General features: G+C 44.9%; 3 protein-coding genes across 3 annotated transcripts; 2 read left to right on the forward strand and 1 right to left on the reverse strand.

Annotated features, from left to right (window-relative positions):
- Positions 1–20,644: 20,644 nt before the first annotated feature.
- On the forward strand, positions 20,645–62,655 carry WDR38 (WD repeat domain 38). The gene is made up of 9 exons (XM_088471142.1): positions 20,645–20,713; positions 27,538–27,658; positions 47,121–47,237; positions 48,026–48,123; positions 49,687–49,767; positions 51,956–52,078; positions 55,854–56,003; positions 57,797–57,844; positions 60,554–62,655. The coding sequence occupies exons 1-9, from the start codon at positions 20,645–20,647 to the stop codon at positions 60,641–60,643; spliced, it is 897 nt and encodes a 298-aa protein (XP_088327268.1). The 3' UTR covers positions 60,644–62,655.
- Positions 62,656–66,065: 3,410 nt separating this feature from the next.
- Positions 66,066–72,300, reverse strand: RPL35 (ribosomal protein L35). Its single transcript, XM_088471098.1, has 4 exons — positions 72,198–72,300; positions 69,907–70,043; positions 67,915–67,996; positions 66,066–66,251 (listed from the first exon to the last, which is right to left on the reverse strand). Exons 1-4 carry the CDS (start codon positions 72,198–72,200, stop codon positions 66,102–66,104), a joined length of 372 nt encoding a protein of 123 aa, XP_088327224.1. The 5' UTR covers positions 72,201–72,300; the 3' UTR covers positions 66,066–66,101.
- Positions 72,301–109,347: 37,047 nt separating this feature from the next.
- On the forward strand, positions 109,348–128,717 carry ARPC5L (actin related protein 2/3 complex subunit 5 like). Its single transcript, XM_088471099.1, has 4 exons — positions 109,348–109,858; positions 125,900–125,972; positions 126,274–126,450; positions 128,532–128,717. Exons 1-4 carry the CDS (start codon positions 109,713–109,715, stop codon positions 128,592–128,594), a joined length of 459 nt encoding a protein of 152 aa, XP_088327225.1. The 5' UTR covers positions 109,348–109,712; the 3' UTR covers positions 128,595–128,717.
- Positions 128,718–144,179: the final 15,462 nt, after the last annotated feature.

Here is a 144,179-nt window from a genome sequence, read left to right on the forward strand (position 1 = left end):
GGCCTGGATACAGGCAAACCCTTCACCTATGCAGTGATGGACTGCACACTGGAGTATGAAGGGCCCACCAGGGAAATGCAGTGATAGGGGCCCGCTGAAGGGGTGTGACCATCTGCCAAAGTGGGTGTACCCAATGATCAGGGAGGTGTGGCAAGGCTGATTGTGAGAGAGAGACGTATCCCTGGTCACTTTTATGGCTGGCCACGGCGGCTTGCTTACTACATTATGGTAATGCGAGAATCAGCTCATGTATATTAAATATCCGCGTGACTGCATGTTGAAGCCTATCCCGCCCACTGTTCTTACACACCAGCAAGGATGTCGGTCTACACGCCCACGACACTCAAACTAAATTGAACAGATCAGTGCTATCTCATGCTTTCCATGATTTTCTTGACATTGTAAAAGTTTTCTTATATTTAATATTACTTATTACTTATTTATTATTCCTATAACAAAAACTAATTAAAATAAAGCAACACATCAGCGTCAGTTCGGCCCTCTCATCTCATGATATATTTATATATGGGTACATTCAGCATCACTGTGGAGCTCAGCTTGTTTTACTTCTATCTCCAAGGGAGGCAGATTGATAAGTAAGCATATGCAGCACTGACTAATGGTGCTGATATTGTCACTGGTTAACTCCAGTTGGAAATGACTGGGGACAGTATTTTTCATTACAATCCATGGATACCAAGAAAAAGTCACATAGGTATGATAGATGCTGCTTCTGCTGATTACACAGACTGGTGATGTCACAATGTATTACCAAGTCTGGCCATTATGAGGTCACATATGGATCATATACACTGAGCTGTTTGGCTTGGTGCTCACTTCTTGAAGGGAGCTGGAGGTAAGAAGTTTCCATTGCAAAATGGGATGTTGCGGAAGCAAATGCTGTAGAGACGATGATGATGATGATGGGGATTATGCTGCATCTGCCGTAGCTCAGAATCCTGACATCTGCTCTAATGTCCAATCCATGGATCTCTCGTTAGAAGAGGAAGCAGGTATTCTTGAAAAAATCATCACCACCCCACCAATGTATAGCAAACGTAGGATTTACAAATACAAGAGATATGCATTTAGGCCAAATCTTCACAGTATACGTGAAGAGGAAGAGCCGGAGGAGCCTGTGGAAGAAAATCTTCCCAGTATAGGTGAAGAGGAAGAGCCGGAGGAGCCTGTGGAAGAAAGTTCTAACAATGGAGAAGGAAACATCATTGGCTGTAAGAATGCTGATGACCCATATCTTTATATGTTGGTCAGCGTTCTATCATGGATAATCGGAATCCACATCTATTTCTGGATAAATTGCTTATTCTAACTGGTGATGATAGCCAGAAAATGGATGGCCCCTGTCGCCACAACTTCCCGAACATGGGTGGTGCTAATGAAGAAACAACTGGACATAAACAATTTATACATACTGGGAGAGGCTGTATGCTGACATATAAGAGCGTGTCGTGCAAGACTATCGATGGTGGAAGAGGAAGATCGATGGTGAATCCCCATGCTCTATTTATGTATGGACTCTCTGCAGAGAGCAAGACATGAGTAGGAGCAAAACTAACTCCTGCCCACAGTGCTGTCATCAGAATTTCAAAAAGAGAAGGAAAACCAGGAGAAAGAAAAACATTTGTATATAATTAGTAATAAACCAATTTATAACAACAAAAAGTAAGTGTAAGTGTATGTGACGTATGCATGACATAATCCTGGCGCAAATGCTGGCGCAGACTGACACGCATCTTGCAATTTTTGCAAATTTGTATTTACAAGCAATCGTATTTATTTAGTTAACGCATTTTACCATTTGTGACGCAAAGGGGATCTAACGCCACATAGTGTTATACATTTATTGGTATTGATCAACATAAAACCGTAAGAAGTTGCTAATACTGTCCACAAGTCTATTACTAACAAAATGTAATTAAATCTTGTGTATCATAAGGTGCAATATACCCCCCTACCTTACATTACTATAGATATCAGAGGTCACCGCAGAGTTCTATGACCTGTATAATAGACTAGGCCAGCAACCCTGTACATCTATATGGTCACTCATCAACATAGATGGGCTTTCCAAACGCAAAATCTGCAAATTTATCATGCGTAGGATTTCTACTTCCAGTTGAAGATGAAAACCTATGGATGATAAATATGAAAATTTTGCGTTTGGAAAGCCCATCTATGTTTTAAATCTAGCTAAATCAACAATTAGTAAATTTACCCCTTAGGGGCCTATTCATTATGTTAATTATTGGGGTCCGAGAATTAACTTTCTAACTCGCCGCGGATTCCGGAACAATTTATCATTGCTCCGGCGTGGTGACAGCTGATCCGAAAATTGGTGAATCTTTTCACTGTTCCTTTCGGAGCAGTGACGGGAGTGCGCATGTGCCACCTACAGGTCGCGAATGCGCACAAGAGCCCCGACGTCCGGCGGAAGGAGACGGACAGAAGCCGAGGTATCCGAAAAGATCCCTCTTCACAACCCGGGACTCCTTCTCATGAGGAAGGAGCGGGTATCTGGAGCATTCGCCATCTGAAGATGGAGACTGCTCCCGCACTCAAGCTCCAAAAATATTATATTTTCGGAGCTTGATGAATTCTGTCCCCATACTAGTGTATGGGGACAGCGGGTCATTCCGCGAGAGAAAAGTAAGCAGGAGATATCTGTGATACTAGTGTATGGGGACAGCGGGCCATTCCGCGAGAGAAAGGTAAGCAGGAGATATCAGTGATACTAGTGTATGGGAACAGCAGGCCATTCCGCGAGAGAAAGGTAAGCAGGAGATATCTGTGATACTAGTGTATGGGGACAGCGGGTCATTCCGCGAGAGAAAAGTAAGCAGGAGATATCTGTGATACTACTGTATGGGGACAGCAGGCCATTCCGAGAGAGAAAAGTAAGCAGGAGATATCTGTGATACTAGTGTATGGGGACAGCGGCCGTTCCGGGAGAGGAAGGTAAGCAGGAGATATCTGTGATACCAGTGTTTGGGGACAGCGGGCCATTCCGCAGAAGAAAGGTAAGTAGGAGATATCTGTGATACTAGTGTATGGGGACAGCGGGCCATTCCGCGAGAGAAAGGTAAGCAGGAGATATCTGTGATACTAGTGTATGGGGACAGCGGGCCATTACGTGAGAGAAAGGTAAGCAGGAGTTATCTGTGATAGTAGTGTATGGGGACAGCGGGCCATTCTGCTAGAGAAAGGTAAGAAGGAGATATCTGTGATACTAGTGTATGGGGACAGCGGGCCAATCCGCTAGAGAAAGGTAAGCAGGAGATATCTGTGATGCTAGTGTATGGGGACAGCGGGCCAATCCGCTAGAGAAAGGTAAGTAGGAGATATCTGTGATACTAGTGTATGGGGACAGCGGGCCAATCCGCTAGAGAAAGGTAAGTAGGAGATATATCTGTGATATCTGTGATATCTCCTGCTTTACCTTCATGATGAATGGCCCGATAACTTCATTTTTACAATTACAGGTGAAAATGTTAATTTTAACCTGCTTTTGTAAAAATTAAGGGCCTGATTCAGACCTGCTCGCTAGGGGCGATAATCGCACATCTGCGCATGCATATGCGTCAAAGTATGCATGCACAAACCAGTCACTGCGGCGGGAATTGTGCGCTCATAGTACATAGACTGGATGCTACTTTGAGTGACAGAATGTGCCGTTTGTGGGTGGTGACAGGGGAAGGTGCTTGTGGACGGGGGAGTGGATGTGTGAACGCAGACGTGTCTGAGCTTTAAAACTGAGTTTAATGGGTGTGCATAATTAGCAAAGTAGCGTCATTAAACACATCACTTGGTTGTTTTTTTGCCTGACCTGACCGCAGTGCTTGTGGTGGGGTAGGGGCTACCTCAAGGGCTGTGAGCTGCTCCGATGGCTCTCGATGTTACCGATTATTCATACACTTCGTGGAGATGAAGTGTGTTAAGAATGAAAAGTGGGCGTCTTTATACACCGGCGTGCGCTCACTCTCTAAGACATAGAGGGCATCCTTAAGCCAGACAGTGCAATCGCGGGATTTGCATACCTGGCCCCTTTTGTCAGTGAGCGAGCGCAGCTTAGAGACCGGGTCTGAATCAGCCCCTAAGTGAAGATGAATAGGCCCCCATGTGTGGCATAAAAAGAGATAAAAGCAGCTAGTAAGAGGCCTGAGGGTCTGATTCAGGACCGCTCGCTAAGATGCATACTTTCGCTGCTGTCGATGGTGCGCATGCGCATACCTTAGCGAAAGTTCACAATGCATTCGCTCGCTGCGCATAAACAGCCCAGCAGAGTGAGTTTAGGGGAAGCCATTTGTAGGTGGTAACAGGGGCTGGCCATTAAAAATGGGGGAGTGGAGGTGCAAACACAGGCGTGCCTGAGCATCTCAATGGCGTTTTAGAAGTGTGCATAATTAAAAGACAGCATCATAGTACACGTCACCTGGCTTGTTTTTACACTGAAGTGCTCGCAGTGCTTTTGGTATGGTATGGTCAACCTCTAGCGCTGCGATAGCATCCGATGTTACCCGATGTACCGATGGTTGCATACACTTCCTGGACATGACGTGCACAAGTGGGCGTCTTAAAACAGGCTGGTGGGTGTCTGCATACACTATGTGATCGCTCTCTAAGAAATACTGGGCGTGCTAATGCATTGCTGTGCGGTAGCACTGCCTACACAATTTGCATACACATCGTGCGAGCGATCACATCTTAGCGAGCGGGTCTGAATCGGGCCATGAGTATACAGATACAGATGACCTCTGTGTCCTCATTCACGTAGCGTTTTTGCGACATACTGTATAGCATGAGACGCTTTCCGCAACTCGGATGAATCTGCCGTGGATAGCGATTTATACTTTTTCCTAAATTCTATGTCATATTCACATTGAAGCGGCCTACAGATTCACTCACAGTATACCAGGGACACTAGATGAATACTTTGGTCACACAGGCAATGAGTATGCGAATAAGATGCATGTTAAAAGAAAAAGATGTTTGGAGCAGCAAAATCGCTAAGTCTGTAGTATGTCCAATGGAGCTATTTGAGAAAAGGTGAATGTAAACACATCTGTACACCCCCAGGCTGGTGTGTGTGAGTACACACAGAGTCAGACTTCGACGGGAGCGCACAGTAATTGATCCACCACCAGATGGAAAGTGGAATCATCCAGCAGCTTGGTGGTCAGCTGAAACGGCTGGGTGCCACGAGCCGGGCTCTCAACACAGCATCCGGCTCAGGCTTCCCCTCAGCAGCAGGGAAACAGCCACTGTGATCTCTCCTCCTGTGTGACTGATGCTCAATTCATACCATCCAGGTTGGCTGACATCAGGGCCAGCATGGGACCCAGCTTAGTGGAGGCAAAGAGGAGGAGCCATGGGTGATGATGGGAAGAGACTGCCTTCTCCCTCTTTGTTATTGCTCGTGGCTCCATCCCAGGGGCCTAGTAAGAGAGGAGGGGGCCCGTGTGCATTCCACGTCTGGGGCCCCCTCCTCTCTTCCTGACGTCACCTGCGCACTGACAGCAGCAGTACACTCCGGGCAGTAGTCTAAGTCTACTGCGCATTAGAAATGAGCGGGTTCGAATCTCAGAGATCTGAACCCACCCGAACTACGGGGATCCGAGGCAGATCCGAGTCAGCTCAGGCTTTCCAGCCTGACTCAGATCTGAAAACGAGGCAAAACTTCATCATCCTGCTGTCGGATTCTCGCGGGTTTTGGATTCTTTAAAGGTCCCGTGATCACCGCCATTTTTCATTCTGGCTGTGTACAGTGAAGAGGGAGGGAGCTGGCATCTGTGCTGTAATGTTGCACACTGACGCTGTGCATAGGGGCTGGCTACTGTTATCCATATAGGTGCTGGCTGTTGTCCGGTCCATAAGGGCTGGCTGGCTGGCTGTTGTCAATAGAGGGGCTGGCTGTTGTCCTGTCCATAAGGGCTGGCTGTTGTCTATAGAGGGGCTGACTGGCTGTTGTCCTGTCCATAGGGGCTGGCTGTTGTCATGTCCATAGGGGCTGGCTGGCTGTAGTGTTGTCCACGGGATGCTCTGTCCTTCAGGGGTTTTCTTCACCCACCCCCAGTTTGAAAAAAAGAAATAAATTAAACTGTAAGGGCAGCGGTGTGACCGTCTGAAGCATCCTAAGGACGCTCCAGGTGGCCCTGCTGCATAGATTTTGGCTGCAGTCTGCCATTCTAGACACCATGCTAGCCAAATGAGGCTAGCAGAAAAAAGCACCATGGGCCAGAACAAATGGTATGCAGTCGGGAAGCCGGCGGACGTAATACAGCCGACTGCTTTATCCCGGCGAGGGTTAAATGACAGGTGTCTAAATCTAGACGCCTGTTATTTTACCGACGCCAGGAGACCGGCGCACGGCATCCCGATCGAAGTGATGCTGGGCAACGCTGTGGACAGCCGCGGGGGGGAAGGTATAGGTTTATTGCTCCCGGGGGGGACTTAGGGTTAGGCACCCCTCCCCGGGAGGTTAGGGTTAGGCTAGGGGAAGGGAGGGTTAGGGTTAGGCATCCCCGGGGGGGGACTTAGGGTTAGGCACCCCCCCGGGGGACTTAGGTTTAGGTGGCAGGGAATGGGGGGTTAGATTTAGGCACTTAGAGGGGGGATTAGGGTTAGACACTGGGGGGAAGGTTAGGGTTAGGCACCCCTAAGGAGGGTTAGGGTTAGAGGGGAGGTTAGGTTAGTTAATACTTACCTTGGGACGATCGGGATTTTCAGCCATGTCGGCCAGCCACTGTCGGGATTTGAACTTGCGTCCGGCGGTAATTCATACCGATTCCGACCAAATTATTCAGAGGGCCTTATAAGGCCCCCGGGCAGGAGGTTCCCCATCCATGACCTAGAGAGTTCAGACTCCAAGGCCCTAGTGTTGAACACAATATTTCCCAATTTTTTTTTTCTCCTCTTTGTGTATTATGACCAGGAACAAAACAAAACTGATACCGTGGACCTGTGTAAATAAAATAGCGATGCTTGGTGAAATTGTGCCCTGTTTCTTTGCTATACAAAATATGTAGGGAAGAAAGGCTGCTGCAACATAATTAAATTACAGACTATGGGGCCTATTCATTTAAAACATAATTATCACATGTGATAATTATGGTTTGAACTCGCTGCGAGTTCAAACGCAGTTTAGGAGGCATTCATCATGCCTCCTCATCTAAACTATCACTTCCGAAAAACTGCTATTTCTACGAAGCCAGTTTTTCGAAAGTGATAGACTTCTCTCCGCTCCTGTTCAGTTTTCACTGACTGTCTTCAAGCTGCGCATGTCCAGCTTGAAGAAAGGCTGTGAAAAGAGCCCCCGCCTATCTGCCCTGCCTCCAATTAACCCTGCCGGGGTCTGTCACCGCACCCCACATCCTCTTAAAGACAATGCCCCATGTGATACTGTGCCCCCCCCAAGTCCTACAGCACCAAATAGGTCCCACGCAACTGCTGCTGTGCGCGGGACCTACACAGCAAAGCTGTTGCTGCTACCGCCAGAGAGCCCCCACCCCGGGCAGACTTGCTGGCTGACAACGCTCCTTCCCCAACCCGGTCACACTCACCCATTGTAGGACCCCCGCTGCTGTAGCCACCGCCGTCACGGGACACTTTTCGCCGGCCCCCGTCACGCAATCCGAACCCCGCTGACCGCCGCTGCTGTAGCCGCCGCCGTCACAGGACACTTTTTGCCGACCCCGTCACGTAATTTGAACCCCGCTGACCACCGCTGCTGTGCCCTCTTTCCCCCGGCTCACAAGAAGACTGCCCTGGGAGCCGGGAAAGAGCTGCTGCAGGTAAGAGAACACAGCAGGGAGGGATCTGTTCAGATCCCTCTGCTGTATCGGATGCTATTCGCCACCTCAGTGGCGAATAGCATCACTGTCAAGTTCCGAAAAAAATGCTTTTTCGGAACTTGATGAATTTCATAATTTCCACATCCTCATACTATAGTATGGGGACTGTGGAAATTATCGGGGGAGAATTGTAACCAGGAGATATCTGTGATATCTCCTGCGTTACATGTTTGATGAATGGGGCTGGAACATAATTTTAACAAAAATAGGTGAAAATTGTAATTTTCACTTGCTTTTATGAAAATTAAGTGATGATGAATAGGCCCCTAACTGGAATCCCTTTCTCATCAGGAGCTGATTCAGAGGTTTAGAGCCTGATTATGAGTCAGACGCAAGACCAAATGTGGACGCTTCTTGCAATAGTAAGCAGACTCCTCCTGTGCTGCACCTTCAGGGAGGATACAAAAGTCCACCGTTTGCTCTCTGCAGGGCTGGATCACTCCGGCCGTGAAATGAGCATTTCTGGATGGTAACTTGGCAGCTACACACAGGACAGATCCATCTCGTGGGTGTGTTGTGGGCATGCAGCCAGACTTCCATGCGTGTCAGGAAGGGACAACTTTTTCAAATGGACCCTTTGCAACCAGCATGGGGTGGGTGTAAGCAGAAGATTAGCATGAACCATGGTGCCCGGAGAAAGTGATTGTCATAACACACACCCCCTCCCTGTACTGAACTGTGCCAGTGGGTATGACCAGCCTGCGGGGGAATACTGAAGTGAACAGAAAAACAGCAAACAGTGGCAGTATCATGCTGGGCATTGAGATCCCATAGGGGGAGTAGAATGCTTTGGTGATGCACTATCGGACATTAAGGGGCACTGCTTTATTTATGTATAGCACCTAGGATCTGACTTTTATCTCCTTTGAATCATTGTTATTAGTCAATAGAGCAGATTGTATTATATATTCTGATCATTTAACTTAAATTGACATGTGCTACAGTAAGATTCCACAGGGTACACAGCTTATTACGGTAATTACAGCCCCAAGCAGCTTTCACTTGAATGGGAACACCTATGGGAAACTCCATTCTCAGCTATGCTCCTACTTCATAAATATACATTGCACCTATATTAATGTGAGTACTACTAATCTTGTTCTGTCTACCACCATTATTATTATTTCAGGTCTCCTAATATTTTTTAAAAGAACTTTCAAATAACACTGTGTGGTCATGCCTGGGAATACTTCCATTACTTTAAATAGCAAAGCAGTGACTTTTTTTAAATTCATACCTTATAATTGAAGTTTAGGATTTTACCTCAGATGTGTCACTTTTAAGTCCGTTAAAGCATAATGAATGAATGAGGAGAGAAGGAGGGAGGGGATCAAAGAAGAGAGGGGAGAGGAAAGTGCAGATCAGAGAGGGGAGGTGACAGAGGCCATTAAGAAAGGAGAGGGGAGGGGCAAAGCCAATCAGAGAGGGCCAGTGACAGAAGCCATTAAGAAAAGGAGAGGAGAGGGGTGATGACAGAAGCCAATAAGAAAGGAGTGGACAGGGGCAAAGAGCCAATCACATGGTAGAGGGGAAGGAATTAAAAAGGTGAATGTAATCAATTTGACAGGGAAGGAGAGGTGACAGAAGATGATCACAGAGGAGGGAGGGCCGAAGGGGAGACAATCTGGGCAGCTTGAGGAATCATGAAATGTAGAAATGGATATCAGATCCATAACTTATATAGAGCAAACAAACAGATAAAACTAACAGGTGGCCGTCATACTGTGCAGTGCCTCATGAATTCCGGAACCCTGGATGACACCCTCTGTCCATTTTGGCACCCGGAGCTCATGCTCCATTGGAACCACCCTCGCTACGCCCCTGTGTGTAAGTGTCAATACTAATGATGATGGTTACAGCTGTTGCCAGGTAAACAGTGGACGTTGATATGCATACGCAAGAAGCATAGACGGATGGACACTCCCATTAGCACTTGCGTCCAACTCAAAATCAGGCCCTCAGATTGCCGCACAGGACCCTTGCTTGACTCAATGAGCAGGTCATGGATTGATTTGAGTCACAGGGTAATTTGAACTTTTATTCTCCAATGTAATAGGGGCAGGACCACAATAACACAATTCATTATGAATCGTGTTATTGAGGTTCCAAACACCCACTTCTCCATGGAAGCAATGTCAGCTACAGATATCTTGGAGCCTTTTATACTGATGTCTCTGACTCCCCCCTTCCCCCGACCACCCCCATGTATTCCCTTCTGGTGTGTGCCAGTGCATGTAACATGCACTCACACTGTCAGTGTCACTGATCTGATGGTGCACAGCCTGTCACACAGAATAGCTCCGAGTTGCGGGTCGGTATGCGTTCCCAGCACTGATAATGCTGAGCGGTCATAATCCTGATGGTGGAAATCCTGATGCATGCAGGTAAGTATTCTCACCTTTCCCCTAACCCTTCCCCTAAATCTTACCCACCTTTCCCACAGTCTGAACCTAACCCTCCCCTCCTGCAGCCTAACCCTACCCCTTATCCTAGTGCTTAACCCCAACCCTAATACTAACCATCTGGATCGCAGCCATCGGGATACTGGAGCCAGGATTCTGGCTACTGTCATTATTCTGGAGCCGGGATTGTGACCGCCGGCATATGTGTACTGGGATGCTGACTACATCCCCCGATCTGCATAAGTACCACTGGTACCACTGCTTTGCTGCCTGATGTACTGGCTGAAAATCAACCACCGATTGATGGATGGTTGTTCCCTCGACTGAGTTGCTGTGCCAGGATCCAGGGACGGAGAAGTGCCAATGCTGCACATGATGATACTGCCACCATTGATTATTCTGGGGTATGCGCACTTGATGATGTCTCCATCCTGATGGGGGTAACCGGGTGGAGGAGGTACTTTTGACTTCAAGTTTAAATGTATTCTTGCGCCGCTCTCCACCGTGGTTCTAAATGTAATTTATCTTCTATATATAGGCGGTTGGTGGCCCCTAAGTGTTTTGGGCCCATCTGAGACTCAAAGCCCCTTAGTACCTCAAGGCTCTGTCACAAGCCACCAGTGCGTCTTGTTTGAGAACAGTGCTCTGGGCGGTCCTCTCAGGCCCGTTTGCTAAGACACTGGGACGCCAGCCTGTCACTCCGTGAGGTCCTCCAAGACTCCAAGATAGGGTCTGATCTTGGAAATATTTTTGAGATGGAAACGACAGGACTTCAAGAGGTTCTGGATATGTGGTTTGAAGGAGAGGGATGAGTCCAGGATAACTCCAAGACAGCGCACTTGGGGGCTAGATGACATAGTTGTGCCACCAATTGATAAAGAAATCGTGGGAAGTGAGGTTATGTGGGAGGGTGGGAAGACTATCAGCTCTGTATTAGACATTAAGTTTAAGAAATTGCTGGGACATCCAGGAAGAGATAGCAGAGAGAGTTGGAGATACGAGTCAGGAGATAGGGGGAGAGATCAGGGGAGGAAAGGTAGATTTGAGTATCATCAGCATAGACATAATGGAGGTCAAAAGAGCTGATGAGTTCACCTAGAGATGACGTATAGAGGGAGAATAGGAGAGGTATATATTTATATATTTATTAACAGTTTCTTATATAGCGCAGCATTTTCCGTTGCGCTTTACAATTGGAAACATAAATAGAACAAAACTTGGTAATAACAGACAGATATAGAGGTAGGAAGGCCCTGCTCATATATATATATATAACATTTTGGAGAGAGGTAAAGTGGAGAAGTTGCTTAAGGCAAACAATCAGCTTCTAATTGTCATTTTTCTAGCAATGACAGGAGCTGATTGGTTGGTACATTATCTCTCTCCACTTTATCTCTCTTAAAGATTTGATAAATCTCCCCCTTAAATTTGAGAGTTTAACAGAAATTCTTGGAGAGTACACAAATATATACCGTACATAGCACAAAAATGGAGCAGATATACAGTATATTAATTAACAGATATCACTATCACTCTGTCAATACACAGGTGGTCTGTTATCCAAACATGCTTATCATGAGTCTTGGTTCATGTCATGACTCCTATAATATTGTATATCCTGTCATTCTGAGACGGCTAGTTTGAGTGGGGGTAAATGACTGAGGAATGGTTATGGATATGTTAAAACAACATTGATGTTATCCTGATAACCTGGGAGCAGGGAGAGTAGTGAGGATCCCCTTTAAGCCACCTGCATGTTTTAGATAGGATAAAATGTTAAATTGACTCTTTACCTATGATTACTTAAAAACAGTTATTACATTATTAAAGCTAGACATAAGTATTGTTAACAATAGCCAAAAGCACATTTGAAAGAAAAAAAAAGCATAGCGTTTATCATGAGTCTAAGAAATATATACAGTAGTATATATACAGTAGTCAGTTTCTACGTCTGAAGTGAAATTGTGACAATAATAAAATTTGCCTCCAACAAGCCCATTATCCACATACACTTGTTTCTTTAAAAAAAATGGTAAAGAAGAGCGATTTTGTTTTTCTGAAAACCGAATACACCCGCACAGAGTCCTGGCTCGGACTTTTGGAATTCCGAATAGAACCGAGTCCCGGTTCGGGTCTTCCTGTAAGGTCAGAACTCGGATCTCGGGTTTTGGATTGCAAAACCAAAGAAAATACCATAACATCTGCCAAAACCAAAGCCAAAAAACGTCTGCAGAAATCTCTAATGTAAACAGGGCCAAATTACATGATTTTAGCTGTTTTTATCCATTTTAAAGAGATCCAAAACCAAAACACTTGAGGGTGGATTTGCCAAAACCTTAACATTTGTGGGTGGTTTTACCAAAACACAGTGGTCAGCAGACTCAGCACACATCTCCAGCAAATGGATATTCAGGAAGAGTCATTTTTGAAGCAATTAATAGAGCAAACCAAGTAGATAGAACCATTCTTTTTCATAAAAATAGCACAAAGGACAACAGGCAAAGGAAATTTACCTAAAGAAAACATGTGGAGAAATTGCCCATAGTAACCAATCAGCTTCCAGCTAACAGTTTTTGGAATGTACTGGAGAAATGATAGCTAGAAGCTGATTGATTGCTACAACTTTTCCACTGGTCATTTATAGAAGGTTTCCTACACCTGTCCCAAAGTGAGAATAAACAATATCTAGGGGGTTTGTTTATTTACTAATCAGCGTTTTGTTTACAGCTGCTGATTATCAGCGTTTTACCCACAGATTTAAATAAGTGCTACTATTAGGCTATCAGATACAAAACCAGGCGTGTTTAGCACTGAATCGTATTGCTGCTTTAAATTCTGCAGGCAGAAATGCAGATAATGGGCGGCTTTGGAAATCAAACATTTAGTGAATAAACCCCATAATATTTATTACTCATTGTAATTTTCAATCCAGGATAATTGCAAAATATCTTCATAATTGGCATACAGTATGCAGTTGATGTATCCTTTACTAGAGGTCTAATCAGCCTAAAAAGTTTATACCAAACTCCAAAATCTTAACAACCGTTGTGCCCAAGTGTATTGCCCCTTGAAAATATAAGGATAAGACACAATAGTGTTGGTTGCTTCAAACGTAGTCACCGTGAGGCCTGCTAGTTTATTCTAAACACTCAAGAAAGAATTTAATATAGAATTTTCAGAAGGAACCGCTAAACTCAATAGCGGACAAACGTGTCAAAGAAAAGGGACATTCTACCTGCAGCCGTTAGTAAGATTTCAACAACTGCTCACAAGATCCATTGCCTGCCAGCCGGAGGACTTATATCATCTAGCGCACTCCCTCCCATTGGAGTGACTTTGCCATATGTGACCTCCCCGCCATGCCCAATATAAGGAGCGGGGAGTACACAGCCCGATTCATCTGAACACAGGGAGGAGCAGTAAGATTACAGAGAGGGAGAAAGTGCTCCTCTAAGGACTGCAATTGCTACACAATACCGATTAACCTGGTGGGCTGTTAGTCTGGATCACAGGAGCCAAATTAAAAGGGAGGTCAGAGATGAGCGCATAACCTGGCAATACATTTTGGAGACAAAGGCATATTTTGGGCTATATACTGAGTCTTTTAAAAACAAAGGTACAAATTGTCTGCCCCTAATTGGGCCTATGCAAGGTGGACTTTTTTTCTGCTATTTGAATGCACCACAATGATGGGGTCTATTTATCAAGCAGTGAAAAGTGTGAAGAATTGGACCAGGGGAGAAGTTGCCCATAGCAACCAATCATGTTTGAAGTAGCATTTATGAAGTACAGTCTATAAAATAATAGGTAGAAGCTGATTGGTTGCTATGGGCAACTTCTCCACTGGTCCACTTCTCCACACTTTTCACTACTTGATAAAATAGACCCCTCAATGATCTAAGATTGGAAATGTATTAAATGTATTTTGTGGTATTATATATAGGTGCCAAGCAGTTTTAATGTATTTTAACTGTATGTGTATACATTTATTATTAAATTAAATATTATATTAATATTCATACTCAAGGGTACTGAAACCATTAAGGGGTCTAGTTACTAAGCAGTGTTAGGAGACAGAGTGAAAAGTGATAAGAAAGTGATATGGTTCTAGCCAATCAGCTCTTAAACTGCCATCTCAGCGGGCTGTGTTTGAAAAATGACAGTTGGGAGCTGATTGGCTGGCACCTAATCACTTTCTTATCACTTTTCACTCTGTCTCCTAACACTGCTTAGTAAATAGATCCCTAAGTCTGATAAAAGTTAATGAAAACTAAAGTTACTAGATTTATTTGGTTCCTATTTGTTAAATAATTTGTCCTATAGATTTATATATTAGACATGTTAAACATTGGTTGTATTGTGTTATGTTTTTTTGTAAGAATGGTGGAGACTGAACTATACTTATGGAAAAAATTTAATTATTTAAAAAAAGAAAAAAAATCCACAAAAGAACATAATGTTTTTGAGAATCCTATTAGGTTAAATATAATAAAATCCTGAAAGTATATATAAAAATTATATATGTAGTATAGATGTAGTCAAGGACGTAACTAGACCTAGTTGGGCCTCATAGTAAAATTTTCACAGGCCCCACTAGGTCCACACCCCCTCACCTCCACACTCTCCCCCTTCTCCGCACCCACCTCCCTGCCGTCTCCTAGACTTACCTGCTCTGTGGTCTCGCTGCGCAGGGCAGGCACACATCCTCTCCTATTTGGCTCCATCTCTCCTCCCAGTATCAGTCAATGATGAGAGCCAGAGGCAGAGCCAACCGGGAGGACGTGACCACGGAGCAGGTAAGTCGAGGAGAGCGAGTGAGGAGGGTGCGGGTGAGAGGGCACGGACCAAGGCCAGGTACCGTAGGTGCAGGGGGAGGGCCGGGCCCTTGTTGGTCCGGGGTCCATAGCAGCTGCACCCCATGCACCTACAGTAGTTACACCATTGGATGTAGTAAATTATGTAGTATATACCTTAGCGGAAAAAAGGGTGTTAAACCTAAGCAGTATAGTGCAGTGCAAGGCAGTCTCAAACAAATTGCTCACCAGGCAAACAGCTCAGTATGTATGGTACCGTGCAGTGTTAGGCATGTTACTCATTCACACTTGCAGCGGACACTGAAAAAGTTGTAAGGACCATTAATCAAAAGTCTGGAATGTCCTCCAGTGACTCTCCTCACCATACATGAAGGGAGCAACAGCAATATCAGCAGGGACCTGAAACAGTAGCAAAGTAACCGACCAGGCAGCAGATATCAGGATCACTCATGGACTTTCTCTGGATCTCTGAACCAAATTCTTCCTTCTCTGCTGGCATCTTGCTTTTTTTTTGGGTGTAACCTGAATTTTCTCTTCTTCTCTTGCAGCTGGTGCAGGACCCCTAGTAGACTATTCTCTGACTGTGGGAGACTCCCCTATGGGATTGTCAATGCCATCTGATTGTCTTGCAGCTAGCTTTAATAGCCTTGCAGCTCTTCCTGTCAAATTGATAGTCGTCTTCACCAACTGGAAGAGCTGTCTGCTAGTATAGAGACTGTGGGGTCTATTTACTAAGCCTTGCATGGAGATAAAGTCGATGGAGATAAGGTGCCAGCTAACCAGCTCCTAAATGTCATTTTTCAAACACAGCCTGTGACATGGCAGTTAGGAGCTGATTGGCTGGTGCCTTATCTCTGTTGAATTTATCTCCATCCAAGGCTTAGTAATAGACCCCTCAAGTCTGCTGTTATGGCAGCTTGGCCAAGTGCTGTGTTTATCTCCTTTGACAAACTTAGCATATTATATGTAGTCACTGGTGGAAATTATTGGTTTCTATTAGCTTCTAATATTCACCACTGAATCCATCCAGCCCAGGAGATCCTTTTCAGTCATGTCAGAATTCAGAATCTCTTTCTGCAGAAAGTTTCCAAACATGTTTCACAGGAGAGAAGAGACCACTCTGGGTTAGCAGAGTGAAGATTCTTATAGCATGACTGAAACCTGGAAAAAATGGCCTGATCCAGATTTGGGAATAGAGTAAGAAAGAGCAAGTAACTTTGCCCCTTGGCAAAACCATGCTGAACTGCAGGGGGGCAGATGTAAAATGTGCATCCAAAAAATAATAAATGTATTTGCACCCCTTGCATTGCAACATGGTTTGTCCAGGTAGACAGTTGCTTGCTCTGTTTTACTCTATTTCCAAATCTGTGTCAGGCCCAATGTCTGTAATGAACGTGTCTTGTGTTGTCCTGTGAGGGTCTTTAATCAGCAAAATCTGATTTTTGCCCATACGAGCCCTATTAAAACTGGCCAAAATCTTTCAAGCTTTATTGCCCTAGCAGTAAAAAGTATTCTTGGAATAGTTGAGCTTAGACTGGGCCTGAGAGAGAAGGCTATCCAAGAGCTGTTTGTTGGACTTATAGAGCTCAAACATAAGCAGAGTACACACGGGAGCGAAGATGGGCTGATTTGCCAATTTGTAACGACAAATCACCTACATTGCTCAGTGTGTACGAGCGTTTGCACGCTCCCGCGTTTGCTAGGTTTCATGTACTGCAATATCGCTAGCTACCTGTAGTAAGTTAATGAAGGATGGAATAGTGATCGTTCCGTCCTTCATTAACTCGATCTGGTGTGTACGGGCAATCCCCAATCAAGGATATTCGTTCTGATGTGAGAACGAATGCCCGTTGCTCAAGGGACCACTCAGCCTAAGAGTAAGAGGGTATTCAGACATAGGTGTTAGATGCTTCCCTCACAGTATTATGCAGAAGGTCATATTTTGTGAAGAATACTCTCTGCCTCTTAGCATGATAGGCAATGACATGGCCTCTCATCACTGCCTGGAGGATTCCCAAAACAGCACCAAGTCTTTCTAATTATTTAAATTGTCATCAGTGAAATTCAACAAGACTGTATTAAGGAAGTCAGAAAAGTCATTAAATTAGGAATGAAGGAAAGATGTAAAGGGCCCCAGGAAATTGAGCGATACGGTGATAGATATCGACAAGGACTGATCAGAAATCAAAATGCTACCCACATAGGAGCAGAAGGACCTGTGAAATAACCAATCTGACAAAAGCATATAATCAATTCTGGAAAAGTTTGGGCAGCACGATTGGTGTCATGGTTAGCATTACTGCCTCATAGCACTGAGGTCTTGGGTTCAATTACCACCATGACCCTGACTTTGTGGAGTTTGTATACTCTCACCATGCTTGTGTTGGTTTCCTCCGGGTACTCCGGTTTCCTCCCACAACCCAAAAATATACTGGTAGGTTAATTGACTTTCAACAAAAATGAACCCATGGGGACAGATGTACTAAACTCTGGAAAGTGATAAACTGGAGAGTGATAAACCACCAGCCGATCAGCTCCTAACTGTCATTTTTCAAACACAGCCTGTAACATGACAGTTAGGAGCTGAGTGGCTGCCAATTTATCACTCTCCAATTTATCACAGAGCTTAGTACATCTCCCCCCTAGTGTGTATGTGTGTGTGGTGTATGTGTGTCTGTGTGTGTGTGTACATGTGGTAGGGAACATAGATTTTAAGCTCCACCAGGGTAGGGACTGATGTGAAAGAATATTCTCTGTAAAGCGCTGCGGAATATGTGTGCGCTGTATAAATAACTGGTAATAAATAAATAAAAGGGCTGATGGGGCCAGGAGTGATGGATTTATCTCTTGGAAGTTTGATTATGCCAGGGGTCTGAAAGGCTATGAGGTGTTTTTAGAAAGTGTATGTTTTCCCAGTGGTGCCCAGTCTCCTCCCAAAGTTAGGTTGGGTGTGTCTGCTGCAGCAACATGTGTGGTTGGTGCTATTGGGTGGATAATGTTAAGAAGGGTGAATTCCCCAATCATAGATGGAAGATGTATTGCCCTTCCTTATCAATGAGAGAGTCTGGAAAAACATACTGCAACCATTTATTAAACCAAATGGCCACACCATGGTTTTCAGGGAGAAAGTCAGTAGAAGTACATTCTGGGATCCAAGCCCCCCAACGGGTCAAACATTGAGTCTGATTCCAGTGGTGTATCCTAGTGGAAGACAACATTATGAGACAAAGAGCCTTATTCAGGGCCGCACACAATGCCGATGTTCACAGAGTTGAGCGCTATTTTGCGCCAAACCCCACAGAGTGTCCACACTAGGGTGCAGAATGTCTTGGAAAATTTCTGGGCATTCCTGGGCAGCGGCTAGACAGGCGCATGGAGAAGGTCCATCTTATAGGCGTGTTACGGGAGTGTTGCAGGCGAATCGCTCAAGTGTTTGTGTACACAGAGATGCTCAATCATTCACTTTGGAGACATTACGCAGATGGAAAATCTGTACATGCCATAGGGCTATATAGTTGAGAGAAAAAGAATGAAATGCCTAAAGTGGTGCACCATAAAATTAAAATATAACTTTTATTGATTTATATTAATATTGTCTTATGAGACAAATACAGCAGCGAAAATTTAAAAGGTAAACAGTGAAAATAGTGTTGAATATAGTGATTTAAAATTATGTATGCAACGATCCTTTTATGGTGCACCACTTTAGGCATTTCATTCTTTTTCTCTCAACTATATGGCTCTACATTTACTGCCTGTGGTAGCACCCCCCAATAGATTATAATTAACACTGGGGGTTACCATTGTCCCTTATTGTAGGGTACCATGTGGATCTGGTGCGACTAGATAATTTGTATTTTCATGCCATAGGGCTGCAAGGTTTGATGGTGCGACAATGGTGGCATCTAAAAATTCACCAGGCAGTGTTACAGCATCTACTGATGCTAACAGTGGTCATCTCAGTCATTGCACATTCAGAAGTATGGATGGGCTTTATAACGGCATTTGCATAAAGTCGTAGATGGATGACTGCCAAAGGACGCTTCTGTGTCCACCTCTGTATCAGGCCCATAGCCTTCAAAGAGTCACCACTTGTTTCCATCTAACTGAGGTATTAAGACCATTCACATTCCAAGAAACAATCCAGACTCTAGAAAGGGCTAATTGGGAATCTACAGGAAGGCCAGAGTTAGACATTATTCAACCAAACCCAGTATTGGGAAAGGATATCAGATCACGCAATAAAGAAATCAAAGAACCTCAACCATTCCAGCGAGCAAGGCAAAGTACCACAGCAAAACAGGTAGAAATGGGACCACACCCCAGGATTGACACCAACATATATACAAGAAAAAAAAAACTATATCCCAAACTTGTACTTGTACATCAAAGTAGCATAAAAACAGTGGATACAAGTAGTGAAGAACTTAGCATAAACTCCAGATAACATGAACCACATTTCCACCAGGTTAATAAGTATTCAACCGTCAAAACGACAAAGGAGCAGAAACAAGAAAAAAAAAACAATAGAAAAATACAACACAATAGGAACAAACCTCTAAGGAAGTCAAAAGGGTAACCCCAAGGCCATCTCATCCTGAAGAAGAAGATGTGTAATTTCTCACCTGAGCAAGATCATCAAAAAAAAACATGCCCATGAGACAGGCCGGGTACAGCAGGGGAAACCAGACATTTGCGAAGGGGATCAAATTCCCTATGTATGAGAGAGACAGATGCTGAGAAGTCTCAGAAGAGCAATATCTCAAAAACCTCAAACTTTTAGGCAGTAGTTCTATCAATAAGAGAAAATAATAGATTATTTCTCTAAAATAACTTGGAACTGAGCTATGACAGGCCTTGACCATCTCTCAGATCCCTCCCATTTTGGGCCCAATCTATGAGTCCGCTCAATAAAAAAATTGGTTTCCAACACACACCACACTAAAGGCTGCATCAGTAGCCAGTGGGGACAAGTATACATTTGGGAAGTAGCAGCGGGAACTAGTGGCACCAAATGACTCAATCATACAGCCAGGTTTACATGGAAATGGTGGACACAGTTTATGTTTTGTCTTTTTAGGATTGGGTTAGGGTTAGGCATTTACCGGAGTGTTAGGGTTAGGCTGCGGAAGGGTTTAGACACTTAGTGGACAGTTAGGTTTAGGCACCAAGGGGAGGGTTAGGTGTAGGGTTAGGATGATAAATAGCATTTTAAGCTTTTTCTCGACTAACACTCCTGCATGCACACCAATACAATTAACAGGCCGATCATCTGATATAACTGTACAGGTGCGTGCCTAGCTAAAGACCAGCAGCAATGCTACTACAGGTAGAGCAGTATTTTGTAGGCTGTGCTTGGATGCATATGAGTTAACAGACTGGGTGGTAAATGCTAGACTACCAAAGCTAAGCTCTGCAATGGAATGTAAATAACAATGGCCCAGCCTTCCATTTAGGCCATTTGTCACTGTGGCAACGGGGAAAGCTTTCTGTACACAACAAGGCCTAGCTAAATGCCACAGCCTGACACAGCCTAGTATTTTATTTGCATTCAGTGAAGATGTGGAAGAATCCTTCAGAATATTTAGCTACAAACACAGTAAAATATTTTGCGAGGCATAAAGGAGAGGTTAGTGCTAATAATACTAACTAAATAACTAATAATGAATCTGCAACGTTTAATATTAGTTTATTTCAAGCAATGTTTTTATCATTTTGATTTATTAATTAAATACTTTAAAATTTCATGCAGAGCTGTCATTCATAAAAACTGATGTTATGATTACTTAATTTGGCAACAGAAAAAAGTTCTAAGAATAACTTTTACTATAATGCTTGTTTTAAATAAATTAAGTTTCCAATATGCATTTATTTTAATTATTATTAATTATTAAATGTTAATAATAATAATAGTTTTTTAAAATAGCAATTATAATTCACGGAAGTTTAATAAAACATATTAGTTATAAATCAAAATGATAAACATTATTATTATTATTATTATTATTATTGTTATTATTATATTTATTCAAGTCTTAACCACTTAACTGACAATTTGTTTTCCCAAAAAACGCTCCAAAATTGTCGGATTTTTTCACGAGTGAATTAGGTGAGGAACATCCATTTTAACTTATCCAAAATGGTTTCATAAAAAAAAAAGCTTTTTTTTATGATTTGTAAAAACAAATCGTTTTTTAAAATAACTGAACATCGGAACCACCACTGGAACATTGGAAACATCGCGACCATCGCAACGTTCAGTTTGAGACCGAATACAAGAACCAGGTATGTCAGGGGTGTGAGGGGGGAGGTTAACTTACTTTTCCCCAGCAGCTGCTCAGTTCTGCAGGCGCTGGGTAGGGGGTCCTGCTTTGCTGACCGATCAGCAGTGATCGGCAGCACAGCAGACAGAGGAGGAGAGGGTGCTAGTAAGCACAGGGACCAGAAGATTCTCTTCCTGCAGCTGCCCTCATGTTTATCTGACTGGACGAAATTTTACATCCAGTACAGATAAAGAACTGCCTGGTGTGGACAGAAAAGTACGTACATGCCAGGCAAGTGGTTAATGAAGTCTTTGGCTTTCTTCTGCTGTACTACAATTACTGTACCTGCATGCCCCATTAGCCATTATCATAGCATGAAGGGGTTTGGTATATTACAGTAGATTAACATTCATAATGTCGATATGAGAATGTCAACATCAACATGTTCATCAAGTCAACATTCACCATGTCAACATTGATGAAATGTCGACATAGTCGCAATATAAACAATACAGTGTTGAGGTATCCCTTACCTTAGCCCTAACCCTAATTCTAATGCTTTCCAGATGTTGAAATGCATAATGTTGACATCTTATCTGTCAACATTCTGGTGTCGACATTATCATACCGCCCCCAAACGTTCAACTTTTGGATGGACACTCCCAGTTTTCGAGGACTGTCCCGTCGTCCTGCTCAAGGGCTGCAAAAGGGGGGTCCAATCTTACCGCTGCTCTGCATACAGCGGGTGAATAGGTACCGTGCGCATTTTTGTAGCGTTCACATCAGTGATCTCTAATACAAATATGTATATTCTGCGGAGGGGTTAAACAAAGTGCATGCTCTGTAAAAAGATATTACTCCACTCTCATAAAGATGCTATTAAAACTTGTGATATTGTTACAACACTGGAAATGCAAATGAATACAAAAAAAGTGTTGGTGCTTCACTGGCCTGTCTCGCTGTGTACCGTAACCACAAAGCTGTTAATGATTCTTCCAAATATGAATGACGCTCAGATTTTCTGGTGCCGATTAGACACCTGTGTGGATTAGGAAGTCTGAGTGTCGGCAGAGACGTCATCATTCAGATTTAGGGGTAAATTTACTAAAGTGAGAATTTTTAGAAGTGGAGATGTTGCCCATAGCAACCAATCAGATTCTAGCTATTATCTTCTAGAAGGTGCTAAATAAATGTTAAGTAGAATCTGATTGGTTGCTATGGGCAACATCTCAACTTCTAAAAACTCTCACTTTAGTAAATATTGTATCATGAACTTAATCAGGTCATATTGGGTAGGTGTAGTATTAGTATATGGTTTCAAGTCTACAGTATATATAGTATAAAAGATCTGGACTCTTATGTCCTGTCATCAGGTCATGTTGGTTAGATGTAGTGTGTCTGTGCATAGCAAGTAGAATTATACAATGCTCTCTTTTATACCATCTGCATTTATAAAGTAACATGCTGTCCATCAGGTGGTATAGTGCCTGAGCTTAAGTGCATTAAATGTATTAATTCCATTTTATGTCACCCTCTTTAAATTGCCACTGTGCTATAACATCAGCTCTGGCTCTTGTTTTCAGTTGGCAGTACTAGGCTAGAACACTCACTGTCTTATGATCATATTCAGTGGTAGGGAAATCTTACATAGCTATAGCGTCCTACTGTATACAATACAAGGAATTGTATTATATTGTGATTGTGTCAAGCAGTTATGTCATATCGGGTAGGTGTAGTGTTCTATGGACCTGATTCAGACCCGGTCGCTAAGTCGCGCTCGCTCTGAGCGATTTTCGCCTGTCTGCGCATGCGTATAATTCACAGTGCGCGTGCGCAAGCCAGTCTTTGCGATCGGATTTTGGTTGCTCATAAGCCACTATCAGGTCGCTACTTTGAGTGACAGATAGTGCCGTTTATGGGGGGTGGTAACATGGGAAGGTGCTTGTAAACGGGGGAGTGGTGTTGCGGACGTAGGCGTGTCAGGCCCACAAAATGGCGTTTAATGGGTGTGCATAATTAGCAAAGTAGCGTTATTGTACACGTCACCTGCATGTATTTCAGCCAGCACTGATCGCAGAGCTTGCGGCGGGGAAAGGCTACCTCTAGGGCTGCGAGCAGCTCCGATGGCTCTCGATGTTACCGATTAATCAAACAAATCCAGGCGATGACGTGTGTTGGGAGGGGAAAGGGGGCGTCTTTATAAACTAGCGAGTGCTCAGTGCCGTAGCTCGCTAAGACATAGAGGGCGTCCTTACGCCACGCAGTGCGATTGAGGAATTTGAATATCCGCCCCCTTTTCGCCAGCGAGCGACCACATCTTGCGAGCAGGTCTGAATGAGCTCCTATGTCTGTACAGAGGGCCTGATTCAGATTTGTACACAAATGCAGATGTTTACGCAGATTGAACGATTGTTAGCCATTGCGCATGCATGTAAGCTGCATTGCGCACGCGCAGTGTTTGTTTTGTGATTACGGTCGCACAGAGGATTCACTCACAAAGTGACTGGCAGGTAACCAGCATTTGGGGGTGGTAACAGGGGTGTGGCTATAGGAACGTAGGCATGTCAGGACCGTTTAAACACTGTTTTCTGGATGTGCATATTTTAGCTACTGCATCCTTGCTCTCAGAAGGAGATCCCTCTGTGTGTCTGGAGACCTGATGTGCCTGTGGCCCCTTAGACTTAATTAGAAGGCTGGCAGCCGCCTGATCTGCGTCGATGTTACCAATGTTTACGCTGCTGGGTGTCGCTGGACGGATATGAGAAGGCTGCAGTGGGCTTTCCTATGCTCGGGGAGGCTTTGGAGACTTTAGCATATTTTCACTATTGCTATCCGTGAGAGATTGCAGCTGCGATGGAATTTGTTTGCGGATCTAGATCAGGTGCAGAATGTAGTAGCATCGTAATATGAGCATGTCCAGTGGACAGTTCTTGAGAGTTAGCTGTAGGTTGGTTCCTATGCGTGAATGAAGAGTAATTGAATTGGCATGCACGATGTATGCATAGAGGGTTCTCCACACAAGTTACATACTAAATTTAGAGTCTTTGGAAATTAAAGTTTATACTAACATAGTGGGAGATGTACTAAGCTCCGGAAAAATATACATTTTTCAAGCACAGCCTGCAACATGACAGTTGGGAGCTGAGTGGTTGGTAGTTTATCACTCTCTAATTTATCACTTTCCTGAGCTTAGTACATCTACCCTATGTATCATATTATACATACTGCAACCAAGTGGCTTCTTTCTGGAAGGATAAATAATACATGGGAGGCTTATTATGGAGAATACCAAATCAAACCTGGCGTTCACCTGGCGTCAGCATTTCCAATACATCATTTTTCAGCTGATTTTTTTCGTAATGATTCTGCATTTACTGAGAACAGACAAATTTGCAAATGTAATGGCAATACATTCATCTGCCTATCAGGGTACGTTTGGAGTCACAACACCAGCTGCATCCTCAGATGTCCAATTTGCTGAGTTTCCTTGGAGTGAAGCCAAATTGTGGCATAATTACCATACTAAGAAGAGAGGTGTGCTGACCCATGTCAGACTGAGTAAATGTAGACTTTACCCTCGGGGTAATTTTGTCATCATTAGAACCTGAACAGCTCCTAAAGTCATCAGGCAGCTTAAAATTGCATGCCTGGGTAATATGGTGTAAATTAAGGATGATTTGTGAGCCATACCAGAATGGTAGAGTCATCTCATTTTTATTTTAAACTACTAACTTGTTAGCAAAGACGAGAGCAAACATCTGACTTAATAATTACTTTGTATTTCTTCTTTGTACAACCCATGCTAGTTAGTTATACAGTACCATTTTCTTCTCCAGAGCCCTGCTACTGCCTGCTGCTGGAATAAAGCTGGCAGTACCGCAGGACTGTATTTATGGTACTACTAGCTGGGATAAACGACGTTCAGGGCTGCCATCAGAAATTGCGGGGCCCGGGACTGACAAAGTAGGCAGCCCCCCCAGTAGCACACCCAGAAACCCCCCTGATGGGCCGACACCTTTTTTTTTCAGAGACGGAGACAGCCTCACACTGACTGCCTCCTTCCCAAGTTGTTGCCCAGAACACAGCCATTCAATCAGCTGCTCACATTTGCCAGACTTTCCCTGCTCCCAGCCATTCTCTCTGCTGCCCAGCTGCGGCATCCGCTGGCTGGTAGGCGCCGCCTGTCTCATACCCAGCCAGCAACCCCCCGGGGCGAATCGCCTTTGTGCTATGTCCCTAGGTCTGTCTTGCATGCCCAGCCAGGGGTTGGAAAGACCGCATTAATCTCTCCCTCTGGCCATAAGTGGGAGGCCCCTGGAGGGACAGACCCTGGAGCTGGCAGGAGCCTGCTGGGGGCTATGCTGGAGACTGGAGTAGCACAAGATGCTGAACCCGAGCAACGGAGACCAGATCCACATGGTGACCTATGTGGGGGATTACTTGGACTCCATCGAGTCTCTCCTGTTTGACTTACAGAGAAATGTCTCCCTTTATGCAGGAAATTGACTCCAAGTACAAGGTAGGTGGACGGTGCGTGGTGTCCTCCCACCCAAAGAGCTTGGGCAACTTTCCCCCATGTTGTTTGCTGCAGTCCCCTCTACTCCTTATGCATCCCTCACTCTCTGCCCTCTCCCCATATGCATCACTAACTCTCTGCCCTCTTCCCCCATATGTATCCCTCACTCTCTGCCCTCTCCCCATATGCATCCCTCACACTCTGCCCTCTTCCTCCATAAGCATCACTCACTCTCTGCCGCAGTGGCAGTAGGAGCTGGCGGGCCCCCTCTGTTCAGCCAGGGTCCGGGCCTGGGACTCCAGTCCCAGCAGTCCCCCCCTGATGGTGGCCCTGCAGACGTTGCCTGGGTTGAAGTCTAGACCCTAAAGTACACCTGCAGTCTTTATTTGTTTACATTGTCCTCGTCTAGAGCCAATTCCATTGATCCTGAAAAGAACCCCACTGTTTGCTAACATGCATGCAAATAGTGGCGTATCTACCATGGGTGCAAGGGGTGTGGCTGCTATGGTGCCCAAGCTGAATCTGCACCCAGTCACACACACAAGGTGGGCAAGTCCAGTCAGGGCCACTGAGGGGGGTCCAGGTGTCAGCGGTGTTGATTTGTTGCTGGCGCATCGGCAGGCAGACATGGAGAGACAGCGCCGCCGGTTGCGAGGCAATCAGAGCTGGTGGACTGGCAGCCAATCAGCAGTCACAGCTCCTTATTGTCTGTCGGCCTTCAATTGGTTCACAACCGGCACCAGATTAAAATTGCGGCAGCGCTGTCTGTCCATGTCTGCCGCTGCCTGCCGGTGTGCCAGCTGTAATTAGCTGGTGGCCTGGCACCAAATCCACAGATGCTGGCTGCTGATGGGACACAGGGGGAGGCAAGAGGCTGCTGGAGGGACACGGGAGGTGAGTTGCTGGGGGGGAATATTGTGTAAGAGGCATTTCGGTGTGGCATAATTTTGTAAGGGGCATTGTTGTGTGGCATAATGTGTAAGTTGCACTACTATTGTGTGGAATAATGTGTTTGTGTTATATATGGCACTACTACTATGTAGAATAATCTGTAAAGGACATTACTGTGTGGCATAATGTATATGGGGCACTACTACTGTGTGGCATAATGTGTATAAGGGGTAGTAATGTGTGGCCTAACATGAATGTGCTCTGTGTGGGGGGAAATGTATGTTTTTCTATCGGGGGGGGCCCTTTTAAGATCTTGCTATGTGGTCCAGAGAGTCCTAGTTACGCCCTGGCATGCAAACACAGAGGTTTGACTAATATATAAGGTCACTTTAAAAAGAACTAACACTTGATTTAATCTGAACTTGCAAAATTCATAAAGTTTGACTCTTGCTCAGTGATTAAAAGAACATTTTTGTAGCTTTCACACAGGTTTTTGGCAGACTGCCAATTTTCACTTGAGCCAGCCCAAGAATCTATGCAGTTTAAAAGTATCCTATTTTTAGCAATTGTATGACAGTGTGTGGCCTTGACGAAGTTCAAACCTAGGCAAAAACCTAATCCTGGTCAAGCTACACCACCATGACAAATTAAGTGGAGCTAGGTCCAAAACTCTGGCCGTGCATAAAGGACAAACAGACATATCGACACGCTTTCTTTTATATATATATATTGTAGTTTGCGCTGCAACAGAAGTGTGATCTTGTATTCAAATCCTTCTTTTAGGTGAATTCATGTGCGGTTTCTCCAGACTACCAGCTAGTCATCACATGTTCTGATGACAGTCGGATCCATGTGTGGGAAGCAAGCAGTGGTTTGCTAAAGCATAAAGTGACAGGTCACAAAGGTAAGTGTCCTCCGGTGTAATTAGCACTTTGCATGCTGATTCAAAGATAGTCGCACACACATATACAAGTGTCACATATCAAATTAATCAGCACAGTCTGTCTCATGGGACCTGGCACTCTGATAGGGGCTGTTTGGCTCCACTGTTGCAAAGATGTGCAAGGCCAAAACTGTGTAAGCCTCTTACATAGATAGTTTCATAATACTGTACACTCTAGCTGCATGTAGGGGAATAGGGCATATTGCATTTATTATTGTGGGATGTAGTCTGGAAGCCGACGGTCTAAATGCCAACCGCCGGCTTCCAGACACTGTAATCCCGACTAGGGACGAATGACAGGCATCTAAATCTAGACGCCTGTCATTTGACCAATGTCGGTAGACCGACGCCAGGCATCCCGATCGAGCGGATGCCGGGCACCGCAGCTGACAGCCGCGGGGGGGGTTAGGTTTAGGGCTCATGGGGGTGACTTAGGGTTAGGCACCCCCCCGGGAGGTTAGTGTTAGGCTAGGGGGAGGGAGTGTTAGGGTTAGGTACCCCCGGGGGGAGGTTAGGGTTAGGCTAGGGGGAGGGAGGGTTAGGGTTAGGCACAGGGGGGTCACTGCCAAGGCTAAAGGACATTACTCATTTCGAATTCTTCTAGATCACTCTGCTGCCTTGTTTAGGCACTTAGAGGGGGGGTTAGGGTTAGGCACAGGGGGGAGGTTACATGCGGCCGGCGGTAATACATATCACACCCATTATTGTACACTCACTATTTCCATTCACTTCAATAAAAAAAAAGGTTTTGCATAAAATTTGCAATACATACGAACACAAATAAAAAAAATAAAACTTCCATCATAAAACTAATGTATCAGCTTTCTTTCTTTTCTTTTTTTTATTTCTTTGTTTAATAAACTTTTTTTTATGGAAGACTGACAACTATAAAGCACGAGTACATAGAGATTTGCAAGAACAGTGACACATACAATGGTATAAAGAGACATTTCTGGACGAACTGTCTCTGATGAGGATGAGATTTAGATCCCTTTCCCACGTGCTGGTGCAGGGTAGTAATTATTGAAAATTATTATATGTTTTGAATAAGGCAGATATTGTGTGAGCAGCAGTTAGGCGTGATACATATTTTCTGAAATGAGGTGAGTTCTCCATTGGCTAAACCTGATCTAGTAGAGGCAGATATGAAGGGCCTGATTAGTTGCTCATTACATGTGAATATCTTGAATATCTGCCTGTACTCTGTTGGCCGCATCTATATGAACACACTGTGAACAGGGCCGGATTAACAATGGGGCGGGTGGAGCTACAGCTCCAGGCCTCCCTTTGAAAATAGGTCCACAGCATACACAGGCTCCAGTGCAGACAGGGAAAAAAAATAATTTGTTTTTCTATCATCAGCAACAGTCCCGTTCACTGCCCAGCTCCGCTGCGATGGCACCGGCCGCACTACCCTAGCTACGGCCCTGCTCACACCCCCCCTTGGCCCTCTCCTCTCCACTGGTAGATTGGCCGACCGAAGCCCCTCCCACCTCTGACACATGGAAGCTCCGCCCCCGAGTCAACCATAGCTCCGCCCCCTCATAATCGTCCTGCTCTGAAGCTGTGTGAACCAGTCGGACTAGCTCAGGAGGGGAAGTAACAGGCAAGCACATCCAGGTTATCTTTCCACAGGTCAGTGTAATGTCTGGCCACTGTGTATTTATGTGTCTATTTGTGAGTGTATGTATGATTATATATATTTATTGATATATATATATATATATATATATATATAAATGCATATGTATATATATACATATATATATATATATGTATATGTGTGTGTATAAATGTAGAACCGAGGAGCGGTCATAGATCCAAGGAGCGGTCTGACCGGATGGCAGCGGATGCAGGAGCAGGGCTTAAGGTAAGTATTGTGTTTGTATTTTAAAATGTATTTTTTTTTTTAGAGGCACTATCACTGGGGGTACTATTATAATGTGTTATAAAGGGCATTACTGCGTGTGGCATAATGTGTTATAAAGGGCATTACTGCGTGTGGCATAATGTGTAAGGCGCATTACTGCGTACAGCAATTATTCACTCTGAGGGGAGAGCTTGGGGGAAGCCCAGCACCACCCTAAGTGCTGGGCTTACCCTAATGTGTGATGAATTTTGGGGTGTTCTGCAAGGACACGCCCCCTTTCTGGAAGCGCACACGCCTCCGGTATGTGCAGAGGAACACCTTCTATAAAATAGGGGGGGGCGCAACTGGGAACTTTCACCCTCAGCTCCTCAATATCTAGAACCGGCCCTGAATAGAGCCTACGAGTGCCGTTGGAGAATGTACTGTATATGTATACATATATTTTTTTTATTATTATTTTTATTTTAGTGGTGTTTGGAGGGAAGGACAGAGAGGGTTTCCATTCCAACATCGGTAAAGTGTGAACACATCTCTATAAAATATTGTATGTAACCAGTGATTTGTAAAACATTTTTTATTGAAAGAATTTTGATAGATGTAAAATTACTTTTTAAACACCTAATTGGTTGCTTTTGTCACAGTAAGGTGTTCATTTGGTAAGAGGAGGTGCCTACAGGAACTATCCCATCATCAAGCTTACTTTGTATAAAGGGTAGCATATTAGTTTCTGAGATACCATTTGCCATCATTCTCTGAAAAATTCACTTTCACCAACATCTAATGGAATAACAATAAATATCATTAAGTGTGTATGTATGTATGTATATATGTATGTATGTATGTATGTATATATGTATGTATGTATGATGTATGTATGTATGTATGTATATATGTATGTATGTATGTATGTATATATGTATGTATGTATGTATGTATATATGTATGTATGATGTATGTATGTATGTATGTATGTATATATGTATGTATGTATATATGTATGTATGTATGTATGTATGTATATATGTATGTATGTATGTATGATGTATGCATGTATGTATGTATGTATATATGTATGTATGTATGTATATATGTATATATATATATATATATATATATATGCACAGACACACACATATTACCTCTGCCTGTGAAGCTGTGAAGAGAGAGGACGATGTAGCAGTCGGGTGCGCGTCACTTTGGATGGCTGGTATAAAACACACTAAAATCCTTTTATGTAATCAACGTTTAAAACTTGTATTACTCCTTACGTTAATCCTGATGAAAATGAAGTTCTGAAATGTTGAATACATAAAAGGATTTTAGTCTTGTTTTATACCAGCCGTCCAAAGTGCCCCAATTCACTGTTTATCGCACATTTTTGTTTGCACCTTCCTAAGGGTGCGAGCAGAGATGCCGGAGCCGGCAGCTGCCACGCCTGAACAGAGCAATTGAATTTCTCCGTCGGGCGCCCTAAATAAAATAGCCACTTTTAAAAAAATTTAAATCGGGTTATTGGACCTGTATCAATTATCATATATTGTGTACCCAGCATAAGAAGTCAGTTAATGAATGTGTCCAGTTATTGCAGTGGCTAGGGGTGTGGGATGTACACTTATAGAAATATGCCAATAACTTGTCTGGATTTGTTTTCTTTTCTTTTTTTAATCTAAACTATTCTAGCACTCAAAGAAAGGCAGCAAAACACAGTTTACATCATTTCACAAGGTTGAAGGTAGGCCCAGCGGAATTGACGATTCCCGTCAGCGGCAGCCCGACATGAGCAGAGTTCCGAGCAGCGTAAGGCCAACAGCGCTGGAAATCCTGATCGTGGATAGGTGAGTATTTACTAACCTAACCTAACCCCCCTAACCCTAACCCTCCTTAGGGGTGCCTAACCCTAACCTCCCCCCAAGTGCCTAACCCTAATCCCCCCTCTAAGTGCCTAACCCTAACCACCCCCTTCCCCGCTGCCTAAACCTAAGTCCCCCGGGGGGGGTGCCTAACCGTAAATTCCTCCCGGGGTGCCTAACCTTAACCCTCCCTCCCCCTAGCCTACCCTAACCCTCCCGGGGGGTGCCTAACACTAAGTCCCCCCCGGTAGCCCTAAACCTAACCCTCCCCCCCCACGGCTATCCGCTCGCGGCGCCCGGCATCCCTACGATCGGGCATTTCACCCTTGCCGGGATATGACAGTCGGGAAGCCGGCTGCTGGTATTTAGGCAGTCGGCTTCTCGATTGCATACCGGCCCAGCTATACCCTCCATGGAACTAAACACACCCACAGCCCTACGTAAACCACATTGATCACGACCTCACATTATCAGTCTGCAGCACTTATCACACCCCCTGCATCGGTGCACAATAGGCCCTTCATAAATTTCAGCTCCAGGCCCATGTGGACATTAATCTGGCACTGACTGTGAAAGTAGCGTCATCACTGTCAGCACACATTTAGTCTGTCCTGTCTTTGGTGCAAGAAAACCCTCTGAAACACACAACTCCTGAGTAGCCCGGAATCTGCCTACTTGCCCCCGGCACACTTATCCCATGGGCCGTATTCAATTAGGAGCGAAAAGTCAGTTTTTGCAGTACAGTATCGCCGATGGCGTCTTTTTCGCTGATTTCATTTATCCCCGTATGCAATTTCAGCGTCTTTTCGCCGGCGCGATAACGCAATGCAATGTAATAGGCGAAAAAGTTTCGACTATGAACACCAGGCGGAAAAAAGTGTAGAATTGGGGTTTTGGGGTGCAAACTTGCGGAGACCACCCTAAACCCTTTTTACACCCCCCCTTGACGCTAACTGCGTCATAAAATGCAAAAAATTACACAAAGGACGCCCCAAAAAAGCACTTTGAAAAAATGGGAGGGAAAAAAAAAGGGGTACAAATTCAAAAACTAGCGAAATAGCATTTGGAGGTGTCTGGAAGTATGGGGGAGGTGTATTTTTGATTGCAGGTGCTTGCTGAAAGTGCATTTTTGGCGCTATTTAATGCTTCACTTTAGCAACTTTAAAATATTCTTGCACCCATTTTCATGTACCCCAAATTTGATGGGAATACTTATTTATACCAAAAAAAATAGCAAAATGATATTCTTCACCACTTGCTGGAAGACGCTAAATAGCGCCTATTAAGACCATTTAAAAACCTGAATTAGCTTCAGCAGGGTTATTCGGGGGTACCTATAGTGATTCCCTGTGTCAGAGCATCTTTTGGGGGTGTCAGGCTGATTTCCCCAAAACTAGCAGAACTTTTCGCCAAATTCAGTTTCGCCGGGACCCGTTTTCGCTGATTCTAAATTGAATACGGGGATACGCGGGGACGCGCGTGATACTTTTTCGCGCAGAAAAGCGGCGAACATGGGGAAAAGTCCGGCAACTGACTTTTCGCTCCAAATTGAATACGTCCCTATATGCGAATGCCCAATTACACTGGAGATATAGCTGAGATCCATATTTATCTGAATCATAATTGCTGTAAATTGCATGTGCAGGTCTTGACGCATACACGGCTTGCTAAAAATCATGAGCTCCGTCTGTAGACAGACTTTTGTGCAACTCATAATCAGGGCCGGAGAGTCTAAACCTAGGTACACAATTAGGGATGTGTACCTGGACTATAGTACATATGCCCTGATTCAGAGCCGGATGCTCTGACAGAGCGCTCGCTCTGAATCAGGGCCGTCCTTATCTTTTTTAAGAGCAGCCTCCTGGCCGCTCGCATAGCTGTTGGTAACCACCCACAACTATAGCGAGCGGTCAAAAAGATGGTCGCGATGGTCAAGACCATCGGGCTTGCGACGAGAACCTTGTGGTAGGGTCTCGTTGCCGCAAGCCCTGGAGTGCTTTCGGCTCTATCAGAGCCGAGAGCACTCCCACTGACATCACTTGTGATGTCAGTGGGACCGGCCCCCGGCACGCCCACCAAGGGGGCGTGCTGTCACTCACCATCGACAGCACGCCCCCTTTGTAGCGAGACCCTGAGCGACGGCTGGGCCGTCGCTATCCGGGTCTCGCGCATGCGCACGTCGGAGCCGGCTCCCTCGTGCGCATGCGCACTGGGCTAACATCAACTGAATCAGGCCCATAGACCCCTAAGTTGCTGATATTTCCAGAACTCTGAGAAGGGAATTTTCCAACTAGCATAAATCTCAGAGAACTGATGGATCCCAAACACTTAGACCAGCTGTCCAATCCTAGAAATCCCTGCTCTGATCCAAACTCTATAATGTGTTAGGCCAGCCCTTGTAGCAAAACTTGGGTTGGCCAGCAATGACGTTAGTGGGACAAACTGGGATGAGACACTGGGATTAGCGTTTTCATCTTGAGTGAGTGGAAATAATTGCTGAGTGTGAAGCCAAGGAGCAATCTCAGAGTATATTTGGAGAGTGTGTTTTTCTTATGGAAACCCCTTTGCTCTGTGTTTTTATCTCTGGACCATTTCAAGACTCTGGGCTTAATTCACATGGCCGGCTCCCTCGTGCGCATGCGTGAGACCCGCTACGACCGACAGCGCCGGTCGTAGCGGGTCTCTTTCCAAAGGGGGCGAGCTGTCGATGTTGATTGACAGCTCGCCCCGTTTGGAAGGCGGGCCGGGGAGGTGGCTGCCCAAACGGAGGCGTTCCCATGGGGGAGGCCCCACTGACATCACTAGTGATGTCAGTGGAGAGCTTCCGGCTCTGACAGAGCCAAAAGCTCTCCGGGGCTTACGACAAGTGTGACCCTACCCTAGGGTCTCGTCGTAAGCCCCGATGGTCGTGATGGTCTATGACCATCGCGACCATCACCCGAGCGGGGTTAACCCACAGCCTAACGACCGAAACAGAGGCGGCCAGTCAGGATGCAAGCGGCCGCCCAGTTTCTGAGCGACCGCTTGCATCCTCCGACCGCCTCTGATTGAGGGCCACTATTCAGAAGGGTGGCGTGATAGTAGCTTTTATTTTATGTTTTTTTTATTTATACTATTTGGCCTTTCCATTTATTGGACTAACAGCTAATAATGATACATACTTTTATTTTATAATTTTGCTACCTGTGTGTTCACATCCTATTGGCACTTTCCATTTATATCTGAATTATTTACACTTAACTCAGTGGATGGTTATTATTAAGGAGAGGGAGACTGATGTAAATATCTCTCCTTTTTTATAATAAACGTTCTCCCCTTTGGTATTACTTCTTCTTCCTAACATTTGCGTCACTACTATTCCTTACCTAGGAATTATATAAATAGTTTCCCACATATACATTAAGGGCCTGATTCAGAGCCGGACACAATTAGCGCTCGCTCGTCCAGAAAATAGGGGTGGCTATTCAAATCAACCGTTCGCTCTTTGCGGTCTGTTCACGCCTCTAGGTCTGAACGAGTGAACAAAACTTGTGGTCGTTTTTTGGAAACTACGCCCCCTGGCCGCTCGCATCCTACGTCATGTCCGCTATTTATTAGATTAATCGAGTACATCGGCCAGCGTATGAACTGCTCGCTATTCTTGGGGTTGGTTTTTGCTACCACAATCTTGCGAGCAGTTCTGGCTATAAAATAACCCAGTGACGTGGTCAATGACGCTGCTGTATTAATTATGCACACCCATAAAACGCCCGTTTTGACCTTTAAGCACGCCTGCGTTCTGATATCCACTCCCCTGTTTTCAAGTACTTTCCTCTGTTACCACTCACAAATGCCTCTTTCTGTAACTCAAATTATCAGGCATTCGCTATTTTGCGAGCACATGAATTTCGACCACACTGAATCAGGCCCTAAATCCATAATAAAAACCTTTAAATCCACAAAAAACTTTCTGAGTTTCTGACCAGTGCGGACGGTTACAAACATTTAGAAACAATGGGCCTGGCTGCATCTTTTTACACAGTGTGACTGCGTCTTTATGCTAAAGCCTCAGCCGAGACACTCACCAGCTGCATCGCTAATACGCCGCTTTGCATAAAAAGTCCACCATCTGCACCATCAGATGAACATCCGTCGCACCATCAGATGAACATTGGTCCCACCATCAGAGATTAGAGCAGCTCTATGGTTGCTCCGAGTATCCATCGGAACATGGCCGCCAGTACCAGTGCAATTGCAAAAAAGGACACAGGACCTCATTCAGAGTCGGTCGTTGTAGCCGCACGGTCGTAAGGGAAAGGGGCCGGATATGCAAATGATGCACTCGCAAGTTGCGTCCTTAATATCGGATCGGTAGCTGGACGACCAAGGGGAGGATGCGGCCGTAAGACAAAAAAATATGCCTCCTTCTCGTACGCATTACACGTCATCTCCGGGCATATAAGGATTAATCAAGACCATCGGGAACCATCAAAACTGGTCGAAGAGCTTAAGGTTGACCATACCCTCTCTTAAGCATGTGCCATGACACTACTTTGTTAATTATGCACTCCCATTAAACGCCGTTTGCATAATTAGGCACGCCTGCGTTCGGATCTCCACTCCTCCGTTTTCAAGCACCTTCCCCTGTTACCACCCACAAACGGTTCATTCTGTTACTCAAACTAACGACCTGGCTGTGTTCAAGGAGAGAGACATTTCTGATCGTAAGAGCTAGTTTGCGCACGCGCATTGCGAACTTTACGCATGCGCAGTTTAGCGAACATCGGTGGCGTACGACCATGCGGGCGCAACGACCGACCCTGAATGAGGTCCACAGAGTCTGGCCATGACACACCTGAATCTAGCTATCCACCCCCCTATTACTACCTAGGAACACCCACTGAACTTGTCTCTCTCTGCCTCCAAATTTGTTCTGCGTCCAGCGGCTGTAACCATCAGGACTCATGTGGAGTGGACTGACAGAGACTGAGTGGTGAATAATAGCGATCACATTGGGAGCATGTTCATTTTTGCCATGTTTATTCTCCCCAACCAAGAAAGTTTTATAGATTGGCAAGTTTTGAAGGCTGAACAAAGAATTGATATTAAAGGGCCAAACTTAGTATGTAATCTGTAATCTGTAACTTGCAAAGAAATATCTTTCAGTTTTTGGAGAACATCATCTTAAACCTACTTTCCTACTTCCAAAATGGAAATATCATGGTCTGAAAGTTGGGAGGCATCCCTTTGAATTGTGAGGCCTTCTTTGATTTCATTTCTGATATTTGAGGAGTGTCTGAGATCCAGACTACCCACTTGGGACGAGTCTAGAGAGGGTGATGAATGAGTTGGGGATTCAGGATCAGATCTGGAGTTGGCTGCTTGTAGCAATGATCTCATGTTTTGTATGGAAGTAAGAGTTATTAGGTCTGATTGTACTTTTCTTATGACTACACTTTCTATCTTTGCACATTGTAGGGAACATGAAGGCAGAGAAGAGGATCCGTGTAGCTGTTGGCGGTGTAAAGCATGTGTTATGCTGAATGGCTCACTAATGGGTGCAGACCACTATAAAGTGGTAATCAAGTGGCCCTCCTTCCAGATTTGGCATAAAATTTAGAAGTAGAGTATTACCATGATGGTAGGTGCTGGAGGGTAAGCGGAATGCCTTTCAGTAGCAATCAAGGTAGTTGGAGTGCAAAAGCATATTTATGAAAAGTGTAGTTGTAGGGAAGGCTACAGTAGATAAGTGTCCAACTCAAGAAGCTGCCAGATATGTGTATTCTTTACTATGAAATCGAGCACTTACCACTCTAGATGTGGCTACAGAATGTTAGGAGAATGTCCTACAGGACGTGCCTGTATGGTAGATGGTGAAAGAGGGCTTGCACCTCAACCGGAGAGAGTATAATGAGCAGATACTTCTGCAGTGATAAGCCAGCAGACTGCTGCTGACTACAGTAGGAGAATCAATGGTATGGTGGAAATTTGACTTGTCCCCTTTGAGTAGCGGAGTAACTATAAATTTGCCCAAAATATCAGTCTGGTGAGGCTCTGGTGATAACTACCTTAGAAGAGTAATGCAGACTGAAGTGCCCAGCTACGAGTAGTGGTATAGGCCATGGCAAGATGTGCAACTAACCTCAGTACAGATATATGGATCCCCGTAGAGTGGATGAAATCGGGGTGGGCTGTATAAGGATCATCATCAGCATGATCAGCTATTCAAAGCCCTTGATGGACCATATTGGTTGAACTTGAAACAGTAACTTCCCCTAATTGATGGGAACATCTGGTGGTGATAGGCCTGTTCCACAGACTGATGAGACGACTAGCCAATCCTAATTCATGGCATTGTGGCTTAGTAAGGCCTGATTGCTGGTCAAGGCAGGTGTCTCTGTATTGTTGAAGCTGGATTAGTGGCTGAGATGGAATCAGCGTAAAAATTAGCGTGCGCGACATCATCTTGCGAATGGCAGCTAGACTCCATTTTAGAAACAAGAATCTGCAAGACGCCATTTTGCGACCAGCGCCATTTTAAGTTACAACTCACGAGCTAAGTACAGATGGAAATGTTTTTGATAATCTTTTTAGAAGCCATGACAGGCCCATTCTGGGGACAACCTTGCGTAGAGAAATACCAAAACAACTAGAAAAACAGCCTCATGAGAAAAGTAAATAGAATAGACAATACACCAGAATACTGTGAGTGTTTACATACAAATTGGGAATCCCTGTATATAGACAAGTATAGTTGTGGCAGTTGTAATATAACTCAGTTATTTGTCTGAATCCTAAACAGGTTTTAGTTTCACTCTCAGACAGAATGGCCCCGGCTTCACAGCTGGGGGTCTCCACCTTGTTTGAGAAGTGAAGCTCACTGCCCATAACACATTTGCATTGCAGTTTGAAACTGTTAGTAAGGAATGAGATATGTGTGTGTATTATAAATATATATATATATATATATATATATATGTTAAATCCATCATAAATAGAATCTCATGCATAAACACCTCCTGCATGCAAGCGCTGTTTATTAGCTGCATGCGTGCACATCTGCCCCAAATCAGATAGACCTAGCTAGCGTCTTTTCCCATATCCCTAATACTTACATAATGCACACTTACACAAAAGGTTCCATAGCTATAAAGTAAAAGATCCAAGTTTTATTAATTTATTACAAATGCTGTGAAATAAAGACTATTTTGGTATCTAAGGTTTAATACGTGATAAGTAAGCCGTGTTTGATATTATACTGATCCGCACTTTATCCACAGCATTCTGCTATCATCGGTGTGAAGATCGGAACATGCGTTTGCAACTTATGGACCATAAAGACATAAAGAACCAAAATGTACTTTATAAAACCAACAGTCTAGATTTGCATGATGTGGGAAAATGAAGGCAACAGCTGTTGGAGGCTGGACTGTGGCTATTTGAATCAACCTGTTAAATGCCCTGTAACAAATGCACCCGCACTGGGAACCAATGGGATCAGCAACAAACTCCTCTATTGTGTTGTCTATTTCTGGGGGGGTATAAATATGAGTGCTCTGACCCTGGGTTTCTAGTCTATTCTGCTGATTGCTGATTGACGGAGGTCTCTTGCTGATGCCGGAATCTGGTCCCAGAGCGCTTGCGTATGTATGACTGTATCTTTGGTCTGTATAATTTCTTTGCGCTAAATTGTACTTAGATCACAGCGTGTATTATCTGTACTTTGATTGAATAATACTTTGTGCTTTGGAAACACATGTTCAAGGTCTAAAGTCTTTATTTTACTGTATGACTGCGTACGCAAATAGCGTAAATCTTAGAGGTTATAGGCAGGTTTTAGAAGGTATACGTAGGAAGGTATATAGCCAGTATCCTTAGTATAGAAGCAGTCTCAGAAACACTTGGGAGGCTAACACTGCTAAAGGTCAGTTGTGGGGTAGAACTTCGAAAGGACCCCAATAATGGTAATAAAAGAAGTTGGGAAGCAGGAGTTCCATTCTGGCACATCTGCATAACATGGCTTTTAGGCAAAGCCCCCATATCTGTTTTCAATGTTCAAAATGATGCACATATATCAGTGCTACAATGACAATGGCATTACAAATTTATATAAGCAAACTTAGTGAAGCCCAATTCAGAATTTCTAGTTCTGATGTTATGAGGTAAAACATTCCCTAAACCTTTGCATACAAGATACAGTAGCAGCTGAATTAAAGGAAATCTGACCTGAGTATGAATCACAAATACTCATCTATTCCATATATAATGATCAAAGCCCAATGAGGAACTTCTGAGTCCTACTGATGTTTAAATAGCCGATTTCAAGTCTTTTCAGATTGGCTGGCAATTGCATATGTAGACAAGCTATTGGTACAAAATAGATCATTAACTTCCATGCTATCAAACATAACTGGTAGTGGAGACATTACCTTTGATAACAGGTGACCACTTGGCTACTAAATATATATCTTTTGGCATGATCCTGATGTGAAGGTGATGGCTGTTACTCTCAGTTCCCAGACATTTGTGTAGTAATAGACATTCACATCGATACATGACAAGTTTCATCTCTAAATGAGACTTTTTCAATGAGAATGAGATCTTGTTCCCAATTAGATCTTGGTTTCTTGTATTCATGGATGTATCCAATCATGGTTGAAGTGGTCAATTCCCTATGTATCTACAATCATGACTAGATACCTCCAAGAATATACTAAGTGGGAATAAAGTCATTATTCTTACTAAGGCAACTCCTGTGGTCCATATCACACCACTCCCAATGATCCACAGTCCATATCACATAACACCCAGTGGTCAGTATCACGCCACTCTCAATGGCCATATGAGACTGCTCATAGTTGTCCATATCACACTGCTGCCAGTAATCCATATAACACATCTATCAGTAGTCAAGATCAGACTGCTCCCTGTGGTCCATATAACACACTGCTTCAAATAGTCCATATCATACTGCTCTCGGTAGTCCAGAGCACACTGCTTCCAGTAGTTCATATCAGACAGCTCCCTGTGGTCCATATCACACTGCTCCCAGCAGTTCACAGCACACTGAGATTGAGCATCCTTGTCTTGCTAGCTTCTGCTTCAATGATCTTCTCTTTATATTGCCCTAATTCCCACCACTGATGCTGTGAGGAAACTCTTCCAAACTAAATGGGAGTCTGAATTGGGAAACAGTTTGACCAGGAAAACTGGGCAAATATATGTGATGGTCCTGCCAAATCTTCCATCAACATACAGTAACCATTCAGAAAAACACTTACAAATAGCTGTATTGCTGGTATTAGCTCACATCAGGCATTGTGGCATCTACCCTGATGCTTTAGACACCTGTTGGAGGAATTGCACTTAGCTTGTGTCTTTTTTACACTCCTGGTGGAGCTTCCCCAAACTTCAGCCATTCTGTAAGGATGTTATCTCTCTCATCTCTCAAGTTCTGAATTTAGAGGTTCCACATGACCCTAAGTACATAAATTTTCCTCTCCCTATCTCAGACTGCTCCAAACATACTTATAAATCATTGTGACAGATTCTGAGTGTTGCCTTTTGGAAGAATCTGCTGCTGCCCTCCGTCACCTCAGTCTGCAACAGTATAACAAACATATCAATTGCTTTATCAAAAGGTCAACCTGATTAATAATACAGGATAAAATAATGTTTATCTATATAATAAGCAATAAAGCTTGTCTGTCTGTCTGTCTGTTTGAACTTCGTCAGAGCCACACACTGCCACACAATCCCTAAAAATTGGGGCACTCTTACATTACACAGGTTTCAGGGCTGGCTCCAATGGAAATTGGCAGTCTGCCAAACACCTGTGTGAAAACTACAGAAGTACTGGCAGAACCAATTACATTAGCAACCAATTGTAATACTGAAGTACAAGCTTTATATAAGCTCATATTTCTTACTGCCATTCATACAATTTACTACACTGCGTTATCATGTACTTGATATATGAAAGGAGTCATTAAATACAGTTGACTTCTTTTTACACTGTGTTCTTATAAAATATGTTACACATTTCAGATGTAGCAACTCTATGGCACTTAAGCTACTCTAATATAAGTTATTATTATTATTATTATTATTATTATTATTATTATTATTATTATCAGTTTCTTATATAGTGCAGCATATTCCATTTCACTATACAATTGGAAACAACTGATGTCCAGGTTAACCAAACAAATTATAAGTCTGATAATGAATTGCCAGCACATGCACAGAATATATTAATCAGAACAAAAATGTTATTTTAATAAAAATCAAGTTTATTTCCTGTGTACACCACACCTACTGTATATTTTACACTTCAGTTTTGATTATTTATCAGTATAGTGGGAAGCATCTAATTGTCAATATTGATTATTTATAAGTAGTTTTCATTCTACACAGAAAACAGCATTGCATGGATTTACCCTTATACGTGTCTATGGTTACATTTAATTTACGAGGATTTACACTTTTATTTACTTTTTGCACTTTATGATCACATTTAGGTATTTTACAGACAGGGCTGGCTCCAGTGGTTGGAGCACCCTGTGCCGGCTCTCTCTAGTGCGCGAGACCGAAACTGGGGACGTGGTCTAATTACAATAGGCCATGCCTCCTATGTGATGTTATTTGGAGGCGTGCCCGCATGGCACGCCTCCAAACAATGTCAGGCTGGGGGGAGCCTCACTAGCTGGGCTTCCCCCAGCCCTCTCCCATCACTGACTGGATGCCGCCGGCATGTGCTCAGCATCCATTCAGACTCCGGGGTCCGGCACCGCTGCACAGCTGCGGAGGTGGGGGTCCCCACCCTCCCGATTTGACCACCCGCAGGCCACTTCGGCCCACAGGTGGAGCAGCGGGACAGTACTGTCCCACTGAAATTGGGATGTTGGGGAGGGGTGTGCCCTCTATGGGTGGCGCCTCTGTTTGACCGCACTGGTCGAACACCCCTATAGCCAGCCCTGGTTACAGAGGATGTAGTCATTATGTTGACAGTCATAGTTTTGGCAGTACATGTCACTATTACATTTAGGGTTAGGCTGCAGTTAGGGTTCTAGCATTGGAAAAATGCTATGTGGACATGCCGACTGTGACCATATGACCATATCGACATAATGTCCATGTTGACATTGTGAATGTTGACATTCAGACCGTATGAACATTCTGGTGTGAACATTTCATACCATACCCATTTTGCAGTGTTGTATGTGCTACAGATAACTTGGGGTATATATCCTTAAGTTCGGGTTTTTAGAAGTGGAGATGTTGCCCATAGCAACCAATCAGATTCTAGTATTATCTTCTAGAAGGTGCTAGGTAAATGTTCCGTAGAATCTGATTGGTTGCTATGGGCAACATCTCCATTTCTAAAAACCCGCACCCCCGTGAGTGCTAGCTATGTTAAAGCATAATCAATAAAGTTGTTATTTAATAGTGGATCCCTTACATATTCTCTAACTGCCCTAGTGTGCCCTCTCAATAGAATATTATTTTTATTATGGATTTTGGCCAAAACTTGGCCACACTGACGTTCCTGGAGCACCTCCATAACAGTAGTTTCTAATAAATAGAGTTATTTTAATTTTTTATTAAAGTCGGTCATTATTACTATTGCAGTTTTTTTCCACGTATTTTTAGAATACAATGTAGCTTTATTTTGAGACTATAACATGAATCAAATATAATGTAATTATTAAAAAGGTATCCCTCTAACAGTTCTATTTATTTATTAACATTTACTTATACTTTATAGCACCAGCATATCCTGTTGCAATAACAGATAAAGGTGTATACACACGTAACGATTTTTTAAATGATTTAACTATAATGACGTCGTTATCGTTCAATCGTTTAAAAAATCGTTCAGTTTCTGAGTTATAACGATGAACGATTACTGTTCCTGCGTGTTCCCGTTTGTAGTTTGCAGTTCATTCTGACTGACCAGCTGAACGATTTTCATTAAGGGAAGTTACAAAAATCATTTGTAGTTCAAAAAATCGTTCATTACACATTCAAAAATGTGACAGAAAATCGTTCATAAAATCGTTGGTAACAAAATCATTGTGTGTGTATGCACCTTAACAGTTAACAATTTAGTTGACTTGTTTTGGTTACATTTGAATATGAAGCTGAGAGCTCCATCTTGTGGCACATATAAGTAATGACAAAAGTAAAAAAAATAATCTTGTAATAATTGTTAACATTTATTACAAGATTCATATTTTATATTTTTCTACTTATTATAATGTATACATAACAAAGTGGAAGCCTCTCAAATCAATTTGGCAATACTATTCAGGTGCATGAAAAGGAAGGGTCATACTAAAAAAAAATAGACTTAGTAAAGTGCAGATTGTCTTTGATAAAAGATGCTTGTTTAAAAATATTAAAGATGATTTTAAAACATAAATGTGCTGGGATGAAGCTGAATCCAGACACAATAAAGATAGACTAAGCAATGGCTTTGGAGACTTATTTAAAAATAAATAAATCTATATAATAATTTTATGAGTTCTGTTACATCTACTGAATGTGCATGCAGTGTGAGCCGAGCACGCCCCAACGGCTCCCACTGCATGGGAGACAGGGTCGGACTGGCCCACAGGGGTACAGGGGAAATCCCCGGTGGGCCCTACTACCTGAGGGCCCCACCCCCTCCTCTAAGGGTCATGTTTTAGACTGTGCACTGAATTGTACACTGTTACTCTATTGGAGGGTCAGTTATCTTGTGGAGCAGGACCACTGAAAAACATTGGTTCTTGGCTTTCTTCTATAGAAACTAAGTCAATATTTGCCTAATGATTAGCCAACTGTGGTGGCTGGCCACACCCTGTAAGCATGGGCCCCTACTACTGCATTCACCTGGTGGGCCCTTTATGCCCCAGTCCAACACTGATGGGAGATGAGACAGACCTAGTGTGCAGGACCTGGTCAGCAGGGACATGCAGTCACAGTAGGCAGGGGAGCCAGAGCCTCCCCTGTCATACTCCCTTCCCTATCGTACTCCCTGTCATGCTAAAGAGTTTTGATATATACATGTAGGCCTCCCCAGCCATTGACCTCACCACACGTCACTGCTGGCCAGCCACCGGGAGTAAGTTTCTGAAGGTGGGATTGGAGGAAAGGGGTGTTAGGAAGGGACGGAGCATATGCCAGAGGGGGGAGGGAGGGAGGACGTCTACTAAATATGTGTAAAAAATAACTGAGCTTTGCAGTTTGCCTACTTGTAGACAGTATGGAGGTGTAGATTGGATGAGCTCAGGCGACAATGGTTTCACCAGATTCCGTTAGTGGTCTTAAATGTATCCACTATTTTCACACACAAATTATCTTTTCATAAATGGAAGATTATGGGAATATTAGACATAATGTATACTATACAGGAACCCACATACTTATGACACGTGACATTACACTTCTTCTCATACCAGATATATATGAAACAGTTTCAGCAGCACTCATCCAGTCCATACATTATCATATGAAGCAGAATATTAGTAGCACACAGCCATCTACAAATATTGTTAGATTCACAAATGTTTAACATTTACAATATACAAGACTTAGGGGTCTATGTACAAATCCTCGGAGAGAGATAAAGTTGATGGAAATAAAGTACCAAACAATCAGCTCCTAACTGTCACTTTACAGGACCCTGCTTGCAAGCTTACATTCTATAGAGAAATAAGCATTGATTCACAAGGATAGGCGCTGCATACTGTATATTGGCCTAGCCAGATTGCAGAGGTGTTTGGTGGGCTGTATAACCCAGGGTCAGGAGGATATGACAGTGAAGATAGAGAAGTTACTGTATGTGTGGACTGTATGGAGGTGATGTAATTGGGTATGTTTGGGGTTCTGGAATTTGATAAGCTGTCTGAAGAGGTGAGTTTCCAGGGAACGTTTGAAGGTTTGGAGACTAGAGGAAAGTCTTATTGTGCATAGGAGGGCATTCCACAGAGTGGGTGCAGCCCGGAAAATGCGAAAGGATGAGAAACGTAGATCTTGTGCAGAGCAGAGAGGTTGAGTTGGAAGATATTTAGATAAGCGAAGAGATGTATGTTAGTGTAGTTTGGTTAAGAGCCTTATGTGTATGTAAAAGTATTTTATATTGAATTCGGTAGAAGACAGGTAAACAAATGGTAAGACTGATAGGGCGAAGCTACAGATGATGAACATTTAAAAAAGATGATCAGCCTCAAAGCTGCATTCAAAATGAATTGTAGTGGTGATAGTCTGTTTTGGGGAAGACCAGTAGGAAGTCTGTGGCAACATCAATGCAGCAGATAATGAGTGCATGAATTAGAGATTTTGCAGTGTTTTGTGTAAGATATGGGCATATTCTGGATATGTTATCTAGATGTATGTAACATGATTGGGAAACAAATTGAATTATTTATTGATGCGTAATGAGACTGCTAAATGACAAAAAACAAGGTTTTGTCCTTTTCTACCTAATACATGTGCCCTGTGTCTTCAATTATTCGGTGAGGGCGAAGCTAGCAGCTTATGGCTTAAAGGTTTTGAGGCTGATTCTAAGTCGCACGCTTTAGCTTCTTTTGCTGTAGTTGTAACTGTGACTATACACTAACATTAGTCCTGAGATGCCACTTTGAGCGCCTTCATGCACTGTAATACTGTGTGGTGCTTTTTCAGACACTACCATTAAATCAAACCCTTCAGCCATGACACTCCCATAACAAGCCCATAAGATAGCCCATCTCTGTGTGTCTGAATTGCCACCTCACAGTCACAGTCCAGGAACGCCCAACACATTTCCAATACATTTCTCCATGCGTGCATCTGAAATTGCAATTTCGACTGTATGAACACAATCCGAACACATGCGCAGTGCCACTTAAGGTGCGTATCCACTAGCGGATAGTGGAAAGACAGTATGATTACAACATTGTAACCATACAGTCATTCCTCTTCCCCTGCAGTGCCTACACTAAATGATATGTCGTCAGTGTAGACACCCTCCCTCATCCCTGAACATGGTCTATCTGTCGTTATCGGCAGATTGACCAGCATGTTCAGGTGATGATTGATGTCGGAAACGACCAGGGGGAGCGTGCATCGCTGGTCGTTTCCGACACTTTCATGCCCGATTTGAGCATGATTAATGAACGATTGAACGATAACCATATCGTTATCATTTAATTGCTCATTTTAATTGGCAAGTGGATACCCGCCTTTAGAAGCATGCTCAGTAAATAATAATCGCACAACTATGTCCGACATCGACATAGCATGCAAATCAGAATCAGGTCCTTTGTGTTAATGGAAAGCAGCCCCCTGACATTGCGAGCAACTTATCACAATAGAGCATTTAATGGGAGTAAGCTATCGCTGCTTCTAGGCAATGAGATTACCTCCAGTGTTCTATAAATCATTCTTGTTCAATATTAGAGCTCATCCCTGATTTAATTGTAAACAGTTTTTTCCTCCCCCTACTTGGTATTTATTCCTGATTTACACACCCGTTATATTTTCTCCTTCTCTTTAGTGTCTTTAATGTATGTTATTAGGGCAAATAGTCTCCATTTGAGAAGCATATACATTTTATTTGGAGAGCAAGTTATGGGACATGGATGCAATTCTGCAGACCTATTTAGCAATGCGAGGAACACATGACAGGACAACCGTTCATTTTGACTCAAAGTTTATTCCATCTACGTTTAAACCAGTCATAATGTGTCTTCTGTAGGCCCAGTAAAGTCATGCTGCTTCTCTCCAGATGGCTCATTGTTTGCTAGCTCATCACACGACTGCTCTGTGCGGATATGGACAGTGGACACGGCAGAATGTCTCCATATATTGACAGGTGTGTTATAAGTTATAAGAAGATACAGAAGTATAATAGAATAATGTATTTATTTTTATGTCAGCTGCATTACTGTCCCAAATAAGGATTATATAACAGCACAGCCAATCAGCTCCCAACTGACATCTGTTTAAAAAATGACAGTCTGGAGCTGATTGGCTGGAGCAACATTTATCATACACAGCGAGTTTTATCCCTCCCTTTACTGTTCCTAATCATAATTATAGCACTTTACATCATTAGTCGTATTTATATCACTTTTACTGTTCCAAGCTATGGAGCTTTTACATCAAGTTACTGTTCCAAGACATTATTATATCACTTTAATGTGTCTAGCCATGATTATGACTTATCTGTTCTTGGATGTTATTGTATCTCTTTAGTGTGCCTAGTCATGATTACAGCACTTTAAATCATTTTCCATGATTAGGGGAGATGTACTAAGCCTTGAAGAGAGATTAAGTGGAGAGAGATAAGGTACCAGCCAATCAGCTCCTAACTGTCATGTTACAGGGTGTGTTTGAGACATGACAGTTAGGAGATGATTGGTTGGTACTTTATCTGTCTTCACTTTATGTCTCTCCATATTATAAGTTTTCTATTATAAGTCACTTTTATATTCTTTTCTTCAACAACGATCAGCTGGCCTTCACATAGGTTAGAAAGGTTTTTGTAGCCGTCATACCTGAAGTTTTAAGGCATTATCGTAAGGACTGTGAATTGTTTCGACAAAACAGACCCTGTGCTGCTGTGACGACTTACTGCTCTTTTTTTCCAATGTCTTTTAGATCACTCTAAGAGTGTGGAGACCGTTTGTTTCAGCCCCGATGGTAAGAGCATACTGTCCGCAGGGTGGGATCGCCTCGCCATTTTGTGGGAAGTACAGGTAATGAAATGACCTTTACAAATCAGTATCCCATGAAAAGAATTCTCATTTTGTACAACTGCATCTGGCGTGTAACTGGGTGCAGCTATTGGTGCGGTATATTGGCAACATATGCACATATGCGAACATAAGCATCAATCTGATCTTTTAAAAGTCACCAAACTGGTCCTTAACAATAAAATTGTATTATCATTGTTGTGTATGTGTGCGTCCATTCAACATACAAACACTGCTCTTACTGTTGTGCCACATCAGGTTGGTTTGTAGGTAAAATTAAACCTCATGCCTGTCAGATACCATGAATTGGATTTGTGAGCTTACCACCTTTAAATCTGTTGAATCAGAGCAGGGCCGTAGCTAGGGTAGTGCAGCCGGTGCCATCGCACAGGGCACCATAGGTCAGGGGGCGCTGTTTGGGCCTGTAAAATTTCTGTTTATTATCATTCTCACTTGTAGCTTCCTCTTATTTCCATCCCAGCATCTCCTGGCCTCTCTTATCTCTTCCCTGGCCCTTCCCCATGAAGCCATGGCCCTTTTTTGGGTGCATTATGTCCCTTTGAAAAATTAGGGGGCGCCAATGCTCTTTCTGGCACAGGGCACCAAAAAGTCTAGCTACGGCTCTGAATCAGAGTTATTATATGTTGCCACCACACACAAGCCAATTGTGCCACTGCGAATGTCCATGGCATAAAGAGATTACTGCCTGGTGTTGCAGCAGCTGGGGGCATAAATTTAATAATTCCATCAACATTACTGGGGTATTTTTTGTTTAAATAAAATACCTGGGTGCTTGTCAGGGTGGCACTGGCTTTATGTCATGCGGCAATTAAACAGAATTGGCAAAAGTCCTGAAGAAAGTGTCACAGGTTAATACTTCAATGTATCCATGATGCATTGCAAACGCATTTGATTAGCACATAAATATAGCTAGCCAATAGATCTTTGTTCAAATTGATCTCTTAAGCTGGGCACACACTTTGACGACGGATCGGTCTGCAGATCGATTGGTAAGCTATACACACTTACTAACTGGCCGCTCGATATGTCTGGGCTGGCATCACAAATGGGCTGGTATTTAAATAGCCCGTCCAGTTGAAATGTCAGTGTTGGCAGGTCGTCCATACACACAGCCAGATATTTCGGCATCGGCTGTGCTGCAGGGCCAGCCTGATATGTCTGTGAACGACGTTGTACCCACCCGCCAATGCACTTGCGATATATCACTCATCAATAGAATGAGCGATATATCGGCAAGTGTGTACCCAGCATTAGATACATGACAATATTGACAGATCCAGTCCTTCAGTAAACAACCATATCGAATGGGACCCAATCAGAGCGTTTGGCCACATAATGCACATGTATACAAACAAAAATATCATGGTAAATGGGCAAACATTTGTTTCCATCATAAAAACTTGGTCAGATTTCTATCGTTCTCAGCAATCATGTAAGCCCCGGCCACTGCAATTTCAGGCCAATTGGCTAAATCAGATGAATACATCTAACCCCAAATAGTAAGGTGCATTTACAATCTTATAGTATATCCACTGTGTTTAACAGGCTGGTGAGAAACTGAAGTCTTTCAATGGACATCAAGATGTCATCCAGTGCAGCACTTTCTCAACAGATGGTTCATACATTGTAAGTACTGTACTGAATACATGAAAGTACAATGAAGAGGTTCAAGGGTGTAAAAAAAAAAGCGAATATATTGCATTCAGCTGAAAACAATATAGTAGTAAGCGTCACACAGCTCCAACAAATCTCTTACACACAGCTATGTGTGCTGAGGTCAATGGCTGGGGAGGCACACATGGAGATGGGTCTGAGTGCTGGGAGCCTGTCTCACCCCTTCTCACTGTATCTCTTCCCACACTACACTAAGCTTCAATGTCCATTGATTCTCCTACCTGCATCACTGTGTCTTCTCTTGCTTCTGCTGACTGAGCTCCAATCTCTAAACATTGCAGTGCACTTCCTGGTCACATGACACATCCAAGGTATCCATCAGTGCTCAGGGCACGCCCCTTCATATTCAGAGGCATGCCACTATTAGTCCTGTTTCTGTGCAGATTACTGCCCGTGGTGAGGTACTGCCCCCAGCTCTGCAAGCAGGGTCTGACTATACGGAAGCGAGGCTGAGCTATTGCTGCCTCATCTTTCAACTCCCAGGGAGCTCCACAAAGCTGGTGAGTGTTAACTATAAAAATGATCACAATAAACAAAGAAGATGATTTTAAGTTATAAATATCTACTTTGTAATATTCTAATAATTTTTATATCAACTCTCAGGAGTATGACAGGGGAGGCTCTGCCTTCCCTGCCTACCCTGACTGCACGTCCCTGCTTGGACAAGAGGACTGTTGTAAAAAAAAAAAGCAAAGAAAACCCTCACACTAGTTAACAAATATTTTGAAAAGTAATGAGATTGCCTCTGATTTCCTGTCCCATAGGTAGACGTGGCAACGCTATACTGGTTATTGTAGACAGGGCCGTAGAGAGGCCGGCCGGGTCCAGGTACAGGGGGCATGGTCTAACCGTGGGAGGCGTGGCCACACCCCCTTGACAGTTTTTTGTTTTAATAAATGAGTTTTGCTGCGTGCTGGGGAGGGGGGCACTGTAAGCCCCCCAGCCCGGCGCTAAACGCGGGGGAGGGGGTGCGATCGTTCCCCCCTACAGCCATAGGAGACTGCTCCGGCTGCTGCAGCTGTGTGATGAGCTGCTGTGAGGGAGGGGGGGCGACGCCGGGCCCCTCTAGCAAGCCCGGGCCCTTGTAAACTGTACCTGCCCCCCCCCTCCTTCTCGGCGCAAATGATTGTAGATTGTAAACTCTGCTGGGGCAGGGACTGATGTGAACAATATTTTCTGTAAAGCGCTGCGGAATATGTGTGTGCTACATAAATAATTGTTACTAGATAAATATGTACCCCGTAACATAGCTGCTTGTTCACCAATGATGCGTCCAAGTTATCTGATGTGATGGGAAGACTGTGCTTTGTTCACATGGAAATACTTTGATTGCTACAGCTAACTTTAAGTTTAAATATTGATGAATGATGCATAATCTTCATTCCTCATTACAAATCAGGTGCATTCTCCTCAACAAGGCATTACAACATATAAAGTGTCCCATTCAGAGATTCATCAATTGTTTCCTATATAAAAGATTATGTGACGGGACATTGCAAGCCTGGACTGTGCATTGTGGACCTCATTCAGAGCCGGACGCTATTTGCGCTCGCTCGTCCAGAAAAAGGGGCTGGCTATTTAAATTGACCGTTCGCTCTTTGCGGTCTTTTGACGCCTCTATGTCTAAACGAGCGAACAAAACATGCAGACGTTTTTTTGATAAAAACGCCCCCTGGCCGCTCGCATCATACGTCATCTCCGCTATTTATTAGATTAATCGAGTACATCGAAAGGCGAATTAACTGCTCGCTATTCTTGTGGTTGGATTTTCCTACCGCAATCATGCGAGCAGTTCTGGCTAAAAGACACCCAACTGACGTGGTCGATGACGGTGCTTTGTTAATTATGCACACCCATTAAACGCCCGTTTTGACCGTTTGGCACGCCTGCGTTCGGATCTCCACTCCCCGTTTTCAAGCACCTTCCCCTGTTACCACCCACAAACGCCTCATCCTGTCACTCAAATTACCAGGCATTCGCTATATTGCGAGCACACGATTTCTAACTGCACTGACTGGTTTGCGCATGCGCAGATGTGCAAACATCGCTCTGAACGAACGAGCGGCTGCTTACGAGCGGCTCTGAATCAGGCCCTAAGTGTGTTGTATTCATGACTCTTTATTGCTATGTTACATTGTAGGCCACAGGCTCCTGGGATCATACTGTCAGAATATGGAGTGTGGACAATGATGCAAGTGCAAAAGTACTGAATGGACATAAGGGCAATGTCAGCTGTGTAAGCTTCTCTGTGTCTGGTATGCTGGTAAGAAAACATGGCTTACTGGGCCATCAATGTGTATAGTCAGTGTGTATATTAAGTTATTAACTAACTCACATGCATAAAAAAAACAGAATATTCAACTAGGCAGAGTGCCTATCTAACTGTGTGTGCAAGGTGTGCAGAGAACACGGGACCCTGGCATTCTTGCTGACATTTCGGCAGGGGAATCCGGGAGGGGGCTGGCAGGTCCGTCCAGCAGGGAGGATGGGGGCGGGTCAAATAGGCGGAGCGGGGGCATGCCTACGTGATTGCGTCATCGTGGGCCCCCCCCCCCCCCCCGCTTTATAATGACAATATTACTGGCATTATAAGGCAGGGGCTGGGCTACGATGACGTGATTCAGCGCAAATCGCGTCATCACACCCCCGCACCGAACACTTTTGCGGCTGGCGAGGGGGGTTAGAGGGGTGCCGGCGTCCATTCCGGGGGACTTGCCTAGTCTTGCGGGGTGTCGGGAGCGGCACCCGATTTTTGGGAGGCTCCCGACAGTCCCGGGAGAGTAGGCAAGTATGGTACAGGGGTGTCTACACTGCACACTCCGGGCCTGTTTAAGAGATGTGCAGAGCCCCCAGCAGCATGAGTGACATGCTGCGGCATTTGGGGAGCAGAGTGGGGCGTCCGCCGTTCCCGGAAACAGAGGCATGATGCAGCACAGAAATAGGCACCTCCTGCTGCATTTTGCATTAGCATTTTAGATGGACGGAATTGCACATCAGCTTGTGTGCGGATCTTCAATTCCACCTATCACTGACTCAGGCCCCCTGAACCATACATTATATTCACTTCTCCAAAGTCCATCGTCGGCTCTGCAGAAATCACTGGGAGAATGTCGAGGCTGCACCTGACTAGGCAAGACCAATATTTTCTTTCATTTTATGGATCATACATACGGTCAGTGGCCGCGCCAGAAGTGAGGCTGCAGCACAGTCCAAAATTCAAATAGGGGAACCACACCAACTGCCATTTCATACACTGCCAAACATAGATGGCCGGGACTCACTGGCAGTTGGTGTGACTCCCCTATTTGAATTTTGGACTGCGCTGCAGCCACACCCCTGGAGCCGCCACTGCATACAGTAGTGCTCATTACTAATACTGAGATGGAGTCATGTACAGAATAAATATATTACAACTGCATATTACCTGTAGATTTATGGTCCTTGGCATTATCCATACAAAATAGGATTCCATTAACTATGAAATAACTGGAAATACCACATGACCTGAAGTTTTGTTCACTCCATTATTCTTGAAGGTCCCAAATAAAATAAAACAATTATAGAAGCCTATTACCGCTTGTTATGTTCAGGCATCTTATTTATAGGAAATTGAGGATTGGGAGTTAATGATTCCAGAGGATTGATCCCTTATAAATTTGGACATCCGTGGGCACTAGGGGTGTAGTAGGTATTACCGCCGGCCCCATGGTCCAAATCGCGACAGCGGCAGCCCGGCAAGGGTGAAGATCCTGATCGTCCCTAAGGTAAGTATCGCTAACCTAATTCTACCCCCTAACCCTCCCTTAGGGGTGCCTAACCCTAACCTCCCCCCTAAGTGCCTAACCCTAAGCACCCCCCTAAGTGCCTAAACCTAACCCCCCCCTTTCCCGCCGCCTAAACCTAAGTCCCCCGGGGGGTGCCTAACCCTCACCTCCCCCCGGGGGTGCCTAACCCTAACCCCCCCTTCCACTAGCCTGAACCTAACTCTCCCGAGGGAGTGCCTAACCCTAAGTCCCCCAGGGAGCCCTAAACCTAACCCTCCCCCCCCCCCCCCCCCCCGTGGCTGTCCGCGCCCGGCTTACCTTCGTTCGGTATGCCGGGCGTCGATCTTCCGACGTATGGTTAATGACAGGTGTCGAGTTTTCGACGCTTGTCATTAGTACCACGCCAGGATTACAGAGTCTGGAAGTCAGTGGTCGGCATTTAGCCCGTCGGCTTCCAGACTACATCCCGGGCACTAGATAAACATTAACATAACAAAGCACAAGGTGAGAGTGGTTATAGTTAAATTAGTCCAGGAAAAGGTATCTGCAAAATAACCATTACAAATCAGATGGACACTTGGGAAGCAGAGAAGAAGCAGCATGGTCGCATAGGGGCCAGCATAGACTTGGAGATCGCCCCTCTGCATGTCATTGGTATTTATTTATTGATTTTATGTCAATATCAATAGTGTGTAATTTTCATACTATAAATACTTATCCAGAGACTGTTTTAAGTAGCCTGTGGGGGGATGTAGTGAGTATGCCGGTAGACAGGATGGTGGCCGTCGAAATCCTGACGTCAGAAGCCCGACCCAGGACTAAAGATAGGCGTCGATATCCCGAAACCTATCTAAATCCCGATCAAAGGTACACCGGGGCGCCTTAGCTGTTAGCCGTGGGGGGTGAGGTTTAGGCACCAACAGCGGGGTTAGGGTTAGGCTTTGGGGGGGAGGTTAGGATTAGACACCACTGGGGGAGATAGGGTTAGGCACCACTGGGGGGTGTTAGGGTTAGGCACTAAGGGGGGACGGTTATGTTTAGGCTCCAAGGGGGGACGGTTTGGTTTAGGCACTAACGGGAAGGGTTAGGGTGCAGGGTGGTAAGGGTTAGGGTTCAAACAAGGATGGTTAGGGTTAGGGGGCAGGGTTAGTATACTTACCTGCATTGGGATGCCGCTGTCGGCATATTGACAGTAGGGATCCAGAATACCCAACCCGCCTGTGGGTTATCATCACTGTTTGCTTAATCACATATTTTTTCTTTCTCTCATATATTTATATATTTGCAGTTTAATGTTCTGCAATTAATAGCAGTATATATCTTATCATATGCTCTTTTCTTTTATTTGCGTCTACTACTAACAAAAATTTGCCTAACAGAGAGCATCTGAAGTGAGATACGTTATTTGTTACCACAAATTTGTTGGAGAACACTCTCCTTTTAATGAATGCAGATGTTCCCTTTCTTTCGCAAATGTTACAAAGCTTGAGATATAGATGTGAATTATTAAAGATTATGGTTTAATAGCTGTAGAGTGTGCGCCTATTATGGAGTACTGTACTGTTCTTTTTTTGTGTATATGATATTGCTCATGGATGTACCTCTCTAGATAAGCTCATTGCAACTATATTGATTCAACTGGACAATTATTATATATATAAGTTTATAGATTTCCAGTGTATGCATCTCTTTTGACTTATTTCTTACTCTTGTGCAGCCCTTTACCTCTTTACCCCATTTCCCATTTATCCATATAGCCATAGGGTTATACAGAAGACTGATGACCAACTGATCTGCTACCAATGCTGCAACATTTTATGCAGATGCTGCGACTTTTTACGCAGATGCTTGGATTTGCAAAGCTGCAGGTGGGCGTCTCGCTACAACATCAGCTGCATAAAAAGTTGCAGTCGCAACAACATAAGCGTACATGATACGCTGAATCAGGCCCTTTATTACAAAATATTTGGGGTATTTCTAGTATACTATTGCCAGTGTAATCCCGCTAGAAAGTATAAAATACAGGAGTTACTACTTAGGGCTTGAGAAAAGACTGTGCAGGGACAGCCAAGGAAAACCTTTTTGTATTTATTTGTTTATTGTGGTAGGTTTATTACTGTAAAGCTATACTTATTCACTCTGCACCTTTAACTGCTAATACTACAACTATTTCAAGGCCATCTAATTAAAAGTGTCAATTCAATATAGAAACACTGTAAGAATGGTTCTGTAGATAATTGCTTGATTACTAAAATATTTTTATTATTAATTTAGGCTTCTGGCTCATGGGACAAAACAATACGTGTTTGGAACCCACGCAGTGGCTTCCTGATATTTCTACTGAATGGACATGTGGATTGGCTGAGGACCTTGTCCTTCTCTCGTGATGGTATCCTGTTGGCTTCCACAGGACACGATAAGACGGTAATAGCACTTATGTGTGGCTGTAGTAGACTGTAGCTCACGTCTTGCAATGTTCAGCCTTTGTAATGCATACTTGCCTACTCTCCCGGGATGGCTGGAGTCTCCCAAATATCGGGTCGCGCTCCCGGCCCCCCGGAAAACTAGGCAAATCTCCTGGCTGCCGTCACCCCCTGCAACCCCCCCCCTTCCTCCACAGCGGGGCTGGCCGGTGACACGATTTGTGCTGAATTGCGTCATCATGGCCCTTCCCCCTGCCTCGCAATGCCATTAGGAAGAGGGGGTGGGGTCACAATGACGCAATCATGAGGACACGACCCTGGCTCCGCCCCCCTACACGTCACCCTCACCATTGCCCAGCCACTCCACCCACTGTATACAGACATTCAGCTGATTGTCGGCAAGTATGTTGTAATATCAGCATTGACTACAAATTCTGCCTAAATAGTTTGCATAGAATATTATTATTACATTTTGAGTCTCATGGATCTTGAACTACATGAGCTACGACATAAATCAGTTGCATGTTTTGGAGATAGTGATTATTGTCCCATCTTTGCTCCGGTAATAATGCGTCTATTCAGGGCTGTAGCTAGGGTAGTGCGGTCGGTGCCATCGCACAGGGCACCACAGGTCAGGGGGCGCAGTTTGGGCCTGTCAAATTTCTGTTTACTATCATTCTTGCTTGTAGCTTCCTCTTATTTCATCCCCAGCATCTCCTGGCCTCTCCTATCTCTTCCCTGGCCCTTCCCCATGAAGTCATGGCCCTTTTTTAGGTGCATTATGTCCCTTTGAAAAGTGGGGGTGCGCCAATGCTCTTTCTGGCACAGGGCACCAAAAAGTCTAGTTACGACTCTGCGTCTATTAGCTACATTTCAGTTTGGAAGCTTCTCCGAAAATCTGAGATATCTGCTGTGGTCCCTCCTTGTTACATCCTGGGAATCATTAATATTTCCAGGTACCACCCAAAAAGTGGTGGGGGATATCCGGGACATATTGTTTGATAAATAGGTCACTTTGGGCAGGTTGTACTAAGCATCGCATCCGCAATGCAGTAAATCCCGCCTGTCTTTGGGTACATACCGTGGTTCATTCCCACATTATGTACCAAGAATATCGCAAAGGACAGCTCTCCCGATAAGAGCTGTCCTTTGCGATGGCTCCAGGCAGAGGAACTTCCAGGTTTAACATCCAGAAGTCCCACTGACATCCTTCTAAGCATGTGCAGGTTGCGGGCCGAGGGGGGTGATGGGAGGGATCCCTTCCAAAGGGGAGCATCCCTATAAGAAGCCCAGGCCTGCCAAGAGCCGCGGCGGGCCCGGGTAACAGGGGGCGTAGCCAAATCGCGGGAGGCGTGGCCATGCACCCTCCCCCCCCCCCCCAAAAAAAAAGCTTTGCAGCGCTCTAAGCCCCCTCAGCCCTGCTCAAAGCCAGGGGGCACAATCAGTGTGATCGCTCCCCCCCACAGGCATAGGAGACTGCAGCTCAGCAGCCACAGCAGTCTCCCACTGCAGCTTAGCACACGCTGTGTGCTGGGCTGCTGTGAGGGAGGGGGGGCGGGTACCCGCTCCCCCCCCCTCTCGGCGCCCCTGAAGAAGCCCATAGGTGGTGTTACCCATCGTGACAAAGCATACTGTTAGGGGATCAGTAAAACCCCCGAAAACTGCATTTTCCGGGGCTTTGCCGCATTTTCACCTTTAGTACATCCCGTCCTTTGTGTGTTAACAAGTTAGCATCATATGTGTATAATAATAAACCAGAAACACAGCTAAACTCACAATGTGTTCATTTGGCAGGTAAGACTCTGGGACTGTGAAAATGGGAAGTGTATAAAAGTGCTGAAGGTAAGGCATAGAACATCACCTAACATCATTTATTCAAATAGTTTTAGTGAAACTGAAGCAAGTTATTTATACAAATCATTGTAATATGTAAATGAAACATCTACACAGTGTAACAAATAATATTTCACTAATGCTTTACAGAACTATAAGGTGTTTTTTTCAGAACTTAACTAGCGACCTTACCCTCAATAATGAAGACTGATGATTACAGGGGTCAGTGTACTTCCAAAATACCTCCATTGTTTTAGGCACAACCTATAAAGTACTGGGCATGTGCAGCACCATCTTGCCATTGTGCATGAGTGACAAAGTGGGAGAAGGACGTCCCGAACTTAGCTCCCTTGAGACGGGCATATTACTGCTATCACAGTTGTTCCAGCATCCTGAAGCGCTACCACTATAAGTATACACTCACTGCATGGTGACCTGTATCAAAAGTAATAGATCTCTTTAAGAGATCTATTCATCATCACTTCATTTTACAAAAGCAGGTGAAAATGAACATTATCACCGGCTTTTGTAGAAATTAAGTGTCCGGGCTATTCATCAAAAAGGTAATGCAGGAGATATCACAGATATCTCCTGTATACCTTTCATTTCCGATGTGGCCTGATGTCCCCATATACTAGTATGGGGCAGTGGCGTAACTTCAACCCAGGTGCCCGGAGGCAAGATAAATGTTGGTGCCCCCCCTCCCCCCAAATTAAAATGTACCACCCCCCAGCACCTATGCCATCCCCAGCTGCCGCCCCCCTATGCAGTTCCCCCAGTAGTGGTCCCCCTATGCAGAGTCGCCTATGTAGTGCCCCCCAGTAATGGTCCCCCTTTGTAGTGCCCCAATAGTAAGGGCCACTGTAGTGCTCCCAGTAGTAAGCTCCCTGTAGTAAGCCCCCAGTAGTAAACTCCCTGTAGTGCCCCCTGTAGTAAGCCCCCAGTAATGCCCCCTGTAGAAAGCCCCCAGTAATGCCCCCTGTAGAAAGCCCCCTGTAGAAAGCCCCCATAATGCTCCCTGTAGTAAGCCCTCTGTAATGCCCCCTGTAGTAAGCCCCCAGTAATGCCCCCTGTAATGAGCCCCCTGTAGTGAGCCCCCTGTAATGCCCCCTGTAGTAAGCTCCCAGTAATGCCCCCTGTAGTAAGCCCCCAGTCATACCCCCTGTAGTGAGCCCCCAGTAGTAAACTCCCTGTAGTGCCCCCTGTAGAAAGCCCCCGTAATGCCTCCTGTAGTAAGCCCCCTGTAGTTAGCCCCCATAATGCTCCCTGTAGTAAGCCCTCTGTAATGCCCCCTGTAGTAAGCCACCGTAATGCCCCCTGTAGTAAGCCCCCAGTAATGCCCCCTGTAATGTCCCCTGTAGTAAGCTCCCAGTAATGCCCCCTGTAGTAAGCCCCCAGTCATACCCCCTGTAGTGAGCCCCCAGTAATACCCCCTGTAGTGAGCCCCCAGTAATGCCCCCTGTAATGAGACTCCAGTAATGCCCCCTGTAATACCCCCTGTAGTGAGCCCCCAGTAATGAGCCCCCAATAATACCCCCTGTAGTGAGCCCCCCCCCCGCGAGCGCACACAAATACTAAAAAAAAAAACAATACTTACCTGAAACCCCGCTACTGTGCTGCTGCCTTCTGTCCCCGGCGCCCGCTCCTCGGAACTATGGGAGTGGCGTCATGATGTCACTCCCATAGTGCATTGCGGGACCCGGAAGCGCTCAGGAGTGAGCTCCATTCCTTCGGCTACTGCCGAGGGGAATGAAGGAGCTGGGCGCCCGCTGGTAACACACTCAGCAGGCGCCCGGCAAATAGCGGGTGTGAACCCGTATTGACGCCGCTGGAGGTGGATCGCCGATCAGCGGCGCTCCATCTCCATAGCAGTGCCCGGAATGGCCCGAGGGACAATGGAGCCAGGTGCCCCCATAAGGGCTGGAGCCTGGCGGCAAATGACTCCATTGTCTCCGGGAGTTCCTCCACTGCATCCTTCCATTGGTCAGAGGCTGTGACTTGCTGATCTTCAATTGGAAAAGTCACAGTGGGCCTGATTCAGCTTGGATCGCAGTTGCTAATACGCACGCAATCAGCCAATTGTTGCATTTTACTCATGCACCATAGTGGGCGTGCGCAAACTAACTATCGTGATCGGGACTGCCATCGCAGAGGCTACGCAGACCCCTCGCAGAGCGATTTACAAGAAGCACTGTTTGTGGGTGGTGATGGGGGGGTGGTCGGGGAAACGCAGGCGTGCCAGTGCGTTCGAGCGCCATTGCAGGGCCGTGCATAAATTAGCCACTGCGATGCCATACACAGTGTGAGGTCTCATAGCGTGTGTGGTTGTTAGCAATTTCTGAGTGAGGTCAGGGCTTGTGCAAGTGTGCCTGAGGCTGCGATGGTACTCGATTGTACCGATGGTTTATCTATTCTGCATTACGGATGTGTGTAAGGTAAAGTGGGCGTCCTTATGTTGTGCTGAGTTTGCATTGCGAATTTGCGATCACAATGGATTAGCATACTATCGCAGTTGAACTACGTGTGTGCGCAATATTGGGTCTGGGCCTGAGTGAATCAGGCCCAGTATCCTTACATTGGGAAAAAAGTACATTGCCGTTACACGATTTATACGACTAACTTAAAAAATAGACATAATACAGTATAAAATTTAAAAACTGCAAAACATACCACGATTTAAGGATTCCGTTAAATATCTTACTTTGTTTCCTATTGCAGGGCATGCTGGAGTTGGCACACACATGTATATTTTCACCTAATGGCACCCTGTTGCTTGCTGGAGCCATAGGGATCTACTCATCACATTGAAATAAATCTCAAAACACCCTGAGACTAATTCCATGCTGGATGCATACGTAGCAGTGGCGGGCACCAGCCAGAGGTCCCTGCTCAATATTGCACTAATGTTTCGGAGAAGACGGACTTTTTTATGTGTGGAATCTGCTGAAAAAATTAAACTTGCAGTATTTTTTAAGCCGCCTCTACTGAAAGAATGGAAAGATCAATGTTTTCAAACTAATCTGACGTAATTGTACTTGTTTAGAACAAGCTGGGCCCAATCCTAATGACTGCCATACAATACAGAAAACATCCCTGTAACCACTGTATAATACAGTGGTACCCAGTGCTTAAAGTGGTCCTAGAGAAGTGGTGGAACTCAACCTCCTCCTTTGCAATTCTTAAAAAAACAGACAGCGCGCACCGCAGGCGCGTGTCGAAAAAAGGGGGTATGGTCTCAAAAGAAAGGGGTGTGGTCACACAATAGTATTCAGAATTCAAATTATGCCACAGTAGCACAATCTTGATTCACCCAATTCACATTATATCACATAGTAGTGTCCCTTATTCATGTCACACAGCAGTACACCTTTTACAGTGCCCACAATTTTGCCCCTTAAACACAATGCCCACAGTAGCAGTGCTCCTTATTCAATGCCCACAGCAGTAGTGTCCCTTATGCAAATGCAATGCCCATTGTAGTGGCACCCCTTATGCAGTGCCCCCAGTAGTGGTAGTACCCCTTATGCAGTGGCCCCGGTAGAGTGGTAGTGCCCCTTATGCAGTGACCCCAGTGGTGATAGTGCCCCTTATGCAGTGCCCACAGAGATAGGGCCCCTTATGCAGTGCCCCCAATAGTGGTGCCCCTAGTAGTGGTAGTGCCCCTTATGCAGTGCCCACAGTGGTAGTGTCCCTTATTCAGTGACCCCAGTAGTGGTGCCCCTTATTGAGTGCCTCCAGTAGTGGTGTTCTTTATGCAGAGCCCACAGTAGTGCAAGAGCCCTTTATGCAGTGCCTCCCAGGAATGGTGCCCCTTGTAGTAGTGCCCCCATAGTAATGCCACCTGTAGCAATGCCCCCAGTGTATTGTCCCCAGTAGTAATGCCCCCTGTGTAATGCCGCCAGTAGTAGTGCCCCGTGTGATGCCCCAGTAGTTATGCCCCTTTAGTGACGCTTACACAAAAAAACAAAAGAAAACATTCCGCCCAGCTCCTGCGTGCCTCCGGTCCGCCTGGCTGCTCCGAGTCCGCTAAAGTATGGGAGAGACATCAGGACATCTCTCTCATAGTGCCCATGGGGGGAGCGGAGGCGGAGCTCAAAAGCCGGGTGCCCGCTGGCAACAAAATCTCTTGGGTGCCCGGCAAATGGAGCCCTACAGTGGCGCCAGGCTAAGGTGGGTTGGAGGAGGCGGAACTGGTTACATCTCCAAATAGATCCGACGGCACTCCGTACCGCCCTGTTCCGGCCCACTTTAACCCCTGGTGGTACCCCACATTTGCAAGGTATCATTTTCAGAGCCCAGAACGCCAACAATTGAAGCTGCAGGGTGCCGTGCCTTTCAGGGTGAAGCTGCACGCATCAGGATGCATTTGGGCACATCTAGGGGGAGATGTACTATGCCTTGGAGAGTGATAAACTACCAACTAATCAGTTCCTAACTGTCAATTTTCAAACACAGCCAGTGACATGGCAGTTGGGAGCTGATTGGCTGGTACTTTATCACTCTCCATGGATTAGTGCATCTCCCCACTAGTATATATGGATACTAAATTGGGATTGTTATTAGCGCTGTTCCAGCTGAAATGAGTGACCTGAAAATTCTAGCTAATTAAGTAACCTGCAAATTGTGAACACACTGATTATTATTTATTAGACCTTTAAATCTTTCGACCATCCTGTTCCTAACCCTGAGAGACATGTACAATTGGTCATGTTTAACCCTTTGCGACTGCTTTTTGGAAGTGTGTAGACAGTTGTACAATGTGTCTGTCAGTCTGTACAATTTTTAGACCAAATTGTCTTTGCACTGTCACAGTATATACTAAAAAGGAAAAATTATCATTGTATATGCTCTATTCTGTATTGTTGTTTTTCTCTCTTTGATCAGGGGAGATGTTGTATTGGAATCGGTGGGAATTTTAATTGTCTACATTATTTCTATAATAGTAACAGGCAAAGATGATTAAATGATTGCATTGTTTGGGTAATTGGAGATTGGGGGGAGATATATATATATATATATATATATATCCCCAAACAGATAGAATTACGGATCCACATATTGATCGGATCCACTTCTAACAGCTCTTCCTAAAGGAGACTTGCTGAGGGCGGGACATCTGTGATCGGCCGATGGACCCGGTCACTCAGCGATGGTAACATATAGAATTTGATTGGCCCAAAATACAGCCCGACATAACATGATATATGGAGTATCACCTAGGGCATAATAATCTAGCAACAACAAAAAAAAAAAAAGATAAGCTCTTACTGGCCAAACTGGATATATTTTATGAACTGTATCCTCAGGCATAGCACAATTGAATGCACTTTATAGAGCCGACCAACCAATATACGACAAATAGAATAAGGGACGTGATGGATTACCTAGTACATGCTGGAAAAACAAACTGATTATTTTATTTGGGCCTTGTCACCTGGCAACAATACACTGGTTAAACATTAAGCCTGTCATATATGATGCATTGCTGAGGGCAGATTGATATGATGCATTGCTGAGAGCAGATTGATAGCCATTGGTTGTTGGGCACAGTTGCCTAGCAACTGTGTAAGGAACTTTTTTTTTTAATCTCTTTATTTAGCCTAATACTCTAGTTTTCGTAAAATACAACATTCCCAAAAGCAAATGTAGATCGTGTACAATGAAATACAAGAAAAACATTGAACTTAATAGATAAATTGTACATCAAGATTATTGTTCAACGATTCATTTTTATCATTTTGTTATTGTAACACAAATTACATAAAAAACCCCCAGATCTAATGAATTTACAATAGAGACATGAATAGAAGGGTACACAAAACCCAAAGAAGACCAGCTTCTCTTTATTCAGGTATGGTGTAATGAACATTTTGATTGGCTAAACGGGATGCCTGCCATGATTTGCAATTCCTGGTACAACCAATATTACTTACTTAAAAGGAGGGTGGCACACACAATAGCGGCAAAGTGAGGAAGCCGCTACCTGGCGAAACATGTTGGGCAGGAAGCACAATGCATCAAATTCGATGCATCTTGCCACCCTATGCATGCATGCCAGCATTAATTACACCGGTATGCATGAAGAAAATCGCAAAGGACAGCTCTCTCGGCAACGGCTGTCTTTTGTGAATGAGGGACTTCCGGATCCATGACCCAGAAGCCCCTCCGGCGTCCTTCTGCGCATGCGGACACGTGCACCATGGGGAGTACTGGGAGGGATCAGATTGGCGCTACCCACCGCATCCCATTCCGAGGCTTGGAGCATATGAGAAATGTGGTCAGAACTGAGAAATGTGGTCAAAACTGTATTTCCAGGGTTTGACCGCATTTCTTACGTTGCTGCAACCCGCCTGCTGTCCAGCATTGTGGTGGTCCTAATCTGTGCACGGTCCGACCACAATACAGTATATCATTATTTTTAATCAGTCCTAGACTGCCGTCTCTATCATTTCTGGTACAAGGTGCAGTGCTGTTTTTATTTTGTTTATTTTTATGATTCAAAAAGTACAGTATGCTGCGTGTGTCCAAGGGATAAACACACTCCTGTTATAATGGATTGGTATGGAATACCAGCGGTCGTGATGCTGGTGGTTAGAATCCCGACAGAATTAGATAAGTATTATAGTAACCACAAACAATTAGGTTCACCAACATTCTAAGTTAACAGAGAACTATTCTGTTTGAAAAGAGGCGACTTGTCTCTCTGACGTGTGTAGGGATTGGAGCAAACACAGAGCGAAAGCAGATTACTCTTCACTTATAACGTTCCAGGTAACATGGACCTGTAAGTAACTCGATACTCTGAATAGTGGTGGTATATGACATATCTAAAATGCATAACTGAGGTGACAGAAGTATTTTTATGTAGAGATCTGGAGCTCCAGTCCTGGGTAGTGCTGATAAATCTGATGCCATCATGTCAACATGGGCCAGAATCTCTAATTGTTTCCAGCACCTTGTTAAATTCACATTGAAGAATTCAGGTTACTCTGGGGGCAAAGGGGAGTCCTATTTACTACTACAGTGGTTCTCAAACTAGGTCCTCAGGACTCCCACACAGTTCGTTCTCCAGGTCACCCAGCAGGTGCACGTGTATTCATTACTCAGACATTTTAAAAAATTCACAGGTGGTGCTAATAATTTCACTTGCGATTCTGTGAGACCACCGACTACTGGAAAGTAGACAAAAATGGTCATTCAGACAAACTGGTTAAATCAAACAAATTTAACCAATTTGAACAATTGTTTTTTGCCCACTTTCCAGTGTTTGGGACCAGTATGGGCACACTGGCTTTCAGAGAAAGTTGATCATGCTCCCTTCCTGACTCCTCTCCTCAATGTCCCTTCACCATCCCTGCCAGCTGCTGTGCAACAAGTATCAGCATGCTTTACTAGTTGATCGGCTGGATAGTATGCTGGAAATTGTAGTTTTACAACAGCTGGGAGAGCCACAGGTTGGCCAGGCCTTAGGTGGTGCATCCAATAGCATCAAATAAGTAGCCACTTATGTGTAAAATACTTAAAAGTCTATGCCTAAAGATTTTAGGCAGCAAGAGAGTTCATGTACACATTCATGCCAGTCTACAGCAGTACTAATCATGGGCATCAGAATGAGGGTTGAGGGCAAGGGTGCAGCTCGCTGCCCCCACACATTTCAAAGGCGCGGCAGCTGCAGACTATCAGGCGCTGTGCTTTATAGTAATAGGCTGCACAGCCTCTGCATGAGGAGGTGGTGTAATGTGCCAGTCTAAGTTAAAACACTGCAGAGTACACTTCCTCTTCCAAGCGGTGCAGGGGTTGTGCAGCCTATTACAGACCACGGCCGCCGCTTAAGTACGGTTACTGGACAGTTCCCCTTTCGTAGCCTTAGGTGAGAGGGAAGGGATGCGCCGTAATGATTTTATGTTACCCCCCTACCCGAACATAAAATCATTCAACGCCCCTGGCACTGATAGAGAAGCCAAGCCTGCCACTGTAACATGTCTGAAAATGCACAAGTACACAAAAGGTTATTTTCGATTGTGGAAGATGGCAGGCAATACCAGCTTTCAAACTATTTGTTAATACCTGGATTCTGATATTTGGCAGGTCTTAAACTTTATGTCTTATCATTTGATGCTACTGCAAAGCCCTCCCCACCAATGTAGACTTACCAGAGCTTTGTACAAGACCTTACTCAGTCAACTGCAGAGAAGTTTGATGCTTTTGAATTGAAAAGACAAAACAGCAATTTAATTTACCGAAAAGATTTTATTTAGGACATGACTTATGCCTTGACAGCAAACTTGCGCACGGCGTACAGGCGGTCTTTTCTCTGCTGTTTCTTGGTCCTCAGAGACTCCTCGTGCTTGTTTAGCCTGCGCCTGAGTGCTCTGGTCTTCTTTGGCCTCAGATCCAAAGGCTTGTACTTCTTACCCTGTTAAGAAAGTATATATAGGTTTTACAAAAGGGCACTTTTTTAAAAGGCTAAAATAAATGGAAAATATAAAAGATATACAATGTAACCCATAGCTACCCCATAACTATGAGCAGTCTAGTAAAAGATAACTGCTGAAAGGTTGCAAGGGATTATTATCACATCTTACTTGCTCTGTTAAACGGGACAAGAAATAAAACTAACCATCTAACACACCACCCTACAATCTGTTGTGCTTGCAGAGACATTGCGTGGCAGGGAAAGCTATAGCTTTTTTTCAAAGACCTTACTTGCATGCCATGACGAAAAAGATCTCCAGGATCAGTGCACACAATTTTAATCTATTCTATTTGACCCCCTTCAGCACTTGTAGGATTTAGGTTTAAACATCCATAACACAAATATGCACATCCCACAGGAAAGGTTTCAATTGAACTGGAAGGTTGATACAGATAGAAATATGGCAATAAATTACTAATAATAGTTTGTCCCAGCTAAGATTTGCACTGTGAACATCCAGTATTAGTTACACATGATGTATTCACCAAGCAGCGTTAACTCACCTTTACACAGTGGAGAGCAGACTGCCACCTAGTGTAAGTTACTATAGCAAGAACCGATTCACACTGCAGCCACAAAGGGAGCGCAGTGCTGGGTGACTGTCTTGCTACAGATGTGTCCTTATACATCTTTGCTGCTGTTATCGTTAAAAAGACCCTCTCGGTACACCAGTTCCCGCAAGACTTAGTGCTGAATGTCTTTTTTGCCGAAAATGCGAGAGATTGAGTGCCATGTGATTAGAACGCACCAGCAGACTGTGCTGATTAATTTGATATGCAACACTTGTATATCTGAGTGTGACAGAGTCTCTGAATCTGTATACGAAGTGCTACAATGTAGCGGCAGCAAATTTTTTCATTTTAAGCTCCGGGGGGCGTGGCCATTGAAAAAGGGGTGTGTCTAGAAGACAAGTCATCTTTTCGTCACTCTTGGGGGCGTGGCCGGCACTTACGGGCACTTAGCCCCCAAGCGCTGCTGACAGGTAGAATAGATGCCGGGCGGATGCGCCCAGCGTCTATTCACTGGCGGTGACCGGGTCACCGCACATTTCCCCACCCGCAGGCTGTCTTAGCGGTGCGCTGCGCGGTGAGGGCAGGGCGCTTATTGCTAAAACAGCCTAGCGGGAACGCTATACAAGTGTCCCATATCAAATTATTCAGCACAGTCCGCTGGTGTATCCTAGTCACATTGCAACTTGCGCACAACCTGGTTTGATATATTGGTGCAATGTTCACATGTAAAGCAGCCTACCCACTAAGTGACCTGAAAGACTGAACGTCTAACGTTCAGACCTTGGTCGCCGAGGTGTAGTGCCCGCACTGAATGGCGTTCACTGAACGTCATTCAGTGAAGGAGTCCGACCTCCTATCTCTGAACATGACGAACGTCGTCAGGTTGACGGGCATCTTCAGCAGGTGTTCGGGGTCGGCAAGGATCCAGCATGCAGGCGCATCGCTGCTTGCCGGCTATCCATTACCCGACTTTGTGAACAATGTGACAAAAACCTCATGGTTTTGATGGGATTGTTCAAAGTCGGGTAATGGATAGGCCCCTTAAGAGGAATTCACACATCAGCATTAAAACATGTAAAATTGCCACTCACTTTGTAAAACTTCCTTAAGTTTTCTTTTTGTGTCTGGTTGATCACAGTCAGTACTCTGGCAATGGACTTACGGACAACACGACTGAAAGAAAAAAAAAATAAATCAAACTTCAGTGAAATGAGAAAACGTTACGAAAATATGCTAAATCTAATTTTATTTTGCACTGTAAGGCACAAGGCCGGTACACACTAGACAACGTCTATTGTGTACAGATCTTATAAGCGACGGCACCCAACTGGGTGCCGGCATCGTCAAGTGCATACACTTGCCGATGCAGTCAGCGACGATAGGGGCAACGCTGCATTCGGCAGCATGCCCCTTGCTAACGATGTCGCCCGTCAGACCTGCACGCTAACGACGAACGGGAGCGCACATTAAGGGTACATACTAGACGATTTGCCGGATTGGACGACATATCGTCTAGTGTGTCTTCATGGTCAACAATCATTTAAGTTACATTCAAAAGTGCACAAAACAATATAGACAGCACTGGGGTCAGGAGTCTGTTCCAAAAAAACAAAAAAAACAAACAATGCTGATTGTAAGGGTTTGAACAGTTTATATTCAGATAATTGATCCTTACAGCTTAGAGGCAAAGTGATGGTATTGTGGTTGGGTGACAGGTAACACTGCAGAATTCTCTTGCAGCATTCCAAGTCTTATAAATGGAAACAAGCCTTGGATGTGTTACCATGGTGACTGGCAGCACCATGCATTACTCAAATGTCCCCTACAAGGGGTGACTATATAGTTTATAAGTAACCTGAAAAGATTGTTAAAACAAAAAGTTTAACTATTACTACATAATTCAATTTATCAATTACTACCAAGCTTATGTCGAATGTTTTAAACATTTGAGCTGGTTAAGCTGCCTATTGCATAACTTACTGTAAGGTTGTAGCAAGTAGTGATAAGTTATGAAAGGAGGTAAAAAAACATTTCAGGGCGGCTGGTGCTACTTTGGCGGAATCATTCGGTGTGACACATTATAGCACAAGTGTCATACTGATAAAATATTCTTTAAGCATTGTATAAAGAAAAGAAAAAAAAAACTTAATCCAGCCCTGGTGCGTTATATACCCTTTTCCCACTGCCTGAAAAACCCACGTTATTGACAAGATAACACAGGTTGCGCCATCATTGGAAACATCTCCCAAAAAATGGTTCTACGGACACAGTAAGCGAGCAGGGTTCAGGAGCAGTGTAAACGGGTAACCCAGGTCGGATGACCCCGGTCTTGTTTACAGCATGGGGAGATCCGGTGTTCCTGACACTTGGAGAAGATGTCATTTCCAAGCATTGGCAGAAGATTTCCACTGCACATGGGTGCATCATGAACGCGGCCGACCCGGTGCTAGCCCGGGTCAAAGCGCAGTGGAAACAAGGTGTGAAGCCGGGTCCGAACCAGGTTGGACCAGTGTTCAAAGTCCCGGGTCGAACCTGGTACTTTGGTGGAAAAGGGGTATAAGACAGATCCAAGCCTATTTCCAGGATACTTGAGCGTCGAGGCCATGGCGTGCAGCCACCATTAATGTCCAGTGGTCGCATAAGGCAGAGGATCATCTGTGACTACCACCTCTAATGCTGGGTACACACAGAACGATCTGCACAAACAACGATATCGCTGAACGATTTCCCTGTAGTGCAAGACAAATGTTATTGGGTGTACACACTGAAAGATATCTTTCACCGAAGTCCTCCTGCCACATATCTGAATATGCAAATCAGGATTAAATCGTCCATATTGGCCTGCATGTACGGACGACCAGATATCATTACCATTGGTCGTTCATTGCATACACACGGAGCGATATCAATCATTCAAAGATATCGTCTCGTGTGTCTGGACCTTACGGCTTAGGCCATTACAGATACATTTTACAAATTAGGCAACTACCATACTTCAGAAATATTTTAAGTACTTAAAGCTAAACCTCAAGACAAGGCCTTGCACTGTAATGTAGACAGAATTCCTCAGTGTCTGTACTCACATCTTGGACAGCTTTGAAGCAGCTCCTCCTGTCACCTTAGCAACTCTTAGCTGAGACAGTTCTACTTTGAGGTCATCCAGCTGCTTCAACAGCTCCTCCTTTTTCTTACCGCGCAGGTCTCGTGCCTTTATTTTTGCCTGTAAAATGAATTAAAAAGCCATAATGAAGATTTAACGCCATTTAGTTTCAAATTTCAGAATATATGGCCAAGGACCTCTATCCATGTGAAAGAAGCCTTAAAGCAAGGTAGTGTTTTAAAACAAAGTTTAATGAACATAAACTGTACTGTATAGTGTTTACTACCTCTTATTTTAACGGGATGTACTCAGCATCCTGGCGTGCGGGATGTAGACGGTCAAAATACCGACCCCCGGAATCCCGACAGTGTCAGTTCCCGGCTCCAGTATCCTGACCGTTGGCATCCCAATGGTAAGTATCTGTGTTTAGGGGCAGGTTAGGCACAGGCACCCGGGGGGGGGGGGCTGGTGACATGTTCAAGCCAAACAAATATAGAAACAGGGGGCAATTCAATTCTAAGCAAAGTGCCGCCGAGCACCGCTACAATACTTGGCTGCACACAAGTCATATGCGGCGATGTGCCAAATCGATCATGCTGAACTTAATTTTCAACTCCGAATGTACTCCCAATGACATGAATGTTGAACGTTTACCTTCTGATGTGCTCACGTGTAGCAAGCGGTGTTAAAAAAAAAAAAAAAAAAATTACAAGTTCAATGTATATAAGAACACAAATAGGTGCTGCCTCATTTACCATAAGGATTTTTTTTCTTTTATTTTGCCAGCCAATTAAACAGTCGTAACTTGTGTTAGAAATGAATCTTAAATCATTTTAACAGGTGTCCATAGAACCGAACCATGCTAGCTTCAACAACTACATTATACCACAAGTCACAATGGACTCACCTTTTTCAACTAAGCATCTGACAGAAGATCCATCACCAAATGTGTCACACTAGTGCAGTGGTTCTCAGACTTGGCCCTCAAGATAGCTTAACAATTCAGATTTTAAGGACATTCATGGTTACATCAATCTCCTGCAGTGCTAATTAAATCACCTGTGCTCAAGCAGGATACCCTAAAGCTGGCCACACACTAGACCACAGGTTCTCAAACTCGGTCCTCAGGACCCCAAACGGTGCATGTTTTCCAAGTCTCCACACTAAATCAAGTGAAATAATTAGCTCCACCTGTGTACCTTTTAAAATGTGTCAGTAAGTAATGACTACACCTGTGCACCTGCTGGGTGAACTGCAAAACATGACCTGTGTGGGGTCCTGAGGACAGAGTTTGAGAACCATTGCACTAGACCAACTTACATCCAGCCAGCTTGTTGATTGGTTGGAATGAAAATCCTTGTAACGTATGGGAGTAAATGATAATCAGCAATTTGCTCCTAAATACCAGAAAACAGATGAAAATGGTCGTTCAGACAAGTTTGTTAAATGTTTGATCTAAACTATTTGTTCAAACAACAGTTTTGGTCCATTTTCCAGCGTTTGGGAACAAATTGCTGATTGTATTCCTTACCAGATTTTCATTCCAACCAATCAACTAGTTGGCTGGTTGGATGTGTGGCCAGCTTAACAGCCCAGACTTTATGGTGCCTTGAGGACAGAGTTTGGGAACCACTGCACTAGTCTATTCCCTTTGCATGTTACTAATCTACATTACACATCAAAAACCAGGTTTATGCAGCAGGGGATGACTCCTAAGTAATAGCTTCACAACAGTGTATAACCCCCCCCCAATGCAGGTCTGCTCTGACTGACCCAAACCACAGTAATCATCACACACAAACCAGGTGCAAGCTGTGCTGGGCTATGTGGTCCTACAGCAGCTAGAGCATGGTAGGTAATGTGCAACACCTCAGCTGCTGTGGAACTACACACCCCAGCATGCCCTGCCACGGTTTTACTACTAGGACTTTTTAATAGTGTGGCAGGGCATGCTGGGATGTGTAGTTCCACTGTCCATAGCTACGCTACAGTGTCACACAGTACCTGCCCCTACTAGACACAAGCGCCTGTCCCTACTCTGTGCAGTATGGTGACACTACATCAGCCGCCATGACACCTCGGCCCTACTGGGGTACATAGGGAGGCCAAAGAAAGACACATCCCTCTTACAACCCCCTCCTCGCACTGAGACAATACAGCCCCCGTTATACTCCGCACACTCTCCGTCCCACTCCGCCAGTGAGTAACCGGAGAGAGGGGACCTCAGACCCGAGGATGGCGACGGATAATCGCAGACCGGGGCCGCTCACTCACCATTATCACCGCCGGCTACCAGAGGAAAGGGAGGGGGGGAGCCTGCTGCAAAGTTCTTCCGGGTGACGGACGCTCCCAATAGGATGACACGGGGGGGAGGTGGTGAGGAGGGGGCAATGGTACATTCCGATGGTAACGGAGTAACTTGGTAACACGATTATATTTATAACGTGTACACAGCACAAAACTAGTGTTGTGTAATGACTGTGTTATTATTACCTACTACATCATGAGCATGGAATGACCCAGGTTACTAGGGATTTGTTCCCTGAAAATGCGAGTTTTATTTCTTTCATTTGAGCTTAGTCATGAAGTCGGGAAAACTGATGATTTTGAAGAGAAAACTAATCATCACTGTACCTGTATCAATAGAACACACATGATTTAAAAAAAAAAAATACATATCTTTGAACATAGATGCTTTTTATTCTTCGGGATCCATAGGGCTCCACAATAGGGATGGCCATTGTCCATCGATGATTCAAAATCATCGATTATTTATGACCGATGTTGAATGTTTTTGACATCGTTGGGGGGAGAATCAGGTAGTTTCCGAAAGGTGATTTTTTATTCTCCCAAGTGCCAGGAGACTGAGCATAGCTCCGGCAACCGTGAAGCCGTGCCCCCACAATCTGATTAGCTTACGGGCCAGTCAGGGCTGGCCCTCCTCCGCTCCCTCCCCCTGAGCTTATATATTACCTCTACCGCCAGGAGGGAGGGTGGGCGTTTCCTGCGCCCTCCGTATACAGTGGAGCTCCAGATGACGAACTGGCTTGCCCGTGCCTGGAGCCGCTACTGGGGCCAGTTAGGCAAAAGATAGGAATGACCATCGGTTGGTGAAAACATCGATGGTCATCCAGTGAATCGTTTGAAACCATCGATACTATTTTACCATCAGTGGTTACACCACCGTTGGCCATCCCTATTCCACAGGGAGACAGTTGGGTGTAGTTGGGATCTGGAGGACCGGACACCAATAGCAAAGCTTTTCAATCCCAGGATGCTCTGGTGTTCCCAATGTACCCCGGAATCCAGGGGACAGGTAAGGCGGACCCCCACTTGCGGGGACCCACGTCTTTATGCCATAGTTGCCTACCTTTAATTTCTCCTCCCCAGGAGATGTCCGGGGAGGAGAAGCAAGTGAGTTGTGACGGGGGCAGGGCCTGATGGTACACGTCATTAAGCCCCGCCATTCGTGGGAAATAGCCGTGATTGGCCCACATTTACATAGTGGGCAGGACTAAAGATGCGATTCATGAAGAATTGCGTCATTAAGCCCCGCCCCCTGCACAGGGACCCGCGATTGCCGCGGAAATTCTGCCCACTTCACTAGGGAGTGGGCAGAATGCGGGAGAAGTGCCTACCCTTCTGGGGGGGTTACCCGAAAAATCGGGAGCCTCCCACGAAAACTGGGAGGGCAGGCATGTATGCTTTATGCAGTCGGACCGGAGGAGCTGATGTGGACACTGGTGCGCCCACGACTCCACTAGACGCCCGGGGCATAAATATACTGGCACAGCATATTTAGAGGCCAGAGGACGCAGCAGTTAACGTCAGCACGGGGAGAAGGAGCTCTCCCTCTAGACCCTCCCCCAGCTCAGGGTGCAATTCCACTGCAGTCTAGTCGTTCCCTAAACTGGTCCTCCCTCACCTTCCGCCCCCTCAGAGACGCACGGCAGCCATTTTCTGCTTCACAGGTCTCCGGGAACGCTGGGTCCAGTCACCCTGTATATCTCTCCCACGGCCCAGATTATACAGCGCTATATCCTACCAGCCAATGCAGTCTGTGTAGTTGATTGTACTGGCAATTGCAGATATATAGTGTTTTTTCGCCGTTTGCATGTGACTTGTGCTAGCGCTAATCTATACTTTCTATACTGTCCAGCTTATACCTTTCCCTTTATTCTAATATACCCTGACATATTAAGCATAGGGGGTTCATTGTACCTCTCATCTCCTATATATTTGTGAGGGCTATCACATACTATTTAGCGTGGTTGCACACTACACTATGCCATATTACACATACTGCAGGGTGTTCACTGCACTGTATCATACTGTGTATTTCATTATTCTTGTGGCTATGTCTGGCAGAGGAAAGAATAACAAGCAGGCTGATGCTGCAGCTCCTACTCTGGTGTCTTGTAAGTCCTGCTCAACGGGCTTAGCTCCAGAGGACCTCATTCAGGGTGGTCTTTGTACTAATTGTTAAACAGCCTCAGGCCCCTCAGCCTCGGTGTCTCCTCCTTATGACCCACCTTGTGCTGCCTTTTCTCAGGTGTTGGCAAAGATTCCAGACCACCTAGCAGTCCCCATGGTAGCCTCCCTTCTGGGATGGCCACAGCAGATACTCCCTGCAAATCCTTTGCCTACCCCATGGGTAGATGTACTGTCTACCTCAGTACAGAGTTTGGCTAATACCTTTACAGTTTTTCAGCAAATGCTGCAAAAGAAAAAACTTTACTTACTAAACCTACTAAATGTGCTGTGTTATCTTCCCAGTCCACCTAGTTATCTGATTCTGATATATCATCTGGGGAGGCAGAAGACGAAGACCAGGAATGATGATATTTGTGCATGCTAGATGACGTTTTGCCTCTTTCTGAGTCCCGTTTTTTGGAGGGAAAAATCCAAACTCGGCGTGCAAATTCGAACCTATCCGAGCCTGCACATCCCTAATATATATACATATATACATAGACAAATATGTATATATATATATATATAATATACACATATATGTGCATATGCATATAAACATGCACATACACACATACATATAATAATAACAACAACAGAGACTGAGAGAACCAGCCATTAGATATTATTCATTTCTATACAATCATTAAAGCCATTCGGAAACAGAGAACCAAGTGAAAATATCCAAAAGGCCTCACGCTTGCATAATAGATTGAAACGATCACCACCATCTAGGTTTTTTTTTTATTTGTTCAATCTCTATCCTTACTACTAGCTGCTTCAAATGCTAATTTCAAGGTATCTTCAGGATAACCTTGGGCACTAAAAGACTCAGTCAATTCTGCTGCCTGAATATTAATTTGATCTAATTCTGAACAATTACGTCGTAATCTATAATATTCGCTCTTGGGAATATTTCTAAGCCATGGACGGTAATGACAGCTGCTGTAATTTAGAAAACTTCTACAATCAACTTCTTTCTGATAAGTGGAGGTAACCAGATGATTATCCCTGACGGAGAGGGCGATATCCAAAAAAGTAATATGTGTATCGTGAATAGTGCTAGTGAATTTTAAACCAAATGTGTTAATAGTAATAAATTATACAAATGAAGAAGCTGAAAGTGAATCACCCTCCCAAACAAAAAACATATCCTACTTGGAAGAAGCAGCTATGCAGGCCGTAGCTAGGGTAGTGCAGCCGGTGCCATCGCACAGGGCACCACAGGTCAGGGGGCGCTGTTTGGGCCTGTCAAATTTCTGTTTATTATCATTCTCACTTATAACTTCCTCTTATTTCATCCCCAGCATCTCCTGGCCTCACCTATCTATTCCCTGGCCCTTCCCCATGAGGCCATGCCCCTTTTTTGGGTGCATTATGTCCCTTTGAAAAATGAGCGGGGCACCAATGCTCTTTCTACGGCTCTGCAGCTATGGATATGGCTCTCCTGGCCTCCAGGATATATGCCACTTCGGTAGTGGCCCGCTGTATTGTTTGGCTCCGTTTCTGGAAAGCAGACTCAAATAGGGCTCTGGAGTTTCTTTCTTACTCTGGAGATATCCTATTTGGTCCAGAATTAGATAAAATTGTGACTACTTTGGCAGTTTCCAAGATGGCGTTCCTGCTCTCTGCATATAATACAAAGCCTTGGACGTCATCCTTTCGCCCTCAAGGAAAAGCTACGGGTCAGTCCTTTCCACTGCAGCAGACTCAAAAAGGGCTCTGGAGTTTCTTTCTTACTCTGGAGATATCCTACTTGGTCCAGAATTAGATAAAATTGTGACTACTTTGGCAGTTTCCAAAATGGCGTTCCTGCTCTCTGCATATAATACAAAGCCTCAGACGTCATCCTTTCGCCCTCAAGGAAAAGCTAAGGGTCAGTCCTTCCTATTCCACTGCAGCAGGCATCAGCCAAGGTCTCCAAGCCTAGGGCCAAACAACCCTGGGCAACTAGACTTCCACCTGCCAAGTCTGAGGACAATCCTACAGCCTGACGGGGTGGGCCTCTCCCTGGAGGCTCCCAGGGTGGGAGGCAGAGTCCTTAAATTTGCCCAGTTTTAGCGTCAGACCACATCAGATGCCTGGGTAAGAGAAGTGGTCTCCCATGGATACGTCCTATCCTTCCTAAGGCGACCCACCCCAGCGATTCTTTTGCATAGGACCTCCATCGGACCTAAACAAGGCCCTGCTGCTCCAAAAAGCCATTCAGTCCTTACTGAATTCAGCAGTAATAATTCCAGTCCCTGGCTATTATTCTACCCATTTCCTGGTTCAGAAGCCCAATGGGTTTCATCGGCCAATCCTCAACATCAAATCTCTGAACAAGTTTATCAGAGTGCCCAGGTTTCGTATGGAAACCCTCCGCTCTATTATCCTAACTATGGAGCCTGGGGACCTTATGGTGTCTCTTGACATTCAAGACACTTACCTACATGTACCTATAGCACCTTCTCATCAACAATATCTCCGGGTTGCTATCCTGCAGCAGCATTACCAATTTCAGGCTCTACCGTTTTGGCCCCTTGTCAAAATCATGGAAGTTATGGCGGCCTACCTTCATCATAAAGGGATCAGACTACTCCCATACTTAGACGACCTCTTGCTGTTGGCCAGCTCCCCAGAGAATCTTCACCGCAATCTGCAGGTAACAATTGCCTTCCTACAAATGCACGATTGGCTGATCAATTAGAAAAAGTCTTCCCTGACCTTCTCAAAAAATGGTACATTTAGGAGCCCTCTTGGACTCTCAGGTTAAGAGAATCTTCCTAACAACAGACACGATCTCATTAATACAGCACTGAGGCCCTGATTCAGAGCCGGATGCTCTGACAGAGCGCTCGCTCTGAATCAGGGCCGTCCCTACTCCTTTTTGGAGCGGCCTCGTGGCCGCTTGCATAGCTGTGGGTGACCTCCCACAGCTATAGCGAGCGGCCAAAATGATGGTCGGGCTTGCGACGAGACCCTGCTGTAGGGTCTCGCTGCCGCAAGCCCAGGAGTGCTTTTGGCTCTATCAGAGTCAAAAGCACTCCCACTGACATCACTAGTGATGTCAGTGGGGCCGGACCCAGACGGTAGGCGTTCCCATGGGAGCTCCTCCGTCTGGGCAGCCACGCCCCCGGCACGCCCACCAAAGGGGGCGTGCTGTCAATCACCATCGACAGCACGCCCCCTTTGGTGCGAGACCCATAACGTCTTGGCCATTGTTATTCGGGTCTCACGCATGCGCACGACGGAGCCGCCTCCGTCGTGCGCATGCGCACTTGGGCAACATCCACCAGCTTGCAAGCGCTCAAGGCCCTGAGTGCGCAGACTGCTCTGCAGTTGCCGAGTGTCAATTCACACTTCAATGCAGACATTGGGACCAATGGTGTCCACCTTCGACATGGTGGAGTTCGCCAAGTTTCACTCCAGGCCCCTACAACACCTGATCCTCTCCAGGTGGAATGGGCTACCCCATCTACTTTGATCCCAGATGATGGGCCTCCCCCCCGGAGGTTCGCGTGTCCCTACAACAAACAAACATTCCATTTAGACAAGGGTCGCCCCTTTTGGATCCCAGACTGGGCTCTCCTCACCACAAACGCAAGCCTCAGAGGGTGGGATGCAGTGACCATCCAGCAATCCTTCCAGGGCCACTGAACCCCAGTCGAGACAGGATTATCAATCAATGTCTTGGAACTTCAAGCCATCTACAGAGCTCTCACTCTGGATCCGTAAATTCTTCAGCGCAGGCCAGTACAAGTACAGTCTGACAACGTCACTGTAGTGGCCTACCTCAATCACCAAGGAGGCACTAGAAGTCGGGCAGCAATGGCAGAAGTGTCCCACATTCTCACATGGACCAAACGCCATCTCCCAGCCATCTCTGCTGTATTCATCCCGGGAGTTCTCATTTTGGAAACAGATTTCCTCAGCTATCACGACGTGCATGCAAGAGAGTGGTCTCTACATCCAGAAGTCTGTGTCAGGACTTGGACTATTTCAGTACATAAAGTTAAACTACACTTGCCGAAGTTCCATTGTGGTCGTTGGAGGATCTATCCTTGTTACTGGCGTTCATCACACGCAGTGTGCAGAGAGTTAAAGTGATCATCTGTTTCTTAGATGTCAGGTTGTTGGATTCCTTGATTGCTTATTATTCCAAACCTGATTCTATTTGGGTCACATGTTCTGAACTGCCTATGGATCACAGACTAGTATAAAGCCTGTAACTAACTATGCCTCATTGTCTGTGCAACGTTACTTTCAGGTCTTCCTTGGACTCCTGCCAGATCCCTGCTGTGCCTGGTGTATGCTGTGGACCTCGCTACATTCCTGCTCGTGTTCCAGTTCAAGTTCTGATACAGGTTATCAGCTGCACTACAGAGCTCAGTATTGTCATTGTCTTTCCGTTGTTATCATGCTCTATTACTGCTATTCCATTCTACGCTACACTATTTGGTTTACTTGTTATAATTGATTCATATGGACACTGGGGTTACTTCTTCTACAGTTGTCAACTGCACCGTTACAGTCTATCCTCATCGGAACCCCATCACATCGCAGGGCTCAACCCTGCTCCGGATCTTCATTACGTCGCAGGGCTCAACCCTGCTCCGGACCTTCATCCTGTCGCAAGGCTCAACTATGCTCCGGACCTTCATTACGCCACAGGGCTCAACCCTGCTCCGGACCTCCATTACACCCGCAGGGTTCAACCCTCTTCCGGACCTTCATTACGCCACAGGGCTCAACCCTGTTCCGGACCTTCATTAAACCACAGGGCTCAACCCTGCTCTGGACCTTCATCCTGCCACAGGGCTCAACCCTGTTCCGGCCCCTCATCACGTCTCAGGGCTCATCCCTGTTCCGGATCCTCATCATGTCTCAGGGCTCAACCCCTTTCCGGACCCTCATCATGTCTCAGGGCTCAACCCTGTTCAAGATCTTCATTATGTCTCAGGGCTTAACCTCTTCCAGATCTTGTTACACCATCCCTGTTCCGGAGCTCCGTCACGATACAGGGCTCAACCCTGTTATTGACCTCCATCCTATCCTGAGGCCCTAGTCTCGTGTCGGACTCGGGGTTTCACCCCACACCAGTTCAGTGTGTACTTTGAACTTTGTTTCTCACAGGGGCACACCCCTGCACCTGTTAGTGCATATCATGAACTTTGTGTTATTGAGATTTAATGTGGAACTTTGCCATACAGTTTTTGTTCTTGAATAAATTCTATTTACTTTTATTTCGTGCTAGTGATATTTCATGAAAAGGTCATTCCTAAAACCAACTCAGTTCATACTACCTAGTAAGCCTGACTCTTCCCAGGAGTCTCAAGTCTGTAGCCGTGACAGTCTGTCTTTAATGGATTGGCTCTTGAGACATCCCCCCTTACGGCTAAGGGATTTTCCAGCTCTATGGTCCAGACCATGCTCAGGACCCGTAAACTGGCCTTAGTCAGGATTTATCACAGAACATGGCATACATATTTCAAATGGTGTGCTCCGAGTAACTATGACCCTCAAGTTTTTAAAGGTGTCTAGAATTCTTGCCTTTCTTCAAGCTGGCTTGGATCTAGGCCTCCGCCTAGTATCTCTGAGAGTGCAGGTCTTTGCTTTGTCCATCTGGTTCCAGCGCAGACTTGCTCCTATACCGGATGTTCCCACCTTCCTGCAAGGTGTTCTATGTATACAGCCTCCCTTTGTCCCTCCTGTGGCTCCATGGGATTTGGCAGTGGTGCTCCAAGCACTTCAGGAACCTCCATTCGAACCCCTGGAATCAGTGAATGTCAAGTGGCTCACTGCGAAGACTGTTTCTTCTGGCTATCACATCTGCCTGTAGGGTATCGGATTTGGGGGCGCTTTCATGACGCTCCCCCTTTTTAATCTTTCATCAGGACAGGACTGTTCTTAGAACACGTCCGGGCTTCCTTCCCAAGGTGGTTTCTCGTTTCCACCTAAATGAGGAAATTGTGATTCCGGCCTTTCAATCACCAGACCTCTTGGCAGGGTTGATCACTCGGGTAGTTTCCAGGGTTGACCACGGGTCGTTTCCATGTCACCCTGCAGTGTAAACGGCGCAATCCGGGTCATGGTGAGGTAAGAGGTGAGGGAGGAGGGAGGGGAAGAAGCATTGTTCACCTGCGTCGGAAGAGCCGGGTCAGTGCTGAGCCGGCTCCGGTGTGAACGGTGCGCTGCAGTGTAAAAGGTGTCTGTCCGGGGTCTGATACGGGTTGAAAACGTGATCCAAATCCCAAGTCAGACCCGGGACTTTGGTGTAAAAGAGGTATTATTTGCTTTTACACAATTTGTTTTGAAACTATGAGCTAAATGTAATAGCTTATGATCTTCAGCCGCTGAGAGGATTTATGCAAGTCTCCCCGTATTTTTAAAGTGGTAATCATTTTAAAGGTTAAACCAGTTTGGATGCAAATTTCTTCTTTTGATGGCCTTTAATCACTTTACTGACAATTTTTTTTTTTCTAAAAAAACGCTCAGAAATTGTCTTTTTTCTTTTGAGGCTGAGGCTCACTCAGCCGGCTGGCGGCCGAGCGCCGTCCACCAGCGTGACCATCGACCACCTCGGTCGCAGTGCTGGGATCGCAAATGTCATACATCTGCTGAATTTGCATAGTTACAATGATGGAATTGCAAAGCTGCCTGCGTGCATGCCAGCTAAACCCTCAGTTTATTTTTAAATATGCAAACAATGAATGTTGTCTGTCACTATAGCTTAAATAAATGTGAAAACCAAATATCAGTTGATCTATTATTTGTCTTGATTGAAACTAAGATTCCCATGGTCATTCAACTGTTACCATTGTGAAACAAGCCATCTCAGATCTTTTATTTTATGCTGGGAATACAAGCCAGGTGTCCAAGATGGGTTAGAAATTATATTACTCACATTTGTTTACTAAAATGCTACACTAGAGGGCGCCACATCTTTCCAATCTTCTCACATACCTACAACCTGGTGGAATAACAGGACTCGGAGTAGAGGCAGCCACCTGGAGATCGGGGAGTGCGTCCCTGAAAATATTATTTCCTGATATAGATATTGTGGACTCTCTGCTTACTGACTGATTCATAAGATAGAGCTAATTGTTAGATAGAATTGTTGATATTTTGCCAACATTCTATGCCTTACTAGTATTTCATTTGAGTTACTTTGGCCATTCTTTGCCTGTTTATTAATGGGGGTGATTCAGAGATGTACGCTGAGTGCGTGCAAAAATCTTGTAATACCACAGGAGACGTCATTGCAGATCCCAGTGCTGTGTCCGAAGACACAGCATCAGATAACCATGGTTGCGATGAGCATAAGCTTACTCAGAATGGCCGCCGGAACTCCTCATCCAGCACCAGGAAATCTGCCTGTCTGAAACGACGCACCAGAACGACAAATTGTCTATATCGTGCAGTGCGTATACACTACATCATGTAGTGCACGCTCCCGTGGGGTCGTCGGCCGCATTGCCTGATCTATTGCACATGCAGGAAGATCAGGCAATGCGGTTGATGATCCCATGCAGCACTATGCGGTGGGGGCCGGCATATCGGGCGATCGGTGATGGTGATTACCTGTTGTAGATGGTTATTTGAGATGCCTGATCATTACCTACCATTGTGAGTGTTTGGTTACTGCAATTTATTTATTAGATTATCATATATGTGTGTCCCACACAGGGGCGGAACTGCCCGAGACAATGGCACTCCTCCGTGACCTGTCTGGACTGCTCTGGTGGCGGACGTTATATAACATGTGACCACGACCCTCCTGAGGCTGAGCCTGCCCGACTGAGGAGCCGGGAAGAAGACAGTGCGGCCGGTAAGGGCTACACGGCAGCTGTCACTGCGGGGACATTGGAGAGTGGATGAGAGCCAGTGCGGCCGGCGGCTGTCACTGGGGAGCGGACGGGAGTCGGGAGAGGCTGAGCAGCAGTAGCGGATTTACCGCTAGGCACCCCAGGCGGCTGCTTAGGGCCCGTCGGGACCCAGGGGGCCCCGTCAACAGGTGCATTGATTGGAGTGCATTTATATTTCTGGCGGTAACCTGAGCTCCGCCAAAAATGTCCGAGCGCTGGGCTGGCTGAGTCCCGGGAAGCTGTCAGTGATGACAGCTGCCGGGTGCCAGTTCCAGCACAGCACGCGCCGGCCTACATCTTCCTCCCACAGTCTGTGCCTTGTGCATGTGATCCGCCATGATGCACCTGCGTATGACGTCACACGAACAGTGAGAGGAGCCAGGACGCGTGCAGAGGAGTGAGCTGCTTTCTGCTGACCCCTGCTGAGGTATGTGTCTCCGGTGCCTGCCTGCAGTGTTTAATGTAATATACCAGCCGCGGGGGAGGAGGGGAGCTGGGTGCACACACTATCACCGTTTAGCAATCCTCAGGGCCAGGCTCAGACAAAGAGGGGGGGTACACATTATCACATTGTCTGAGTCTGGCCCTGAGGATTGCTACAAACGGGGGGGGGGGGGCACACATTATCACAAATTAAAATATAGTGCTATGAATATTTTGAGACGGGGGGCCCCAAATTGCTGTCCTGCTTAGGGCCCCATGAGGTCTAAATCCGCCTCTGCTGAGCAGTGGTTACTGTGGCTGAAAAACATAGTGAGTGCTATCCCTATGGGGTGGGGGGAGTGGTAGGTGCTGAAGAAAGTTATATATTTAAAGTAGGGGTGTGCACCGGCCACTTTTCGTGTTTTGGTTTTGGATCTGGATCTTTCTTCGTGTTTTGGATCTGGATTGGTTTTGCCAAAACCACCCTTCCGTGTTTTGGGTTCTGGGTTTTGTGTTTTGGATCTGTATTTTTTTGAAAAAAAGCATAAAAACAGCTAAAATCACAGAATTTGTAGGTTTTTCTGCTCCTATGCTATTATTAACCTCAATAACCTTAATTTCCACTCATTTCCAGTCTATTCTGAACACCTCACAATAGTGTTTTTATGTCCAAAAGGTTGCACCGAGGTAGCTGGATGACTATGCTAAGCGACACGAGTGGGCGGCACAAACACGTGACCCATCTAGGCGTGAAACTGCAGTGGCAGACAGGATGGCAGTTTGAAAAACTAGGCCCCAAACTGTACATAATGCAAAGAAAAAAAAGAGGTGCAAGATGGAATTGTCCTTGGGCCCTCCCACCCACCCTTATGTTGTATAAACAGGACATGCACACTTTAACAAACCAATCATTTCAGCACCAGGGTCTGCCACACAACTGTGGCTGAAATGATTGGTTCGTTTGGCCCCCACAAAACAAGCTGGCAATTAATCTGTCCCTGCACAAACTGGCTCTACGGAGGCAAGATGTCATCCTCATCCTCCTCATCCACCGATTCCTCACCCTCTTCAGTGTGTACATCCTCATCCTCACAGAGTATTAATTCGTCCCCGCTGGAACCACAGGTCCCTCTGTACGTTCTGGAGGCTGGACTCCCTGGAAGAGTTGATAATTCATTTTATGAACATCATCTTCTCCACATTTTGTGGAAGCAACCTCCTACGCCTTTCGCTGACAAGGTTCCCGGCTGCACTAAACACTCTTTCGGAGTACACACTGGAGGGGGGGCAACTCAGGTAAAATAGAGCCAGTTTGTACAGGGACCTCCAAATTGCTTCTTTTTCCTGCCAGTACAGGTACGGACTGTCTGACATGCCTACTTGGATGCTGTCACCGATGTAATCCTTTAACAGACAGACGCACGCTTGTCGCTGCTGCTTTGAGGATGCAAGTGCAGCTACAGCCCACACAATTCACAAAGACAGAAAAAAAAGAACAATATTTTTATTGTTTGTGGAGCGCACTTTGAGGGTTACACCACCCTTTAACAGACAGACGCACGCTTGTCGCTGCTGCTTTGAGGATGCAAGTGCGGCTACAGCCCACACAATTCACAAAGACAGAAAAAAGAAGAATATTTTAATTGTTTGTGTAGCACACTTTGAGGGTGTCACCACCCTTTAACAGACAGACGCACGCTTGTCGCTGCTGCTTTAAGGATGCAGGTGCGGCTACATCGCACACATTTCAAAAAGACCGAAAAAAAAAGAACAATATTTTTATTGTTTGTGTAGCACACTTTGAGGGTGTCACCACCATTTAACAGACAGACGCACGCTTGTCGCTGCTGCTTTAAGGATGCAGGTGCGGCTACAGCCCACACAATTCACAAAGACAGAAAAAAGAAGAATATTTTTATTGTTTGTGTAGCACACTTTGAGGGTGCACCACCCTTTAACAGACAGACGCACGCTTGTCGCTGCTGCTTTGAGGATGCAAGTGCGGCTACATCGCACACAAGTCACAAACACATTAAAAAAATAGTTTTTTATTTTTTGGAGCACTTTGAGAGTTACACCACCCTTTAACAGACAGACGCACGCTTGTCGCTGCTGCTTTGAGGATGCAAGTGCGGCTACAGCCCACACAATTCACAAAGACAGAAAAAAAAAGAACAATATTTTTATTGTTTGTGTAGCACACTTTGAGGGTGTCAAAACCCTTTAACAGACAGACGCACGCTTGTCGCTGCTGCAATAAGGATGCAGGTGCGGCTACAGCCCACACAATTCACAAAGACAGAAAAAAGAAGAAGAATATTTTTATTGTTTGTGTAGCACACTTTGAGGGTGTCACCACCCTTTAACAGACAGACGCACGCTTGTCGCTGCTGCTTTGAGGATGCAAGTGCGCTACATCGCACACAAGTCACAAACACATAAAAAAAATAGTTTTTTAATTTTTGGAGCACTTTGAGAGTTACACCACCCTTTAACAGACAGACGCACGCTTGTCGCTGCTGCTTTGAGGATGCAAGTGCGGCTACAGCCCACACAATTCACAAAGACAGAAAAAAAAAGAACAATATTTTTATTGTTTGTGTAGCACACTTTGAGGGTGTCACCAACCTTTAACAGACAGACGCACGCTTGTCGCTGCTGCTTTAAGGATGCAGGTGCGGCTACAGCCCACACATTTCACAAAGACCGAAAAAAAAAGAACAATATTTTTATTGTTTGTGTAGCACACTTTGAGGGTGTCACCACCCTTTAACAGACAGACGCACGCTTGTCGCTGCTGCTTTAAGGATGCAGGTGCGGCTACAGCCCACACATTTCACAAAGACCGAAAAAAAAAGAACAATATTTTAATTGTTTGTGTAGCACACTTTGAGGGTGTCACCACCCTTTAACAGACAGACGCACGCTTGTCGCTGCTGCTTTAAGGATGCAGGTGCGGCTACAGCCCACACAATTCACAAAGACAGAAAAAAGAAGAAGAATATTTTTATTGTTTGTGTAGCACACTTTGAGGGTGTCACCACCCTTTAACAGACAGACGCACGCTTGTTGCTGCTGCTTTGAGGATGCAAGTGCGGCTACATCGCACACAAGTCACAAACACATTAAAAAAATAGTTTTTTATTTTTTGGAGCACTTTGAGAGTTACACCACCCTTTAACAGACAGACGCACGCTTGTCGCTGCTGCTTTGAGGATGCAAGTGTGGCTACAGCCCACACAATTCACAAAGACCGAAAAAAAAAGAACAATATTTTTATTGTTTGTGTAGCACACTTTGAGGGTGTCACCACCCTTTAACAGACAGACGCACGCTTGTCGCTGCTGCTTTGAGGATGCAAGTGCGGCTACAGCCCACACAATTCACAAAGACAGAAAAAAGAAGAATATATTTATTGTTTGTGTAGCACACTTTGAGGGTGTCACCACCCTTTAACAGACAGACGCACGCTTGTTGCTGCTGCTTTGAGGATGCAAGTGCGGCTACATCGCACACAAGTCACAAACACATTAAAAAAATAGTTTTTTATTTTTTGGAGCACTTTGAGAGTTACACCACCCTTTAACAGACAGACGCACGCTTGTCGCTGCTGCTTTCAGGATGCAAGTGCGGCTACAGCCCACACAATTCACAAAGACAGAAAAAAAAAGAACAATATTTTTATTGTTTGTGTAGCACACTTTGAGGGTGTCACCACCCTTTAACAGACAGACGCATGCTTGTCGCTGCTGCTTTGAGGATGCAAGTGCGGCTACAGCCCACACAATTCACAAAGACAGAAAAAAAAGAACAATATTTTTATTGTTTGTGTAGCACACTTTGAGGGTGTCACCACCCTTTAACAGACAGACGCATGCTTGTCGCTGCTGCTTTGAGGATGCAGGTGGAATCTAGACGGGATTTGGAACCGGGGACACACTACCTCCATCAATTGTCTAAATCCCACTGCACTAATGGCGGATACCGGACGCACGTCTAACACCAACATAGCAGTCAAGGCCTCAGTTATACGTTTTGCTTCAGGATGACTGCTGTCGTACTTCATCCTCATCGCTAGGGACTGTTGGAGGGTCAATTGTTTAGTAAAAGTAGTGATGTTCCTACTTCCTCTCTGGGATCATGAACAACTCCCAGCAGCAGCAACAGCACTAGGAGGAAGTGGTTCTTGATCTTTCCCTATTTTATTTTTATCGGAGAAAGTTTGGTCCTCCATTTATGTTATATTGATATATACGTGCGGCTAAAGCGCACACAAACACAGAAAATATTTTTTTTTTTTTGCTGGAGAGTAGTGCACTTTGTGGGTTACACCACCCTTTAAGAAATGAGCCAGCCGGCTCTTATGGGACACAGGCGCACGCTTGGCGCTGCTCCTTTGTTGATGCACGTGCAGCCACAGTGCACACAAGTCACAAACACAGAAAATATTTTTTTTTTTGGTTTGGACTGGAGTGTACTTTGGGGGTTACAGCACCCTTTAACGGTCAAGCCAGCCGGCCCTTTACTTATGACACAGGCGCACGCTTGGCACTACTTTGTTGATGCACGTGCGGCTACTGCGCACACAATTCACAAACACAGAAAATATTTTTTTTTTTGGTTTGGACTGGAGTGTACTTTGGGGGTTACAGCACCCTTTAACGGTCAAGCCAGCCGGCCCTTTACTTATGACACAGGCGCACGCTTGGCACTACTTTGTTGATGCACGTGCGGCTACTGCGCACACAATTCACAAACACAGAAAATATATATTTTTTTGGTTTGGACTGGAGTGTACTTTGGGGGTTACAGCACCCTTTAACGGTCAAGCCAGCCGGCCCTTTACTTATGACACAGGCGCACGCTTGGCACTACTTTGTTGATGCACGTGCGGCTACTGCGCACACAATTCACAAACACAGAAAATATTTTTTTTTTGGTTTGGACTGGAGTGTACTTTGGGGGTTACAGCACCCTTTAACGGTCAAGCCAGCCGGCCCTTTACTTATGACACAGGCACACGCTTGGCACTACTTTGTTGATGCACGTGCGGCTACTGCGCACACAATTCACAAACAAAGAAAATATTTTTTTTTTTGGTTTGGACTGGAGTGTACTTTGGGGGTTACAGCACCCTTTAACGGTCAAGCCAGCCGGCCTTTTACTTATGACACAGGCGCACGCTTGGCACTACTTTGTTGATGCACGTGCGGCTACTGCGCACACAATTCACAAACACAGAAAATATATATTTTTTTGGTTTGGACTGGAGTGTACTTTGGGGGTTACAGCACCCTTTAACGGTCAAGCCAGCCGGCCCTTTACTTATGACACAGGCGCACGCTTGGCACTACTTTGTTGATGCACGTGCGGCTACTGCGCACACAATTCACAAACACAGAAAATATTTTTTTTTTTGGTTTGGACTGGAGTGTACTTTGGGGGTTACAGCACCCTTTAACGGTCAAGCCAGCCGGCCCTTTACTTATGACACAGGCGCACGCTTGGCACTACTTTGTTGATGCACGTGCGGCTACTGCGCACACAATTCACAAACACAGAAAGTAATTTTTTTTTTGGTTTGGACTGGAGTGTACTTTGGGGGTTACAGCACCCTTTAACGGTCAAGCCAGCCGGCCCTTTACTTATGACACAGGCGCACGCTTGGCACTACTTTGTTGATGCACGTGCGGCTACTGCGCACACAATTCACAAACACAGAAAATAATTTTTTTTTTGGTTTGGACTGGAGTGTACTTTGGGGGTTACAGCACCCTTTAACGGTCAAGCCAGCCGGCCCTTTACTTATGACACAGGCGCACGCTTGGCACTACTTTGTTGATGCACGTGCGGCTACTGCGCACACAATTCACAAACACAGAAAATATTTTTTTTTTTGGTTTGGACTGGAGTGTACTTTGGGGGTTACAGCACCCTTTAATGGTCAAGCCAGCCGGCCCTTTACCTATGACACAGGCGCACGCTTGGCACTACTTTGTTGATGCACGTGCGGCTACTGCGCACACAATTCACAAACACAGAAAGTAATTTTTTTTTTGGTTTGGACTGGAGTGTACTTTGGGGGTTACAGCACCCTTTAACGGTCAAGCCAGCCGGCCCTTTACTTATGACACAGGCGCACGCTTGGCACTACTTTGTTGATGCACGTGCGGCTACTGCGCACACAATTCACAAACACAGAAAATATTTTTTTTTTTGGTTTGGACTGGAGTGTACTTTGGGGGTTACAGCACCCTTTAACGGTCAAGCCAGCCGGCCCTTTACTTATGACACAGGCGCACGCTTGGCACTACTTTGTTGATGCACGTGCGGCTACTGCGCACACAATTCACAAACACAGAAAATATTTTTTTTTTGGTTTGGACTGGAGTGTACTTTGGGGGTTACAGCACCCTTTAACGGTCAAGCCAGCTGGCCCTTTACTTATGACACAGGCGCACGCTTGGCACTACTTTGTTGATGCACGTGCGGCTACTGCGCACACAATTCACAAACACAGAAAATTTTTTTTTTTTTGGTTTGGACTGGAGTGTACTTTGGGGTTACAGCACCCTTTAACGGTCAAGCCAGCCGGCCTTTTACTTATGACACAGGCGCACGCTTGGCACTACTTTGTTGATGCACGTGCGGCTACTGCGCACACAATTCACAAACACAGAAAATATATATTTTTTTGGTTTGGACTGGAGTGTACTTTGGGGGTTACAGCACCCTTTAATGGTCAAGCCAGCCGGCCCTTTACTTATGACACAGGCGCACGCTTGGCACTACTTTGTTGATGCACGTGCGGCTACTGCGCACACAATTCACAAACACAGAAAATATTTTTTTTTTTGGTTTGGACTGGAGTGTACTTTGGGGGTTACAGCACCCTTTAACGGTCAAGCCAGCCGGCCCTTTACTTATGACACAGGCGCACGCTTGGCACTACTTTGTTGATGCACGTGCGGCTACTGCGCACACAATTCACAAACACAGAAAGTAATTTTTTTTTTGGTTTGGACTGGAGTGTACTTTGGGGGTTACAGCACCCTTTAACGGTCAAGCCAGCCGGCCCTTTACTTATGACACAGGCGCACGCTTGGCACTACTTTGTTGATGCACGTGCGGCTACTGCGCACACAATTCACAAACACACAAAAAATATAATTTTTTTAGCACTTGGGGGGAGCACCCCTGATGGACAGAGCACCCCCTGGACAACACTACAGCACACCTTTAGGACTGGGACACTGCACAGGACTTTGGAGTGGACACAGCCCCTATGGAGAACTGACTGCACAACACAGTCCAGCCAGCCCCTATGGACTTTGAAGTAGTGGACACAGCCCCTATTAACAACAGCAGCACAGCACAACACAGCCAGCCCCTGTGGACTTTGAAGTAGTGGACAACAGCAGCACAGCGCAGAACAGCACAGCACAACACTACTCTGCACTACACTACACTACACTACACTACACAGCCCAGCCAGCCCTAACTCCCACCCTCCCTCTTCACTGTCCACAGCCGAGTGAGAAAATGGCGCCGACGCGGGTACCTTTTATAGGATCCAAAACCCGCGAGACCCGGAAGGCGGGATGATGACGTTTTGCCTCGATTTCAGATCCGAGTCAGGCGGGAAAAGTCGAGCCTGACTCGGATCGGCCTCGGATCGGGGGGGCTCGGGGGGGTTCGGATTTCAGAAATCCGAACCCGCTCACCCCTAATTTAAAGAGCTATTTTTTTTCACTCTGTCATGTCAAGTTAAACTCTTGATAAATTTAAAGAGCAAGAAGCTGTGTGGGGGAAACTGAGTAGGGAGAGCTCTGTGTGTATGTGTGGGATAGGTCTGTGTCATATGGGGGATGTGTGTATGTGTGTGGGGTAGGTCTGAGATGGGGATGTGTGTGTGGGGTCTGTGTGAGATGGGGATGTGTGTGGGGTCTCTGTGAGATGGGGATGTGTGTATGTCTGGGGTAGGTCTGTATGAGATGGGGATGTGTGTGTGGGATCTGTGTGAGATGGGGGATGTATGTGTGTGTGGTCTGTGTGAGATGGGGATGTGTGTGTGTATGTCTGGGGTAGGTCTGTGTGAGATGGGGTTGTGTGTATGTGTGTGAAGTAGGTTTGTGTGAGATGGGGATGTGTGTGTGGGATCTGTGTGAGATGGGGATGTGTGTGTGGGATCTGTGTGAGATGGGGGATGTGTGAGTGTGTGGGGTAGGTCTGTGTGAGATGGGGGATGTGTGTATGTCAGGCTTGCCTACCCTCCCGATTTTTGGGTGCCGCTCCCGGCCCCCCCGGAAAGGCAGGCAAGCCTCCCGGAAGTCTCCAACCATCCCCACCTCACTCCTGAAAAAAACAGAAATACCCGCAGCGGGGAGGCCCGGTGACGCGATTCGCGCAGAATCGCGTCATCGTGGCCCCGCCCCCTGCTTCACAATGCCGAAAATCACGGCATTGTGAAGAGGGGGCGGAGTCACGATGATGCGATCATGCAGCTCCGCCCCCAGTGTGACACAAAATGGCCGCTCCGCCCCCGGCTCCACCCCCAATGGCCGGCCCCACCCCCCCGCTATTAGCCGACAATCAGCTACCTCCCGGAAGACTGGAGCTGATTGTCGGCAAGTATAGTGTATGTGTGTGGGGAAGGTCTGTGTGAAATGGGGATGTGTGAGATGGGGGATGTGTGTGTGTGAGATGGGGATGTGTGTGTGTGTGAGTCGGGGAGCTGAGCAGGGCCGTAGCTAGGATGGAGGAAGCCCTGGGGCGGAACCGGCCGCCACCACAATCTTTACTTGCCGAGCGCCCACTGCAATGTATGACACTAGCGGTGCGCCCGGCTCTTTCAGTGTGGGCCAGAGATCCACCTCCTCCCTTTGTTTAGGGGCGTTGCCAGTGCCCGCGTGCTGCTCTGCTCCAGCCCTGACAGACCGGATCCCTGGGCCAATTGCAGTGCAAGGCAGCGGGACGGCGTCCAATATTGGTGACTGGTGGTATGGGGGACGGAGCCCAGCGGCTGTCGGACACACATCGTGGAATTAGTGAGCAGGACATGATACTAGGAGGAGAACGCTGTCAGCTATCAGTAGAAGGTAAGCGGCTGTGTGTGAGTAAGCCGGGCATGGTGCTGCTCAGGGGGTCCGCTCCATGTGCGGGGGGATAGACTTATGGTGGGGAGGGGGGTTTCAGGGATGCCCACCCCACTCCTCGCCATCAGTCTATCCTCCCTCACATGGAGCAGAACCACTGAGCAGCGCCACACAGTACCTACTCTGCCAAGTGAGGAGCCATTGGTGAATGTTGTAGGGGCCCACCCTGTGTCAGGTACTAAGGGCCAAGGGCTGCCACCCCCACTATCTGCCAACACTCTGCCATCCTCCTATTCCCTGCCACCCTCACTATCTGCCACCCCCAGCCTGTCCCCATTATCTACCACCCTCCTCTGTCCTCTGCCACCCCCACTATACCACCCCCTGCCAGTCAACCCCAATATCTGCCACTCCCAGCCACACCCCATGATGATCTTCATGGTGCGGTCACTAGCAGGTGAGTGCAGCCAGCTGCACGAGCTCACATCCCCCGAGGAAGTGACTCAGGCAAGGGAGTAAGTTACCCAGGGACCATTCAGGGGAGGAGTGAGAGTTGATGTTCGGTGCCATGTGCCAGCTACTGTGACCGGGTGCCCATGCCCACCAGCAGTGTGTACTGCATAGAGTGCATAGTGCCTATCTTCAGACTGCATGAATTGTGCTCGGAACTAGAAGTACCAGCATGCCCTGGCTGTCCGGATGGGGGGGGGCACCAATACCCTTTTTCGCACAGGGCACCAAAATATCTAGCTACGGCTCTGGAGCTGAGTAAGGGGGTAGAAAGCTGTATGGGGAGATCTGTGTCAGCTGTGTCTGTGTGTGTGTGGGGGGGAGATCTGAGTGAAGGAGGAGAGCTGTGTGAGGGATATATAAACTAAATGTATTTATATATAAATTAATATGGGGCCCCGAAGTGGCATATTTATTTATTGAGTCCTAGTCCCGATAATAATATTTTTTTGTTGCTGCTATTCGCACGTGGCGTATATATGTATTGATAGATATATATGTACCTTATTTATTTTCCCTTTTCTTGGGAGGGAGGGGGGTGCACAACTCTAACTTGCTTCCAGGCAACTCACGCCACTGGTCCCACAAGGTGATTACTGGGGAACAATTGCATCCTTACTGTATTACACAAAGATCTGCTGAAGTGGAAGAAAAAAGCATCTTATCAAAGGGAAGTGTGGTCAATGTTTTCTTTATGCATCTATGTTGAGTAATAGAAACTGTGTTTAAATTTTGTATGTTTGGGGAAAAAGGTGTGACCCCATTTTCTATACTATACTTAGGCTGCTAAAGGGTGCACACTTGGACCATATAATTTTGTATTATCATGGCACATTCTTCCATCTGCTAAAGCAACTTAGTGTGAACACTGCACAAATTGGACCTCATTCAGAGTCGGTCGTTGCGGCCGCACGGTCTTAAGGGAAAAAGGGGCCGGATATGCAAATGATGCACTCGCAAGTTGCGTCGTTAAGATCGGATCATTAGCTGGACGACCAAGGGGAGGATGCGGCCGTAAGACAAAAAATATGCCCCCTTCTCGTACGCATTACACGTCATCTCCGGCCATATAAGGATTAATCGAGACCATCGGGAACCATCGGAACTGGTCGTAGAGCTTAGGGTTGACCATACCCTCTCAAGCTCTACGATCAAGTCAGTGTAAAAACCTCCCATGTCACGTGTGCTATGACACTACTTTGTTAATTATGCACTCCCATAAAACGCCGTTTGCATAGTCAGGCACGCCTGCGTTCGGATCTCCACTCCCCCGTTCACAAGCACCTTCCCGTTACCACCCACAAACGCCTCATCCTGTCACTCAAACTAACAACCTGGCCAAGTTCAAGGAGAGAGATATTTCCGATCGTAACAGCTAGTTTGCGCATGCGCATTGCGAATTTTACGCATGCGCTTTTTAGCGAACATCGGTGGCGTACGACCGTGCGGCCGCAATGACCGACTCTGAACGATATAACATCCAATGGCGGCGATTCATCGTTTTTAGCTCCCACAGCTCCCGTCTAAACTACACGGGAGCTATATATATATATATATATATATATATACAACCACCAAACACATACACATATACACACACACCTACCCAGGGGTGTATCTAGTGATCCAAGTGCTCCTGGCAATGTAATGGACTGGCGCCCCCCCTCCCTATGCAGTGCCCCCAATAGTAATCCCCCAGTAGTAATCCTCCCTATGCTGCATTGCCCCCAGTAGTAGCCCCCCCTATACAGTGCCCCCAGGAGTAGCCCCCCCTATACAGTGCCCCCAGGAGTAGTCCCCCCATACAGTGTCCCCCAGTAGTAGACCCCCCTATACAGTGCTCCCAGTAGTAGTCCCCCCTATACAGTGCCCCCAGTAGTAGTCCCCCCTATACAGTGCCCCCAGTAGTGGCCACCCCCCCTAAATTGCCCCCAGCAGTAGCGCCCCCTATACAGTGCCCCCAGTAGTGGCCACCCCCATAAATTGCCCCCAGTAGTGGCCACTCCTATACAGTGCCCCCCAGTAGTGGGCACCCCCCATAAAGTGCCCCCAGTAGCGGCCACCCCCTATTTCAGTGCCCCCCCCTGTAGTGCCAGGCTTACACACACAAACACAAAGAACAAAAAAAATTAAACTTACCCGCTCCTGAAGCGACCACCGCTGTCCGCTCTGAGGGCCTGATTCAGAGCCGGACGCTATTTGCGCTCGCTCGTTCAGAAAAAGGAGCTGGCTATTTAAATTGAGCGCTTGCTCTTTGCGGTCTGTTGACGCCTCTATGTCTGAGCGAGCGAATGAAACATGCACTCGCTATTTTGTAAAGACGCCCCCTGGCCGCTCGCATCCTACGTCATCTCCGCTATTTATTTGATTAATCGAGTACATGGAAAGGCGTCTGAACTGCTCGCAGTGCTTGTGGTAGGATTTTCCTACCGCAATCATGCGAACAGTTCAGGCTAAGAAACAACCAAGTGACGTGGTCGATGACGCTGCTTTGTTAATTATGCACACCCTTAAAACGCAAGTTTTGACCGTTTGGCACGCCTGCGTTCGGATATCCACTCCCCGTTTTCAAGCACCTTCCCCTGTTACCTCCCACAAACGCCTCATCCTGTCACTCAAATTAGCAGGCACTCGCTATTTTGCGAGCGCTCAATTTCTGACCGCAATGACTGGTTGGCGCATGCGCATTACGGCCCATACGCATGCGCAGATGTGCGAACATCGCTCGGAGCGAACGAGTGGCCGCTTACGAGCGGCTCTGAATCAGGCCCTGAGTCTCGGCCGCTCTTCTCCTGCATGGGAGAGACATCATGACGTATGACGTCTCTCCCATCACATGCTGCAGGGGGAGCCGGCACACGGAGCGCATTAGTGTCCGCAGAGCCCGCTCCCTCTGCGGACGACGCAGCAGCAAATGAGAGTCTGTATAACTCTCATTAGCTGGCTGCTATTACAAACACACAGACGCCGCTGGCGGATGTGTGTTTGTAAACGGTGTAGGGCAGACCGCTATCACTGCGGTCTACCCTACACTTGTGGGGCCGGGGGACTTGTCCAACCCTTGGCTACTGGTGGCACTGCCGGGCGGCGCCCCCCCTTTGGTCGGCGCCCCTGGCGAGTGCCATCCTGGCCAATGGGAAGATATGCCCCTGCACCTACCATTGATTCTCCTCACCCCATGAAGCCATTAAGGTAATAACTTACCAGGGTCCATCCAGCAACAGCTCCTCGGAGGAGGCAGGGCGGGGCCTGGGAGGACGGCCGCTGGCAGTTTGTGACAGAAAGAAGGTTTTCTTGTCAATGCTGTTAGTCTCCTGTGGTCCTATTTTCAAAGGGGGCCTCGTTTTCTGGGAGTGCGCGAGGTCAGGGTCTTCTCTAGGAGTGAGGAGTGAGAATTGGAGCATTGGTGGAACCAGAAAAGAAGGTAAGTAAAACTATGCATTTTACATTATCATAATTCCACTCAGAGCTACATTTTTATACTACAGAATATCATTGCTATGCCATGGCTAACAAATTCAGGGCCTGATTCAGACCCGCTCACAAATTGCGGCCGCTCGCTGGCAATAAGGGTCCGGATATTTAAATTAAGCGCTCGCACTGCGTCTCGTAAAGACGCCCTCTATGTCTTAGCGAGCCGCGGCAATAAGCACTCGCTAGTGTATAAAGAAGCCCCCTTGCCACTCGCAACACATGTCATCTCTGGTATTTGAAGGATTAATGGGTAACATCGAGAGCCATCGGAGCTGCTCGCAGGGCTTGAGGTAGACCTTACCCTCCCACAAGCACTGCGAGCAGTTCAGGGTAAAAAACAACCAAGTGACGTGTTCACTGACGCTACTTTGCTAATTATGCACTCCCATTAAACTCCGTTCTGACGGTCAGACACGCCTGCGTTGGCAGCACCACTCCCCCGTTCACAAGCACCTTCCCCTGTTACCACCCACAAACGGCGCTATCTGTCACTCATTCCACTGGGCAGTCTTTTCAGGGCGAGCAAGCAAAATCCGATCGCTCGTACTAGTTTGCGCACGCGCACTGCGACTTATGCGCATGCGCAGACAGGCGACCATCGCTCAGAGCAAGCGAGCGCAACTTAGCGTCCGGGTCTGAATCAGGCCCTCAATCCTTAAAATCTGTAATAAATTTAAGATATGGAAATTGGTATCTAGTATTCTACAGTTGACGGGATTAGATCCAGACACTTCTCTATGTAGTTATCGTATATTACCTGAACTGGCCTCTTTACAGCTTGAGGTGACATGGGGTTCTAACGGTGTAACTACATTGGGTCATTTATATGACACTTCAATTCTTAAATCTTTTGCACAGCTCCAAGAAGCTCATCATCTCCCTCAATCATATTTCTATAGATATTTACAATTACGGCATGCTCTCTCGGCTCAATTTTCAGATGGCCCTCCTCTAATTCAAATATCCCCATTGAAGTCATTCCTTTTATCTTTAGGTCCCCGGAAGACGCTTTCTTACTTATACTCCTATATATTGTCTTCTTATCATAAGGATAGTTTACCACATCTTAGATCAAAGTGGGAGAGAGATATTGGCCTTATAAGTGATACGGAATGGGATAATGCTCTAGAAGCTCCTCGTATTTCCACAACTTCTATAAGATTTCAACAGATTCAACTGTTTATTCTACACCGTACCTATTTAACTCCTGTTCATTTGCTAAAATTTGGGGGGAGAGCATCTGACATATGCCCTAAGTGTAAAATTAGTAGCGGTACTTTCTGGCACCTTCTATGGGATTGTCCGGTGGTTAGCACTTTTTGGAATAAGGTTCTGAGAGTTTTGTCCAATACAGGTATTGCTCCCACTTTAGCTACGCCATTGACGTGCTCTATGGACGATGAGGTAGTGGACAGATATCTTAAACAATACATTGTTAATATGTGTACACTAGCTAAGGTATGTGTGGCTCGGTCGTGGATGGCTCCTACAGGACCAGATTATAATGCTTGGCTGTCCTTGGTTCGTACCACTGTTGAACATGAAAAACATGTGTTTATTTGTCGCAAAGCTGAGAAGAAGTATGAACGTATCTGGAGCAGTTGGCTTAAATCCTGTTATGCCCGTGCACTGCCTAATGATTGACCGGTATATTATTGTTAGGATAATGAGGTAGATTATTACTTTGTTGGAGGTAATGTGCTGTGTGATAAGTTGAGAATGTATTGGGATCTAGTTGATTTTGCCAATTTTTCAGGTGTTATTTTTGACAATATTCCAATATTTGTATAGTGTGGTATTTTTTTTTATTTTTATTATTATTTTTTTATATGTTTTATGTGTATGTGTATATATATATATGTGTGTGTGTATGTATATATATATATATATATTCTCTATGTTTATTGTTTTGGTATACACATTAATATTATATTTTTTATAAGCAATGGATCTGGGATGCAATTTGTAGATCTAGGTTTTATATTCCAGATACTGTTATTTGATTATGTATTTATGTGTATATGTGTGTATGTATGTACGTATGTGTGTGTATGTATATGTACATGTATGTATATATATATATATATATATATATGTTATTATTATTTTTATTTTTTTATTTTTTTTATTATATATTTTTTATTATTTATTTTGTTTGGTTATTTGTTAATGTATTTCTATAAACCAATAAAAATTTACTCAATTTAAAAAAAATAAAAAATCTGTAATAAATGAGTGTGTGTTTTTGTTCTTTTAAAAAAAAACAACCCACAGTTGCTAAGTACCCAAATTATCTGAACATAATTTGAGCCATAACAAATGTGTGGGTGTCCTCAGTCCTCATATTCATTCATGGCTCACAGACAATAGAACCCAGCTAAACTGTCACATGTATGCGTTATTCTTTCTAATTGTAGACATAGATAAAGGGGTAAATAAATTTACTAAAGGTCGATTTTAATCGATTAAAATGGATCTAAATCGATTGACAAAGATGTTGTGTTTCAGAGGCTAAATCAAACATTTACGAACACTTAAAAATGTTAGTAAAGTGTAATTTAGCTCCTGAAAATGACATCGATGTTGATCGATTTAGATTGATGTTTAATCCATCAAAATCGACATTTAGTAAATTTACCCCAAAGGGTTAGCTTAGCTTTGTGTATACAGAAACTGTGAAGTGAGGTTACCTATTGTATAATGAAGCATAGCTATGGTTATTATTCAATAACAGGGGGGTCTGAGACAAATAATTTGAGGCATAAACATTCCCTTAGACAGGGATGCAATTAAAATGAGTAAGGTCTTGCCTTTGGGCCATTTTTCTCTCTAATGTCTCTACAAGCTCTATTAGTGTGTGCCATAAAGGAGAACTCCTACAAAGTGCTCACCAAATGTTACTTGGTTCTGGAATGCCTCCACCAAATTTATCCTAATCCCCTGGCTTGTGTTGGAGATTGTGCAGCCACAAAGTTTTTTTTCTTTTCATATTTGGTGGTCATGTCCAAAAAAGTCCTCATATTGGGCTATGGCTAAATCACTTGTCACCTCTGTAACAATCCTCAATGTCCCCCTCTCGCCACTTAACCCTTTATTTTGTGCCTCAGTTCGCCATATAGCTAAGTGCACCAATAAGCTGATTCTGCATATTTCCTATGGCGCCAAATACCAGGTGGCTCACCACTGGAAGAAACGTGGTCCTCCTTCCCATTGGGAACTGTTGAACGGATGGTCTATTTACTAAGCAGTGTTAGGAGACAGAGTGAAAAGTGATAAGGTGCCAGCCCGGTGCTGTGGTCCTCTCTTCCACTAAGAAGGGCCTGTTTCATAAACCGAGCACCTGCTGATACCACTCCCTTAGCATAAATGGGATGTTTATGAAGGTAGCTGCATTGGAGTCATCACCATTGTCTGTGTGAATCAGACAGTGATGTACAGTAGTAAGAAATTGTCATTTTTGAGAACCTGCTGGTCTAGGGGCTACACCAAAGGCCTAATGAAATCCACCAACAAATACATTATTAGTGTTGGGTGGAAATTTTCTTTAATAACAAAGTCAACAAACATAGGAAATATTTCTGCTGACCACCCACTTGTAGAAACCTGAATATTAGATTTAACAAATATCTAGTGACATACTCCTGATGGACTGTAAACTCTGACGAGCAGGGCTCTCCACCTACTTGGGTCTCAATGCACTATCCCTGGCTGTCTCTAGTGAGATCCCTCTCTTAAGCTGGCCACACATTAGACCAACTTACATCCAACCAGCCAACTTGTTGATTGGTTAGAATGAAAATATGGTAAGGTATGGGAGTAAATGATGATCAGCAATTTGCTCCTAAATGCCAGAAAACAGATGAAAATGGTAGTCAGACAAGTTTGTTAAATGTTTGATCTAAACTATTTGTTCAAACAACAGTTTTGGTTCTTATTCCAGCGTTTGGGAGCAAATTGCTGATTGTATTCCTTACCAGATTTTCATTCCAACCAATCAACTAGTTGGCTGGTTGGACAGATAATCTTTAGATGTGTGGCCAGCTTTACACTCAGCGACTCTGACGATTTCTGTCTGCTTTTCCCAGGGGATGGGTTATTGAGTGCTACTGTTAATAATTATATCTCATTTTTGCTTCATCATTATTTCACCTGTTTGATTTTTATCTCTGAACTGCTTGTTTGAAATTTGTCATATTGTATTGCATGTTTATACTATTGTAATTCTCCATGTATGGCACTATGGCACCATATAAACAAAATACAATAATAACATAATATAACAATATAAAAATATAATATTAATATTATGTGACTCTTTCATAGGTGCCAACAAATGTGCACAATATCTGGGTAATGTTAGCTACTGATCAGTGGGTTCCATGTACATGTGGTATAATGCAGAAAGAAATGGACACACCCTGCTGCTTTATTTGGCATAGTGGACCTGATTCAGACCCGCTCGCAGGCGGGTCGATGGTGGGCCAGTGCGCACGCGCGAGCCCTGAAGCAAGCACAAATAGCACTCTCTCCGGCGCTCACATCCAAAAGGAGCGGCTGTCGATGTTGATCGACAGCTTGCCCCGTTTGGAAGGCGGGGAGGAGGGGAGGAGGGGTGGCTGGGCAAACGGAGGCGTTCCTACAGGAACGCCTGCTGTTTGTGGGCGGCCCTACTGACATCACTCGTGATGTCAGTAGGTGGACTTCCTGCTCTATTAGAGCAGGAAGACCACTGGGGCTTGCGGCCACGAGTCCCTACCACAAGGGTCTCGTCACAAGCCCGATGGTTGCGATGGTCTTGACCATCGCGACCATCACCTGGCCGCTCGCATAAGCTGTGGGTGGACACCCACAGCTACGCGAGCGGCCAGGAGGCCATCTTTAAAAAAAAAAGGGACGCCCTGATTCAGAGCGAGCGCTCTCAAAGAGCGTCCGGCTCTGAATCAGGTCCAGTGTGCCTACTTCTCTACCTTGCACATCTCATAATTCCTGCCCACTGTCTAGTCCCTGTTACTCCCAGTCTGTTATACCCCTTTTCCCCTGCCAGCAATAACCCAGGTTTTTGCACGAGTGCGCAGCAACCCGGGTAATTTTGCTGTGTGAAAGGGCAGAGTTGAAATAAGCCGGGTCGAGTGACCCGGAATTTGAACCTTGGACACAAGCAGGGTTGAACACGGGTTCAACCGGGCTCGTGAAGCAGCGTGAATGGGTAACCTGGGACGATGCAACCTGGGTCCCGTTCTCTGCATAAGAAGAACCGGAGCTTGGAGATGAGATCATCTGTATTTTGTATTTCGGAAAATTTGGATATGGGAGACTCAACCTGTATCAGTAATATATGATATAAATTATGAAGTGGGTTATACTGAGATTAATGTATCCATCCATATTGCAATTCACATCTTCACAAATATTGTGTTCAGAAACCAGACTGTGGGCCTGATTCAGACCCGCTCACTATCTGCGTACGCTCACTGGATGCGTATGCAAATTTGTCAAAGTGACGCCACGGTAAGCGATCGCTCGCCAAGGCATAAGCACGCCCACCATGTCTTAGCGTGCGGCCACTTTGTCTGAGCGTACGCCCAGTCGCACAGGCAGAGCCTCGCACCAGCACACGTCATCTCCAGGAAGTGTATTAAAACATCGGTACATCGAGCACCATCGGCTGCTAACGCAGTGCTTGCGGTTGCTGTACCCTACCGCAAGCATTGACGTGTACTATGACGCTGCCTGTTAATTATGCACGCCTTTAAGACGGCGTTGAAACACTCCGGTACGCCTGCGTTCACATCTCCAACCCCCCATTATTAGTGTCCTGCCCGTTACCACCCACAAACGGTCTCTCCTGTCACTCACTACCCTGGGCTGCCTTTGCAGAACGAAACGTGCGCATGCGCGTACGCAGAACATCGGGCCGCTTGCGAACGCACAGCGCAAGCGAGCGGCTCTGAATCAGGCCCTGTGTCCTCCTTCACTTCTCTCCATTACTCTCATCTGCTCAGACTCCAACTTCAAAGACTGGTAAATAGAGATATTTAAACTATTCAAAACAAACCTGTCCCAGTTCAATGACCATTCAATATTTGGTTGAAACAATATTGAAAATGTTAAATGTATATCTGATTGTACCACCATGGGGTGTATTTTATAACTGCTAAGGTTTTGCACTTAAACAGCATTATCATTAACCATCAAGTGTTGCCTCCTCTGCTTGTTCAAGCTAAAATGGCTAGATTTCATAGTATGTTGGGACATATATTTTTCTATATCAATGTGAACTTTACTGTGTTTTGAGTTTGAATCTGCCATTCACGTGGAAAAACATTCAAATATACTGTATAATGCAGTAAATTGAACTTGAAAAAACTTTAACATGCCCAGAGCAACATGGTTGAACCCTTTGTTCTGCTTGAATCTAGCTAAAACTATTTAGTCTGTCTAAAGAAATGAAAGTAAACTTTTGAACCGGTTCAATAAACTGGTTCGGGAAGCACTTTGAAAGAATCATGAGCATCTTTATTGGCAAAAGCCATGGAATGAGTTCTCATTATTTGCCAATTCTTCGTTGCTTAATGTGAGGCCGACACATTTAGTAAACGTGACCATGAATGCCTCACTACGTGCATGTCCTACTCTGCCATGACATATGTATTAGGTTGCCGTGACAATATAACTAAATCTGAGTACTCTATAGTGGAAGCTAGGTAATTCCTCCATCTTGGTGCATTATTGCCCAGTTTTTCTTTGCTCCATGTCTAAGTGCTCTTGCTTATGGCTGATATTTTTTTATACTGCGCATGCGTTAGAGTCGCACTGCGCATGTGCCGCAATGGCAGACGCAGAGAGGATTTATTGGCAAAGTGATTGACAGGCAGGGACTATGGACCTCATTCAGAGTCGGTCGAAGCGGCCGCACGGGAAAAGGGGCCGGATATTCAAATGATTCCCTCGCAAGTTGCGTCCCTAAGTTCGGATCGGTAGCTGGCCGACCAAGGGGAGGAAGCGGTCGGAATTCAAAAAAATATGCCCCCTTCTCGTATGCATTGCACGTCATCTCCGGGCATATAAGGATTAATCAAGACCATCGACACTGGTCGTAGAGCTTAAGGTTGACCATACCCTCTCTTAAGCTCTACGATCATGTCAGTGTAAAAACCTCCCATGTCACATGTGCCATGACGCTACTTTGTTAATTATGCACTCCCATAAACCGTATGCACTCCCATAAAACGCCATTCGCATAATTAGGCACGCCTGCGTTCGGATCTCCACTCCCCCGTTTTCAAGCACCTTCCCCTGTTACCACCCACAAACGCCTCAGTCTGTCACTCAAACTACCGACCTGGCTGTGTTCAAGGAGAGAGAAATTTCTGATCATAGCGGCTAGTTTGCGCACGCGCATTGCGAACCTTACGCATGCGCTGTATAGCGAACATCGGTGGCGTACGACCGTGCGGCCGCAATGACCGACTCTGAATGAGGTCCTATTTGTGGGCGGCAACTCAAATGCAGACATGTCGCAACTGTTTTTGGGGCGTCTCAGCCTGCGACCCCGTAAGCAGTTGCGAAGGGTCCAGTGTCTCAGTTCCGATGCCCATTCAGAGTAGATGTGGCGATTGTGATCAGCGCTCAACAAGGGATACCCCAAATGTGGGAGCAGCTTGGTACTGGAGATGTCCTGTCTCCATAAATACACGTATATGCAGAAAATATGTACTAAGCGCTCACCCGGAGTATGTGGACAGGTAAATATTATATACAGTAATATCTAATAGTGATAATTAATAAAACAAATGAGTAATGGATATGAAGAATAGTGTTTATTTCTCTGGCAGACACAATGCTCCATTGTGGACACTACCACTGTGTAAAATCCCAAGGAGTGGGAATGGTTGATAGGGATGTTAGATGGCCCCTTCAGAGTGCCTCTATCCGTAGTGCTAGCTAGTCACTACGACTTCCTCTATGCAGGGGAGTAGCGTGTAGCCAGGGTGCCCGGAGCACGTGCGTGCTATGGTGCCCGCTCAAGTGTTCCAGGGAAGAGACGGGTCCATATGGGATTAAAGAGAAGTAAAAATAAAGAAAAGGGGCATCCCCCTGTAGTGGTGCCCATATGCAATGCCCCCTGCAAGGGGCATGGGATCTGTCCTGCCGAAATCACGCGTAGTATCCAAAATTCAAATTACGCCACACAGCAGCACAATCGTATTCACATTACACCATAGTAGTGTCCCTTATTCACATTATGACACACAGTAGTGCTCTTTATGCAGTTGTGCCCCTGATGCAATGCCCCCTGTAGTTGTGCCCATATGCAATGCCCCCTGTTGTGGTGCCCATATGCAGTTCCCCCTGTAGTTGTGCCCCTTAAAGTATTGCCCCCATAGTTCTGTCCCCCCCTGTAGTTCGGTCTACCCCCTGTAGCTCTGGGCACTTACCTCATCCATCACGGCTATTGTCCGGGGTGTCATTGCCGCTGCCGCCCAGACTTGATCTAACTAGATCCGGCATGCACAGCCGTGCAGGCTACACAGCGCGCTCCACTGGAACCGCTCTCCCTACGCCCCTGCCTCTATGCACCTATGGTGTAGCAACTTGACTCTGTGGAGTCACTTATTCAGGTGTAGTATTTAAAAATAATTTTGTCTGGGTGGTGTGTGTTCCCTTTTAGGGGGTTACTCTCCGTAGGTAATTACGTCATCCTGTGTGAATTCAAAACCTTGCTGCTGTGTATGGAAGAGATATAAGGAAACCTTGTGATAATAGAGCCAGAAGCTCTCCCATTGACATCACTGGTGATGTCAGTGGGGCCGCCCCCAAACGGCAGGCGTTCCTTCGGGAACGCCTCCGTTTGGCCTGGCACCCCCACCAAATGGGGTGAGCTGTCAATCACCATCGACAGCTCGCCCCCTTTGGTGCGAGACCCGGAGCGATGGAGCACCCATCGTTAGCCGGGTATCGCGCATGCGCACGACGGAGCCGACTCCGTCGTGCGCATGCCCAGTGGGCAAACATCGACCTGGTTGCGAGCACTCAGCGCTTGCGACCGGGTCTGAATCAGGCCCACTGTGCGAGTTCCTGTGCTTTCCTTTCCCCCTCTTTGTATCTGTCTCTATTTTTGTATGTGCCATCTGTCCCATGTTCAGGGCTGCCAAGAGAAATCCTGGGCCCCGGTACAGACACTTCTCAGATCCCCCCTGGAGGGGGTGTGGCCACAGCATGTTTGGGGCAGGGCTGTGCCTCTTTGGGGGCGTGTCTAGCATATGAGTAGCACCCACTCACTCGAGCATGACATAGTTATACAGTACCAGTCAAAAGTGTGGACACACCTTCTCATTCAATGGTTTTTGTTTATTTAAATTATTTTCAACATAGTAGAATAATACTGAAGACATCAAAACTATGAAAGAACACATATGGAATTATGTTGTAAACAAAAAAGTGTTAAATAAATCAAAATATGTTTCATATTTTAGATTCCTCAAAGTAGCCCCCTTTTGCTTGGATGACAGCTTTGCACACTCTTGGAATTCTCTCAATCAGCTTCATGAGGTAGTCTCCTGGAATGGTTTTCCAACAGTCTTGAAGGAGTTCCCAGAGCTTAATTGGGTTTAGGTCGGTTGATTGTGGAGGCCAGGTCATCTGACGCAGCACTCCATCACTTTCCTTCTTGGTCAAGCAGCCCTTACATAGCCCTTAAAAGTAGGTTGGGGAAAAAAAAACGTGGTTTGCTGCTGCGGGCAGCCCGGGCCCCCTGCCATGTCCGGGTAATCTGTACCCGCTCCCCTCTCCCTCTCGGCGCCCCTGCCCATGTCTCATTGCCCCAGTGACGTGCGGTGAGGTCAATGGCTGGGTAGGCACACAACAGGATGGGTCTGAGTGCTGGAAGCCTGTCTCACTCCTAACTTACTGTAACTCTCCCCTCACTACACTAAGCTTCAGTGTCCATTGATTTTCCTACCTGCATCACTGTGTCTTCTCTTGCTGCTGAACTCCGATATCTAAACACTGCAAGTGCACTTCCTGATCACGACACATCCAAGGTGTTCATCAGTGCTCAAGGCACGCCCCCCATACTCAGAGGCATGCCTCTATAAGATCTTTTTCTGTGTAGCTTGCTGCCCGTGGTGTGGCCCCGCCCTTTGCTCTGCAAGCAGTGTCTGATTATACAAAAGCAAGGCTGAGCTGTTGCTGTCTCATCTCTCGTCTCCCTGCAGTCCCAGGAAGCACACAAAGCTGGTGAGTTATAACTATAAAAATGATTACAATAAACAAAGAAGATGTTTATAAGTTTTATACATCTTCTTTGTATTATTCTAATTATTTCTATATCAAATCTCAGGAGTATGACAGGGGAGGCTCTGCCTCCACGTCCCTGCATTTCCTTCCCACACCCACTCAACAAATTGTATTTATGTTTATCCTCATTGTGGGTGTCCTTTCTTTCTCCACCTCTATTTGCCAGCTTTCTTCTATCATTTTCCCCAAGCAGCGCACATTCACAACTTACCTTCCTCCTCCTCTTCTTCTGGAGTCCTGCAGGCTGCCAAACAGAAGCGATATGGACGAACCTGAGGATGGCAGGTAAGCGCAATCTTCTGAAGTTAATAATTGTTACCAATAGTGCTACAAACAAGGTGTGTCTGTTAAAGAGACTGTACTTAAAAAAAATAAACCAACTGAGTGAGTTAAAAGGGGAGTGGGGGAACATTGACCTTGGACTATCCCAAAGGTTTAGCAAGTCACTCCTTTTGCACAGGTAGTTTGCTGTCACACAGCGTTCGCACAAAAGATTCAATGACGGTCGTGGGGATGTCAAAGATTATGAACGTCCCGGAAAGCGAAAATGTGGAATAAATTGAGAACATTTTTGAATTGACGCAGAATCTGAATGATAGCAGAAATGTTCAACATCAACAAAGAAACTGTTTTGCATCAAGATTGTAACATGACAAAAGTTTGTGCTAAGATGGTTCCAAGGCTTCCCACTGCCGAGCAGAAAGAAAATTGAAAGTGAATTTGTACAAACATTTTGAAACAAACTGAAGCAGATTCACATTTTTTAGATAAAGTTATTACTTGTGACGAAACATGGATATCCCAGTACGATCCCGAGACAAAACGCCAGTCCATGCGCTGGAAAACACCATCGCCAAGAATAAAGAAAGCATGTCAAGGCAAATCAATATTCAAAGCCATGATAATTGTTTTCTTTAATATCAAGGGTGTTATTTTGGAAGACTGGGTACCAGAAGGCACAACAGTGATTCAATATTACTTAAAAAATGTAAAATGTACGGTGTAGTTATCTGTGCGCTGATTGTGTGAAAGATAAGGAGCACCGTTAGAATAGAATGCAGCACAATTGGCACAATAACAACAGAAAATAGCACAATAAAAGCAAATAGAGGCTTCTATGAAGCATTCAAAAAATACATAAAACTACATATAATAGCATATAATAAAATGTTATCTCCAAACTGGAGCAAACAAACAAATAAAACACAGCAGTAAGTGAACATTAGCTCCAAAATAGAGCAAACAAGTGGACCGTAACAGTATGCGGGTGTGAGTGTCACTAGGTACTAAGCAGGGGTTCCATATAATACCCGACTTCAGACACTCACAGGCTAGTCATATGGTCCCATCTAAAAGTAGATGACTGCACACAAGAAATCTGACGCGTTTCAAGCTTAAAAGCACTTTTTCAAGGCTGTGAAAAAAAATGTTCTAGCAACTTTTTGGGAAGAATTTAGAAGAAAGAGGCCAGAGTTGTGGAAAAAGGGTTTAAACCCCCATCAAGACAACACACAAGCCCTCACAGCTCTCTTTCTGGCCGAGAAACAGATTGCAGCGCTGGAACACCCTCCATACTCGCCAGACCTAGCATTATGTGACTTCTTTCTTTCCCCTCACAAATCTGTACTCATGGGAACCCGTTTTGCAACCGTTACTGAGGTAAGGAATAAAACGACGGAGATGTTGAGACAACTGACAGATAATGAGCTACAGCATTGTTTTGACCAATGGAAAATAAGAATGCAGCAGTGTGTGGATGCAGAAGAGGAGTACATAGAAGGGGAATGGAGTTAACGTACTTAATATAATTAAACATAAATTATTGCATCAGTCTTGTTATTTAATAGCCACATTTCATTCACCTCGTACATCTAACCCCCTGAAGATCAATAGTCTACAACAGTGGTTGGTCCTCAGGACCCCCACACAGGTCACGTTTTCCATGTCACCCAGCAGGTGGACAGGGTGGCCGGCGGTTCAGATCCCGACGGGGTAAGTAAATTAACTAACCCTCCCATCCCCCTAACCTACCCCCTGTAAGTGCCTAAACCTAACCCCCCCTCCCCGCAGCCTACACCTAACCCTCCCGAGGGGGTGCCTAACCCTTACCTCCCCCCGGGGGTGCCTAACCCCCCTTCCCCTAGCCTAACCCCAAGTTCCCCCCAGGAGCTCCTATCTCTCCTCCCGGCGGCTGTCCCCGCTCACTGCCCAGCTTTCCTACGTTCGGTATGCCGGAGGTCGGGCTCCTGGCATAGGAATAACATCGGGATTTTGATGCCTATCATTAGACCCCTGCCGAGATTTGACAGTCGGGAAGCCGGCAGTCGGCATTTCGACCGTCGGCTTCCTGACTACATACCGGTGCACAGGTGTGTTCATTACTCACTGACACATTTTAAAAGAGCCACAAGTGGAGCTAATTATGTCACTTATGATTCTATGAGGAGACCTGGAAAACATGCACTGTTTGGGGTCCTGCGGACCGAGTTTGAGAACCTGTGGACTACAAGAAACCTACTTGTCACACTCTGCTGGAAGTAGAGAGTAGGTGTATAGATTTAAAACCAAATCTTCAGGGTATATTTTTGCATATATAATTGCTTTAATAAATGCTTATATGCTTTAAATAAGCTCACTTTGCAGAAAAAAAGTATATTTTTTTGCATATAGGTACATAATAACCTTCACACATCCAAATCCAAATCCACCTACCACTCAGATAATATGCAAGATTTTGTACCTTGCAGAAGCTACGATTTTCACAAGCAACATCTATGTGCAAAAAAAGGCACAAATAGCATATGTACTGTACTGCTGGAGATACAGGTTTTGCAAATGATCCTGTTATTATGATTGACTGCAATACAAATAGCTGCTACAGGTCTCCTCTCTATTGCCTTTAGCTAGAGAAAGTCCAAATGATGACAGCACAGGACTTGCCGTCTAAACGAAGCATAGTACATAGGGGCCCAATTATCATTCTATATTTTACAGCAAATATTAGGATTATCGCCCGTGGAGGGGGGGCAATACGTTAATCATCGGATTAAAGTACATCTCTGAATCAGATCCTGAGATTGCGCTGCATCCCAGAGTGAGATATAAATATACATACAGTAATAACTAGGGAGAATTAAATCACACTTTATCTCCTGTACAACGTGACGTGGTGCTCCGTGTAACGGGAAGCACAGGCCGGGGGGCTGTCCTGAATCTGGCAGGTCAGCCCCTCAGGTTACCGGGCCGCAGTTGCTAGGCAACAAGCATCCGCCATGTTGCTTCTCCCTCCTCCTATGGGGTCGTTGATGCGTTTCCGGTTCCTTTGCACTCTCCGCCCGCCGGAGTCACCGGAAGCGGAGGGAGCCGGGCGGACAGGAACGGAAAGCCCGTGACAGCGACCAGAGCCGCCACCTCCCTCCGTGTCATCCCAAATCCCCCCCTCCCCCCGTCACTCAGGTCAGCGTGGTGTTTCCCGTCACCCCATTCTGCCGGGCCACCCGCCCCATCACCTGTCACCCCATCTCCCGGTCACCCTGATTCCTGCAGCCGCTGTCACCCTGTCATAGTATTGCCAGCAGTAGCAGCAGCATCAGGGCTCTTCACCCAAGCCACCCCCCTCCCCTGCCAGGTGTCACACCCCCCATCCCCAGGTGCCCGGGCTCCCCGCCATGGCCAAGAACACCCTGTCGTCGCGTTTCCGCAAGGTGGACATCGATGAGTACGACGAGAACAAGTTCGTGGACGATCAGCTGCAGGAGGAGCCGGCGGAGCCCCAGGGACCGGACGAGGGGGAGGTGGACGGTCTGATCAGGCAATATCCTTCTGATGGTGGGAGATGCTCCCTGGTACTCAGCAGGGGTGGTGGGAGGGCAGGTTACACCACATACCTGACTGCACCTGAACTAAATGTTATATATTATATTCTACAGTGCAGGTGTTAAGGATAGCCATGGCTGAGCACAGATGCTTAAATAAAAATGAATGAGGTACTTCTGAAGTCAACTGTGCTCAAGCATGGATATCTGGACTCTAGGGTGCCTGGAGGACCGAGTTTGGTGAATACAGTGACTATAACCTTACAGCAGGGGTGTCAAACAGCTGCAGTGGAACTACTCATCCTAGCATGCCCTGCCACAGTTTTAGCATGCCCTAATGGCAAAACTGTGGCAGTGCATGCTGGTACGTGTAGTTCCTCTACAGCTGGATGGCCCGAGTTTGACAACACTGCGTCCAGGTGTCAAGCTATGGGTGGCTTCTACAGCCCTGCTACACGGGGGGCACTCTTATACAGTTGTCTGGCGTAAATTGCTTTCGCCACTTGGTCCCCATGTCCTGTGCAATAGACAAGTTAGATGTTTGGACAATGGTTATTGCTGTGTTGTAATACAGCTGCTGTAGAAATGTGCATTGTATCCCCTGTTCTTTGCCGGTTCTTTTGGTTAAACGTTTATTACAGCCTAAAGTAGTGATAGATATTGTGAGGTACTACAAGTTCCAGCAACTGCTGGTGGGGCATGCTAGATGTCGAAGGTCCGTGACAGCAGAAGAGCCATTGTCTGTCTAGGTTTGTTCTAAAGTATCATTTCTGTGCTCCATTTTTTTTTTGTAAGTTTTATTAAGAACAAATGATAAGTAAAGTGACTGAATTATCCTTTCTGTGACAGAGATGAAAGACCATGTGTGTAGTATTGCATTGTGTGCTGTAGTTTAACAGATTTTCTTTTTAAAAGGCTTTTTATGGTGCAACAAATACTTGTGGTGCATAGATGGAATTTCAGTAAGTTGAAACACTTATAAAATGTAGGTGCTAGGGAAGTGGTGTCCGTACCTAATCAGAAATGTAAGTAGCAGCAGGAAAAAAATCTAGGTTTCTACAGAATCTACATCTATCCACATTTTAAAGGCGCATAAGCTTACTTACACCCCCAATAAATGGATGTTATTGTCTGCCACTGGCATGGGAGTAACTTCAGTAACTAAGGGCTATCACCCACCACACCCTAGTTGTGTTTGTCTTGTAAGGGTTGTAAATAAAAGACCGTCTTGTATTAGTAATGAGAGAGTGTTGCATTCCTCCTTGGTTTATGGAGCAACTATGGCTACGGTATAAAAATGCATTTATTTTCTTGTTGTGCATACATAACATCTTTTGCTGATTGCACAGTAGATTCTCTACACTGATAACATAGGATGTGCCAATGATACCTATTTACTAACCCCATAAAACTTTGAACCTGGCTTGATCGTTGCCTTTAACACATGCTGCATTTTTTTTTTTAATGTAAACTTTGTACCATATCTTAAAGTGTTTGAGGCAGAAGCCACATAATCCTAACCGCCCTATTCATTATTCTAAAGAACGGTACACACTATTAGACGATGTAGAGTGCCCGACCTTGTCAGGGACAGGATCCGGCATCGGCAAGTGCACACTTGCTGATGCCAGGAGTGACGGCGGGGGCCATGTTGCGTTTGGCAGCATGGCCCTTGCTAACTATAGCGCATGTCGGACCTGCATGCAGGCCCAAAAGAGGATGTTGCTGACGGCGCGCGGGAGTGCGCATCGTCAGCGACACAGCGGGTAAACTCTAGACTGTGTCTATGTCGCTCCGAACCGCCGGATCGGACGACATATCGTCTAGTGCAGCGATTCTCAAACTCTGTCCTCAGGACCCCACACAGGTCACGTTTTGCATGTCACCTAGCAGGTGCACAGGTGTATTCATTACTCACTGACACATTTTAGAAGATCCACAGGTGGAGCTAATTATTTCACTTGTGATTCTGTCAGGAGACCTGGAAAACATGCACTGTTTGGGGTCCTGAGGACAGAGTTTGAGAACCTGTGGTCTAGTGTGTACCCAGCATTGGTTTGTGTTTATCGCTATGTCAGGATGCCTGTAACTATGCACCTTTTACTCTTTATCTTATGACCATATCTTTGTATACAGTATATGTGAACAGTTAACAATTATATTATTGTTAGATGTACAGCTGGAGATAGGGACTACAATGAAGGATCACCCTGGGGGATATTCCATTCCAGATATCGGCGTGATGTACCGTTCCGGAACAGCACAACGCAAGTTTTCACTCGTACCCTATAGAGGTGTGAGGGAAAGCTAGTGATGTCAGCAATACCTTAAGTGCCTGGTATGTCTGCAGACACTATGCCCAGGGAGCATCTTGCCAAATTAAATTTGCCCTCTTGGAGAAGAAAAAAATATATTTTCAGCAAAGTTTTTTTTTTTTTTTTTCCGTGATTAATCCTCAAAATAATGTGGAATAGCATTTCTAATGCATATTACATGTTTTAAATGTATTTAAGTCTTTGCACTGAAGAGCATTTTCTACATCATGATACCTATAGCTTAACCTTCTGCAGTCAGTAGAGCTTGATATGTTGTACTTGTCCTGTCTGATCTTCTGATTTTAAATGAAGTTGATTTGCTGTGTTGATAAGAGTCTGATGTTATACACACACGTTTACTTAGTGTCAGTTTGCATGGAGGATGTGCTCTCGGTTCCACAGCACGCTGCATATACAGTATTCCTCGCATTCTTCCTGTATACTTGCCAGCACATAGTGAATATTTGAATGCTGGCTGTGCTCTGGTTTATACATACCCACTGTGCTGTCAGATCGAAGTTTTGTTCCAAATTCCCTATTTTAGAAGTTCACTGAATAAAGAGTACTAAAAATAGCTCTTGTGACTGGGCGCCCAGTTTGAAGTGACATTTGAATTCCCGTGAGAAGTGTTAAGCCTGCCATGTACAGTGATTCAATGCAATCGTTCATTGCTATACAAGACATGGAAAATGTCCCTTCAGCTTTTTTGCTTTCATTGCAGACAACCTGTGGCACCTCAGCTTCTGTGGGAGTACACGTCCCTAAAGGCCCTGCCACAGTGTCTGCTATTAGGGTATGCCTAAACTGTCTGGCTGTGCTGGGATGTGTAGTTCCACAGCAGCTGGAGTGCCACAGGTTGCCTTCCCCTGTTCTAGTAAATGATAAAACAATGTATGCAGTCATAATATGTATTTATTTTAGAATTCTAAATCCTAGCTGTGTTGTTGGCAGCATTTGAGTATGACTGTGTATGTCTTTCTTTTAACCAAAAGACATTTCCATTATAGTGGACAAGTGGTGTTGCCCATAGCAACCAATTAGATTCTATGGAAGGGGAGGAGGGGGATTCACTAAATTTTGCACACCTGTCGGAGCTATTTAATAGTTTCTGGTAATGGGCGTGAATGCACTACTTCTGCTCGCACTCTCCTGAGGTGAGGCAAAACTACTGTTTAGGCACGGTAAGCAGGACTTTAGACGGGTTTAGCCGCTTCAAGCAGCTAAACTCAGTTTATGTGGGCGTGACGTGTGAAAACCTGAAACGATTGAATATCACTCCATTATGCTGGTTACACACTGCAAAGATATATCTGCAGATGATGGTCGTTCATACACACTGAGCGGCCATCATCTGCTGCTGGCTGCGGGTACCGCCGCCCAGGGGGCGGGTCGGGGGCATGTCCGCCACCCCCCCCCCCCTCGGCCTCTGTTGCATGTGTACGACCGCCCATACACAATGGCCGACGGCCAGATATATCTGGAGATATATCTGCCATCGGCTGTGCAGCACAGGAGACGCGATATGTCTGTGAACGACGTCGTTCACAGACAAATGGCTGGTACGCGCTGGCTGACGGGCACCAGATATATTGGTCGATCAATTGATCGGCCAATATATCTGTCAGTGTGTACCCAGCATTAGTTTAGACTGGCGATCGGGTGTGCAAAAACAATTGAATTCCCCCCTTATTGCCATTTTTCTAATGCAGTTTAGAACATTGATGGGCACCCCGATATATACTTTAAGGACAGCATGTGTTGCTCTTCAAACATTAAATGGCCACACACTACCCTTATTTTTTAAGATGGCACCTAAAGATCTCTGCACTCCCACATCATTTATCCTAGAATCCCCTCACATGCCCTTCACATGTTCCCAAACATCGCCACATGTATCAGCGTAAACATCGGGAACATCGATGCAGATCTGGCAGCTATGCAGGTTCTGAGTGGAGTAGAACCTCAAACTCTGCATCTTTCCTGACACGCTGAGAGCTCTCATGCTGTGAAGGGGATGGCAATGGCTAACTTATGCACGTCCATGAAACGATGAAAAGGCTTTTAAACTGTTTCGACACGCCTGGGTTTACCTAGCCCTCCCCCCCCCCCCCCTCATTACCTCCTCCCCAGACACTGACTACCTGTCGCTCACTTTGCGAGTGTATTGTTTGTATGGGCGTAATAATAAAGCAAGTGCTGCGCGTGTGCAGTGTGGCTTTCACACTTGGCTGAAAATCGCTTAATCTGCGTAAATATTGACAATGCATAAATCGCTGTATCGGTTCCTCTGACCGATGGGCTTTTGGGTTCAGCAGCTGGATCACTTCCAGCATCAGTAGGGCCTGTTCTTTACAGTGAACAGTACTATTAATAGGATCATTAGTAGGCATTAGTCATATGGGGCTAAATGTTGTGGTATGAAGACAGTTGCCTGCTGCTGGCTGTGATATTAAGCTTGTGTTACTAATGTTGATCAGTGGTAAATTTGCAGCTTATTTTTATGTGTTTACCTCTGCAAGTGGCGTGACCGTTTTACAATGCTGGTGTTATGTTCTTGGTTGTTTGTGGACCCGGGGTGGTAGCAAGAGCGATCACAGAAGCAGGTTTGAATAAAAAACTAGGTTTTTTAATACGTGCTTGAGAAGACATAAACTATGGCAGTAAATAAAAGTCCAGGAATATATAAATGTGCACAAGAGTTCTGTGGTGGGAGCAATGGGTTAATGTCCAGGTAGAAACAATTAGAGCTGTCCAGGTGTGCAGGTAGTGAGACTGAACATGATCAAGCAGGTATGCAGGTAGTGATGCAGGAGATATTAAGCCAGGTATGCAGGTAGTGAACTAAGGCAAATGAGCAGGATGTCAGCAGGCTCAGGCACTCAGGTATGGGCAAAGGGTGATGGAGGAAGCGGGGTAGTCCAGCGAAAGCTAGGAGCTGACAGGCAGACTGGCAGACAGCGAATTCACAGGAACAGGATAAGCACAGAGAACTCCCTCTCAGCTAGGCTGAGATACACGTTACACTGGCAATGCAAGGGAGCTCTGAACTCCCTTAAATCCCCAGTGCTCAGCCGTGACTGGTCAGAGAGGAGCATGTGACACAACAGGATAGGGCAACTAGGTCACCTGACCGGAGACAAGATGGCGGCGCCCATGCCAGAACGGAACAGAAGCACCACCAGGCCTAACCAGACCAGAGTGACAGTATGCCCACACGGAACCACGCACAGCCAATGCTCCCCGCCAGGCACCAGTGCCACCGCCAGACGCCCATCGCCATAGCGTCCTCACAGGTATTAACCGTCGACTACCATGCCGAGAGACCCTGGTCGTGACAGCTGGGAAGTGCAGATTGTGTATTTCTTAAGGCGCGTATCCACTACATGAGAATAAAGAACCATTACAACACCGTAATCGTTCATTAATCGTGCAGTGAATATGTCGGCATCGACCAGCGATGCGCGCTCCCGTTGGTCGTTGTCGGTATTTGTCATCACTTGAGCATGCAAGCCAACCTGACGATATCGTCAGGCTGTGCAGGTTCGGGGATAAGGGATGGTGCCTGCACTGACCGACATATCGTTCAGTGTGGGCACATTATCCACTGCACAGTATGATGGACGATTGTACAATTGCAATGTTGTAATCGTACAGTCGTTCCACTCTCGTGTAGTGGATATGCGACTTTACTCACGTGAATTCATACTCTTGACAATGTACTGACGGGATACGTTTGGCGTCCCGGCAGTCGGGATGCTGACTCTTACATTACCGGTTCCAGAATCTGAAGGTAAGTAGCGGGCTTGGGAGGAGGGTTATGGCTAGGCACTAAGGGGGGGAGGGTTAGGGTCAGGAACTGGGGAGGGAGGGTTAGAGTAGGGAGTGGGGGAGGGTTAGCATACCGACCAACAAGTGTCTGTATGCTAACCCGAGCACCGGCATCCCGTATCCAACCCGTAGTGACATGTGAAGAGTCATTTACACACTGCAAAATGTGCAGTTCTCCATGTGGATGAGTGCATGTAATTTGTCTGCTTCCAAAGTGTCCACCACTGCCCTGGTCTTTAATAAAACCTGCACCAGGACAGGAATCTGTGCCTAGTTTATTATGTTGGTTGTTTACTCGAGCAAAAGTAGGCACATACCTTCACAATAGGGCATTTGTGCTGCAGTTTTGCACTTTAGCTGTTTGCAATGACCTCTACTGATCCTGTTGGGGAGAGGAGTGAGCAGTGTGGCAGGAACTCGCATTATAAACGCGTTAGAATAGCTGTTTCTGGCCTTGTCTTTGTGCATACCTGAAATGCAGGAGAATATAAAAAATTATGTTTGATCTACAATAACAGGAAGTGCTGTTTGCTCTAGTTAAAACCAAGGCAACAACGAGAGATTTTAGTGTCAGATAAGAATGAAGGATGTTACATTTAGGGGTTGATTCAACTGCTGGCAATGCCCATTATGTGCTTTTGCAACAGCACTTCAAATCTCCCCAACTAAATCCTGATTTCACTTGACTTCATTTGTGCAAAGGGAACACTGAATACCTGTTACATAAAAGCATTTATGTTGTAAAAAAAAAGTACCCATGTTTTTTATTTTAATGACTCTCTCACTCTGGTGTGACCGTAAGTCAATGTGGTAGTGCAGATGTCTCTGAATGATATTTCCTGGCGCTTCAATAAATATCCCAGTATTGTTTTTAGGAAGTGTTACCTGCAAGATAGTCAACAGATGTTCCCTGTGTGGATGGCATTGCTAGTCGGCTCTAACTTCTGTGTAAACATTGGTCCCCTCTGTGTGTTTTACATCCAGTGTTCTCCCCAGAATGTTTTTCCAGCCGGGTGGCATCAAGAAGTAGCCGGGTGGGGCCTTCGCAATGATAAAATGTTTTAAACCCTGACCTTCATAATGCTTTAAACTTGAAATAACATTTTGTATATTAATTCTCCTCTTATTAGAGGTCCAGTTGTCTGATTATGAAGAAGCTGCAATGTCTGTAGGATCTGGTCCTTTTTATACAGCTCCCAGATACTGTCCCCACTTGCAGGCTCCCAAAATGCCAGGTGGTGCGCCCGCAAAAAACAGCCTGGGGAGAACACTGACATCCTTTATTTCTTTTATTTTAAAACAATGTGATGTGAAATGTCGATTTGATGAAACTCAGTGGTTTGGCAGCGGTTTCTGCTAAAGATGTGACTTTTTTTTTTAACATCATTTTAAAGAGAGATACGTGTTGTGACTTAACACAAATGTCAGCGTGAAATAACAATTTTTGTTGACACCAAAACATATATGTAAAACTTAGTATTTACATTTTCTACAGATCATTTCTATATTATCTTCATTGCTTACATTAATACAGTGCTGGTACACCATCTACAATATCTATACGTAGTATAAAATAAAGTCTGTCTGTGTGTTCGGGATAATCTCGAGAACCACTGGACGGATTCTGATGCAGTTTTCACTATTCTGTAGCGCATTTGCCAAGCAGTAACAATTTTAGTGAAGCAAGTCCATGAAAAAAACGGACGTCCCAGCGGTTTCTTTGCTTATGCCGCCTAAACCGTTAAAGATGTATCACAACGATGGACTTTATTTTATACCATGTAGCGATTGATACGTATTATCCGGTTTCTCCAGAAAAATTGATGTAAGCCCCGTTCACTGCTAAAAAATTTAAGTTTTTAAATGTTATTACCGTTCCTATTTAATTTATGTGAAAAGCCAGTCCAATTCCCGGTAAGAGTCTGCTTTGGCATGACGATAAATAGAGCACAGGTACAGACACTTAACATATTATACAGTATTGATTGAGGTACAGGTTGAGTCTCCCATATCAGTTATTCTAAAAACCGAAATATTCCAAAAAATTGAATATTTTGGGGCATCTGCGACGTCACGACGTGACCCGACGTCACTAGTGTCAGTGGCCAATGACTAGCGGTGAGGGTGTGGTCCACACGCCAGGCCACTCCCAGCAGCACCCGCCGGACCCTTCTGCGGCACCCACCGGACCCCTCATGGCACCCGCCGGAGTCTTTTGCCTTACCCGCCGGACCCCTCACGACCACCGCAGTGCCCGCCGGTCCCATGCGACACCTGTAGCTCCTGCTGGACCACCGCAACACCCACAGCATGCACGCAACACCTTCTGGACCCACCCGCAGCACATGCCGGGCCCCAGGTATTCCGAAAAAATCCGAAATGCTCCTGATCCCTAGCATTTCTGATATGGGAGACTCAACCTGTAGTATATATGGAAATTACCAGACAAATTGTCTGAAAGAATCATATGAAAATCAACACATCCTTGCAAATGCATATGATAAAACAGTACAAGATAAACCAAATAAGATACATAGAATCCGATAACGTAGGTAAAGAGGGGGAAGGAAGAAAAGGGTTAGGGAGGGACTGTATGGAAAGGGGGTATGCCAGTCTATGTAGAACATAATCATTCAAGAAACTGTATTCGGCGATAAAGTTAAATGGTTGTCAGTGGGGGTTCTGCTGTGCAGACTTTTTTTTTTTTTTATGGACAACTTTTTGTGGCCCTTTTGCGTGTCACCTCAAAACTAAATCTTTTCATGTTGATGTCAGGAGGAAAAATTACTAATGTAATCTACAAGGCAATCTTATAAAACCTTGGTTAAAAAAGACTATCGCTGTAAATTCACAATTGCTCTTGTGTGAAGCCGGGACGGGTCGCTAATATCCTGTGCAAAAATTTTAGGCAGGTGTGGAAAAAATGCTGCAAAGTAAGAATGCTTTAAAAAATAGAAGTGTTTAATAGTTTATTTTTATCAATTAACAAAATGCAAAGTGAATGAACAGAAGAGAAATCTAAATCAAATCAATATTTGGTGTGACCACCCTTTGCCTTCAAAACAGCATCAATTCTTCTAGGTACACTTGCACAAAGTCAGGGATTTTGTAGGATAATAGTCAGGTGTGTGATTAACCAATCATACCAAACAGGTGATAATGATCATCATTGTCATGTGTAGGTTAAAACAGTAATTAACTAAAATAGATAGTTCAAAATTGTCTAGTGTGTACCCACTATGTCGGCCGGTGCGCGCTCCTACAGGGTTCTCAGCCGCATCGTCCGGTAATCCCTACATGCAGCACAACTTGACGATGTGGCTGACGATCGCATGCCGCGGGATGCAGCAGGGGCCAACATATAGGGCAGTCGGGCATCGGATTGTTTAGTGTGTACAGCTGCCCGATATGTTGACCCGTTGGCGGGGGTGGCTGGTTGCATCGCTGGGTACACACGTCGTCTGATGTGTACCCAGCTAAATACTGTCATTTCAATTGTACTTCTTTGCGTAATTCAAGTGCAAGAGGGCAAAAGATGCTATATGCTCATCAACTCGCCTCAGTACGCGGACCCAATATTTTGCCTGAGCACAGGAAGAAAAAGAAGTACTTCTGTTCACTATGGCTAAAGATGTGGCCCTGAAACAAAGGTGTAATCAGTTAGGTTAATTAATAACCACTCGCATATAAATGGTACTGTCATTACTTGTATACTTGTTCCGTATTTGATCTGTCCGGATCGGATTTTGATTGGGTTGACTTATGTTTGAACATACAAAATAACGTCTGGGTAATTCATTTGCAAACAGTGGCACATATAATTGTTACCTGTGTGGCTAGATTTTGAACAAACAGATCAATAAACACTTGCTGAAGAGCATGAGGATAAATGGAATTTGAATAGCTTCAATGCATTTTCTGATTATATTTACAGCAATCTTATATATAATATTATGTCAAACAAAGGAAAAGGGGAAAAATGGGAAAGAACGTCGCACTGGCTGTTAAGTTAAAGATATAAATACTATACCACTATTCCCAGGTTAATCTATGTCAGAATCAATATATATGAAACGGGTAGTGGTGGTGCTCACTAGAGTTATGGTACATAAGCAATTTGGAAAAAGAGAAAAGAAAGGAAAAACTCTGTTTGGTGAGTACTCTAAACTGTCATTAATCTTATGTATGATAAAACATAACTTTTAATATTTAATCATTAATATAAACTCACTGTTGTACACAACTCTTAAAAATTATCAAGAAAATTAATGTTTGGTCTAATACATATTAGATTCTAAATACCCTGTACAGTTAGTAAACATATGCAGACATAAACGTACAATAATATTAACATATACAGACATAAACGTACAATAATATTAACATATACTGACATAAACGTACAATAATAGTGAAATACAAACACCCTCCAATATATCAAAAGATGGTGAAATATACAGATAATAAGATTCAATTAGAATCAATCTTAAATAGCATAATTAATATTAATTTAATTGGTCTGTTTGTTTGTCTGTCCAGTTATGCATAAGGACACCCCTGCACCGACTGGGATGAAACCAACGCGAGGTGGTCCAGTAGGATCCTGGACATTTTTTAGGGTTTAGGTTAGGGTCCCAGTCGAACCTCCCGTTGGTGTACACTGGGCAGAACTTTGACCCAGGGAGCCTATTATGAGCCTTCTGCTGGATGGATTTGGACAAATGGTAACATTGGTTGCCAGAAGACATACTCGGGGGTTAGGGTCCTGGTCGAACCTCCCGTTGGTGTACACTGGGAAGAACTTTGACCCGGGTACCCTGGGCAGATCTTTGACCCGAGGAGCCTGTTCTGGGCCTTCCACTGTATGGATTTGGATGAAAACATCAGAGGGGTATCGGTCTGGGATGCCTAATGGAATGGTTGGGGTCCCGGTCAGATCTCACAGCGGAGTGCGCTGTGAGGGAACTTTGACACAGGGAGCCTGTTATGGGCCTGCCACAGGATGAATTTGGATGACCTCACTTAATAAAACTTAATAACTTTAAAGATTTAAACCCGGGCAATGCCGGGTACTTCAACTAGTGGCACATAAATGTGTCAAGTTGGCACATTATCCTGGCATGTCCTAAACATAACCTCACTACAGCAGAAAAACTATTCCTGACTGCCTAGCGTATCTGTGTCTTAAGTTCCTAGGTTTCCCTCAGTGCAAATCTATCTGCTAGAACTATGCTGCTAATGGGAGCCCATGGTTTCATTGTGGAAAGTACATATAAATTTGCCTATCCTATAAATGTTTTACAATTTTTGTTGTTATTTTGTTTGTATATTTGAGGAATGATGATTAGGAGTGAAAGGCTGAACAATGGCTCTTTCACCTTGCCAAACTATACGTCTGGTTTTCTAGCATTGTTGGTCACATTAAAGAAGTGTAAGAAATACTAGATAGAAATTTCTTGGACACAGCTTTATTCAGCAGTGGGCGGAATTGCAAAGCCACACATGAGGCATTGCAGTTCCGTCCTGCTAAAATTCAAATACTGCAGGAGACGTCTGAAGAGAAGAGAAGCCTCCTGTCGGCATCTGCGTTCCTAGCTCTGCGCCCGAGGTCGCTGCCTGTGCTCCCCATCGCAACCACCATTGCTTACGCAGGCTGGCCAGCTTGCGACTGCAGGTACGTCCATGGATAATAAATACGAATGCATCAACCATTAATGGTGAATGGACTGAGTTATCATTATTGGCATTTTGCATATTGTAATCTCTGTGTTGAAATGTTTGAAAGAGGACCATTTTGAATCCTGTTGCTCATGCTGGGTACACACTGGCAGATATATTGGCTGATCAATTGATCAGCCAATATATCTTGTGTGCGTCGGCCAGTGTGTACCGGCGATATGTCTGTGATCGACGTCGTTCAGACATATCGCTTTGGCTTTGCTGCATAGCCGATGATCAATATATCTGCAGAGGCCGCCAAACACCCCCCCCAGCCAGATGACCGTGGTTCAGTGTGTATGAACAACCATATCTGTTAGGTGTGTATTCCGTTTAAGATTACAATTCTATTGAGTGAATGTGGCACATTTCTAGGTCATCGAGCTTGGAGTTTTGTTCTTTTTGTTTATCCTACTCAGGCTGTGCTAGGAAGTTTTTTTTATATACATGTATCTTGAATTTGTTTTCCTGATCTAGTTGTGCACAGCCATGGCCAAAAGTTTTGAGAATGACACAAGTATTGGTTTTAACAAAGTTTGCTGCTTCAGTGTTTTTATGATGGCAATTTGCATATACACCAGAATGTCATGAAGAGAGATCAGATGAATTGCAATTAATTGCCTCTTTGCCATGACAATGAACTTAATCCCAAAAACATTTCCACTGCATTTCAGCCCTGCCACAAAAGGACCAGCTGACGACATGTCAGTGATTCTCTTGTTAACACAGGTGAGAGTGTTGACGAGGACAAGGCTGGAGACCACTCTGTCATGCTGATTGAGTTAGAATAACAGACTGGAAGCTTTAAAAGGAGGGTGGAGCTTGAAATCATTCTTTTTCCTCTGTTAACCATGGTTACCTGCAAAGAAACACATGCAGTCATCATTGCTTTGCACAAAAAGGGCTTCACAGGCAAGGATATTGCTGCTAGTAAGATTGCACCTAAATTAACCATTTATCGGATCATCAGGAACTTCAAGGAGAGTGGTTCAATAGTTGTGTGAAAGGCTTCAAAGCGACCAAGAACGTTCAGCAAGCGTCAGGACCGTCTCCTAAAGTTGATTCAACTGCGGGATCGGGGCACCACCAGTGCAGAGCTTGCTCAGGAATGGCAGCAGGCAGGTGTGAGTGCATCTTCACGCACAGTGAGACTAAGACTTTTGGAGGAAGGCCTGGTGTCAAGAAGGGCAGCAAAGAAGCCACTTCTCTCCAGGAAAAACATCAGGGAGAGATTGATATTATGCAAAAACTACAGGGATTGGACTGCTGGGGACTGGGGTAAAGTTATTTTCTCTGATGAATCCCCTTTCACATGGTCTGGGGCATCTGGAAAAATGCTTGCCTGGAAAAGGAAAGGTGAGCACTACCATCAGTCCTGTGTCATGTCAACAGTAAAGCATCCTGAGACCATTCATGTGTGGGGTTGCTTCTCAGCCAAGGGAGTGGGCTCACTCACAATTTTGCCTAAAAACACAGCCATGAATAAAGAATGGTACCCAACTATCCAAGAACAGTTTGGTGATGAACAATGCCTTTTTCAGCATGATGGTGCACCTTGCCATAAGGCAGGGGTTCCCAACCACGGTCCTCAAGGCACACTAACAGTCCAGGTTTTAGGGATAGCCATACTTGAGCACAAGTGACTTAATTAGTACCTCAGTTATATTGATTTAGCCATCTGTGCACAAGCATGGATATCCCTAAAATCAGGACTGTTAGTGTGCCTTGAGGACCGAGGTTGGGAATCACTGCCATAAGGCAAAAGTGATAACTAAGTGGCTCGGGGAACAAAACATCAAAATTTTGGGTCCATGGCCAGGAAACCCCCCAGACCTTAATCCCATTGAGAACTTGTGGCCAATCCTCAAGAGGTGGGTGGACAAACTCCAAGAATTGATTAGGCAAGAATGGGCGGCCATCAGTCAGTATGTGACCCAGAAGTTGATTGACAGCATGCCAGAGCGAATTGCAGAGGTCTTGAAAAAGAAGGTTCAACACTGCAAATATTGACTCTTTGCATAAACTTAATGTAATTGTCAATAAAAGTCTTTGACACTTATGAAATGCTTGTAAATTTACATTCAGTATACCATAGTAACATCTGACAAACAGGTCTAAAAACACTGAAGCAGCAAACTTTGTGAAAACCAATACTTGTGTCATTCTCAAAGCTTTTGGCCATGTCTGTATAATAGACGCAAGTGGAAACAGTAGGGTTTAATGCACTACATTGTAGCACTTTGTATACAGATTCAGTTGCACACAGATATACAAGTGAACACATATCAAATTAATCAGCAGTCTCCTGATGTGTCTTAAGCCGGGTATACCCTTAATGATATGCTCCATGAGCGATATCATTAGTGTTTTCCCTTAACTCCCGGGTCAACGACATCGTGCATACACACTGAACGATAGTGACGTCACACTCATCCCTGAACATGCAGTTCCTGACGATATCGTCAGGTTGGACTGCAAGTTCAGGTGATGAAAGACATTAACTATTTGCGGGAGTGCGCCGTGTTAGCAATATTGTTTATACACACTGGACGATATGAACGCTAACGATATCTTCTATATCATTAATTTTTATCGTAGTGTGTATGAGCCTTTAGTCGCATCTCATTGCAACTTAGATGCATTTTCTGCAAAAAAAGACGCCCGGCGCTAGCAGAGTCTCACGGGACCTGGCGCGCTAAGAGGGGCTTTCTGGCGCAACTTCAGCAAATGTGTGAAGACACATCTGGAGTTTGTATTGATATGAATCTAATACACTAGGGGGTAGATTTACTAAAGCTTCTAAAATAGACACACTTTATTGTTCCTGATAGCAAGTCAGTGATCATTGAATACACCTGTGCCCCTGCTGGGTGACCTGCAAAACGTGAACTGTGTGGGGTCCTGAGGACCTAGTTAGAGAACCACTGCCGTAGAGAAATGATAGCTAGAATCTGGTTGCTATGGGCAACATCACCACTTGTCTGTTTTAGGAGCTTTAGTAAATCTACCCACTGGGATTGTAAGCGTAATTTTTATTGTACTTTGCCAAGATTAAAAGCAATCCACTGTCATCCAGAGATAAGTGGCAGGTTACTGTGAGCTTTAGACACTTAGCCAAATTAAAATGTTCTACATTGATTCCAATACATGAGCCTCCTACAGAACAGAACACACAGTTGTAGCCTATACCGCATGAACGTCCATGGGCCTATTTTCACCCTTTTATCAGGGCTGCACAGGACATTTCCATTCACCAGCATTAAAAATCTCATACGATGAATTATTTTAAATTTGCTACATTTTTGTTTCACAGTGCAGCTTTATTACTTACACAGTTATATCGCGTTTTGCATGAAGTTATTAGCAGTGTTTGTTATGATGGAAAAGAATGGAGATATCTGTACATTTTACCCAGTTATAATCCTTATTAAAACTGTTTTTGTATATGATTGACTGTGGCAGCCCTGGTCCCATAGAGCACTTTTTATGTCTCAGGGTATCACGTTTCCAATCTGTCCCTTATCTCCATATTGCAAGACACTTATCGCAGGCAATCTGCACTTATCGCAGGCATGTTTCCTTTATAACTGGTGTATAACTCCTGACCTGTGTGAGGATTGAATCCTTTGCTTAGCAATGTTTTGCTCTGTTCACCTGTCCCATATTGCATCGTAGAGCTATGCAATCTAGTGCTGCTTATTCGTAGTAGTTTTCCAGCATGTAATAGACTATTATGTGGCTACATGTTTTGTAAATGTAGTGCTCGCTCTCTGTGCATCTTTCTATAACATCAACATGCAGAATTAGGCAACTTGCCCCTTCCCAACTGCTATAGAGCATGCCGCTAACAACAGCTAGAGAATCACCCCAATGACCTTGTATACTGTTAAGATGTTTGCGTGAAACGCGTTGGTGTATAGTACCCTTTGGCTCAGGTTCCTCCAGGTTTCTTCGTTTAATGGCCCTTGAAGACTATCTCCTGGGTGACAGAACATGATTATGTAGGCCTGGATCTTTTTCTAAAACGAACCTTTTATGGAAAGGCCTTAAATGGAAGCTGCTTGTGTCTAGACTTGGCTAATGTCAACAATTTGTCTAGAGGGCTGCGGTTTTGAAATCCCTACTTGGTCATTAGTAGCAGGCCTAACTTGCTGTGTTATCCTTAACTGCTTGCTGTACAGGGGACCTGCTCCGTGCCTTCCACGCTGTCTTCCGGAACTCTCCTGTCAACTCCAAAAACCAAATAGTGAAGGTAAGAACGGGCTGTCTTATTTCCTTTCTTGTATTACACTGACTTGATTGTCATTTTTTTTTTTGTTTTTATGTTTTTTAGTTTGATTGGAAATTGGCACCAAAGTAACATTGTTTCTTATATAACTATTATTTCCTGTACATGACTTTATTAAATATTATTAATACATACAGTAAAATTAGAAGGTTGCCCCTGAAGACGAATGATGTTATGTGAACTCAGCAGAGGGTATTCTGTTCTTTTGTGTGTAATTAATTGTCACAGGACTTCTAACGTCTTTCTCAAATGTATTCAACTTTAGGAACGAACCCAGGCAATTGTACTCAAGGTCCTGACGTCGTTTAAAAGCAATGAGATTGATCAAGCCGTAAAAACACTGGATCGAAGTGGGATTGACCTGCTTATGAAATACATTTACAAGGGGTTTGAAAAGCCCACAGAGAACAGCAGCGCTATATTGCTACAGTGGCATGAAAAGGTAAATGTGATGATTACAGACCAGAAAGAGATCACCATTTCCAGGACATACAGCAAATTAAACCTAATTAAATAAACATAAACATAGGTGCATCAACTGAATAGCCAGATCAGTGACCAGGATTTAAAGGAAGTCTCTGCTAAAAATATATCTAGTATTCAATTTTATACCAAGATTTTGATACCGGTATCCTCAGGCACTTGTCTGCGTGATCCGTCCTGTGTTGCTCAGATGCTCTCCCCTATGGTGAGGACACCTTGTTTATTTACATTTCCTTCTGCAGTTTTGGATAGAATACAACTAAATTTAGCTGGTATCTCTATTACTTACTCATTTCTGGCAAAATCATATAGTGGTGGGCAATAAACGGCCCTTCCGCTGCTGTTGAACTACACATCCCAGCATGCCCTACAACAGTTTTAGCATGGCTAAAGAGCAAAACTGATAGGGCATGCTTGGAATTGTAGTTCTACAATAGCTGGATGCATGCTTATTGACCACTCCTATTTAATAAAGTAACATTGCACGTCCAAGCCATCCAAGCTGATGGCAGAGCTCTGATTACTAGCGAGGTTGAAGCTTAGCCATTTAAATGCTCTGGATCTCTCTTACCATTAGTGAAAGCTCCAATCGTTAATCGGCTTATCTTTCACATCCTTTGTCAGTAATCATTTTAAATTATGAATTAAAGAGTAATGAGAACACAGATACCAGGAGATAAAAAATCCAAGGATTGGATAACATTATAATTGACCACAATGTGAAAATTCAGAATATGAAATCTGTTACGTTGAAATAATCCTGATCTACAGATTATAAATAACATGACTATTTTTTGGAGCAGGGACCACGGTAAAGAGAGTGAAGTGGGCAGTAGCTTCTTACAATATTCAGTATCTCTAAATTCCTATGATGGGTACCAAATTGTGTAAGTTATAAACCCACACTGACGTGCCCCTCCTTCACACAGGTCTGACAGCCCTTCCCCTTTAGATTGCAAGCTCTCATGAGCAGTACTTTTCCTTACCTTTGCCATAATCTCCTCACCTTGGTATTCTTTTTGCAAACAGTGGCTCTGAACCTGTCTGCTGCACCTGTTGTCTGAGGTACAGGTTACTCCAATGCTGGTTTTATAATTCTAATGACTATATTTGCATATATCAGGTTGGCCAGACTTTTGGACTCTGTGATCTACTTTTAAAACTAAAAATCTTTAGTGATCTACCGAGCCCGAAAACGGGGGCATGGTATGCAAAAAGGGGGCGTGGCCTTGCAGCAAGGGGCATGGGATCTGTCCTGCTGAAATCACGCCTAGTGTCCCCAATTCAAATTACACCACACAGCAGCACAATCGTATTCACATTACACCACATCGTAGTGTCCCTTAGTCACGTTATGACATACAGTAGTGCTCTTTATGCAGTCAGTGGCCCCCTGCAGTTGTGCCCCTTATGCAGTGCCCCCTGCAGTTGTGCCCCTTATGCAGTGCCCCCATTATGCAGTGCCCTTGATGCAATGCCCCCTGTAGTTGTGCCCCTGATGCAATGCCCCCAGTACTATCTCCACCTCCCAATGCAGAACAGCCCGCCCACACCCCTGTGAAGAAACTTACCTGTCTTCACGCTGGCAGCGCTCCACGCCGTCAGGGCTCCCGAGTCCCACCATCGCTATCCAGCAGGCTCCAAGCGGATTAGAGGCATCTTTAGCCTCTGATCGCTTCAGAAACCAGCGTTCCCAGTTGCTGTGTTTTAAGTTAGTTGCGAGTTACAGGTAGATAGCGATCAACTTTTTTTGCCAGGCCTGGCATAGATTTACCATGTATATACTGTTTTTGTTCTGTTATTTTCACACTACTTTTTTATGCACTTTGCACAAAGCAGCAAACTATTTCTAGTGCCCTATAAATAAAGGATAATTAATGTACAATATTACCTATTGTTTTTTTTTATGAGTGTATTAATAAACTTTATGAATTTAATTGATTTCCTCCAAGAGGAACTATAGTTGGTAAAGCGAATAAAACAAAGCTTCCATTTACAATCCTCAAGCAATGTAACTCATATCTTCTCTCTTTCCCGCAGGCATTCGTAATAGGAGGCCTTGGGTCCATAGTCCGAGTTTTGACTTCACGAAAAACTGTGTAAAAGACTGTATTAGCTGAATCCAGAAGTTCATGTTCCGGGGCTCCAGCGCAGAGAAGGAAGAGTGGAAGCAGAGGCCCTCCTGGCTGCAGAGTGCTATACATTAAACTGTTTTGGAAAATTCAATTGGGAATGCTTCTTATTACCGACTGTGGACGAGACATGAATGTATGTTTGTTTAATGAGGTATATTTTGTTCCAAGCACCAGTCCTTGTCAACAAGGCTACGTTAACTGACTTAAGATGAGAAATTTGAGGGGGGGGGGGGGGGGGGGGAGAATGGTGAAATACATTACATGCCAAGAATCAACCACAATTCTAGTCCAGCAGGGAGCTGCAGGTAACTGGCTGCATTGGTCCTGCTAATGCTGTGATAATAGCAATGCTGACCCTCTTCTTCTTCTCAATTCAAAATAAATGTGAGTATGCTTATAGAGGAACAGGAATGACCTACTGAAATTAAATAGGACTGGTAGCTTTTTATTTGTTAACTTGTATATACAGGATTTTAGAAGTTCCTTGATTTCGGTCTTACTTGAAAGAGCTTTAACCCTTTTCTCTGCCGTAGCGGCATGCAGTACAATGCGGTGCCAGCCTCTCTGGCACAGAAAGGGTGAAGACCTGTAGTGGTGGGGGGCGGGAGAAACGGGATGTGTTTGTGCTGTCTCTAAGTTAAACCTGCAGTGTCACTGGGAGCGGTTTGGTATATATATATATATATTTTTGTTTTTCTTTTTGTCCCGACTGTGGCGTTTTGGGGGAAAGATGGCCACTCTCCTGCTGTGCCCGCTGCTCTACTGATACCTGTAAACTTTATTAAACTGACAGCTTCCATGAGTGAAGTCCTGAAATGATTTTGTTTTATTTTTGTGTTATTGGTTGAGACTGTATTATTTTATTTTTTATTATTATTATTTTTTGAAGCAACATTGCATGTTTCACTCATACACTGAATATTTTTTTTTTTTTGCAACCTAACAATACATTGACTTGTGCAGTATTGTCCTGCAAGAGATTCTGCACTCTGCTTGGCAGTCAGCACACGAGGCCAAAGGAGCAGTCTATAATCAGGTAGGTTTTCGAGGCAGCCGCAGGAGCTCTTGTAAACCCGCTCCTCCCAAAAGCCCATTTTACCTAAACATGCAATGTTGCTCATCTAGTAGCAGGGGGTTAGACTTTGGGATATTCCTGCAGAACAGTGCTGTCCGATATCTGGTGTACGTACCACTGATAACTGAGCCACAGGCTGCACTGGGCCCTATACCACCCATTGGACAGTCCTGCTTTATACAATTCTGAATGTGGGTATGTTGTCCAGAGAAGGATTATCTGTTAAGTGCCTGCTACATCAATAAAGCTCTTGGATCATTGATTGCAACTGGTTTTGTTTGTCGTAAAGATGGAGGAATGATCTCAAGCAACCTCCCATTTGCTCAGTGTGAATTGGAAGGTTTACTTGTTACTGCGACATGTCATTTTCTGTTCTCTTAACTTAAAATTAAAGTCTACATATTTTGCCCACAGAAAGAAAATGTTGTAATAATCACAAATATGTAATTAAAATATCCCATGCCTATCCAATCTTCTATCTAAAGTTGTATTTTTAACACTCTGGTTACAGACCAATTCCCTGATGTTATCGCCTGTAAGCTGTATACCATGTTAGATATTTGCTGGAAATGTCTGCAAGTTCTGTATGTGTGTGAATGTCCTGTTTGCATCTTTCATTTACCTAGAGATTACAGCAGCCTTTCTTCCAGACCAGTGTAATAAATACAGGGATTCTTGTTCCAGCAGTTTCCACTGTACTCTACTTAACCTCAGCTGGCTCACAGTTGTACAGAAATCAGCCCTCTGAGCGACATTAGGTGAATACAGCAAACAGTGTTATTATATAGAGAGCAGAGGTTGGGTGCAATGACAGATCAGGCCTCGGAACTCACAGGGGAAGTTGTATTATTTTAGGAATGTTTCACATAATCATATTTTATAGATATTCTGTAGTACAGTCTGCATCTTTTATCAAGTTCATTTTTATCCTGTTTACTGTTTCAATAAACATTAACATGTAAAGGTGGATACACACTGCAAAGATATATCTGTAGATGATGGTCGTTAATATGCACTGAACGACCATCTTCCAGGCAGTGGTGGGTCCCACTGATCGCCCGTACACACTTGCCGATGGACAGATATATTAGGCATTGGCTGTGCTGCACAGCCAATGTCTGAACGACGTCGTTCAGACCTATAGCTGGTACACACTGGTCGACAGGCACTCAATGTATTGGCTGATCAATTGATCGCCCAATATATCTGTCAGTCTGTACCCAGCTTAAGATCAGATGATGCTTAAAACTCGACCCATGGGATTGCCAAGGACTACCATTTTAATTTTTTACTGAACCAAAAATGATATATAATTGTTTTTTGTCCCTCTTGGTCAGTTAGGTTTTTTTTTTTTCTACTAACATTTTGAGAAGTTTATCAGGATTCCTTAAGCCGTAGAATGGTGTTTTTTAACGGTCCCTATGTGGTATTGGCTGACCTGATGTTTATAATCGGCTTATAAGTTTTCAGTAGCTTTTACTCTTGCCTCTATTAGAGTGTGAGGATCACTTTGTGTGATGTGATTACTGTTGTCCGTCTAATTACATCAGTCATTGGCTAAATTATTGGAAATTCAATTATAATCTGCTCAGAAATGTAATACAGGTCATTTAGATCCTTATGTGATCTCCACATTAACTGCAGTATGTCTGAGGTCTGTGCACTGGTTTCTAGTTATGCAATTAATAGCATGATACTATTGCACTGTAGGCCTGATTCATTAAGGATCGCTATTGCGATCACAGCTCCGTAATCGTACGCAGGTCTGCTGTGAAAATGCTAATGAATGCTATCGCACGGCCAGCAAAGAGACGCCCACTACCGCTATCTCACATCCATAATACTTTGCAAACCTTCATAAACAGTGAGGGACCGATGGTACTCAATAAGAATTACAGCAGCCCTGACCCTACATAGAATTTGCTAACCTCGCTGCACGCAGTTAGTACTCAAGCTGCATACGCAATCGCACTGGCTAATTTATGCACGCCCATCACCACCCCCCAAACGCTCACTGCCTGTCAATCACTCTGTGTTCTCCGTGATTGCAGTGGTGCTTTCGCGCACTGTGATGCACGAGCAGTACGCCACAATCGCCCGTCTGCATACACTTTAGCAATAGCGATCCATGGTGCAATCAGGCCCTGTGTTACCACTGGTTCCATCCATTTGCTGGCGATTGACACTTCCACGCCCGTGAATAGATATTTAAAGTCATAAGCTTAAATGAAAAACAGGACCATGATTAACGATATGCAGCACAGTCACGATTAGTTGCTCTATCAAAGATCCCTTTGCCGCTCTATGCTGAGAATAAATCTTCCTAACTGGATGTGGGTGAGTAAGTTATTTTACGGTCCAATGATTTTATAAAAGGACCTATCTTCAGTGATGCATAATTTACAAACTAGTCCACTATTAGCATAGTGTACATAGCAGTATGGAAGAGGATAGCAAAGCAAGGTGATTATTGGCAATACACATAAAATAGAATAGATCATTCTTTCAAGTTTCTTTAGGGTACAGGTGTACTTAAGTGTGGCCTAGCTAAATATTAAACGGATTTCCACAAGCATAGCTGGTCCGTACATAATTCTAGGCACTGTTGCCCTGAGGTAAATAGTAGTAATAAAAAAAAAAAAGCATCACTAGTGTCTGCAGCGGTTACCACATCAGTACTGGGACAGCTGTGTAACAGTGACTGCTTAGCTATTCAGCTAGTTCAGGAGTAGCAGCCACACAGCTGTTGCAGAACTACACATCCCAGCATGCCCTGACACAGTTTTGCTATTTGTCCATGCTAAAACTCTTGCAGGGTATGCTGGCATGAGTAGTTCATCAGCAGCTGGAGGGTTGCTGTTTGAGGTATGTTATGTGAGTGTACACGGGACATACCCATTACTGTTACGTCTGACTGATTGAAGCATGGATATCCTTAATCTGGACTGTAATGACGGAGTTTGGGAACCGATTCTTATGTGAAGAATGCCTGAAGCCTCATTGCACCTTTTCAGGTCAACTTTATGATCAAGTGGCAGAAATAGGTCAGAATATCAAATAGCATTAAACATGAACTCTACAGATGAGTTGAACCGGAATCCTCATTTGTACAGCCTTGGCCTGTAACAGACATTCTTTGGATACCTTGCATAGAGATCTATATATCTGTCCTTCGCCCATGCACTGCTCTGGAGAGTTTCACACGAGTTCTTCAGAATACATTCTTCCATATTCTGATAAATGTAGATTGAACTGATCTCTTCCTTTTGGCAACACTGTCAAAGCTTCACCAAAACCCCTAACATTTAAACTTTAGAGTCTGGACTTCCACACGCCTCTGGCATGTGCACTCAAAAAGGGGGTGTGGCTTGATAGCACACCCCAGTTTACATGACTCGGACGTGCCCAACACCCTAAGATGCTGGACTGCCCCCAGGCTTCTCCCAGCAAGTCTACGCTGGAACCAAATGGATAGAGCAGAAACATACACTTTCAGTGAGGCAAGATGGAGTCCAAGGTCTAATCCAGCTTGAAGGAAAGCCTGGACTCTGGAAAATCCTAAACACTTAAAGATCGTAGCTTCTGGTACAACACCATTGGAAATATATATATATGCGCTCTGAGCACAGTCTGGACCACAGAGCTAGAGAACCCTTTGGACCTCAGGAGGGATGTCTCAAGAGCCAAGCTGTCAAAAACAGACGACCCAGGTCCTGGTAAAGGCAAGGATCCTGAGACAACAGGTCCAAACGTTGAGGCAGCAGGAACAGAGTGTTGATGGAGAGACTCCGAAGATCTGAGTACCAATGACGTCTGTGTCAAGCTGAAGCCACCAACAGGGCAGTGCCTCCATCTTGTTTGAACTTCCGAAGAACTCGAGGAAGAAGAGAGACTGGAAGAAATAGGCACGCAAGCTGGAAAGTCCACGTCACTGACAATGCATCTACGAAGGTTGCCTCGGCATCCCTTGTTCTGGACCTGTACATCGGCAGTTTGTGATTGTGTCGGGAGGCCATGAGGTCCATCTCTGTTATGCCCTATCTGTTTACTAGGAGTTGAAAAACCTCTGGGTGAAGAGACCATGTCCTGGTATGCACGTCATGATGGCTGAGGCTGCTTCCCAATTGAGAACTCCCGGAATGAACACCACAGAGATGGCCGGGAGGTGAACCTCGGTCCATGTCAGAGTGCGTGACACTTCTGTCATAGCTGCACGACCGAGTGCCTCCTTGATGGTTGATGTAAGCCACTGTTGTGGCATTGTCGGACTGTACCTCTACAGGTTTTCCATTAAGTATGTCCTGGGCCAGTATGAGGGGCCTGTAGACAGCTCGAAGTTCCAATATGTTGAGCAGCAGGGTTGATTCGACCGATGCCCAACGGCCCTGGAAGGAGTGTTGACCGAAAACTGCGCCTCAGCACAGGAGACTGGCGCCTCCTAGGAGTACCTATTCTGGGATCCAAAAGGGGCGTCCCTTGGTTAGATGAGATGGCTGTAGCCACGATAGGGACAGACGAACCTCTGGAGAGAGCACCATTGTCTGAGCTCTGATTCAATGGGGCAACCCATTCCACCTGGGGAAGATTAGCCTTCGCAGAGGCCTGGAGTGGAACGGAGCATACTCCACCATGACGAAGGTGGATACCATGGATCCCAGAACCTACATTGCTGAGTGGACTGACACTAGGCAACTGTGGAGGAATCTGCGCACTCGTACTTGAAGTGTGAAGATCTTGTCTGATGTCAGAAATATTCTGATGTCAGAAGAATCCTGCAGGGCTCCCAGATGAACCATTCTTTGTGAGGGATTCAGGGAGGACTGATCAACCATCCGTGCTTTTGAAGGAAAGCGTTGGTTAGCTGAAGATGGTGTTGCAGCACCTCTAGGGATCCTGCTAAGAGCAGGAGGTCGTCCAGATATGGTAGCAGTCGGACACCCTGACCACGCAGGTGGGCTGTCATGATAGCCATAATTTTGGTAAATACCCGTGGAGCTGTGGATAGTCCAAAGGGCACAGCATGAATTTGGAAGTGTTGCTGTAGTATAGCAAACCAGAGATATCGCTGATGAGAGGGCGCTATAGGTACATGTAGGTAAGTGTCCTGAATATCCAGGGATACTGTAAAGTCCCCAGACTCCATAGCTAGGATCATAAGTGTAGGGTTTACATCCTGATTCTGGGTACCCTGAGGAATTTGTTCAGGGACTTGAGGTTGAGGATAGGCCGATGAGACCCATTTGGCTTCTGGACCAGAAAGAGAGTAGAACAATAATCGGTCCCTCGCTGTGATAGCGGGACTGGCACAATTACCCTTGCTTGCAGCAAGGACTGTACGGCTTTCTCAATTTGCAGGGCCTTGTTTTGGTCTAAAAGAGAGCCTGTGTAGAAAAATTGGTGGGTGGCAGTCTTAGAAATGAGAAGGTGTACCCGTGAGATACCACTTCTCTTACCCAAGCGTCTGTGGTAGTTTGCATCCTACTCTGAGGTCCCCCACGGAAGGCCCATCCCGTCAGGCTGAGGGCTTGTCCTCAGATTATGAAGCAGGGCGTCTGGTAGTCCAGGCTTGCTTGGTCCTAGACTTGGCGGCCCTAGTGGAAGCAGACTACCTAGGAAAGGACTGACCTTTAGGCTTTCCTTGAGGATGAAAGGACCTAAAAGATGTAGACAGAGGCTTTGTAGTAGTAGACGCTGACGGCAGAAATGCAATTTTTGATGCCACCAACGTGGTTACAATCTTGTCAAGGTCCGGGCAAAACAAGATTTTCCCGTTGTAGGGCAATACTTCTAAACCCTTCTTAGAATCCACATCGGCCTTCCATGAGCGTAGCCACAGGGTACTGCGGGCAGACACCGCCGTGGCTGAGACTCTAGAAGTTAGGAGACTGGCATCCAATTTCGCTTTTCCAGTATAGGAAGCTACATCTTGTATGTGAGCTATAAAAGACATCTTATCCCTATATGTGTCTGAGGGAAAAGAGTCAGCCCAGCTCTCTATTGCTTTAGCCACCCATGCAATAGCCATGGTCGGACGAGCAACAGCCCCTGAAAGAGAGTACATCGATTCAATGCAAGATCCAACTTTTCTATCTGTAGGGTCCTTCAGAGAGAATACTGTAGGGATAGGCAATGTAGCACTCTTAATTAATCGCGTAACATGGGAATCTACCACAGGGGGAGTCTCCCATTTTGAACAATGACCCGCAGGAAACTGATAACAGGTGGTCAGACGTTTTTGGGGCTGTAACCTCTTACCTGGCTGCTTCCATGTGTTCAGCTAGTTGATCCGATAGAGGGAATTCTGCTGAGGCCACTTTCTGTCGTTTAAACAGTGGGTGCTTTGATTTAGGGGTTGGTTCGACATTTTCTATTAGTAAGATGAATCTAACAGCTCACACCAAAGCAGGAATATTAATTTTTGACTGACTCTCTTCCCCCCAGAGGGGAGTCAGTGTTAGAGAGTTCAGCATCAGAGAGCTGCATGGACTGTAAGGATAACACTGGACGCTTACATGTTTTACTGGGTAGGGGCTTCTCACCTTGCAACATTGTTTGAAAGGCTGTAGAGGTAGCCACCAGACTCTGCACTGAGCTAGAAAATACGTCTACCCATGGAGGGGGAACAGGAGGTACCTGTATAGTCTGAACCTGTTGTGGCAACCCCATAAGGGGGATTACAGCCAGGACCACTAGGCGGTCTGCAATAGTAGCCAGCACCTGACAAAAGGAAGCCCAGGAGGGCTCTTGTCCCTCCTCACTTAAGCCTGCAGCACATAATTTGCATGATAGCAGTATGGGTGCAGATGCTTGCTTCTCTTACCCTTACTAGACATAACTGCAGAGTAGTACAGCACACAATATGGCACTGGGTATAATGCAACTACTAGGTATGTAGAATACAAGATACTGATTGTGTCTTATGCTTGGGCAAGCTACAGGAGTGCACAGCACAAATATATATGGCACAGTGCAGTAACCAACTGTATGTGACAACCCTCACAAATACAAGAGATGTGAGGCACAGGAAAACTCTGAACACACCTGTATGTCAGGGCAAAGTAAGGAAAAAAGGGAAAGATGTACACTGACAGTATAGAGAAATAAGCAGACAGGCAGCACTAGCATAAGTCACATACAATGTAGAAATACAATAGAACTGCAGAATGGCACTACAACCAACTACACAGATTCTGTGGTCAGGGACTCGACATTTGGTAGGCTATAGTGCTACATAACTTGACTCGGGTGAGCTATGTAGGGGGACCGGAGTCAGCGTTTCCCTGAGAAAGCTGTCTCTGAGCCTAAGAAAATGGCTGCCGGAGACCTCTGAGGGGGCGTGGTCGGAGGAGAGCAGCTCAGGGAAGCAAGACCTCAGGAATGGCGCCCTGAGAGGAGGGGCCGCTTTAATGTGGAAAGCTGACCTCCCCATGCTGATTATTAACCAGCGGGATGCTGACGTCCCGCTCCATATGTACCCGGGTGGTCTAGTGAATCACTGTGGACAAAGACTGCCTGTGTTCACTCACAGCACCTCCGTCTGTCCCGAGACCGGAGGTAAGACTGCCGACCTGCCATACCTGTCCCCTTGCTTCGGGATGCAGTCTGGGTCCGTCTAACAAGGTCCCCGGCGTGCCCGCTGGAATCCCCAGCTGCAGCACCCGGAAAGGTGACTGAGCGGGAGCGCAGACGTCCTGTGGACAGTCTGCTGCTATCCGCTCAGCAGAAAAACTAGGAAAAATAAATAAAGCTATCTGGGCTGCCTAAGCAGCCCACTGCAGAATGGTGACCCGACTCTGGCCGGGCACCGATGAAACTGAGGTGCCTCTGGCTCGGGGTATAGGGGGATCCTGGGAGCTGAAAGCTTTAACTGCGTGGTGCCCGGTCCTCAACCACCACCTACACCCAAAGGTTTCCCTGTGGAGAGCTATGGACACTGAAGAAGTAAAGGAGATATTGTTTTGTAGGAGGAATTAAGAAAAATGTCTGTCACATACATGCTTAAAAATTTACATAACTGGCTTCTTAAGAGAGCTGTTTTTATTACTGTGGCCTATTTATTAATACATATAGGAAATTTGTAGAATACTAATATTCCAATGGTCACTTTTTATACTGCCAGCTTGATACATGGACATAACAAGGGTGACTTCAATTAATGATTCCAATGTTACATAATTACATTACTTTAATTTCTGGGTGGAGTTTTCAATTAAAACTTTAGCAAAACTAGCCCCACCTAACCAGTCATAGATAATTATGTTCTGGATTATAACATGCTACTCATTTCTTAAATAGTTTTTATGTTGTTAATTTAGTCACCAGGACAGAAAGTACTCTCTGTGTTGGTAACTCTAGATCTTATTCTTAGTAATTAAAACATAACGTTTATTAAGTATATATTAAAATTCTATCATCACCTAGAACTCTAACAAAGTTATGAACAAGAGGACAAAATAAGCCCTGTATAAGAAAATAGGTAATATATAACTAATAAAAGTTATGTTTTAATTACTAAAGCTGCATACACACACGATTTTGTTACCGATTTTCTGTCAGATTTTTTAAAGTGTAATGAACGATTTTTGCATATTCCCTTAATGAAAATCGTTGAGTTGACAAGTCTGACTGAACTACAAACGTGAACGATTATCGTTCGACTCAGAAAGTGAACGATTTTTTTTAAACGATATCGTTTAAACAATCGTGTGTGTATGCATCTTAAGAATAGGATCTAGTGCCTCCAACACAGAGAGTACTTTCTTCCTAATATCAGTCATGGGGACACTTCCACACTGAGATTCTCACTACTAGCCCAATACTTAGTGGAGACATCTTATACACACTACCATATATATCAGTGTGATCACCAGTGCTTGGGTCTTTTCCCCTCCCTTACCCTGTAAAAGTGCCCACACACATACCGACTTTTCATCCAATTTGGCCGATTTCGACGAATCGTGACAGATCATGTAAAAAAATGGCCAAATCGTGAGTTTCTACTCTTGATCACGATGCCGATGCTCGTCCCCGCTCGTCGTACCTCGCATCTTCAGATCTGCCGTGCTGTAGGGCAGATTAGCCAATCTGGGATACAATGCACTGGCTGCACGATAGAGCTTAAGTCAGATTGGACATTTTTAACTCCAAATCGTGACCACCTGGGGAGAGTTCAGGGGAAATCGTGTGCATCGGCTGATTGGGAGCAAGTCGGTATGTGTGTGGGCACCATTAGTTATTCAACTGGTTTTATATTTCTCAGACTCAGTTAGTGCCAGAAGCATGTAGAAGTAGATTATTCAAACGTCCTAATATTTTAGCAAGACTGATCCTCCAGTGAAGCTGGGAATGAAAACTGATCTACAGTAACAAAATTCTTATTTGAGGTTTTATTCATTCCAGTGGAGATTGATGTGGATTTTACTATTCATTAATCCACTTGTGCTTCTCCGGAAAGCAGCCTCAGACTACGTATTGCAGACTTCTGAAGAGAACCAGTTAACTCTTCTCAGGCTTCTGAGTGCTCCCTGCTGATTATAATAGTAACTCTCAGTTGTGACTCATTTAAAACTTGTCGCAGCAAAAACTACTGACAATGTATTTGGTTTCTGTTCCCACCCACAAGTAGGGCTATAATTTCATGGGCGGATGCCAAAGCATTTACAATCTAACCTGAATACTAAATAAATACGTAAACACGGGGGTAATACAATCGCATCTAGAGACATTAATTGTACAAAATTTAAATATTTTAGCTTTATAAATGACAAATCAGACACAACTGAAACAAAAAACAGCAGTGTTATTTAATCAGTATTGCACTGCAAATTAAATAAACCAACTAATAGACTATGTACATCATCCAAGGCCTATATACAGTGGGTTCATATAGATATGGTGAACACTTTATATAACTCCCCACCCCGCTGCGCATGTCCAATAAGCAGAATTTACATTAAATAGTGCATTAAATCAATCTCCCCATTTGCATTTATACACACAGCTTAACATCTATTGCACCTTTTACATGTTATTTATATGGATAAGTATTTATCAGAAAAACAAGCATGTGCACCCAAGTACCATGGTTCAGATATGTAGGCTTGAAAATACTGTTTGCAATAAAGTAAACCTGCAGAACATTTATTAGTTACATCGCCCCCTACAGGAAGGCCATGGTTTATACAGTGTCATCATGACAAGAAACAATCATTAGCTTTGCATAATATCAAATGCTTCAAATATACCAGGGGTAGGCAACCTGTGGTACAATTCCCAACATGCCCTGCCACAGTTTTGCTGTTCGGGCATGCTGAGATATGTAGTCCCACAGTAGCTGGAGAGCCACAGATTGTCTACCCCTGAAATATACTTACTTAAGTGTCCCTCTATTAAGAATCTGAGTGTGGTCATTTATTATTTTAGGCTTGACTTGTGGTAATGTCTACATGCCCCTTGCTATGAACATAACCTGCAAAAGATATGCAGCTTTGTCAGCCTGACACTAGTGTACACAAGGAGGAAAGGTACCTTAATATGCTTAGGTCAGTCAGACAGGGTTGCTGCATTTATTTTGCATTCTTTATGATCATCCAATAGTGTAGTCTGTCATTAGGATGGCAGTGGTTACACATGACCGATTACATACAAGTGTAGTCTAAACGTAACCTTCAATCTATAGGTACTACAATTAGCTTATTGGAGGGTTTCTGAGTTAAGCTGCATACACACACGATTTTTTAAACGATTATCGGTAAACGATATTGTTTGAAAAAATCGTTCACTTTCTGAGACAAACGATGACCGATAATCGTTCATGCGCGTTCACGTTTGTAGTTTAGTCAGACTTGTCAACCCAACGATTTTCATTAAGGGAATATGCAAAAATCGTTTGTAGTTCAAAAAAATCGTTCATTACACTTTAAAAAATCTGACAGATAATCTGACAGAAAATTGTTCATAAAATCGTTGGTAACAAAATCGTTGTTGTGTGTGTATGCAGCTTTAATGTTTCTTTAGGTGACCGCATACCAATGGATTAAGTAGTGCTTCAAACGGATGCCATTTAAAAACCAATGAATACTGTGGGAAAGCAATGCTAAACCGTGCATGGAATGTTAATAGGAAATGGTAATAAACATTTGTTTTAAAGATTTACTTTAGTTCTATATAACTGTCACCTATGTTTTCATTCCCATACATAGAATCCCCTCATTAACAGCCCCTGCTTTAAAACCAATATTATTTAGTAAATAGACAGTAAAATATAAGTAGCATGTGTGCTCAGATAAAACTTATTTAATTTTAATATGCCTCTATTTGCACATAGTTCAGCTGATTTCCATACAGCTCTAGTATCCCCCGAGACACAAACTATTGGAAACATTTAAAGGGCACTAGTTTGACTGAGCGAGAAAGCTTCATGTGCGTAATATCAGGTACAACTTCGTAATTAGTTACGATTATCCACCACTGAGAATGTAGTTGATGTGATGGAAAGACCTAGTCAGTCATTTCAGTCACAAAGTGCTAACAGTCAAATCACAAACTGTGCTGTTTACATTTAACATTGATTAAGAAACTGCATCAGCCACAGAACAGTTAAAACTAATGTATGTCAAGATCACTAGATTATTCAATATATTGTCAGGAGTTTACCCCGAGGTGGCTGAAATAGGCCAATACCACATTTCCCTTCTCTTGTGACCCATTTTACAAGATAAAATTAAACGCCTGTTATACTGTGCTGTGTAAAGTGGCTTCCTAAAGCACATCCCACTAGACAGACACCCATATTTTTACATAGATTTTGACATTAAAATGTAGATGTTTTATTGATATACACATGGCTTGTCTGCTAGTAACTGGAATAAAATAAAAATATTACACAGATTTCTACTAACTTGTCTATTACAGATTGTTTGTTTTAATCGAGGTGTATTAGGATTTTTACTATTTTCTGAATTGTGTTCTTTGGGAATTACAAAAAAAATTCTGTTGACTCTCACTGTGGCAAATATACCAGCACTAATTATGTTTGTGATGCATATTGAACTTTGAGTCTTGAATTGTGCTTTTATCTAGAACATCTGCCCTTAAGATTGAAAAAACAGGACAGTGGTCCCCAGCTTGTTACTAGTCTATCGCAGGATCGGAAAATTCGGGGCTGATTTTTTTTATTTATTTTTTTATCTCATGGAAAAAAATGGCCTGAACAAAGCACATGGTAAACTAGAAGGATATAAGAAAGGACACCGTAGATCTGTAAGCATATAAGTCACCTCTGCATTCTGTGACCACCTGTGAGGCACCTTTGGTAGTGACAGCTGCACTAGAAACTCATCTTACTGAATGATATGAATGTGGGGTTGAATTAGGACAATACGGAGGTAGATCTACATAATAAGCCTATGTCGTTATTAACAACAAAGTGTAGTTTATCAGAACAGCCCCCATTAAAGTCTTCCACTTTTATTATATGTAACTTTGTGTTGTGTTGAATCTATTTCCAAACAATAAATAACTCAATGTAGATTTCCTTTCTGTGACAGCGGCTCCCAGTTTTATAAGTGCCTGCAGACAGAACGGTTGCTATAGGTGCTGAAGCAGAGGTTTAGTGTGTGATTAATGCTCTCCGCAGGCAACATACTAAGGAGGAGGAAGACCAGCAACAAACCAGCACAAAACATCCTTTTCTTATTAAATACATTAGATCAAACTATACTTAGGCCCGAATTCAATTTGAGGCAAAAAGTCCAGACGTTTCGCCTCCTTGGCCTGTTTTCCAGGTGGAAAAGTATCGCGCGTGTGCCCGATTATCCCCGTATTCCATTTCAAAGGACGCGAAAACGGGACCCGGCAAAACTGGGAGTGGTGAAAAAAAAAAATGGGAATTTTCGGGATAACATCCTATCACCTACCTAAAGATGTCCAGACATGGGGGATCACTATGGGTACCCCCGTTTTTGCCTGCTGAAGGGAAGTCGGGTTTTTAAATAGCCGCGGCAGGTGCATAAATGCGGCTTTGTAGAAGGTAATGCAGAAGAGCATTTAGCAATTTTTTGTGGGGAAAAATAACTATGCCCATCAAATTTGGGGTACATGAAAATGGGTGCAAGCATATTTTTAAGTCCCTAAAATGATATTTTAAAATTCTTCAAAAATGCACCTGCCGCTACTACACGCAATGAAGAAAACACCTGCTGCATACTTTGGAACCCCTCTGGATTGAATTTAGCTATTTTAGAAGTGTGTTCCCTATTTTTTTTTTTTTTAACCCCAAAATGTTAAATATTTTTTTTGGGGTGTCCCGTTTTTTTTTTTTTTAAATCAAGTTTTCAACATACATTGTTTTTAGGGGGCATTCCGAGGGATGCAGGCTATTTTTTTTTTAAGCCTGCGCCCTTAAACCCCAATGCTGCACTTTTTTGTCGCCAGCTAAACACTGGAGAAAACCAATCCCCGTTTTTTACAAACACTTTTCGCACCGGCGAAAAGTCTTTGTAATTGAATACCGGGATAATTACAATAGGCGAAAATATGAGATATGGTAAGAACTTACCCTTGTTATCTCTATTTCTACGAAGTCCATAGGGTTCCACAGGATACCTTGGGGTATAGGTGTGACGTCAGTCGCAGGGCACCAAAGAGTTAAGCTTTCAGCCTCCCAGGATGCACTAGGTCCCCCTCCTATACCCCGCCCCCGGGCCAAGGCACCTCAGTTAGTTACCAAGCCATAGGCCGGAGGAGGAGAAGGAAGAGAGAGAACAAAGATCTGGACACATACAAGAATCACATTCTCACCAGAGGGAGACGGAAAACCGGTGACCAGAGCAAAGCCCATCTGCAGCACAGGTGCGACAGGGCGGGAGTCCTGTGGAACCCTATGGACTTCGTAGAAATAGAGATAACAAGGGTAAGTTCTTACCATATCTCATATTTTCTACTTCAGGGTCCATAGGGTATCCACAGGATACCTTGGGGATGTCCCAAAGCAGTATCCTTTAAGGGTGGGGACGCTCCTGTGCAGAAAGGAGAATCCGCCGCCCGAAGGAAGCATCCTGAGAGGCGAAGGTGTCAAACCTGTAATACCTCACGAAGGTATGGACAGAAGACCACGTAGCAGCCTTGCAGATCTGAACTGCCGAGGCACCACGTCGAGCTGCCCACGAAGGACCCACAGACCTAGTGGAATGAGCCTTCAGAGAAGGAGGGACCGGTAGGCCTTCATGAAGATAAGCTTCAGAAATAGCCATACGGATCCAGGCTGCCAAAGTTTGCTTTGAAGCAGGCCAACCCTTTTTACGGAAGCCAAAGAGGACAAACAAAGCGTCCGACTTCCTAAACGAAGAAGTGCGGTCAACATAAGTCCTTAAGGCCCGCACAACATCCAAAGAGGCCTCACCCACGGAAAGACCCGGTGAGTTAAAGGCCGGAACAACTATTTCCTCGTTAATATGAAACTGGGAAACAACTTTGGGA

The sequence above is a fragment of the Taudactylus pleione genome, unplaced genomic scaffold, assembly GCF_031769625.1.
Source record: "Taudactylus pleione unplaced genomic scaffold, aTauple2 ptg000110l, whole genome shotgun sequence".
NCBI classification, from domain to species: domain Eukaryota; kingdom Metazoa; phylum Chordata; class Amphibia; order Anura; family Myobatrachidae; genus Taudactylus; species Taudactylus pleione.

What these genes read in the sequence shown, in the direction of transcription:
- WDR38 (XM_088471142.1), top strand. Translation starts at nt 20,645, where the DNA reads ATGTGGAAGAATCCTTCAGAATATTTAGCTACAAACACAGTAAAATAT. An exon ending in TTGCGAGGCATAAAGGAGAG is followed by an intron (nt 20,714 to 27,537) that starts GTTAGTGCTAAT and finishes TCCTTCTTTTAG; the next exon opens with GTGAATTCATGTGCGGTTTC. An exon ending in ATGTCTCCATATATTGACAG is followed by an intron (nt 47,238 to 48,025) that starts GTGTGTTATAAG and finishes AATGTCTTTTAG; the next exon opens with ATCACTCTAAGAGTGTGGAG.
- RPL35 (XM_088471098.1), bottom strand. An exon ending in GCTTCAAAGCTGTCCAAGAT is followed by an intron (nt 67,997 to 69,906) that starts GTGAGTACAGAC and finishes TTTTTCTTTCAG; the next exon opens with TCGTGTTGTCCGTAAGTCCA. An exon ending in ACTTAAGGAAGTTTTACAAA is followed by an intron (nt 66,252 to 67,914) that starts GTGAGTGGCAAT and finishes CTTTCTTAACAG; the next exon opens with GGTAAGAAGTACAAGCCTTT.
- ARPC5L (XM_088471099.1), top strand. Translation starts at nt 109,713, where the DNA reads ATGGCCAAGAACACCCTGTCGTCGCGTTTCCGCAAGGTGGACATCGAT. An exon ending in GTGGACGGTCTGATCAGGCA is followed by an intron (nt 109,859 to 125,899) that starts ATATCCTTCTGA and finishes TGCTTGCTGTAC; the next exon opens with AGGGGACCTGCTCCGTGCCT. An exon ending in CCAAAAACCAAATAGTGAAG is followed by an intron (nt 125,973 to 126,273) that starts GTAAGAACGGGC and finishes ATTCAACTTTAG; the next exon opens with GAACGAACCCAGGCAATTGT.